This window comes from Trichoplusia ni, chromosome 21 (genome assembly GCF_003590095.1).
Source record: "Trichoplusia ni isolate ovarian cell line Hi5 chromosome 21, tn1, whole genome shotgun sequence".
Taxonomy (NCBI): domain Eukaryota; kingdom Metazoa; phylum Arthropoda; class Insecta; order Lepidoptera; family Noctuidae; genus Trichoplusia; species Trichoplusia ni.
The window spans coordinates 553,962-677,419 of NC_039498.1; the positions used below are offsets into that span (position 1 = coordinate 553,962).

The window sequence follows — 123,458 nt, forward strand, 5'->3', positions numbered from 1 at the left end:
TTCTTTTGATGTTAACGATTGTAGATATGTTTGCAGCTTGAGGGGCTGTTATAGTTGTAGATTCAATACGCCGCAAAACAAGACACGGTAAAGCGGCATCATGCTTTGCAACAACAAACCCTATTGCAGAGGTACCGCAGTATCCCTGTGCATGTTTATCCAGGCTGTATCGCGTGAAGATAGCTAAGTAGGAAGTTATAAATTTTTGTGATAATGTATTTCTGTTACCGCTACACAAGCAACGTTTAGTCACAATTACGTTTGTGGCTTCAACCTTAATTTATACAATTACTTTATCATCATCATCATCATCATCAGCCTTTAGTAGTCCACTGCTGGACATAGACCTCCCCCAATGTGCGCCATAACGCCCTGTCTTCTATTACTATCTTACAATTACTAGCCTATTTTTACAGAACCCTCATGCCTCTACTCCGACTCCGACTTCACCATTTATTTTACCATTTTTTCCACCTCGTACCATCTTCTCACATTGTTTATTCAAGCTATCATTAGAAAACCACCTCGAGGCACAAACAGGTTATATTTGATCGTGTTATCACTCTCCTTATCTCCTGATAACGCTAAGAATGTAGTGAACACACATACTGATAATGTATAAGATGATACTGTTTGAATTAGGTTTAATATTCATGGTTGGGTGAATTTTTTTAAGGTGATTTTGCTCTAAAATTTTGTAAAACTTGACTAAGAATTATAATGTTTTGGTGTTTTACGTTTGCTAGTTGTATTTTTTTACTTAAGCATCCTGTCTTCGTATAAAATGCCTTCTTAAATGCTGTGCCTGATAGAATTTCCACAATAATTTATGTCTTCTTACCATCTAAGCTTATGTATCTGTCAATGTAATATGTGATATGGTCTTCTTCAGGGTCCTTTTCCGCTACTTGTCTTCTTACTAACTGTTTTAACCGATTAAAAACCGTTTTAAAAGATTTCCAAGTACAAAGACAACCAGACACAGGACCAAACAAACGCTTGTCTGAAGAGCCGTCGCGTAATGTGGGCTTAGGATGGTGACCTCAACCATTCAGCTATTCGCCGTCCATTAAATTTAGAATCTTGGGATTCACGAATGCCATGTTCTTCAGCTTGAACACCAGAAGACGCAAACAACGATAGCCATATTCAAACCAACCTCCTGTATACCTATATTTGTTAAAGAAAATAAATATTGAAACATAAAACTAGTAAGTTATTTCCTATGTTAACCCACTTCATGATTTTCTATGATAAGTGATATTATATCAGCGATCGCAGTATTTGTTTCCTGAAAACTTTGATAAGAATGTGAGTATGTTTACCTGTTGAACTACCTATAACTCTTAGAGTGACGGTATAGTTGTGGAAGTTACATGGTAAAAATATATGGGCTGAATGGAGATCTTCCTTTTTGAAGTCGGCTATAATACACGCCTCCCCAGCGTTGAGTGCCGTCTCTCTTCCACAATAGAGTTATTTAAGAATCAGAATCAGAATATTTCTATAAGTAAATTAAGAAGAACCTAATTTTGGGTAAGTATTAAAAAAAATAAGGAGATAAAAAGCTAAGATAGTGAAACCTATAATGTAGGAACTAATAAAGTCACTTGTCTGTAAAAAATATACTGAAAAGTGACGTTACAAGAGATTCCAACTAACTGTATCACCCGTTTCTGATTTGGCAATAAAACAAAACATAATTATGTATGTATCCGATATTCCTGGCAATATTTTGTTGAATCGCTGTAGTTTTAATCTGAAGTACAACCTCCTCTTCAGGGGAGGAAGCGGGCAGTATCAGACTCTTACTGACTGAACCTGAACCGTCTGCACGTCTCTTATGTGGAGTTCATCAGATATAACTCCCCTTGTAACAAATTCTGATTAAATTGCTCCTGGTGTTTGAAACGTACTTACACAAAGACACTATATACTACCAGCTATTGCCTGCGAACTTAAAACAAAATGCCCAAAAACCACTGTGCAGATGTAGAATATTTTTAAGCCAATATTCAAAGCAGTAGTTAGACTAATCCAAAATAAATTGTCTTATAAATTTTGACAAGCCTTAGTTCTAATTACCTATTTTTTTTTTAAGTATAATGTGTTTTTTCTCAGGCATTAGACTATCTATGTACCAAATGTCATTACAATCGGTTCAGAAGTTTTGGCATGAAAGCGAGACACGCAGACAGAGATATTTTGCACTTTTAATATTAGTATGCATGTGTTATGCCTTTTTATTTTTTGGTTAGGCACCTGGTCCCTGGGGGGAGGGAACGGGTGGTGTCAGACTCTTACTGACTAAACCTGAACCGCCGTACAGCGTCCCCGTATTTAGTATGTGCGCGGCAATGCATAGCAATTCAACACACATCGGGATGTGTCCTAAGCCGGAACTACATATAAATCACGTCAAAAAAAAGAATTAAAGAATAATGTCTACCACCTACGTCATATAAAAAGCAATACATTAGGACTCTTTCCACATAATTATTTTATCGAGAAGCCGTCATCGTTTCCTTTGATTTCATTGATTTCTGATTATCTTACTGATAATTACAATTATGTTATCACTAGATTAGTACGAGAACAAACATTTTCCCGAACACAAAGAAATCAGTTTGTTTTGTGTCTCAAAATGGCTAAAAAGTGGTGTTTTGTTGTTTCTTTATTGTTTGTTTCATTCGGTTTTGTGAATAGTAATGGTATATTGTGTGAGAAGGGCTTTTGCGAGGTGAGTAGATGGTTAAACAGACTTGATATGGGTAAAATGCGAAAATAGCTGTTTGAGAGAGTTTTTTGCTGTTTGGTAAAAGCAGTGCATGTGACAAATCCGTCTATAGCTTTTTTCATATAGGAATTTTAATGAAATTGTAACAAATAGTCTTTTTTGATTAGAATATGTTGGTCAAAATAAAATCTTTTTGCTGTTTCGTAAGCAAACAAAAGCAATGGTTTTTCATTTTAGATTCAGTCATTTTCAGTCTTGATTTGATCTTGCTTTGAAATTGCACAACCTATTAATTTAATTTATAATGATCATGGCTACCTATTTAATATGGAAATGAAACAGCTCAATAAACCTGACCTTATTTAAAGTATGTTGTTAAAGATGAAAAATAAATAAATTAGGCCTTCAATTAATTTTGGTCGGAGAAAATCTATTAGAACCACGTTATGCTGAAACGTTAGCTTGATAGTAGGTTTCTATAATTATAAAGTAATCTAGAAAAGAAGAATCGTGTGAAAAATAATATGAGAATAAAAAAAATGTTTTGCTGAAATGATAAGATGGTTAAATTATTCGGAGAACATGGCTCTCCAACGCCTAATGAACTGAGACTATCAAAGTTGTAAAATCATGAAATGGAAAAATGAAATGCTCCAAATATTTTATAGTAAATATCGTGAGACTGATTCATTATTAAATGATGCAACGGTTTACTCCTGCGCGTGTATTACTGGCTGACCCCGCTGCGTCAACTCATGATTATGGATTCCGGTTGGGTCCGAAACTAGTCGGGCTACTGAGTAAACCGTTGCATCATTTCATAATGGTCCAAATATGTTTTTAGAAATACCTAGTGGAGACGAAGTGTGCCAACCCATCCCCGAACTGCAGGATCAACAATGCCACACACACGGGCATGTCACTGCCATCTCCGACAATATGCAACTGCTGTGAATACTGTCTGCCTATGTATGGTAGGTAGCTTAAAAGCCCTTAAAATGTAAGCTATGCAGGGATAGAATGTATTACCGTTGGACTGCTAAGTCAAAGATCGATTAAAATCTCGGCAATTTAAAAACTCCTCCGCCACTTAGTACATTGACTATACGAAAGGAAGAAGCAGAAGAAGAATCTCTTAAAAAAGCTGTTATAGTTCTGAAATGTATATGCAACGATTTCAACCAATGGATGTACAGACCGTTCCCCCTAGTCAATCTTGGATCTTGAGGACTTTTCAATCTTTTAATCTTTCTGCCAAATTTACTGGCTAAAACAACCTGTATGCTTCGTTTTCCCCTTAAACTAAGGACCATAAAAGTGGTTTAAGAGTTAAGTTGTCCATATAGCGTGCAAAATAGCGTTCTCAAAAGTACAAAGGTTTTTAAGGTACGGTAAAATACCTTTGTATATATTGCTTTGCGTTTCAGGTGAGGGTGAATCCTGTTCAAAGGGTGGTCCTGGTTTGGGTATAATATCCGGGAGATGTGGCTCTGGACTCACTTGTACAGAGGATAAGGACGGAGCTACTACCTGCCAGCGAAGTAAGCATTCTATTCTCGTTATTTCATTTTTTCAGCTATTGTGCTCCTAGAACATGGGCAATGATTTTTTTAAGTTAATCAGTCCATTTTCTTTTGGATTTAATAATTTTTTTAAATATTTTTAACCCCCGACGCCAAAATTGATGAGTTATGAGTTTGACGTGTCTATCTGTCTGTCTGTGGCATCATAGCTCCCGAACGAATTGAGCTATTTCAATTTCGTTTGTTTTGTTTTAAAGATGGATTATGCGTCAGAGGGGTTTTTTTATAGTCTTATTAAATAGACAGTCTACTTTTGCCCCCACATTAAATGGCTCTGCTAGTTACGGAAATACATACGAACATACATATTGCAGCCATTAAATTCATAAAAGACTATGAATGATGAGGTAATAAGGTCAAGAGATAATGTTCTTTTTCCAAAATTTACTTATTTAACTTATTGTCATTTGTGAATATATTTTTTTGTAAATTTCAGTGAAAACGGACTGTCACGATGCTCAAGATGATTATGACGCTCGAGAGCTGAAGGGAGAGATAGGTGCGCTAGAACACCGCCCACATTGTGACGACAAGGGGAAATACGCTACATTCTACTGCGTGCCAGCACATACGTAAGTTTAACTCTACTTTTCGATATATGGGTGAATTTCCCGGACCCAAAAATTGCGTGGCATCGATGAAATCGGTACTAAAAAGCATTGTTATAATGTTCTAACATTTTTTTTTAGGTAGATGACATAAAAATCTATCTGTAGCACTAAATATTTTATTAATATAATTAATAGGTTTTCCAAAAAAAAAAGTTAAACCACATAATCTTTCATCGCCGTGTTTGTCCACGACTCACCTTGATGTATTAAAGTCATCATTGATCAAAAATGTATCGTTATTTATATTAAAACTTAGTTTTATTTGGTTCGTGAATAGTTAGAGTATTGACTCGGAATACATTTATTCAAATATTTACACAATACAACGTATGGTTAATAAAAAACCATTTGTCCCAGAACTACCTTTCACCGCCATGTCCTAAACATATTTGAGAATATTGCATATTCTAACGTTTTGCGTCGCTCCCGTTTCGCGTTAAACGTTGCATATAAGTAACGTCGAAAGGCTAGACAAGGAACGACGTGTGTACGTGCCTGCGTTTTCGAGCTATAATTAAAAGTATTCAATTTTTTTGGTACTGGACATTTTTTCTTTCATCGCCGTGGATAGGTCTAACTTCTATTTCAATAAGTTTTTAATCTCGATTGAGCATTCAATACAATGCCATTTATATTTAGCTTATTTGTAAAGTGTTCATTACTGTGAATTATTACCAGTTTTTTAGTAAATTGAATTATACCCCTTGATTTTCATCGCCGTGCTCTCATTTCCGTGGTTTCCGTGGACAAAATTTGCTATGGCAATGAAAAAAAATACACGGGAATGAAAAAAATATCATCGCCGTGCCTTGTAAAACAGTTTCCTTTCATTGCCGTGGCCACGTGTTTCATTTCCGTGACTTATGTTTGTTTCGCCACTAGACAGGAATGTATCTATTTATAGTTATATTATAAAAATAATATCATGTGTGACTGGAGTTTTACACATTATATTCTATTATTATTGCGTATAAATTAATAGTATTTATTTTTGTTTCAATGATTAACTTTATCATTTAAATATTCTTGTACACTATAATAACATTTCATTGCCATGGACGCCTGTTTCATTGCCGTGCATGCATGTTTCATCGCCGTGGCACGGAATTTTCAATCTTGTATATCTCGTTAGTTTTTTAAGCTATCTGCTAGATATTAAGCAAAACTGCATATCTGATCGAAAACTTGAGAAAACACTGTTTTTTATTGTTCTAAAGTTGAAGAATAAAAAATCCACGGAAATGAAGATTTTTTTGGACCTGTTGAAATTCACCCATATGAGAGGGATAATCATGAGCCTATTCTCTGATTTTGCCTTCCATCTTGTCACAAACTTGCAGTATTTTTGCGTTTTTCAAAGTTTGAGGTTCAATGTTTTAAATCTATTGACACTTCCCGTGACCCAAAGCCTTGGTTTTACCTTCAGAGGATTAGCATTGCCATTCAATGTTGCAATGCCGCCAGCCTTGAGGGCAAACTCCCACCCGTTAGTTTGATAATATAAAGTTATATTTTTGTAAAATATTCTATCAAATTGAATAAATAAAAGTAGCTTAATGGTTTTGGGTACTAAAGATAAAATAATACCAACACCATTATGTTAAGAACCTTACCTAATACTTACTAAGTTTCACAAAACATTTATTCTTCCAGATGCTTTTGTCAATCAGAAGAAGGAAAAAGGATCTTCGGAGAAGTGAAAAATATGGGATCTATCACCGAACAGACGATGCATTGTGGTCAGTAGCCATATTGGTAACTACTGTACTACGGTCTCTTTGAGTAACTACTCCTCATTTGATAGATAGGATAATTGCTATTTTAGTTTGCCAGGCACCTTGTAACCCAGCTATGTAAATTAAAACTTTGATTTTTAATAATTTTGTCCACTCGTCTGATCAGCACTTTTATGTAATTTTGCATCTAGAAATACTGAAAGTCAAGACTCAGTCAGATATTGACTAAGTAATTATTTACTGACTTAACAATGAGACAAATCAGCAAAACATACCTAGTTTTCTAACTGCGCCGTGCCTTGTTCCCAATTACATATTTGGCGTAGTCCGCCATTTATATATCACTTCATACATCAGATGACATGATGTCAACACCCACTTTCTTCTATCTCAAATTCTTTAAGCAAAAAGTCTAACTTTTGTTTTTACTTTCCAGGTTGTTCCCGTTTCAATGAACGGGTCAAAAAGTCGATATCGTCCACATTACCCTCACCGGTCGTCGGTCCGCGCTGCACCTCAGATGGAAACTTCCACCCCATACAGTGTCTGGATAGGATCTGTCACTGTGTAGACCCGATCACTGGCCTTATCAGACCCAAAGTCAAGAGCATTGATTTGGATAAGCATCCTATTTCTGAATTGGAGTGCTGTAAGTTTAATTCTCAATTTCTAAAGCTTACTTTAGTTGCCTGTCTTTGCTGGTAAACTCAGATCTACCTAATTTCCCATTTGATATTTATTACATCTAGTAATTTCCAATTACTAGATGTCCAAGCTCTGTGGAGGTTAATTTGGGGCACGATCTCCATCAAGCTGTCTCACAATCACAAGCTTTACTTACATGAAAGTTGTCCTAAAACTTAAAGAAGTCATTTAACGGGAAACATTTGAGACTTTATTCACCTAAACGATTTTGGGACCTAACCGAAGTCCTTAATTATGAGCTGAGCCCGGTATATATACGCGTGAGTTAACCGTTGCATCACTAAATAAAGCTGCTTAGTCATTATTATTTATGTAATTTAGTTGTGTAATTCAAATTTAGACTTCCTTAAGCACTTTTTCCACATAAAACCAGTCTCCGTCCATCTGACGATTTACTGACTGAAGCGGTATTACCAGGATAATGTGTTTAATCATTCCTCTTAATTCTCAGATGACAAAGACCTGGATCTCTTCCCCAAGTATTCTGAAGGGGAGAAACCATACCACTACACCAGCCCTTGTCTCGAAAACTTACGGGAGAAGATCGAGCTCCTGGAGCAGAGTTTAGTAGACGGTTTCAACATCGATTACTTCAATACACTCGAGGCATGCTATCCTGATGGGACTTTCGGCAGAATTTCGCTGACCAGGGACGGGTCGTTAGTATATTATTTCTTATTATTTTATTGAAGGATAGTTTACTGGATTTCAAGGTACAGGATTCCTATCGTCAGATATATCAGGGGTATCTTATCTTTGTATACACTGACATAAAAACGCGGATGACGTAGCACGGCGGTTCAGGTTTAGTCATTAAAAGTCTGACACTACCCATTTCCTCTCCCGAGGGGTAGGTGTCCATAAGGATTCCCTTGCATTACCAAAAAAATAAAAGGGGTATCTTATCTTTGTTCTGGCTGGAGACTTGTAAATTCTTACCAGTAAGTCTGCTCAAGTTATTGATCACAGGTCTTAAGTCAGAAGCTAGAAAGTCTGACAACTAGTCTTAGTAAGGGTTATCATGTTGCCCAGATAACTAGGTTGAGGAGATCTGATAGGAAGTCCCTTTTTGTAAAACGCTGGCACTTAGCTGCATCTGGTTAGACTGGAAGCTGACCCCAACATAGTAGGACTAAGGGGATGATGATTATTTCGGTAAAGCAGTTGAGTACCAACGTTAATATTAATGAGTTGTGCAACACATAGACATAAGATGAGGAAGACAGTTCTCAGCCGGTGGTGCCGATGTGTTTTCCTCTTGTATATCAACAGGCATGCTTATAAACTCTCAAAGTACCTCTTAGATTTTGATGTTCATCGTTCAAAACATTTATAAATTTTCAGGAGGATCTGTGTCAACGAGAGAAATCAACAGATTAAGGATTATGAAGCATTACCGCAGACTCCAGAATTTGATACTATGAATTGCAGTGAGTATTCAAATATAAATGCATCAGATAACCCGCAAACGGAAAAAATAACTCTGTATTTAATGTTTTAATACGAATATACGTCCTGGCTAGGTAACAATAAACCAATAGCGTATTTCACTAAAACAATCTAAGTGGTCTAACGGACAGGTCCTCCGAAAATTTAAAATATAAATAAATAAATAAAGAAGCAAGTGCAACAACACATACGTCAGTAAAAAGCTTAGGTACTGGTAAATGCGCTAAGGCTATTTGCAGTACAAAAATCCCACCAAGGAAAATCAACTCAACGCCGCAGACTACACGTTAGTGTCGGGATGACCCATGGAATTTTCAGGCAAGTATCACAACAATTCCGTATTTTTCTGTTCCAGATTGTGCCCTAACAACACACATTATGGGCCCTTCTTTGGAGAAGCCCGTTTGCTGTAAGAATGGTAACTTCAGGAAGATTCAGTGCCGGCGTGGGATGTGCAGATGTGTTGACGAAGACGGAAGACAAATTGGGACTGAGTCGGCTGATGTCACAAGACTGGCTTGCTATTCAGCTGATTGGCGAAATTGTTAAATTTAAAAATAATCTTTTGATCGTGTTAATTTTTAGTGTTATGAAAATTTTAGGTAAATTAGCGCATAATATGCTTCTAACTAAATTTAAAAGCAAGTTACTTGAAGATAAACAAAATCCATATCAAATATATTCAATATTTAAAAGTTTTGCAGATTGGTATTAGATTTATGTTATGATTTGTTTTATTTCATTTCATTTTCATGATTGAAATCGCTTAATCCGTTAGGGAGCATTGATGCCAAAAACAGACAAACTTATTAAATAAAACCCATATTTTTGCATCGGAATATTTTTTTACTGGCTCTTCACGGTTAATGTTAGCCAACGACAATATTTACAAAAGGTAGAGAAACGAAGAAATATAAAAACGAACGTTAAATTGGGAATGACAAATTGGAAAAATTGAATTACAATTTACTAGTTTAGTATTTGAAGAAATGAATGACGCAATAAACATAAAAGGTATTAGAATGAAGTAAGGACAGGATGGAAGGGGAATATTAATGGATACTTAGCTATTTACATAGAAACTATGGTCATATTTTTAAGATCACCCATCGAAGGTCAAAAAGTATTTTCAAATAGTCAGATCTAAGGACATCCTGTATTTTTTTTCTGGGCTGAATATTTTAAATATTGGGCATAGACTAAGTAAACGTGCTCGTTGTCTATGTAGCGGGAAATTAACGAGGATGTGAATAATGTTGCCAATTATATTTATTTTCGTGAATTCTATTGTGAGAAAATAGGACTATAAATTTTATAGCGAAATTATAGAAATGAAACTACGTCGTTACATCTAGAGTCCAAAAAAATTGGGCAGCCCGTCTTTAGCGAACTTCAGTATTTCACACAATTTGGGTAGCTGATGAAAAATAGTTTAATATTACACCTTAAGGTGCTATCATCATCATCATCATCATCAGCCTATCGAAGTCCACTGCTGGACATAGGCCTCTCCAAGTGCACGCCACTGAGATCGATTTTCGGCTTCTCGCATCCAGCTCCTGCCAGCCGTCTTGCGCAAGTCATCACTCCACCGTGCCTGAGGACGTCCTACACTACGTTTGCCGAGGTAAGGTGCTAAACGCGAGGTTAAGATGGTTAGTTTTTATAAACTGTATTTAAGGAACAACGTAAATTCTCATCTGACGTCGAAAAATGCAAAGGAAAATGTAACACAACTTTTTCGAGCGATTACCTGACAACACCGCAGAATGTCATATTTTATCTGTGGATGATTGTTGAAAGTAAATGTTTTTTTCTTGAATTTTATTTGTTCAGAAGTTCTTGTAGTGGATTTTGCGAATGATATTGAATCGAAAATAACTAGTGGATATGTAATTAGATGAATGAATACACTGCCTATAAAATAGCTTTTATATTTTTGTAATGTTCCTGTATCGGCGTTATAGGTTATAATACAGTCGTCATCAACTATCCCCTGGTTATGCCAAACTTATTTTTAGCTTCTAAAAACGCTAAAACGAGGCTGTGTTAAGTGTGTGAAGTGTTCTATATAAAATTTACTTGATAATTGAAGTTATAAAGTCAAGAAAATGGGTCTGATTATATCAAGAATTCGCGTAAGTACATTTGATTATGATGGATTTTTACATATGTTTTGTAAAAGAGCCAAAACTATTTCGATACGTTTCTAATATTCATTTGGCGGCAACTCAAAATTTTGTCCATGACCTGAAGGGTTTTATAAATGAGTCTAACCTGCTAATCAACAGCTCACCTAGGCATATTTTCTCTATTATTCTAGACTGAAATTCTCTGACTTTATTTTGACTTTCTGCAACCTTTAAATATATACCTGGTTTCCTTATACCAGGTTTAAGCTACAGGCTGATATATAAACTATATAATAGTGATTATTTGATATTAAATAACAACAATAGTGCTTCAAAAACATGAGTATGACAGTAAGTAGTTTGTGCTAAAAGAGGTTTAAATATTCTGTTCTAGAAAGTTGTGCATGAAAGTTTTATTCAAAGATAATCATTTCTATCACTGCTATTTGCATAAAATTAATTAAAATGTTAAATAATAGTTGAAGTAGTATTTAAATTACTATGCATTTAAAACTCTTTGCATTCAAGTGCATTTTTTTTTAATTCATTTGTTTTTTTTTTTTAATAAAGTCATGACTCAGATAAGGTCTGGCTTGTAACTGTGTATTCAATATCATAAACTGCTGAGCCAATTTTAAAATACTTCTAATTGACAGTTAACTTTAGTTCTGTGCCAAAGGAGGTTTCATTTCATTTATAGGTTTTAATATTGTGTTGTTGCCTACTATTTAATTTAACTAAATTGGTTTAGATATTAGTAATTTAGCTTTGATTCTAAATTAGTGAATAAAAATGTCAGTTCTTAAATAAACTTTGACCATAAAATAAAAGTTATTAATCTGGTTTCCTGTTATTTATCTATTAATTATAGTTAAAAAAAACCCATAATCTAATTAAATGTTGGTGGAAGAATGTTAATCTTTTAATTTCATATCAGAAGTATAGTTTAACATTATAGCATCAATAGTAAATCTCAAATTTTATTTTAATTCAATAAGATGTCAATTTTGTGATGTTATATTTTTTTGAGTTATCTCATACCACAAACTCTGCTGTGATCATTTAGAAAATTTAATTTCAAAAGTTTTGTGATCGAAAGTATCAGAGACTATACTTATATTAACTAGAAAAATACCAGCCAATGGACTAAGAAAATGGCAGATAGTCTTTTATCACAATCAATTGCCATGTACAGCAAAATTAATTAAAAGTTATACATAAGTCCAATAAATATTAATAATCCTTATTGGTAAATATTTATAATTGGGGATAGATATTTATATTTCATGAGGGAAAAGCAATTTATAAATACAACTTCATTTGTACATTTGTAACTTTTGTGTATGCAATTGCTGAACCAATTTTGATTTTGATATGTAGTGTTATTGTAGACTAGCTGTTGCCCGCGACTTCGTCCCCGTGGGTAGAAGATATAAGTTATGATTTATACCTGCCCTGCTTTTTTCACATTTTCCATTGTATCTTCGCTCCTATTAGGCACAGCGTGATGGTTTATAGCCTAAAGCCTTCCTTGATGAATGGTCTATTCAACACAAAAATAATTTTTCAATTTGGACCAGTAGTTCTTGAGATTACCGCGTTCAAACAAACAAACAAACTCTTCAGCTTTATATATTAGTATAGATGAGCAGGTAGCAGTGTATCTCTTAAACCTATGATGAAGTTTAGGTCAAGGATGGTTGCTAAATTTAATTTAATTTAATGTTTAATGTTTAGGCTTATAAAATATTTGTTGTAGTTTTGTCAAAATCTAATAGATGGCGATATGTCAGTGACGTCATCTTTCTGTATCGCGGTGTTAAGATTTTCAGCTGAAGAATGACACCGCGGTAATATTTCATTAAAGTTGTCTTGCTCTGAAAGTGTGTTTCATTATTATTGGAAGTAGTATTTTTGCGACTTTGTACAACTTGTCTACTTCAAACTGAGATAAAGTCTTGCTAGATCCCTAAACTTTATAAAGATGCATTATATACCCTCAGATAGTTGGCTTTAGAAACATAATTTTGTCTTTAAAAACTTTAATTTGTTAGTTTATTATAATTGTAGATACATTGTTATGATGCATTGGTTGTAATGAAAATGTAATGGTTTTATTAAACAGTTAGGTGACTGATAATCGTTTCTCTATAAATTAAATAAAATGATATAATATATTTATAGTCTGTGGTGACCAAATATTCATCATCATATTTCACATTTCATAGCATATACCTCCTTTTTCAATTTCTGGCTGGTTTATTATTCATACTTATATATATTTTAAATGCAAAAATACCTCTGAATCATCCATATTTTGTTAAACATTATTTTTTATTATGAAATAGAATGTAACTGTTCTTACTCTTTCGAAATTAAAGTATTTAAAAAAAAGGCTACATATAAAAATAAATTTGTCTGATGGTTTTCGTGACCCTCACTATTAAAGTCTGATAAAGTTAAGCTTTGTCTGACAATTATGATGGATAATCCATACAAATTACAAACATGTATGATTGAATATTATATCTGTTAAATGGTAAATATAGCAAATCATGATAACTTGCATTACTGTATAGTGCATATTATTATGACCTATAATCGGTCTAAAAGTATTCAGTAGGATTTTTTAAACAAGCCTCGCTTAAAGCAATTTGATGGTTTACGAAATGGTAGAAATTAGTTAGGCGATACTGTTCTTAAATTATTATGTATCTACCTCAGTAAAGTAATAATATTTTTTGAAGAACAAAAACATACCTTGATTATACCTTGAACTTAATGATGAACATTTTATGGGACCTAACGACGGCTATAGCACGTTAAATAAAAAAAAACAACAATATAAGTTCACCCAGTCTGAAGTATCCGAAACAATCCGAATTAAGAACCTCGTTTTTGAAGTCGCTTGAAAAACATCCTAGTTTATTGAACCCACATTGAAGATCATTGAAGTCGATCGCTTTTAGGAATAAATACGTAAAGACAGTATCTTTTGTATAACTTCAATTTGCGTTACCAGTCAAGGCTAGCCGTAATACTCACGAATACAATGCGTAATAAACGACCCCAACAATACGGCATTGTTCACCGCATATATTTATATGTTGTTGAATATTGATAAACATGGTATATAAGTGTGTAGTTTTTACACAGATCGCATTATCACACGAATGTTTTATTAGCGAAAGTTTGTTACTTCTTCACGCCTAAACGGTATGACCAATTTTGATGAAATTTGACATGAAGTTAGCTGGGATCCTAAATTTATACGTATGCATAAACTAGGTAATGTTTTGGGTTAGCTTAAGCAGTAGAAGTGTGGGTGTTTGTGGTCAGATGAAGTCAACATATCCCCAGGCCTTGCCGTCGACGTGGGTTGAAGTCATTAGCGTTTTACCTCGGAAAGAAAGGTAGTGTTTTGTAATTGTGACCGATATCTTTACGGTCAGAGCTGGCAATACCATATAATTTTCATGTTTAATTTTCGTAAAAGGATTTTTCGATGCAATTTTTACACGACTACCCAAAATGAATGGTGTTGTTTTTACACACAAATCCTTTTATACCGTACCCCCTCAATCCGTTTAAGAGATATTTTATGTAAGTTTCCTTATTCCATAGATGAGAGATACAACGTGAAGTTGGTCCTCACCTCTAAATAATAATAGTAAGTTCTGTTTAATCGATTCGAGTTCGAATTCGTACTGACGGACTGGGTGAATAGAAAAAAGTGTTTTTTCGGAGGTCGCACGCTTTTGCTTTTATGAAAATGCTTAAACACAATTATTTTTATTCAATGTTTAAGAATCTTCATATACTTCATAATTTTATTTTGTCTTTTGTCTTCAAAATCATTTCAAGAACAGACTTCCATCTACTCCAAAACTGATTCTATTTACCCCGTTTTACCGTTACTCCGGAATCCGATCCTAACACTATTTCGTGCAGTGTCAAGAGTTGTAACTACGTTCGATCGACATCCAACGACGTTGATAACACTGGATCGAATCGATCTTGGGTTGTTTCCATAGAACCGGTTCAGGATTGGATCAAAATCGATAAAACCGGTGAAGTTGGACTCGCGATACTGAAGTTTCAGTACCAATGGGCTAAAACAAAACAGTTAGGTCAGGTAAGACGACAAATAAAAAGAAATTGGTTAGGTTTTGGTAAATAAAACCTAAAAAACTGATTCTTACCAGCTAGGTTTACAGGTCATTTTAACAAAAAAAAATGTTAAAAAAAAAAAAGTTTTATATTTTAACTTAAATGTTTTTCCCACGCCGTTTTCTTTTTCATTTAGATTATTTGTGTCTGACATTAAATCGTCCTTTTGGTAAACAACTCGACGATTCTTACTTGATTATAATTATAATCAGCTGATTAAAACAATACTTCATAAAGGTTATTTAAAAGTTAAATAAATTGTTTTATTTCAATATTTATTTTTCCCACGTGAATCAGTTGAATGTCTGTGATAATCAACTTCTTTTGCTTTGGGAAGCTGTCTTTTCTTATATGTAGGAGAATATCGATACGAAAACGTAATTTTAGATCAAAAATCTAGTTTTAAACTTGATCTTATTTTAGATTGGTAGCTGTTGTCCGCGGGCCCGTCCGCTACACATCAAATGATGATTGACGTTGTTAACCTATCTGTATACCAAGTCTCGTCTAAATCCGTTTAGTGGTTTTTGCGTGAAAGAGCATCAAACATCCCGACATACATACTTTCGCGTTTATAATATTAGTAGTATAGTAATTAAAAAACGATTAAAAACCGGGTAATATTAATTCCGTTCAGATACATAACTGTGTATAGTTTTTATGACTCGGTTTTCTGATCTCGTAACGGTATCGATTACCTCAGATTCTTCCGATAAACAATCGCGAGCATAAGTTTTAAAAACAGATAATATATGTTATTTAAATTCTAGATCATGAAATCGGTGAAGTTTGAACCTCCGTTGGTCACGTGACAGTAAGGCTTCTGTAGGCTTAAAATACATTTGAAAAATAAATGATTACCCTATTTTGTTGTTATACTGGCAGAAAAACATATTATCTAGGAAAATTTTAATTGTCTACCTATACATCTTTAAGAGATACAGCCTTGTGATAGACGAACGGCCAGATGGATAATCAGGCTAACAAATAATTTTGAGGGTACCCAATATTTTATTTTGTCACCGCATAATTTCGTTTTTTTTTGCCTATTTATACGAATCCTACCTTTATGTCGCGAGACTGACTCGCACTTGACTCGCACTGACTCGAACTTTAAATCGAAGGAAATGACTTTCCCTTTTGTCAAGTGTCTTGACTTTGACTTGTCACTTCAATGTAACTTTTCGATGGGTTAAAGCCTAGCTGTTTATGTAACGGATGTCACATAGATTTAATTGTAACCGACTTTGTTACACTAACTTTTGTCTTCGCCCGTACCCTTTGGTGCTATCGTATTGCATGTGGGCAGACGGTGAACGTTTCAAAGGCAAATGCGTTTATTGTAAATAGCAAATAAAAATAAAATAAAAGTATTGTCTTCTTCTAAATATGTCGATTACTGACAATGTAATTAAAAGACTATTTATTATCCATATAATTGGTGTTAGGTATCATCGTTTCTTAGCTATTGAAATCATTGTGTATGGCCCCTTTTTTTTTAAACATATTTAAGTCTTTATAAGACTAATAAGGAGAGTGGTTCTTTTATAAAACCCTATGTAACATTTTAGCAACTTGCTTTCATTTTATGGGATCGTCGTGTCGGTTTATTGGGGAGCCCATCTTCCATCTCCAGCGTCAGATCAGCTCCATGTCATGATATTACATGCAATATACATTTCAATGCAAAATTTCAAGTCCATCGGACTTGTAGCTGCAATCAGATCAAAGTCAAAAAAAAAAAACGAAGCCCGCATTAAGTAATTCAATCCTTGTGTCTCGGGGGTTTTCACAAACATTCAAGTCACATAAAGACATCCAGACTCAGGTCAAGCATTTGTGGAACACACAAATGCTTGTCCCTCGCGAGGATCGAACCCTCGACACGCCGCGCTCAGTGGGTTTGTAGTAGGAAAGTGGTAACCTCAACCACTGGGCTAGCCGTGCCGTCTAATATGACATGTCGTCTAACTAAAAAAAATAAAGCATATCAAATTGACCGAAAGTCGACCAAAGCACAGTTTGGCAAATTTAAATGAACTAACCATTACCACAAAAGTCAATAACCCAGTTAATATAAAAACCGAAATCATTACTACAATAAGTTCTTTCAATACACCTTCACTTTTCTTCTTTGTCTGAGGTCAGGTAAACTGTCTTTTACAATTCTAAACAGAAATATTCTAAATTGAACTCGATTTCAAATGCTTTAAAGTTCATTTTGAAATATACCTGCAGTACCACTAATAGACTGCCATTGCTATTTAAACTTTATGTCTATACATTTAACGCTCATTTTGGAAAATATATGTCACTATTTTAGTGTAGGTATTGTTTCATTTTCAGTTTTATTGTTATTTGCAATAAGGTGTAAAATTGGTTTATAGTTTTGGACGAGACATGCTCCAATTGCCGTAAAATGCAAAACTTTCAAGGAAAGTGAACGTTTTCGTCTGCGGCAAAATTTGATGGAATATTAATACCCTGAAATGGTTCAAGCATTGGTCGCCAAGCCTTCTGAAATGAGGACAATTATTAGTTCCATTTAAAAAGTGCATATAAGATAATCAAAGGGTCAAAACAGAACCCTATTATTGAGGCTTCGTTTATCTTTCCATCTCTCTGTCCTTCTGTCCGTCAGTCACCACGCTATATCTCATGAACCGGGATAGGCTAGGCAGTTGGAGTTTTTACTGATGATTTTAATCTTTTACTGTATAAATTAAGAACAAATTAAACTGTTGCTAGGGCCTTGGGGATCCAAACAAAAAAACAGATTGATCTGCCTAAAGTTGGTAAATACTAAATAGGCACTATTTAGGCCTTGCCTATTAGACAACATCTCGTAATTAAAACTCCAAATATTCTCTCGTATTTCGGTGTAACTGTAAACTACATCTCAAGGCTAAAATTATCACTTTTCAGAATGTTTAAAATACGAGTTTTGACAGCCTCGGGAGTTGGTCTAAAATTACAAGAAAAAAACACTCGTTGCTAGAAAAGCATTTATAAAAAAGAAACCATTATTTTTCAAGTCGTATCAACCAGTATTCAATGGTCAAAATCTTACTTTAGTTAGTTCGTTAAAAATAACAATGCAGTAATAAAAATGATTTGGAAAGAAAAAGTATTCACACGGTTTTTTGGTGATTTTTTATACTTTTTTCAACACTCTTTTTTGTATAGATTAGAATCCAAACATGAAAAAGATCATTAAAGAAATTCATTAGCATTAATCGGTTGGGAGGATTCGAAAGGCGGTATTGCCACGTTGAATGGCAATGCTAATCCTTTGTACGAGGTAAAAGCCAGCCTTTGGGTCACGGGAAGTGTCAACAAGACGCTTTGCTAGATCTTTGTAGAGCATTTTTGCACTCTGCGCCCACCGTCACGATAGGTTTATGCAACGTACCAGCAGTGGCCCGCGGGCACCTCCCCTAAAAAAAATATCCTATGTGTTAATCCTGATTATAAACTGAGCGCCGAGTTTGGTCTACAGCCGTTCAGCGGTTTTTTCGTGAAAGAAGAGAAAACATCCATAAATACAAACTTTCGTGTTTATAATATTAGTAGGATTACGACATGAAGCAATATAAAACTATCTTTATCTAGTAGTCTATTCATTTCTGTCACAGTTAGTTATTATCATCTTTTCGCAAGTACAATAACGTTATTATATTTAAATTCCAAAGATTGACGCTGTGTTCATTTTTATAATGATTCTTTGACCGTTTTCCTTGGGAATTGGCGTAAGAGCAGAAGTCTACTAAGTCTTAAAGTAATATCATTGCCGATGTGGAAAAGAGAGGCCATTCTACGCCGTGTATTGCGCTGTCACACTTTCACATGATCAGTAATGTGTCTTTAAAGCAAGGTGGCATTCCTCCAGGGCCCCGATGCTGCTATTAACAATTGCCAATGATTGAATAGAAATTCCATTAAATTTGAAATTATTCCTATTCTCTCAATCATTATACCAACATAATAACTGAAAATTCATTGTATTGACCTTGACTGTACCGTCCCATACTGAATTTCCAAATATTTTTTTAAATATTATAATTTTAAGCCAATTTTCATTCATCCATCGGCCATTGCAGAATTGGGACCCAGAATCGATATAAGGTACGGAAGGAGTCATTTTTAAGGGTTAAAAGATTCTGTGAAGATATAACAATACTGAGAGTAGCTAGTCGATGTTTATATTAATATATTCTGCTTATTAAAGAGGTTTCATAAATATTTAAGGTTGTTTCGGAAGGTCACTTTTGTTATCTACTATGTTTAGTTACGTAACGTTATTTATACGTATTTTTCTTGTTATTATTCTTATACACGGTTGGGTGACCTAATCACTGTTTGGGGAAGCCGGTGTGTTGAGTAGTCTGAAGGATTTAGTACTTGTAAGTATTGGTTTGAAACTGGTCTAGATTCATGTGATTTGATTGACTAAGGTTTTGTAATAAAGACTGTTGATTTATACTTGACACAGGTCAAGTTAGGATTGTGAATTTTTGAGCTTGAAACTTAAAATATTGAAACTCAGTTAAACGATATTACTAAATACAGCTATCTACTACTTAGGTTCAGTTCAAAGAAATCTCTATTCCTAGATTCTGATAGAAAACATTGTTTGTAGACATCTCGGTATTAAAGAAAGACTGTTGACAAAGTTTTGTTCATAGATGGCGCGCTTCTGCCCTCTTTTCTTAACTCTCTTCTTGGAAACCACGTTTTCTAGATATGGTTTCTTATTTTATTATAAGTACTGCTGAATTTTGAATTAAGAAACTTTTCATTCGGGGATCATACAAATGCTCGTCATACGCGCGGACCGAACCCGCAACACGCGGCGACCAGTGGGTTTGGCGTGGTGACCCTAACCACCCTCTCATAACCATCCTTTACCATATAATTATGGTTTTCTTCTTCAACAGCGCAAGAAAACAACAATAGAAATACTCGAACGACTTGAGACCGATATAAAAGGGATCGAAAGGGATGGACAGTACAAGGAGCAGACCCACAAGCGCGTCATAGGGTACGTGATGGCGTACTCCGTGGGTCTATACGTGCTGTTCGCCATATTATACTATTACATGTACGTCGGACGGAGTCAGCATTGGCTGCATTCGTTGTTGTACGCCTCGCCGTTGTTGGTTCTGCCTATTTTGTGAGTATTCGACATTTTGATAGTCAAACGCCTCCTTCTTCTTCCAGTCCTCTTTGTGTTTTTCGATTTTTGCCCACGATGACATTTGACGCAAGCAAATTGTTTTGAAGTTGACTCACAGTCGGATCCATTATTTTCCGCGCTAACTCTCCTATCCTCTACCTTATATTATGTATTTATCATTTTTATCAGCCAACGAAATCTATTTACGCCTGGATTTAATTAGGACATTTCATCTACACAATATACTTGATCTTAGGCTATATCATACTTAAGGAAGCCTAGTAAAGTTAATTGTGAGGCCTAAAAGAAAAGACTGTTGACACAGTCAGATTTTGAAAACAACTGCAGGCACACAAATTCATATTGCTGTTGAATAATAAGCTTAATTAATAGTCTTAACAACTGGTTTAGTTATATCACACTAGCTGTTGCCCGCGACTTCGTTCCCGTGGCTAGAAGATATAAGTTATGATTTATACCTGCCCTGTTTTTTCCACATTTTCCATTGTATCTTCGCTCCTAGTAGTCGCAGCGTGATGGTTTATAGCCTAAAGCCTTCCTCGATTAATGGTCTATTCAACATAAAAAGATTTTTTTTCAATTTGGACCAGTAGTTCCTGAGATTAGCGCGTTCAAACACACAAACAAACAAACTCTTCAGCTTTATATATTAGTATATAGATTCAAAACCTTTTCCTACATATCACCAAAAAGGTGGGTAGTTTGATAGTTGAATTGCTATCCGACTTATTTTGACGACTGTACATCGTTAACAGAAGTTTGTATCGGCAATAAAAGATTTAATGATCGTTAGGCATATGTGACCAATTTGCTAAGAAATTGCGGATTTTAATTGTTTTTATTAAATTTCAGAGTAATATTCTTACGGTCAGCTATATCGTGGTATTATAACTGGACTCTAAATAAGAACAGGCTGAAACTGAGCAAAATGAGAGAGGAAAAGAAGAAAATATTAGAAGAGGTTATGAATACTGAGACTTATAAAGTAAGTTTATATGTATAAAGGTTTTATTTTCTTTATTTATATATTTTTTTGCTCCTTCTATATGAACCCCATCCAAATATTTTCTGTAAACGATAGCTCTAAGCGCTAACCGCCAATTGTGGCGTCATGTAACATCAAAAAAATTCCTCCCGCAATAACGAATTTAATCTTTGTGTCGCGGGTCTTACAAACATACAATTCACACGCACAAAGACACCCAGACTCAGAACAAGCATTCGTGGATCACACAAATGCTTGTCCTATGGTCGAATCGAAACCGCGACACGTCGCCCAGACTGGGTTTGGTGTGGTGACCTCAACCACTCGTGCTGTCAAAACTGTTTTTCTTTGAATTTTTATTATTTTCCATACTTGTGTAAACCTATTTAAATTTGCCATAATAAAGTGAAAATGGTAATAGAATCACCTTATAAAATTATTGTAGAGTATTCTACAGACACATAGTTTGTTTTAGTCAACAAAAATGGTTGGTCCTTCCTTAATTATTGGAAAAAATGATTTATCGATTTCTTAATGACAACACCATTACAGACGCCTCAAAAAGGAAATATAAAAAATATGTTACTAATAATAAAACTAATTCCCAATTCCCTTTCAGGTCGCCAAAGAGATCCTAGATAAATATGGAAGTCCGGAAGAGCAGTCGAAAGCATTGAAACCGTTCGTCCCGTCAACCAATGTGCCCGGTAATACCCCTAGCACGCCGGTACCAGGTAGACATCCTTTGTAAATAATCCAAATAGATTATTAGCTTAGAGAAATCACTTTAAAGGGAATTTAATAGTAGGGAAATATTTGAAGAAACTGTGAAATCGGATGCTGTATTAAAAAAAATCGCAGGATTTACTTGTACGATCCAAATAAGCAAAAAAATATTAATGATTGATTTAATGAAAATACAATATGTATTGACTATAATCCTCGTGTCACTCTGAGTTTAGCAATAAACGCATTCAAATTATGTGCTTAATGATACCAAAATGCTTGATAATCAAGTATTTTTATACGGGGATAAAGCCCGCTCAACTTTCAAAAGAAAAAATATTCAGTTACCTTATAATTTTTAAAAATTATGTTTCCTCTTTTATATATTTATACTTCTCATAAGATCTAAGATTGTTTCAGGGTTATCAATTTTGATTGGATGCCTGTTTTTATGTTTTTCCCCTTGTTTATCGAATGGTTTTCAACCCTATCCTAGTATAAATAGAGTTTAGTTTTAGATGTTAATCATCAATAACTTACCATATAGGCATGAGTGTTTCTAAAGAGTGTTCCCTTAGTAGCATGGTAATGAGATCCCATCGAAAAGTGTAATTATAAATGCATAGATCGATGCTAGTCTGAATATTGTGTACATAATATATAGTTTCAGTAGGGTACATATAGAAACATAATGTTCATTACTGCAAGTCGAAGTTAATGGATGCAAACATAACTTGAAATAGGATCTAGATATCCATTGCGAGTTTTATGCTCCTCAACAAAGTGTAGCCCAGTTTTTGGTGTTCCCCTAATTGTCTATTAACCCACCTATATAATGACCTAAGTAGGTCAAAGATACCGCAGTCAACCTGCCCACTTTTTGGCCATAGGCACATAGAAAAAAAGGCTTAATAAATAAATTTACCATATTGTCGGGGATAGAGCACATCCGCGAAACTAGCATTTGAAAATTCCGCGTATATGATAAATTTAATGTAAATGCGCTGATCCAAAATGTCATTCACAACCGACAAGTAACTTCACATCTCCGATTTAAAAATATAAATACCCCCGTATTCAAATGTCAATTTTTATTAAAGCTTGTCAGTTTTTATAGTTGTAAATTGCATTTTTATCTGGTTGAAGCTACACTGAAAATTTCAGCCTGCTAGCTTATTGGGAAATGCCTCAAATTGTGTTGCTAAAATTCATCCGAAACGACAAACAAGCAAGGGAATTTATAAAAACGTTGGAAAAATGAATATAAACACACGTGTTATCAAGACTTACATATTGTGGTATATTCGCTAAATCGCACTATCCCCTACGACATCATCGACCACACTTCACAACTTATCACTCTTACTCATACTATCCATAGCTACACCTGGACAGCTAAGACAGAGACAGATGGCGCTGCAGACCTCGACTCCTGTCTCCAACAACAGGATGCTGGTGCCCGTCGTCAATTCACCCAACTCGGTTTATAAGGGAGCTAGACTTAGGGTAAGTTGGAAGCAGAATTATGAATTATTTGGGGGAAATTGGAGTAGATTAATGGTCTTAGTATACAGTAAAATTTTCGGATTCTTTGGGGTCAATGTTGTTTAAGTTTGAGGAGATCAATAGACTATTTGTATTTTCTTAATCAGACTATCGTTTTTTTTATCTTGAAATGTCTTTAACAGTGCATTTGGGGTACTGATTCTTGAGGACCCAGAAAAATGTTGTTTTTTGTCATTGTTGTTGGTCGATAGATTTGAAGGTCCTTCAAACCAAGTCAAACAGTTTTGACTGTTTTGTGAGACCCTGTTCTAGCTGAGAAGTTTACCATGTACCTTTTTTTATAAATAAAACAAAAAAGCTACGCCATCTAGTGACAAATGCGCATTAAAACTATTTTTTTTATAAATCTAACTTCCAATACTTAAATGTTTGATAAACCTTTCAAACGACCATTTTTATCATCAATTTTGATCATCCTTGGTCACAATGTTCCATTTCGTTCCCCAGTCCGACCAATTGCCTCGCCCGTTGCCCGACAAGAACCGCTCAGCTCTGGACAAAGTAGTGGACTACCTCCTCAAGGACGGTCCCAACCATCGCATGGCACTTATCTGTTCGGAGTGCTTTTCTCATAATGGTAAGTCTTCATTGTTGAACAGTTTCATGAGATAAAAAAATGGTTTATTAAGTTATATCAACTTGGACTAGGTAGGAATGATTTCAAGAGGTGTAAAGGTCAGTGTAAATTCCTCCCGAAATTGTCAGCTGTAGCAATTTCGACTTTTGTAGCAAAAATTTAAATCTGTAGCAAGGTGATCGTTTCAAATTCAATAAGCACACTTGACGTTCATAGTACAATACAGCAAAACGCTTTCTTACTTTCCGTAGGCATTCTATTTCTTTTTTGGGTAGACTTTCTTTTAAGGAATTTCCTTTTTTACAAACATTCAAGTCACATGCACAAAGACACCAAAGAAAAGCATTTATGTAGCACATAGTAATCGAGCCCTTAACCCTAAGCCTACTTAAATTTATCAAAAATGTGCAGTAACTACTAACAACGCAGTAACGATTGCTAGCCTGTTTGTTTGTCCTTCCCCTGGTTTGAATGGTTTTCAACCCTATCTTAGTATAGAGTGACCCTCAACACGTCGTTACATGTGACCGTGTCTCCTCAGGCATGGCGATGGTCGAGGAGTTCGACTACGTGTCGTACGTGTGCGCGTACTGCGGGCGCCTGAACCCGGCCCGCAAGCAGCGCCCCGCCGCGCCGCTGCTGGCCGCCAGGCCGCTGCCCGCGCTCAACGCGTCCATGGCCGGTATGTATGCTAGAGGCTTCTGTAAGTACAGGCCGTTCGTGATGTACCTGGCGTACGTGGCCCTCGTGTGTCCCAATTCACTCAATAGCCTCAATACTCATTCAAAGAAAGCAGATTCTCAGTTTTTTTATTGTATTAGATATATTCCAGAAAAGATAGATACATTTAAAACTGGCAGCCCTATGCCCGACATATAGCGTATTTGGATGCAACCAAAAATGAGAAAACAATCCTAACAACAAGCATATTTTATTAAACCTCTCCTGCAAAAAATATTTTGATCCTTTTTCGAGGTTAACATTTAAGTCACAAACACTCTGAAACAGGACAAGCATTCTTGGAACACACGAACTCTTCTCCTTGGCGGGGATCGACTCCACGACACGTCGCACGCAATGGGATTGGCTTGATGACCTTAACCACTCGGCTATCCGTGCAATCTGCAGCATATAAGTTACGATTAATTAGCCTGTTACGTTTTTTCGATAAATATGATACATATATTATAATTATGTTACAGGTAGCGGTGATGATTCGTCTATCGCTAGTTCTGCCAGCGAGAGTGACGACGATAAGCACGCGGGCGACGCCTCGAGGCGATGCGGTCAGTAACACTATCTTATTTCCATTGTGTTGGTAAGGCACGCGGTAGTTCACGTATCCACATTCAAGCATCCCCAGAAACATGCCCTTTATAATATTGACCCTCTCCCCTATTACCGAACCACTTAAAATGAAAATACCTAGAAACCGCTTCGCACATAGTTAATTGTCTTAAATAAGCAATATAAAAGCCGTAGTCGATTTAAAAAAAACTCATATAACGTTTGACCCACCATTTTCATCAACTTTCTTTTCAAAGTTGTAAAGTATTCTATGTCCTGTCTCAAGCTCTAGAGTCTAGACTATCCATCTACGAAATTATATTACAATCGGTTGCGTGGCGTTAAAGCGAGACAGACAGTCAGATATTTTATATTTTTAAATTCGTTCTGTCCAGGTTCTGAAGGCGAATCGGATCGTCCCCCCTCGTGCGAGGGGTCGCCGAAATCCGAGAAACTCAAGAAAGAAGACTGAGTCACGTCAATTCACATCTATCATAGGCACCGAGCGAGGTAATGTCAATGTATTGTTGACGATTATGTACTTTATCGTATTGAATTTAAAGTTCAAATTCCATTGGAGCTATACATGGTTGTAGGTTATAATATCAGCCTGTGTTTGGACTTTATGTTTGTAAGTTTAAAGTTCAAATTGCTCTGACCATTGTCGAGTAGAAAAATGATACCAGATTTTTAATGGAACACTTTATCGTTCAAGGAATAAGGTTTGAATTGCAATGGCTAATATCAGAGCTACAATAATTACAAGCTGGTTGTAAATGGACTACTTTATCTCACTAAGTATAGAGTTCAAATTGCAATGGCAAATGTCTTAATAATGCCTTTTTCCTTAGGAATATGTTGAAAGTTCTGATTCTGTCTTCCTTATTTTAATTTTGTGATAGGTTTTGGAATCCGGTAGTAATGTTATGCAGTAAAAATGATTTGAATCTGTTTGTTTGTCTTTGACAGATTATAGTTAACTGAATTTAGTTGTATTATGTATTGAAAAGAACGCGTAACGATAGCGAAATGAAAGCAATTGTTGCTGTTAAAATGATTGGTGTTTCTAATGGCAATTATTTTGATGTGTAATTTGGCAAGTCGAGAAAGAGCTACAAAATATAGCTGTCTCTGTTTCACACAGCTTGCTTGTATACATTGTTCTCGCTCTAGCAAACCTCGGATCTCTTATCCTAAGTAATTTGACGCCAATACTTGTACAGAATTTCGCTATTTTTGACGCGTTTCTTTAACATAATATTTGAAGTTTCAAGTTAGGTAAAAGTATTCAATTGAATTCTAATGTTAGTTATTTATTTTGTAACAAAATAATTAACTAAAAATGCACCAAGAAATACAAAAACGAAGCATCGAAAACTAGGTATAAGTAATTTAAAACCAAAAGCAATAACAACTATAGTTATAGAATATTGAGCTTTAAAAGCAGTAACATAAAGTACATTTTCGTTCAACAATACGGTATACCTATCAAATGTGTGGCGGATTGGGTAAATACTGTTATTTATAATATTTAATTTATTTATTATTTGTTTTTGTAAGTCTCAATCTAGTAAACGTGATTGCTTTACGATTTTGTAATAATTTCTGGATTTTGTCCTAGAAAAATGTTTTAAGAACTTTTAATACTGGTTTCTGAGTGAGGCCCACTGCTGGGCAAAGCCATCTTGGATCTATATGGTCAGAACTGAAACTAGTTTAGCTATTCCAATAAATACGCGTCAGTAAACCATTATTAAACAAAATCGTCTTTAAAAAAATAACATTTTTGATGATAAACACACGTATTATTGTGATTCAATTCCGTATTCGTCATCAGTTCGTTAATGATTTTAGAAATAGACTTTAACTACATAGCAATAAGAATATTTTTACTACTTTTGCTATGTAATTAAAGTCCATTATTCCTTACCAATGAGATCCCGAAAATAGTTTTGGTGAACTCAACTCATGGTATTCTCATGATTTATAAAATCTCTAAAACAAAAAGCGACTCCCGCATTAAAGAAATTAATCCTTGTGTCACAAAGGTTTCACAAACATTCAAGTCACATGCACAAAGACGCCCAGACTCAGGACAAGCATTCGTGGATCACACAAATGCTTGTCCTACGCGGGGATCGTAACACAACACGTCCTGCACAGTGGGTTTGGCGTGGTGACCTCAACTACTCGGCTATCCATGCATTCATCCCATACATAATCTTGCTCAATTTAAAAATTGTATGATATCACGTTTATTCGTTTGAGACGTGTGTGCGATCTCGATTGGCAAACATAAACGACTGACAATAAATATTAATTATTATTGTCATTTTGATGTTGTGGTAAATAAAAGGTATTAGAATTGGTGATAAACTTTTTAACCGACTGTAAAAAAAGCGGTTGTTATTGTATGTATATTTCTATATCTATGTATATATTTTGGTTGTGAATAACTTAGATTGTTTTTAACTTATATTGGTTTTATAGTTATGCTTATAGTTTTTTCGATAAATGGACAAAGCGCAAATGCGTAAAGTTTTTTTCAATTCGACCTAGTAGTTTCTAGAATTGCGTGTTCAACAGATCAAAAAACTTTTCAGTAATTTTTTGAGTTGTTCAAAAATCGTCTCTTAAGAAAACTAAATATCAAAGTCATCCATTCTAATACCTTTAAAAACATGTGAACTAGCTTTTTACAAACACGTGTTATGATAAGTTGATAAATACAATTTACGTGCCTTGTATAATTAATAAATTTATCATTTTATTTCGAAAAACAATAGGATAAAAATAAACAATAGAATTTTAACTGCCCCATTGATAGTGTCGCATAGAAAGTTTAGATACCATTGTAGTTTCATTAGAATCGCATCGGAATCGGTTTAGGCGTTTCGTAGTTCTAGTAGGCGAGACACAAGTTTATTGACTATCGAACTTTAACATTGAAATGTGTACTTTATTCCTATTTAAGTAGAGTTAATTTGAAGAATTCTCTTCTTCGTATTAATTATTGGGAATTTCAACTGTATTGTGTATGTCTTAAAGTATATATTTCGATGTTTTTATTTCAAGTTCATGTACAGTGCTTATAGCTGTATAGTTATTAAAATATATAGCCCGGAAGGAAAACATATGAGAGAATTATATTGTAAGGAGATTGTAATAATAATTGGTTGGATAATGGCACAAGTAAATAACTATAATACTGATTAATACATAAAAATAATATGACATTAAAAATAGTAATTTAATCATTCATTTTTAGATATCTGTTTGTAAACTGTGCAAATGTTATCTATGGTTAATCGTGAGTCTTGTCTATTCTTAGATAGATTTTGAAATATTTAGACATGTTACTTATTATGCAATTTATTGAACATTTGACATTCAATCTCATTCATTTAAATGATCACTCATTCATTCAAACAGCTGACAATTATAAAACGTTCTTACAAATATAGATTGTGAATAAAATAAATATACATTAATTTAACAGATTAACATAAATACTTCCAATAAAATATAGAACTGCAATAAACTCTCTTTTAAGAATAATTAAAAGACAATACATTATTTATGGATTGTGACATAGACAACCAATAATTATTATTATCTCCATGTTGTGCTATTACGTTTATAAGAGACTATTTCGTCCTCCTTTAGATATACCATGTATTCAAATCTTAGGATTTAACAAATGGTTCAAAAAAAACTTTCCAGAACTTTTATATTTAATCTCCAACGCCTTTGGTACAACTTCTATAAGTCTATATGAAGTATCATTTAAATGGTTATCTATAAGGAGGTTTTAAAACACCCCTCGACTGGTCATAGTCGACAAATATCATTATTCTTTAGTTCAAAGTCGGCCAAATACATCCATCTTATTGCCTTATGTATATGTAATTATTTCATTACTAGTTGTGGCCCGCGACTCCGTGTGCCTGAACTTCAGTTAAAAGCGTTCGGTGGTCCTCGTTTCCATGGAAATACATCCCCTTAGTGATCTTATAGCTTTTACACACCTTTTCAATTTTCCCTCGGGAACTATTACAAAAATCAGGATAAAAGGGCTATGTTCTGTTTCATGGCTATATACATGCCAAATTTCATCCATATCCGTTCAGCCATTTTTGCGTGATTGAGTAACAAACATCCAAACATCCACACTTTCACATTTATAATATTAGTAACGATTTCAAACACTTTTGGTTAGTTCTTAACCGATTTGAAAAAAGGGGGTTTCTATTTCTTTAGAATGCTTATATCATTGTGGTATCTAATAAGTTTTTTAAGATGTAATTATAATACCAGCCTAAAGTTGTCCCACAGCTGGGCAAAGACCCCTTTTCATATAGGTGTGAGAATTCACTGCTAGCTCACATATAGATAATATTTAACAACAATTGGAGTTTTTAAATTGTATTTTATGTCCGTAAAAACATACAAACAATAACTTTGCAATGTCTCGAAGTAGATATAAGTTCTACTATCTATAACACTGAATATATATTTTCAAATCGGTATCAACAGATCCGGATTTCATGCAAATCCTTAATGGATGTTAAACGGATTTCCGGATGTATTTGGTCGGCTGAATATATAGTTTCCTGTTCTCGAATCTTTATAAAGTTAGCCAGGCATTGTTACATTGGGAATATAGTTAAGCAATGTTTTTTGTCTTTTTCGCACTTATTGTGACAATAGTATGAGAGGAAGAGACGGAACTAGGGGCTTATGCATATTAGCTTGATAATTTTTTTTTTGTTATAATACTATAACTAATGCCCACGACTATGCCCGTTACTATGTCAAGCCTGTTATCGTATCAGCTACCTAAATAACAAATTCTATCAAAATTTGTCCAGGCATTAGCGCGTAGAGATATAACAATCATACACACAATAGCAAAATGTATTACTAATTTATATTTATGGAAAGTGAATGAATACAAAAATCTTGTCAAGTATTTCATAAAGCCCTTTAAAATAGGCATTGCTTAATCATATTTCTAAATAAAGATGATTAACATTATTACTCATGGCTGGTACTTAATTTAAGTAGGCATAGTTTAATTTATTTAACTAACAACTACCCAGGGTCGCCGGCACATTTTTTGGTAGATTGTCTTTTTATTAACATCTTAAATCCTATTTTATATCTATGGTTCTGTCAGATGGATTCCGTATTTACTGGAAATGTTGTAATTTATCTAATATTTGTTCTCCATTTTATTATTTATTGATTATAGGTAGAAAAGTGCCAAACTAGCGACATTTATTTCGTGAAGGTTTTTTTTTACAGTAGGTACTTACTACCAAAATCTAACTTGCTGCGACCCTGTCAAAATGCCTTCCAAAATACACATTGAAAACAAAAAAAAAACAATACTTAAATTCATACAAAGGCCCTATTTACACTCTTTGGCCAAGAAACTGCTTATTAATGTCAAAAAATAACGCCTCCAGACTTTTTTTAACAGAAAATTATCTGTGCAGGCAAAAACAAGTTATTTTTGACGTAACTAAGCAGTATTTATAGAAATATATCCAATTTTAAGAGCTGATGTTTTTATATTTCGTTTAGTTTCGTGCTTGCAAGGCCCTTTGTTTAAATATAATTTAATAAATTAACTTGTTCTTAATTATTATTCCATATATATTAACAGTACTAACAATTTTAATGTGGTTTTGACTTTGTATATCGCTTTATTGTGTGTTAAAGTACAAATTCTAGAAACAAAAATAATTTAACATTTCTTGATACATTAGGCAAGAAATGTAATGATTTATTCGTTTATAAAATTAGTATTTTTAACTTGTAATTTTTCCATAATTCAAATCTTTATTTTTCTTTGTCGCATACACACACAATCTTATTTATACGACAGTGAAACAAGTGTCAGTCAAATAAAAAAAAAACATTATGTTTTAAATAATTTTGCCGATATTCAAAGTCTTAACTACATAGAAGCGTATACTCAAATGCTTAATTTCTAGTCAAAATACTAATTTGCGTTTCGAAAATCAAAGATGATGATTGCATTTATCCAAAAAAACAGTCAAAAAGTTTGTCAAAAGTCAATTGGCTACTCCTTAAGCTGTGACGTAATATCACACGTAGTGACGTCACATGCTAGGTTCGAGAAAAAATTGTTGAGTTTTGATTTTTATTTGTACAAAAAGATTTTGAATATAAAATATTATATCCTTAGCATGTGTAGGTCATTTTTACAGAATATTAAAATTGGCTCTGGATGTAAATGTAATGAGAAGTTTAATAATACCCACACACGTAACTAACATCTACTTGTGCATAAAGATTGTATTACGTATCCTGCAGAAGCAATATACTGCAGTTCACGTCTCGATAACGTAATACAAAAATGCAATTTCATAACAATGATTGTACAATTTTTGCTGTGGAATACAGTCATGTTGTTGCGTATGTGGTTATTATTAAAATTTTGATACAAATGTAATTTTGTATGTAATTGAAGCACAGATATGACATTCTTAACATTTTGATAAAAATGACTAATTCGCGGTTTTAAGAAACTTAATATGTTTAATGGTTTATCTATGGATAAAGATTTTTGAACAAAATGGCGCTCGAAAAATGTTTAAGTGAATCGAGATCTTTGTACATAGGTAAACTTATTTTTTATTTAAATTGTACAGCAAGGAAAATATCATCTATTTCTGGTTTTTTTTTATCTACATTATATAATATTTATTGGTTTAATTGTAGGTATACCACATACTCAATAACTTTTCAAAATGGCTTCCAAAACAGAGTTTCTTAAAACCGCGAATTCCTTTAGATAATAATATTTGTTTAAACCCTAGACATTCCTAATTAACATTTTCGGCATTGTTAGTATAAATGTAGTGTAAAATAGATTTTATCCATGGAGTTTTTATATTTTGTACATTATCCGTTTATAGAAAAAAAAAATATTAACAGATACCTATTGATAAACGATTCTTATAATTGAAAATACAAATTTTTGCACGCATTAGAAATAAGAAATTTGAAAAATGGCTACACATTTAAATTAATGAAACAAAAAGAGATATTTATTACTTTTGCAGGGACATGTGAAGAAAGTGACTTATTAATTTTATTATAAATATGATTGTAAAAAGACATTTAGTAGCCAATTTTCAAACGACAAATAATTTCTAAGTTGTTGAAGAAATTTTGAATTCCTATTCTAAACACAAGTTTGACAATATGATGAGTATCGAACCTCCTTGGTATCCGAAAATTGGCGGGGAATTTGAAATAAGAACGTTAGGTGTGTGAAGAATTCTCATAATATTGTAAATAATGTGATTCAAGCGAATAGTGTTGTTGAATTTGTTATTTATTGCTTGTATCGTTGTTTAGCTATTTTATAATGGAACTAATATACAAGTACCCAGTTTACTGTTGTTTTATTTCTGCCTTCACTTTTGTCTAATATAGTCCTGGACAGAGGGAGAGTGAGGAAGCTTAAACTTGCAGCGAACTAAAATGGCGGCAAAGAAAAAGTTCGTCTTTTTATAATGACCCATAAAACGTAATGCCAGTAACATAGCTCTTTCAGCGACTTTCAAGAAATAATATAAATGAGTAACACCACTATCTCTGGTAATAAAAATCAGAGATGCTGTGGGTTAGATAGACAGAATGACAGGTTATGTACAGATAGACAGAAAAAAACGATTATAAAAATATATAAGAGATAAACGATAATAAAAGAATATAAAAAAGCTACTGGCTATTTACCGGGGGTTCACAACCTTCAGTAATCAAGTGAGTGTGAGTGAATATAACTGAGCTAGTTTTAACCTGTCGAAATACATAGTGCAATATGGCCAACGCAGTACAGGCTTTGTAGTTCAATACGATTTAAGCTATGTTACGTAGTCTATTTGGTACATGAGTATATTAAAAGTATTCCAAAAATTATGCATTAGTACGACAAAGACCACGTAAAACCTTGTTTTCTATTACTAATTTTCAAATTTCTGAACGAAATGCACTTACAATCAGCTGTCAATACGTCGTAAACTGACACTTGTTACATATCTTGACATTGACAATTGAGATTCAATACTTTATTGGCAAAGAATTGCAAAGCAACGAGATTTCTATAAATAAAACGATAGCTTATCAACGTTCGTTTACACGAAGACCGAGAGCTGGCTTTTTAATCTAATCGCCACGCCTCTACATTTCATTAATAACAGAATATACAAATACGTCACGCAGTACCCATTTGAACTTGATAGCGATACGACGTGCATGAATTGTAATATAAGTGGTTTATTGTGTGTGATAAAGACGTTTATTAACTTGAGATTTCCACATTGGCCTATAGATAAAGCACTTGAAAATAGGCAGTAGTTTATAAGTGTAACCTAACTTTTTATTATTTTAAGTGGACTTGTAAAATGTCAGTCTTGAATAACTTTACAGTGTCTGTTGCAAAGGGATTACGGCGTAAGTACTAAACTTTTGGTTATTTACCTTTTACAATGTATTTAGTTTTTGTTAATTTAATTTTATTGATGTGCTCTATAAATTATAATGTCAATTCCAACTACAGTTTTTTTTTAATAATAGATTTTAGCGCACAGGAACGGCATTCATTCAGCTTTAGACTGATCTAGAAGTTAGAAATTGAAAACGTCGGTAATTTTTAACACCAATATTCTGAATTTAATTATTTTTTTAATGAGCTTTTTATTTAGCAAATAGAAATAATAAAATTAAAATAAATACGACATAGATAAAAAAAAACACATAAATAAAGATAAACAGACAAAACTGATGGCTGAATATTGTAATTTCTATAGATTATACATCACTACTTCACAAGTGGTCATAAAATAATGTCTGATGCTTATCTGTATAAAACAATTTCATTAAGAATATTGCTAGAACATTCTGGAACATTCTAAAAAAACCTTGTTTTTAAAACAAGACTTGTCTGAACAGTTGTTTGTTTAGTTGTTATATCTTTATCAACATGTAGGTATTTTAATTATTCTGAATGCATGGATATATTCTATTTGTTTATTTTTTGCATGAGTTTTATACTTCTGGAGTATATTTTTTTCTTTTATATCATACAGGTTTTTATATTATAGAGTGCTACAAGTATGATAATGAAAAAGTTGTCTTTTTATCTGAGATTGTGAACAGAGTTCAGGTGAAAATAACATATTTTATTTATTTATTTTGAAAGAGAGCAATAGGTAATTCCTATTCATTTTACCTACATTAACATTAAAACTATTTGAAATGAAGGTCTGAATGAAATTTAAAATTCATATCAATTTTACCACTTACATATTCAATAAAACATTAAGTTTGCTCACCTAAGCAGCTACCAATTAATCCAATAAGTTTCTATTATTTGTAAACAAGTTCATTGGGTGATTATTATTAATAAGCCTATTTCAACATTGATAATATGGAACCTGATAGATAGCACCTTGTCATATCAGACAGATGCACTGTTCAATAAAAAACAGTGCATCTCAATTCACAAGACATTTTCCAACTTAAAAAAAAACAAATTTAACAACAAAAACACAACAGACTTCAAATAGAAACTACTGTGCCAAATTTGATGTCATTTTTGTGGGACCAAATGACAGCTATTTTATGTTAAAAAAGCATCAATATAAGATTGAGTGTCGATTGAGTGAATGAGATAACAATAAAAATAAAACAAAATAAAGAGATGAATTGAGATCCTCCTTTTTTTAAATTGGTTAATTGTGGAACCTCTTTTTGACATAAGCCTTACTTAACACATTTTTTTTTGCGACACCTTTCATTTTTAAGTTGTCACAATCTTATTATCTTTTAAATAAATAATGCCAAGAATTTGTCATTTCTTGTTTGTGAACTTTTAACATTTACTCATGATCTTTTATGAGATGATGATAACATTCTATTAATAATGTACTGGCTGATTAATAAAAAATCATGGTGTTATTTTCATACTTTATAAAAAAAAAATCAAGTGTGTTTAAACAGATTTGTTATGATGATTTTTTTTCAATGATCAATGCTTTTTACTTTCTTTTGAACTTTCGAAAGAGTTTCTAACACTTTTAAATATTATATTTTTTCATATTGAGACAAAAAGTAGCTTAACTTAAAACCAAAATTTAAACGACCTGCACCTCCATTGTAAAAATAAATTTAATTATTAAGTAGGTAGTAGACTAGTCACTGGAGTAGAATAAATCCTACAACAACAAGGGGTAAAATTAAGGGTCTCAGTTTAAAAAGAAATGTGTCCCATTAACACAAATATGTATTCTGAAGAAATAAAAACATAATGTAAAAAATTCAGTAAAAGGCGTTCAATACAGGGTTCTGTCTAAACATGCTTTTTTGTGACATTCAAAAAGTGCTATTTCGTAGTCTATTCCGAATACATATGGTTGAATTTTGATCATACTATAGACAAAGCTATTAATAACTTGTTAATAAGTGCTCAAATAATTTAAGAGGTGTGTCCGTCTTGTAAACAGTACAAAGACCAGTGTCAGTACTATGAACTCTTGTAGAATGTAGCTATTGTGGAAGTGAGATGAAATTATACACTGTACGAGCGACGTCCCACTCCCACACTTACCTTAAGAATTCGGAAGTATTGTAAAATTTTGTTGTTGGCAACAAACGCTATGGAATACATTGTACAACGAGTAATTATTTTCTATGATAGTTCATTGTTCATAATTGTTGTCAATTTGCCAGTCAGACTGCATAGAAACGTCACTGACCTATATTGGTATATTAAAACTTCGCGGAATGGCCAATGTATCTTGAACATCTGTGTAATTAGTCATTTCTACAGTGATTTTTCTCCAGATGTTTTTTCTGTGCGGATACAATTTTATTATAGTAGGGCGAAATTTGGTGATGCCGATGGTTCGGAGACGTAGAACGCATGGGGGTGGATCGAGCAGCTAAAAGAGCGTATCTGGGTCAACCAACAGGACGCAGACCTGTTGGTTGATCCAGGTACCACTGGCGGGATATGGTGGAAGCGGACCTACGTGAAATCCATGCCAACAATAGGCAGGATACAGCGCAGGACCGCACAGAATGGAGAGTTCTCATTTCGTAGGCCAAGACTCACTTCGGGACGCTGAGCCGAGAATGTTAGTTAGTTAGAGCGAAATTTGAGGAGCTTGTGGTTTAGTTACGACTGCACAAGTTGAGCGATCACAGCTTGATGTGGTCGCCGGGCGGTCCGTGGATGGAGGACCATCTATATTATTAACGAATTCCTTCGTATTTCGGAAGGAACAAGTGTGGGTTTTAATCAGTTATAGTCTGACACTCCCGCTCAACCCAAAGCAGTCTTTTGATGATTTTCCATCCGAAAAAGGTTCTAAAGACGGTTACCCCCTACTGGGCGTGTCGCTCCACAACTATACCTCTTTCCTTAAAAGCGGATAGGCAGCACGCAAACGAGCCACCCGCAATTAATTAAAGAGTTTCAGATAACAAAATAAATTATCTTTTCGCAATAATTTCAAACATTACAATGTCACAGTCAACTAATAAAAGATACAACATACTAAAGTGACCATTTTTGGACTTAAAACGGGACACGGTTTGTTTAGATTAATTCTCAAGTAATCACAGAAATATATAATTTATGGGGTCAATATAAATAGTTAAGGATTCTTTTTCTTGTCTTCGAAGGCAAAATGGGGATGGTTATTTTCAGACCTTTATACAATTGAAAGAGAAAATAAATCTTACTAGCTGTTTCCCGCGGACCCGTCCGCTACGAATCGAAAGTAATATCAAGGGGACATAAAATGAGGAATAAAAACTATAATGTTAAAGCTGGTTATAAACCACTGTCTACCAAGTTTCGTCTATGTCTGTTCAGTGGTTTTTGCGTGAAAGAGGCACAAATACCCAACTTTCGCGTTTATAATAGTGTGTAAAGTAGAATAGGACTTGAACTAATATCTTCAATGTTTAATTAGGACTTACTTAAAATGGGAACAATTTTACATCCCACAGTTTCTTTCAGTGACATATTGACTAGTTATAATAAAAAGGGACAGTCTCCTTCAAAACGGAACGTTTGGTCACAATAATCCTACACCTATAATTTTTATCTTTCTCAATTTAGCCTCTGCTCATTTTATGATATGGGTTAACAGTTATGAATGTATTATTTTGTATTTTATTAAAGTGTATTAACCTTCATTTGGTTTCATTCATTCATTACTTTAGTTACTTTACAGGGTGAAGTTTGGCTTTCTTTTCGGTTTTGGTGGTGGTCTTTTTACCAATTTGTCATCTCGTTCCATATTCCTTAACCATATATTGGCCGAAATGGGAAAAACTTTCTCTGCTTTAGAACAGGGATAGATCCTTATTTTATTGTATTCTGTGATCCACGAATGTCTTTGTGCATGTGACTTGAATGTCTGTGCAAAGAATTTTTGCTTTATCTTACGTAATATAAAACTATAATGCGGATATGCATACAATCGAAGTCGCAGCCAAGAGCTAGTCGTAAAATAAAATGTACCCTATTTACTTTACTCTTCACAGCTTTGTGTTTATCACATTTTTACTCAAAAAGGAAATTGTCGCAAAATTTTCATTACGTAAGCCAACCTAATGTTTATTACAACCTTGGGGCTTTCTTTCGTGCGTATTTCATGTTTGTCAAACGTTATCATAATGTTTATTTTATTATAATATTACTTACTTACTTTAATAATTTCCGCTAATACATTTTAAGACCTATATTTTGCAACATTTAAGTATTAAACTGCGCTAAATGTGTAGGATATGGGGAAGTTTGAAAGTGGCACCGGTTACAGAAACACTACGTGGCAACCGGCTGTCATGGTATGGGCATGTTATGCGGAGGAATGAGAATCATGTGGTGAGGAAGGTGTTGCGTATGGATGTGGATGGGTATAGGGGAAGAGGTCGACCAAGGAAACGATGGATGGATTGTGTAAAAGACGATATGGCTGCAAAGAGTGTTTCTTGTGAGATGACGTCAGATAGAAAGGTATGGAAGAAGAAGACATGTTGTGCCGACCCCAAATAATAATTGGGGTTGGGGAGGGGAATGATGATGATGATGACTGTGCTAAATGTGGTACTTTAGTGTTAACTAAGTTAAAAGTTGGAGACAGCAGTATTATCATGTTTTCCTACTTTTAACTAATCATAATATAAACATGTTGATGATTTTATCTCGTTAAAGAAATAATATTCCCCTTAAGGGGTCATGCTGTCTTTATAACTAGACATAGAACGTCACTTATTATGCCTTTCGTGATTATGACAGCCAAAGATAGACCACACGGATAGCCGAGTGGTAAACGTCACCACTTGAAACCCGTTATGCGCGACGAGTCTCGCGTTCGATCCCCGCTTAGGACAAGTATTTTTGTTATCCCCGTAAGCTTCTGAGTTTGGATTAGTTTGAGCATGTGACTTGAATGTTTGTGAAACTCCTCGCAACACAAGGATTAAATTCTTTAGTGCGGGACTCATTTCTTTTGATGATAAATACATTTATTTGTGTAAGAATCGTTTACAAAAATACTTAAGCCATAATGTGGCCAGGTAAAAAATATAGATTTTGCATTTTTTAAATTATTTACTTATGTTTATAAATATAACTACTTTCTAACTATCATTCGGCGAATTGTTTGTTTTTCCTGTCTTAATCTATCTCTGATTAAGTACGTATTTATACTTTCATAAATAACCCGTTACTAATTATAACCTAATTATCTTCTCCAATAAAACAAATAAATTGAATCATTCTGTTTATCTAACACTAGCTGACCCGTGTCCAATTAGGTGGACGGTATTTCTCTGTTTAAATAATGTGGAAACTAATAATCTCCCTAATATTATAAACGCGAAAGTTTGTATGTATGGATTTTTGTTCCTCTTTTACGCAAAAACAAATGAACGGATTAAGACGAAACTTGGTACACGGGTAGTTTATAACCAGGATTAACATAAAGGATAGGTTTTTATCCTGACTTTATGTTCTCATGGGGTCATTTTTAATTAGTAGCGGGCGGGCCCATGGAAACAGCTAGTAAATGATATTTCTCAATTTTCGCACAACGCCATCTAGTGTCGAACTAAGAAAAACTTATATTATGAGTATGATTACAACTGATGAACGTACTTATATGTTTTTAACACCTACAGTTTAGAGATAAATTACAATAGACAGAGAGCAAATGATCGTGTTCATCATAATTGTCCTGGGTGGGAATCGAACCCACGACCTGCGGTTTAGCAGGTTTAGTCAGGGCGACTAACCACTAGACCAAAAACCCAGTCAAATATCCACAGTAACAAATAAAATATAACCTTAGTCGATTTTTTTTTAAACACACCTGTAATTTAAGTTTAAACTTTCTTTAAGACAAGAACAACGTTTTACCGTATCGTTAGACTTTTATTTTCGGTAATATTGATCGTCTAACACAAGTTTAGTAACATATCTTGGACCTTATCTCTTAAGATAATTATTAATAACTTTATTAATGTGTTTCCCAGTTTGTGATCATAATATTTATCTTATGTATGTATTATTGCTATTAATATCTGATGGAATTGTACGAGGAGTAAAATTGAGTTAGTTTTCTTGTTGCTAATTAGAAGTCTAATTTTAGAATTTTCTTTGAAGATTTTAAAAAGGACAGCTAAGTTTAATTCCTAGCTGATTCTTTGTCGCTTTTTGTCATCCGTCAATATGTTTAACAGCATTTTTTTAGAAAAAAAATGAAATACAAATTAATCTAAAATTGAAAATGATCCAACGGAATATAAAATCGGGATAAAAACTATCTTGGGTGTTAATCCACGATATAAACTATCCGTATACCAAATTTCGTCTAAATCCGTTCAGCAGTTTTTGCGTGAAAGAGGAACAAACATCCAACTACGCGTTTACAATATTAGTAGAATATATCTAAGTATGTGACGCAACTTTGACGTTCTTTCGCACTTTTAAGGTCGCACAAAACGTTCTACTAATCTATACTCTAAACTAATATATAAAGCTGAAGAGTTTGTTTGAACGCGCTTATATCAGGAACTACTGGTCCAAATTGAAAAATTCTTTTTGTGTTGAATAGACCATTCATCGAGGAAGGCTATAGGCTATATAACATCACGCTGTGACGAATAGGAGCGAAGATACAATGGAAAATGTAAAAAAAACAGGAGGGGTATAAATCATAACTTACATCTTCTTCTACCCACGGGAACGAAGTCGCGGGCAACAGCTAGTACTAATATATAAAGCTGAAGAGTTTGTTTGTTTGTTTGTTTGTTTGTTTGTTTGAACGCGCTAATCTCAGGAACTACTGGTTCGAATTGAAAAATTCTTTTTGTGTTGAATAGACCATTTATCAAGGAAGGCTATAGGCCATATAACATCACGCTGCGACGAATAGGAGCGAAGATACAATCGATCACGTGGACGAAGTCGCGGGCAACAGCTAGTAAGTTATATACTCTGCGTCTTATCAATTAATTTCGAGGTCTGATACGTCATCTTAGACGATAATATACAAAGTTTATTGAATCCTAGATTATCATGGGACATTGGCATAGACAACAATGTTGCCAGATGATGGCTGATAAACAAAATGTATTAGAATCAGTTTATGTTCTCATATTTATTTCTTCATTTGCATTTCATAATGTAATTTTTACAGATCTCATTATAGATAGAGGCTTTAAGCTAGGTACAAATTGTGTGTCTTAGCAAAAGCCATAAAAAAGAAAATAAATTTAACATAATGATGTTTGTTCTTCTTTAACGCAAAAATCACTAAACGGATTTATACAAAACTCTGCACACAGATAGTTTATAACCAGGATTAAGGCATAGGATATATTTTTTCCGATTTTATGTTCTTGTGGGATCATTTTCTATTTGTGGCGCCACTCTGTGGACAACAGCTAGTAGATTTATAAAACTATTCATTGTCCGTTTTCAACATGTCAAAACGGTGGACCGTTTAGACAATGGATTGTAACTGTAGACTGATAGAGTCGGGAACTTGACGCTATCAATTGCTCGATTATAATTCTCTTAATATCACATCTATTGCAGATAACACAAGACTGAAGACCTTATTATATAAGTAAAGATAACTTTAACTTCCTCATAATGATAATTGTAGGCTTAACTGTACTATAATTATGTTCAATCGATTGACAACATACAACGTTCATACATATAGACATATTATTATAGTTATTATTGAAACATGATCTGTCCTACGTTTTGTTTTTTCCAAGATAGAATTGTATTTGTTTTTCTCTGTCCCTATTTGGCCTTTTCAAATTTTTGGTAACCAACATTTTAGTCATATCCAAACCATATCTCGCTATCACGCCAAAACTACTGAACCGATTGTAATGAATTTGGCAGACACATAGCCTGAGAAAGAACAAAGGCTACTTTTAAACTGAAAAAAAAATCTTCTTATAAACTTTGCGTTTTCATGAATCTTTTTTTGGAATGGTTCTAGCCTCTAGGGCTTTAAACTTTGACTTAAACGCGAACTACCCCGCTGAAAACTGAAGTCCACGCGGACGGAGTCGCGGACAACAGCTAGTAGATTGTATAGTTATATGTATTTGCCTAACAAACAAAATGATTATAAATTCAAGAGGACCACATGTTCGCTTCGTGTCTGCTTCATGATAAATTGACTGTTCATTGTAAGGTATCATTATTCTATTCATTATATTTGTTCACAATCGTGTTGTTGTTGGGTAGTCACAAACAATGAGTTTCTTTTTCATATTTTATTGATATTCCACCTGATACTTCATTTAAGTTATTGAAATTACTTGCTTTATACTGTATTTTAGCTATGCATCATCGGCTTATCCTTTTTCCATCTATGTTGGAGTCGACTTCCAGTGTATTCTATCTGACCTCCTCAACCCAGTTACCTGGGTAACACGGTACCCCCTAATCAGACTGGTTGTCAGACTTCCTCGCTTTTACGCCGTAACTACTGTCAAAGATGTATGAATAACACCTGGGTCCCACAAATAGACGTACCTTTCGAAACACGGTGCGTCTGGTTGTGACATAGTACATAGATGGTCACCCATCCACGGCTGACCGTATCAAGAGTAGCTCAACCTGTGATCGATCAACTTGTGCATTTGTAGCTTTGCCACAAGCTGAATACATGCAGTAAATAAATACCTAATATGTCTGTTTAAACCAATGCTATTATTCAACAGCTATTGACAAATAAATGAATCGTGATTGCGAGCATGGACAATCATTATTATCGGTCAAGGAATAATAATACTTGTCTGTGTAGTGTGATGACTAGTATGACGCGTGATTGCGTGAAATCTTACATAAACCTTTTGTTTTTATGTTTCCTTAGCCCAAATGGTGAAAACGGTATATCGTATTATGTCCAGCAGTGGAGGAATATTGGTTAATGATGATGATGATGTATTATGAAAACCGGACAACTCTATTATCAAGGCTCTCATGTGTATCCGTCTGTCTGTCATCAGACTGTATCGTAGGAACCTTGATAGTTACACTTTTGAGGCACATTTTGCGTGCGTTGGAATCGAACTCAAGAACTTTGACTTGGCAGCCCTGTGGTCTTACTATAGTCCGATTTTTAATTAGAGGCAGTAAAATGACAATTGCAACTGTCATTTATACAAAAAAGGGTGACCCGCTACAATAGTGATGTACGGAAATCTTACTACGACGATGACATTTAGTCATGCTTTATTTTATTTGTATCAAAAATTTACTATTTCTATTAATTGAGCTTTTATAATTGTAAGTTGATATTAAATTTGTTTTTCATCCAACCACTGGAAAATGTCAGAATTCATCCAGTTTGGAGTTGGATGCGCTCGACTTTTCTTGCATGGTAAGGTGCTTCATCTTATACCAGCACCGCATTTGGCTTTAATTTTATAAATTTAAATTAATATTATTATTTTTTTTACATTTAAAAACAGTCACCGTGCATGTCTTTTGATAAATTGTCGTAAATATATTTTTTTATACAGAGCTAATTTGATATCTGAATAAAAAAATGTAAGCTCGACTAACTTTTGATTGTAATAAGTCGATTCTAACACATCACTATTTATTTGGAATTAAAAACCTGCCACACTGGAAATGTCATTTTACTGCCTCGAATTAAAAATCGGACTATAGACGGTCACTGGTTTCAGTTTTACATAACATTGATTTTTATCTAAAAGTTAATTATAATTTTGTAATGACGTTCTTTGTTTTGTTTCTTCCATTAAGGAAATTGTTTCAGATAAGTTATTACGCACTTGCTTCTAAATTAAGATTTTTGCGCAGCAAAACGTTTTTTTCTTAAATATAGGTCACTGTTTTTTTGATAACTGTAGATTGTTTTTAAATTGTCATTTATTGTTTAAGTTTTATATTGTGATAAAAGTCGGTCTATTATTATGTCTCATTGTAGGGCAAAAACCTCATTTGTACATATTTTCTTGTGTTTCAAACAAACGCCTCCCGCACTGAGAAATTTAAGGTTTCACAAACATTCAAGTCGCATGCACAAAGACAAACTGACTAAGAAAAGCATCCATGGATCACTTTTTTTTTTCCCCACGCGGGTATTGTACCCTGTACCTCTACCATGAGTTTTGAGCGACCGGGCTCGCTAGCGTCTGCGTAAAAAATATCTATGACAAAATGTACAGCGCCCCTAGCGGTCACTTGACAAACTAAAATCGGTAGTATGAGTTGACAAATAAAACCTATCGAAACATTCAAAACGTCTTCGACAGCGAGTAGCGAGCGCGTAACGTTTTGCGGTGGTTTCTCTAAGAAAACGGTACCATGAGTCACAAATTTGACAGATGGTATCGACAAATACCATTACGATTGTAGTTAAGTAACTCACTTGCTAAACAAGGTGTGAAACGGTATTCGGTTTATAGTAATTGTTTAGTTTTGAGTATTTCTTGTGAGAATCATGTCGGCAAGAGAGTATTTAAAATCAAGTAGCACTAGTTAAAAGTTAATTTACATTGAATACACGCTGTCACTTTTTTACAATGAAACATACACACATAGATTCATTATTAAGGAAACGCTGGAAATAAGTCAGTGTTCACAGAGGGCTCCACCCGAACCCAGTTCATTAAGTAATATTAAATTATATTAAAATATACTGAATATTTTATGCTCTATGAAGTTTAAAATTATTAGGATTATTCAAACACTAGCTGTAGCCCAGGACTCCGTCCACGTGGACTTCAGTTTATAGCGTTCGGTGGTCCCCGTTTCCATCAGGCTATCTCTCAAATTCAATACAATCGGTTCAGTAGGATTGGCGTGAAAGCGAGACAGACAGACAGAGAAATTTTCGCATTTATAATATTAGTTTCAATAGATGCACAGTTTATCGGTATAGGAAACAATTCAACAAAACTATCGCGATCAATCGCAAGACATAGGTACTCCCCAAAGTTGCGCCACATAACCATTCCTAGGTACCCACGACACCGCTTTCAATTTAATAATGAAAAATTACTAAAACCCAAAAGAGCAAGAAGAAAAGTGTCCATCTATTTGTGATAGTAAAAGAGTTCGTATATCTACATCAACCGCATAATTTAAAAAAAAAACACTTTGCGAAACTTCAACGGCAAAGATGGCGACTTGAGCGGTTTGTTTTTTGCCATCGGAATTTAACGAAATTCTCCATAATCCGAAATCTGCGGATATATGTTGTCGACTCAAAATCAATATTTTTTATGTTTTGTTATTCATTTAAGATTTCGATCGAGTTTACCGTAGTCCTGCATGAAATTATTAATGTAGATTTGAAGCTTTTTCGGGAATATATATCTTACTCTGTCTTTTAAGCAACGTTAGAAAGAAACAACTACATTAGGCGTGAAGTTAGGCACGTTCGACAACATGACAAGTATGACAACACGAATACTACAATAACAATCGAGCTCTCGATAGCGAGCGCGTCAAGGTTTTTTAAACTCATGGTATGAGTCCGATTGTAAACTATTCGATTCGCGTTTATACGCTATCGACTGTAGTAACGTCATTGACGTTTTCGATGGCAACTCATGGTAGAGGTACTGGACTCGTCGCGCAATGTGCGTTTGGCGTGATGAAGTTTACCACTCGACTATCCGTGCAGTCGATCGCATATTGCAATATTATATAAATAAAATATGCAATTTTAAATGGAATACGATAAGACATAAAATATTTCCCGATAAATGCAATAATAATTATTATTTTTCACTGAAATAATGTAATTTCATACCTTACAATCAGTTGCACAGTAAATGCATTTATCTAATCAAGTATTATCACTGAATTCAGAACGTCTAGGATTTTCAAGCGATAACTGCTGATATTAATATACCTAAATCCAGTTTCAATCTTTAAGTTTTCAATACAAGTGTTTGTTCTATGATAAATATAAATAACTCGGGATTTTCTTTATATCATCATAAACAACGGTATATATTGTCTATAACGCTGATTTTATAATTGTTTTAGTAATAGGTGGCGAGTTGAATCTTGCTAATGATTAACGATTCCGGTTGGGTCCGAAACTAGTCGGGCAATCCCGATAAATACGCGGCAACCGTTGTATCATTTAGCAAGGAAGAAATTCCCAGGCTTGCACTCATAAAGAAAACATATCAAAACAACTAATTATAACAATTCATTCAAAAATGTACTCTATTTTAAAGAGTAAACGATTTACTTTGCCGTATAACTAAATTTGAACGAAATTAGGGCAAACCAAGACCACAGAGGAAAATTAACGCCCTTGGTTGATAAACAATAATAAATAATAACTTATCTCTCCCAAGATATTCCATTCATAACTTTCAACGTTTTGTTTATTGACATGTGTCAAAGAGGTTATGTTTATAAATATCTGACAATTAATCTGTCATTTTTGACAGTTTAAATGTCAATTACCTGTCGTTTTTAACACCCTTTTATTAGCTTCACTTGTAACTATGAATGTAAGGAAATCTTGGAATCTTAATTTGACCCACTTCCAAGTCTTCGATTAGGATGAAATTCTGCACAGACACTGAGTTCTGATGACAATACATGACTAGCTAAGAAACGTTATAACAAATCCAAAATGGCGGCGGCCCCAAGATGGCGGACTGGCTGTTTGAAATCCACCCCTATGATGGGTATCAAATGAAAGGGTTGCTGTTAATAATACGAAAAAAATAGTCAAAGCGTGCTTTTTAATTTTAAAGGGTAAAACGATTTATCAGTTTTAACATTTTCGTTTTAGTTGTCAGACAGTTGCCAAACTATCTAGCAACTGTTTTGTTGCCAGTGAGCTCTGCCTTTTTTACTTTCACGTTAATCTTTTGATATGAATTTGATACATGAAAGTAGGACAAATATGATATCAGCTTATCATTGTTTTTATCTCAGATTATGATAATACAATCATTATAATTGCTTTGTTTGTAAATAATAAGGTCGATGGTGAAATATTAAAAGAAATCTTATCGCAAATTAAATAGAAACTTCTTCGTGAAAAAGTTTTTAAAATTTAGGGATTAAGACTCAAATTGTAACTCTTGGTATTTGATATGAGTATTTGTTTATTAGTACCAAATTTCATCACAATCGGTTCAGTAGTTTTGGCGTTAAAGGTAGACAGATAGGTAGAGATACTTTCTCGTAATATTAGTATGATATATAATATGATTTTTTGACACTTAATTCGTATTTAGTGTACATATAGTATCTTGTTTTTGTTCGCTGGATGCATCTATCTTTTGTTTTGCGATATTACTGTTTGCCAGACAGCCGGTTTGTGACTTCTATAATAGGTTGGAACCAGTTTCAATATCTCGGGTCGTTAGTTCATCGCACATTACCACATAACGTATTATTTCTTGCCCTTTGTTCGCTAAAAACCGCTTTCGAGCTTTAATTAAGTATTTATTTATCGTTTATGCATGTTCTCCGAACTAAAAATAAGATGTTATTAATAGTAAAAATAATCGGTTCCCCTTATAATATAAATTGATAAAATAGAAAATACGTTTAAAATACTTTTTGGAAACCGATCTGACAGACAGTTTGTTTTACTGCCGGTTTTTCAATCATCAGATAACTTCTATCTGAGGAATAAATATGGCCGTTTGACATATTTTCTATGCAAAAGCTGTCAAAACGTCAAACATATCGATCAATATCGAATAAAAGTTATCTGGCGATTGAAAAACCAGCCCTTACTCAAATAACCTATTTCGCAAAGATGCCAGACCAGAGATAGGAAGAGGGTAAAATAACAATTTAGTTAAATTAATATTGTTAAAACTGTCTTTCATTATGTTTGCGTATTTTGTATTGCATAAGATATACTTATACCTAATTTAAAATCTTCTATTACAGGTCTCCGACAAAAGCAAGAGCTACGAGAGATTCTCCCAAGTGCTGCCAGGAGGAAAGTGGGTTCAGCATCCAAAGATGCTCCCCACCTGAACATGGAGAAATGTCTCATCGTATCCAAGGTCACGAGATACGAGTATGAGAGGTAAGCATAATTATATAATAGCTAGAAATTGTTAGGGAAGTTAGAAAGCTTCAGCCACCAGTTACAGAGAAACTACGTGGCTACTGGATGTCATATCATGGACATGTTATGCGGAGGAAAGACGATCATGTGGTGAGGAAGGCGTTGCGTATGGATGTGGATGCAAAAACTGGAAGACGGTATAACTGCAAGAGGGTTTCTTGTGAGATGACGTCAGATGGAATGAATGAAATGTGCCTCTCCTTTTTTAATGACTCGCCCGCTAAGAAGTTTTATTATTGCATCGTAGGGGTTTTCACAAATTAAAGGTGTGGTTATGGTCTTCACGTCAAATACACTATGTGCGACGTGTCACAGGTTCGATCCCTGCTTAGGACACGCATTTGTGTGATCGAAGTCGGTTTTATGTTTTTGATGTGAAAACAATATTTTGCGTAGTTAAAAATAATCGTAATTATCATATCGTACCTATTTCAAAGTCAATAATTATAGTAAGTTAGTGATATCTGTAAAGGTCATGTTGACTAACCAGTAATGTTTTAAGATGTTTGAAACTGATCGATATTTATTTATTTATTTATTTATTTATTTAAAAAACACCTTAAACTATCTTTACAGGATCTCTTATCCTAATACGACAGCTAAGAACTAAAAACTAAGTATTTAAAAACTAGATTATTTACAATCATGGTAATCCACTAAAGTTAAAATTATATACTATTGTGTTTGTAACATTTTTTATTTATTTATTTATTTATTTATTTATTTAAAAAAAAAACACCTTAAACTATCTTTACAGGATTTCTTATCCTAATACGACAGCTAAGAACTAAAAACTAAGTATTTAAAAACTAGATTATTTACAATCATGGTAATCCACTAAAGTTTAAATTATATACTATTGTATTTGTAACATAAAATAAATAATAATTCCTTTGCGAATTCACCAAAACAACATGTAAAAACATCAATGCTGCTATGTAGATCGTTTATGATACAGATGGCTCTGGTTATGGGTGCTTTGGCGAGTAAGTTGGTTCTCGCTGTAGGTACCAGTAGCAAAGGCGGGCTTCGCCGCCGCCACACGTAGCGGTCCGGCACACACAGGCTCAAGCGCTGCAGCACTGCCGGGTGACTCTCCAATCCGCGAAGCACCTTCATCAAGTAGGCAACCAGTGCAAACTCTCGTCTGACACGCAGTTGATTGTAACCAACCATGCCCAGAACGAACAGGGTGGGATACATCAGTGGGTAAAACGGATATACCCCATATAGTTTCCTGTACAGGTGGCGAGTAAACTTATTTTGAACGCGCTCCAACATTACCGCGTACTTCGCTTCATGTGGGGCCCATATGACCGCACTATGTTCCAGATGACTCCTGACTAGTGCATCATATAGGACCCTGACTGCTGTGATGTTGGTGAAGCTATGTGTCTGTCTCAAAATAAATCCTAGGTTTCTGTATGCTTTCTTACAGACTCTGTTTATGTGCTCCCGGAATGTCAGATCGGGAGTCATGAAAACACCTAAGTCTCGCACCTCGGTGACTCGTTGTAGTGGCGCCCCGTCTACCACATAATCATAGCGCACAGGTGCCCGAGCGCGGGTGAAGCTCATCAACGAGCACTTGGATACGTTGAAGTACAGCTTGTTTTCATGACTCCATTGTACTATGCGATCGATATCCTCCTGAAGGCGTCTGCAATCTGATTCGGACCTAATCTCCAGCAGCAACTTAAAGTCATCCGCAAATAATAAACAAACGCCATGCCTTACGACTTCCGGCAGATTGTTTATCACTATCAGGAATTCCAGAGGACCCAAATTGCTGCCTTGACTTACCCCCGACCAGGTGTAATATGGATCAGATTCACATCCGTTGTAATCCACATACTGCTGTCTGTCTTGCATGTAACTAGCGAAAAACCGCAATAGATGCTGGGCGCATCCGAACTCGGCTAGCTTTCGCAGTAAGATGTTATTATCTACGGTGTCAAAAGCTTTTCTAAAATCAAAATAAGCTGCGTCCACCTGCCCCCCAGCATCCACAGCCGGCACCACGCGTCCCATGAAATCCAGTAGATTGGTAGCAGTACTGTGCCCCGGACGGAATCCGTGCTGAGCATCCGATAACTGTCCGCGTACTTGCTCTTGCATACAGCGCTGAATGGCAGAAATAACATGTTTAATCTCTTATGTAATAAGCGCCCCAATCCTTGAAATGTTGTGTAATATAATGTTTGTAAAGGTATTTACTTTCTTAATTATAGACGGCAAGGAATTTTTAATTGTTAGATAATATTTATCAGAAGAAAAAAGTTTTATTCTGTCGCCAATCTGTTACCACGAAACGGTTTTGGCATATTCAAAAATATTGCGCTAAAAATCGAAAATGATCCCATGGGAACATAAAATCGGGAATAAAAACTATCCAATGTCACATCTTTAATAATAATAACGGCCTTCACGTCTATTGCAGACGATTTATGAGGTAGTGTCTGTACGACATCTTATGATCTTATACACCGTGATTTTTTAGTCGTCTTACAAAAGCAGCCCTGTTCATGTATCCAATGACAAGAACACGTTCATGATAAAAAAAATAGGTATTTATGAGATTTGAATAAATTTAAAATGCAATTTTTATTCAATATTATGATGCAATTCGTAGTTTCATAGATACACAGCTCTGATGCGAGCGCGGTCCGAGCCTTGTAACAATGGTGAGGGGCGCGGGCGGCGGCGTTTTTATCATTTTTAAGACAATGTTTCAGATTTCTTATGTTTAATTTTTCTTCGTACTTATTATCTTAGTTGATGATAAAAAAAAAATAATTGCGCCTAGGGGTATTTTACGTCGGATACATGAACTGGGCTGCTTTTGTAAGACGACTAAAAAATCACCGTGTATACATCTTAGTTATAAACTGTCTGTAGGTAAATCAAGTTTCGAGTTAATCCTATCAGCGAATTTTGTGACAAAGACGGACAAACATCAATAAATAATATCTTGCGCTTATGATATTAGTAGGATAAAACCGGTCAAGTGAGATTCAAAATAGCGTCACTGAGGGTTCCTCTTAAAAAGACATAGAGAAACAAATCAAAAGCGAAAAACAAGAGAATCATATTTTGTTTTGTTATTACTTGTCTAATCTCTCTATAATAAAAATTGGTATGTTTGACCAATAAGAATTATACGCTCAATTCACTTATGCATAAAAAAAAATGATTCCTTATCTCTATAATTGCAAAGCCACAGAAGTTAAGAGTGTGACCTACATGTTTTTTTGCTTCGCCAAGATAACGCCGAGATAAGTAATATAATCACGTGAGGAAAAATTCCATTACACAAGGTGACCCCTTGTATTTGCATAAGCTTTTGAAATAAAACTTCTTTAGACGCGACTAGGGGGTAACTGGACGATGCAACGGAAGTCCGTAACAGCAATATGGCGTCATGTTTCTGTACCATCCGGTTTCTAAATATTTTTGACTAGCTTTTGCCCGCGACTTTGTCTGCGTAGGATTCAGATTACAGCGCGCAGTGGTATTGTGACTAAACTATAATAGTTAGGTATATACGCTCGCGGAGTTTTAAGTAGATATAAAAGATACCTACAAGGAGCTCGTGGCTAAGCTATAACTGCTTAAGTGAAACGATCACAGGTACGTAGATGGGTGACCATCTTTGTCATAAAGAGTTTCTCCTTGCTTCGGAAGGCACGTTAAATTCTGGGTCCCGGTTATTCATACACCTTTGACATTCGTTACAGGTAGTCAGAAGCTTGAAAGTCTGACAACTAGTCTAACCAAGGGGTGTCGTGTTGCCCAGGTAACTGCGTTGAAGAGTTCAGATAGGCAGTCGCTTCTTGTAAAATACTGGTACTTATCTGAATCCAGTAAGACTGGAAGCCGGCCCCAACATAGTTGGGAAAAGGCTAGGCCGATGATGATTAAAGAGACCTACAAACCATCATCATTTTGTTATATTGTCAACAATTTTAGTGGCATACGCAGAAATAGGTTTTCGATTTGACACCTCGGGCTACACTCGTAATTTTTCATACGGAAACCTAATATTTTTTAAATTAAACCATTGTTGGAAAAATGCTAAGAACAATACAAATAGTGCTAATTTAATCGAATTTTCATTAATTGCCATTGTAAATAGCAGAATTGGGGCCGTGTCACAAACATACATACAATCAATTCTTTTACACCAATGTATAATAGACATTGCTCCCTCTCTCCAAACATTTATTTACATTTCGTTATCATTCATTTAACATGTGTTCTGTTAAAATCATAATGAATCCGGTTTATTATTAAATGCATTTATTAATAACTCATAATTGTTTGAACTTCTGATAATGTGTCAGATGACTGGTATTGTATCAGTTTTGACTAGAATTTTACTGGTTTTGAGAACTTGCTTGTGTTATTATTATTGAGTCCGATTCGATTGGAACTAAACAAACAAACTCTTCAGCTTTATAATATTAGTATAGATTACTTTTGGTGTCAGCAAATCATTATGTAAATACGAATGAAAAAAAATTACGTCCGATCCTCAGACCCAATATGCATACAAAATTTCATGAGAATCGGTCAAGCCGTTTCGGAGGAGCATCGCTACAAAAACTGCGACACGAGAATTTCATATATTAAAAGACATATGTTCAACAAAACAGTAACGTCGTACATACACTATCATCGTTTATCAGCAATGTTATTACAAATAATCTGCATGAAAACATCAAACATTTGTTAGTTGTTCTCGAATAATATTATAACAGGAAAGACAAACGTTTGTTTTATGTATCAGATACGCACTACCCTCACGTGTTGTTCAGGTTAAGTTTGTACTACTGAAGTTGGCACTTTCTTTTAGGATAAAAGTACCACTCTTTTCATGGTACCTTTTTGTTCTATCTCTAATTCCCATTCATATGATACTGCTGGGCACGGTCCTCTTTAAGGTTTTAAACATTTTGTCGCGGAGGATCACCAAAACGCTTGTCCTAAGTAGGTAGCGAATCCGTGGCACCTGCGCTCATTAGATTTGGCGTGGTGAGTTTTACCACTCGGCTATCCTTGCGATCAACCCATTATAAGATTTTTTCTTTCTTAATTGACTCCCGCAGTAAGGAATTTGATCCTTGAGTCGCGGGGTTTTACAAGAATACAAATCACGTGCTCAAAGACACTCAGACTCAGAACAAGTATTTGTGGATCACTCAAATGTCCTACGCGGGGATCGAACCCGCGACACGATACGCACAGTGGGTTTGGCGTGGTGACCGTGCAGTATAAAACGACTTATCATATAACATTAAATATTACAAAGACCACATGTTACGCAATAGACATGCCGCAAAAATGTTATTTCCACAAAAAACTGCGTGCTATTAATGAAAAGTTTGTTTCATCTGATAACAAAAAGGTTTTAAATGATAAGAAATATTAAAATAGCCTATTTTTACTCGAATGTAGTGAAAGCTAATTCCAGTATAAATAAGTTTTTGCGTCACAATTTATTTGTTTAGATGATAGTTGTGCACATGTTTTGCATTTCAACTGCGTGGATTGTGCCTGAATTGTTGTTTGTATTTAGAGACTTACCTTTCTGTGAAGGGTAGGCAGAGGTCTTGTGGTGATATGTCAGAGTTTAAGCCGATTATTACACTTAAGAAGATTAACAGACCCTTGAAAAACTGTCACGTATGCTTTTTTAAGATGATTTCTTTCACCGTTTTTAGTTAGGAATGATTGCTATGTAATACGCACATGAATTCTTAAAAATATTGGAGCGAATCGAGGTTCGATCCTACGACCTGCAGTCTAAAGGTCATACCACTAGATTTTCAGTGCTAAAAATTATAATTATAATTGTTGAAGGTGAAAAACGAATACACTCATTTTCTCTCTTTCTGCTATCGCGGATCTGTTGGTAGAGATTTCTTTTGAAAATAATAGCATAGCCCTTCTACGTTTCTCTCAAAAACGCAACTGTTTTATGTGTACATAAACTGTTAAATAATATTTTTATAGGATCAAATTCAAAAGAATCAACAAAATCAATTTATCCAATCCGAGGTTCTGTTGTTACAAACATGAAAACAAAACCGACCGAATACCTGTTTCTTTTTAAAGTCAGTTGATAAATCAATAGTTTCTCCTAACAAAATTTTCCTCCAACCCTAACCAAATTTTGTCAATCGTAACTACTGTAAGGCGTAGTTTCTCCCGAAAATCATATCTAACCAGATTTTCTCCCATCTCCAGACACAGTCACGACAACATATCAGACGCTGAACTTGAGCGGGTGCTTCGGGAGCGAGGTTCCGACTACGAGACCATGGTGAACATACACAAGAGGCAGAAGGCCTTCGAGGAGACAGTAGCCAAGAGTCTCAGGGAGATGGGGCACCAGGTGGAAATGGCTAGCAGGTAAGGAGTTTCTAATGACGTGTTTTCTTTTTTTTTTTTAAACGCCTCCCGCAGTAAGTAATTTAATTCCGTCTGCCGCGGGATGTTTACAAACACACAAATCACATGTACAATGACATCCAGACTCAGAACAAGCATTCGTGGATCACACAAATGCTTGTCCTACGCGGAGATCGAACCAAAAAAATGATTTTTTTTAAAATATGCCGTTTTCCAGCGTTTGTGTGATCCACGACTGATTTTACTGACTTTGGGCGTCTTGTGCACGTGAATTGAATGTTTTTAAATTTCCCCGTGACATAAGGATTTAATACTTTAGAGCGGGAGCTTAAACTTTTTGCTATCATGTTTTATGCGATAAAAAATTTTCACTATATCACAATGACGACGATGATGATGAGAATGATGACGAGGTTTATATTTGGCTGACGTCAGCCTTTGACGATGACTATGATAATAAACCATTTTAATTTTTTGTCTGTTTTGATCCTTGTGCCCTTTTAGTCCTTTAATGAAAAATATCTTTTTACAGGCTAACCTATAAAGAAGATTTAATAAAGTGGTGCGACGTAGTGGTGCCGTGTGGTGGAGATGGCACCTTCCTACTAGCCGCGTCCAGAGTAAGGGATGCTAAGTAAGTGGGTTCTATCTTTGCTGCGTTCATATTTTGTCCTCTTAGTACTTATTTTCCGAATTCAGCTTAACCGAAGAGATTTTAAATAAATAGCAAAAAGATTTCTTAATACAATCTACTATGTTTTGCAAAGTTAACGAAAGGGACCAACTTTAAATAAAACAGCACCCGTTAAAAAGACTTGCTTTTGTGAACACACTATGAACATGAGATTCTCAAAAAATTGTGTGACCAAAGCTTGTCCTGAGTCTGAATATCTGTGAGAGTGCAACATAATGATTATTTCCATAGTGAGGGAGCCCCTAAAAATTGCACTTCTTCTTGCCATGCAATTAAGTATTAATAAAAATAAAGATAAGAAATGCGATTTTTTATTAGACTTTTGTAAAGTTTAAAATTGATTCTTTGCGTAACATTCGTACCAAAGACATCGATTTTCTTCGTAATGTTCTACCTACGTTATCTCTGTCTTAAAGACTATAAATATAAAACTTCCTTAATCTTATTTGCAGTAAACCAGTGATAGGCTTCAACAGTTCCCCTCACAAGTCGGTGGGGCGCCTCTGCTTACCCACGTGGTGCTCGAACGACGTGAAGGGTGCGTTTCAGGCGTTGAAGGATGTAAGTATTTATATAGTCGTAGGTAAAAAAAATCGCTAAAGATAAAGAGGTTTGGAAGAGAAAGGGGAGTCTTTGAGCCTCTTCAAAAGAAACTGTGACCCTTGAGTTTGTTTCGACATTTCTTCTCAGGGTAGTCAGATAGGAAATGTCGACTCCAGCGTTCTCAAAAAAAAAAAGAAGACGTATAAAAGTGATGATATATCCTACTTACAGAATAAATCATTTCATTTTATTTGCCCAGCAGAGGGATCTAAAACAGGCTGTATAAAAAACGCTAGCGATGGATGAATGACTGGTGGCCTTTGCATCCATACCGTTTTTCACACAATCCATCCATCGTTTCTTTGGTCGTCCTCTTCCCCTATACCCATCCATACTCAACACGTTCCTCACCACATGACTCTCATTTCTCCGCATAACATGCCCATACCATGACAGCAGGTTGCCACAACTACTACTATCAACATGTATTAATGGTGTATTGTATTACAGGGTAGGTTCCGATGGATGCGTCGCTCCCGGATACGCACGACCATCACCTGTGAGCCTAAACTACTGGATACTATCACACCAGTCGACCTGCACACGCTACATTATTGCAGGTCTGTAGTCAGAATATGTCAACTCCTTTGCCCACTTTTACAAAAAATGTGTTAAAGTGATTATATATCATACTTGCAGAATAACTAAGGTGTCGCGGTTTCGATCCCCGTGTAGGACAAGCATTTATGTGATCCATGGATGCCTTGTCTTGTCTAGGTGTCTTTGTTCATGTCACTTGAATGTTTGCTAAGCCCCTGCGACACATGGATTAAATTCACAAAAAAAAACTATATATATACTTATATTTGAATTTGTCAGTTGTCTAGGTTTTTTAAGTTGGTTTCGACATTTATATTCAGGGTAGACTGATAGGGAATGTCCATTCCAGTTAAAAAAAACATGAAACGAAATGATGATACTACTTACAAAAGGTTACATTTATTTTCTTCACATTTGACTAAAACCTACAACTCTTACCGACAAAATATTAAAGTTAATGTAAAAATGTTCGTTTATAGATACCCGCCTACACACGACATCCCAGATTCGGACACTTTGTACTCAGAAAATCACAGAAGCAATCCGGACGCGGGCAGAAGTTGCACTCTAGCCACTAAAGTGCTGCCGGTACTGGCACTAAATGAGGTAAGGAAAGTTTTGAATGTTGTCGAAATACGAAGCAATAATGTCCAGTTATTTTCAATATCAATCATTCCCCTGCCCTTATCCCAATTATTATTTGGGGTCGGCGCAACATGTCTTCTTCTTCCATACCTTTCTATCTGACGTCATCTCACAAGAAACACTCTTTACAGCCATACCGTCTTTCACACAATCCAGCGTTAAGATGTATAAAAGATCAAACTCTGACATAATATATCTCGTAAATTGTTTGACCCATTTAAATGATTTTTTATTATTAATATGTTGTTGTCAGGTGTTCATAGGCGAGAGCGTGACATCCCGCGTGTCGCTCCTCCGGCTGCAGATTGACGACGGCGCCTGGACACACACCAAGAGCTCGGGCCTGTGTGTCACTACGGGGACGGGGAGCACTTCGTGGCACTTTAGGTGATTATTGCACTTTTGGGAATGTTTCGTCGAATATGGGTCAAATGTAATGGGTACATTTTTGGGGATTATTGAAGTAGTAGAAAAAAAAATAACAATATAGTAATCGTTGTTGCTTTAAAAGAAAAACTTTTTGATTATTGTTATTTTTTCATAATCCTTGTAGCACTTCTTAACCGACTACACAAAAGTGGAGTTATGTACTTAATGAACTAGTCGTTATATTTTTTATTCCGAAGTTACAGGTCTGAGTAAATAAATAAGTATAAAATCTCATCTTTTGCTCCTAAAATTATCCTAATTTATCTTTTTTGCTTTTGCTGTGTTTAAAATTAATCGACCTTGTGGACTCTTAGTTTGCCCTGACATCTTTTTAACATGAATCTTGCAATTTCAGTATAAACTGCCTCCGCACCCAGTCAGTCCAAGAGTTGATGAACATCCTCCACAAGGACTACGGCGTGACGATGGACACCACCCTGGAGAAAGCCAGGGAGATCACAGAGAAATACAACCAGAAACTTATGTTTGCGCCAGGTATGTTGTGCTAAAAACTATAAAGAGGCAAAGTAAGTTTTGAAACTACTTTTTGGACCCTTTTGTTGTGTCATTTTAAATCCTTTCTCACGGTTAAGGGTTATTTTTCAACGATAAGCCAATTGTTTTCAGATAATATTATACTCTAAAATCGTCCTTTTAACATTTTTTTGTATTAAATGATATTTCTATTAGGCTCTCTTATATATAATTATTACTTTCCTATAAGTGAAGAAGTACACATATATAAATCCTTTTATGTAATGTTATATTTAAGTCATGATTGGTGTATACCTTTTGTTGGAGATCCTTAATATGTAAATAAATAACTAACATATTCACAACCTACATTAAAATTATATTTAAGACTAGCTTTTCTCCCGCGGCTTCGCCCGCGTCCAGGTCGGTTATATCGCTTTTCCAAGAGAACTCTTCAAAAGTCCGGGATAAAAACTATCCTATGTTCTTTCTCAAGGTCAACTCTATCTCTGTACCAAATTTCATTAAAAATCAGTTCAGTGGTTTAGACGTGAAAGCGTAACAGACAGACAGAGTTACTTTCGCATTTGTAATATTAGTGTGGAAGTTGGGATAGTGTATTAAAAAACTAATTGAATTCCTTTCAGACTCGGATCAGCTGGCGTACTCGGTGCGTGAGTACATAACGTTTGAGGAGTGGCCGACGCCGCGCGGACTGCGCGTGCGAGACCGCGCCAGCTCTGTCAGCGTCAAGTCACACTGCACTGATGCTGGTGAGTCTTTATTTATTTACAATTCTTATACATGTATAATGGCAGAAATAATGCTCGAGGCATTCTCTACCAGTCAACCATATGGTGAGGCAGGGATATCAAGAGGTAGGTGTATAAATAAAAGTCAACGTAGGCCAAGATAAAATACACGAAATTGTCATTATTATACATACAACTATGAATGATGTTAACTTACTTATTTAAATAATAAGGAAAATAATACAAATACATCAGGTATATGACTTAAACATTCAAGAATTAGGAAGATGAAGATTCTAGGGAAAAATTAGCTAAACTTTCCAGCAGCAATTTACGAAGCTTCACTTTAAAAGCTTAACGGTTTGTGGACCAATAATCATAGTATGATAAGTAAATATAGCAAGTTTTATAACAAAGTGTCTGTTGCTCACGTTACCGCCAACTACAAAGCGAAAATGACCCCACGGGAACATAAAATCGGGATATAAACTATCCGATGTATTAATCCTGGTTATAAGATTAATACATAGGATACCTGCGTACCAAGTTTCGTCTAAATCCGTTAACTGGTTTTTGCGTGAACAAACAAGAAGTGAGTGTATAAAAACCTGGGAAAAATATGATAACCCTCTTAACGCAGTCGAGTAAAAACTATAATATGATTATCTATTCCAGGTCTCGTTATCGACGGCAGCGTTTCATTCCCATTCAACGATGGCACAGAAGCCACTTTGGAAATTCACCCGGAAGACTCCCTCATGACCGTCCACATGGATGATGCATTACCGCACTGACTACGAGATTCACTTCTCACCTTAAAGTACACTTCTGACTTCAAAGTACCCTGATGACTAAAAAGTACATTTTTGATTTGGAAGTACACTATCAACTCAGAAGTACCTGCTTGACTTTAAGGTAAAGTTGATTATAAACTTCGGAGTAGTCTTTTATCTATAAAGTACATTTACGACTTATGTTGCACTTTAAAGTTTATGTACCTTGTTGTCATTAAGTTACTGTATACTTCAAAGTACACAATAGACTTCAGAGTACCCGTTTGGGTACAAAGTACACTGTTGTCTCTATACACTCGCGCACATGTATAAAGTACATTAGAGTTATCTATAAACTTCCATAGGTGACTTAATTGTAAACATCAACAAAGATCGAATTATTGGGAAAAGAAAATAAATAACAAAAGTAGTTATAAAATTAAAGTACTAATATATAAATTATAAAAATGTCTTGACCGATTTTCGCCCATGGTGGCTAGGTTCGCAAGAGACCAACCAACTACGCGGTACTTGATTTAAGTGCACAAGCGTGTGCTAACACAGGTTCACTCTCTGTTCCCTTACTCTGATAGCCCAATGAGACGGCAATCAAATACAACCGAAGAAATATCAATCATAGGACACAAATTTTACGTGCCTTCCGAAACACGGAAGCTGTGATATTTATTCCTAAAACGCACAAAATTCGGTGCGTGCCATGAGATCAAACTCAAGACCTATATTTGACAGTCCTGCGGTCTTACCACTAAGCTATCACAACTATTACATCACATAGTGTACGCTTAAAGCAACGCCTTTTTGATCCCATTTGGTAATCACCATATTTTCAGTTCTTCGATAAAGTTCTTTCAGTCAACGTTTTTGGAACACAAATTTGACTAAAAACTCCTTATGTTTGTAATTCAATTATTTACATCTCAGAGTCAAGACAATGTTATATCGCATTTCAATAGGAAACGAATCGACATTTCTAAATGTACGGAAATGGCAATTCTCTTTGACAAGTGACGATATATTTTTAACTTGTTAGTTTAATATATTTAAGCGATTTGTCAGAAATAGCTTATCCATAATCCAGCGTATTTTAATAAAATGCAATGTAACTGAATGTGTAATTAATGCTTAATAGCATTGAAGACTTATTTTAAGACGCTTATGTAATTTAAGCCATATTTAGCCAATTTTAGCCGCGATTATAATTAAGGAATATAAAATAAGATATTGTAAAAATGTAGAGAAATTAAAACAATAGATTTGTAAGAAATTTGCAACACCGTAAATTCAAAATGAGTTCTTATTCTGGCAACATTTAAATGTAAAAGTAAAAATGGGAAATTTACCTACATTTTCTTCATTTTCATTTGGATGTTTAAAAAATATGGAATATAGTAATTATAAGTATGATTTTGTGAAATAAAGTATTCAAAATGAAACATGGATGCCTGAAAATTCTGTGATTAACCTAAGAAGGCACTTACTATTTTATATTATATGATAAAACATAGACTCTTTTATAAAACTGTACATATAAGGCACAGACCAAATTAACTGATAGACAGGAACAAACTAAATGGCATTACGTCTATAACTAGTTCAACTTGCAACAGAGAATTACTTGTCGGACTCGCAACTCCTCAGCCGCGTCGGCTCTTGACTAAAAACTTGGTTCAGTAACGTTATTGTTGGTTTTAAGAGTCCATACAACTTCGTCGGGCCTGTTGGTCTAGTGGTTAGTGACCCTGACTGCTATACCGGAGGTCGTGGGTTCGATACCCGCCCAGGACAAATGTTGTGTGATGAGCATGATCATTTTTTCTGGTGCCTGGGTGTAATTTATCTATAATATGTATGTGTTTAGAAATATATAAGTAAGTTTATCAGTTGTCTGGTTACCATAACACAAGCTCTGCTTAGCTTGGGATCAGATAACCGTGTGTGAGTTGTCCCATGATATTATTATTATTATATTATTATTATACAACTCAATGGGTTGCATATTAAGCAGATAAGAGGTCTGACGAGATGAAAAGACGCTCGTGACTTAGTTACAACTACACAAGCTGATCAATCACAGGCTAAGCTACGCTTGATACTCTTATTCTGCCGATGGGTGACCATCATAACGAGTTCCTCCGTGTTTCGGAAGGCACGTTGTGGGCCCCGGCTGTTATTTACACACCATTGGTAGTCGTTACAGGTAGTCAGAAGCTAGAAAGTCTGACAACCAGTCTGACTAAGGGGTATCGTGTTGCCCAGGTAACTGGGTTGAGGAGGTCAGGTAGGCAGTCGCTCCTTATAAAACACTGGTACTTTGCTGAAACTGGTTAGACTGGAAGCCGACCCCAACATAGTTGGGAAAAGGCTGGGCCAATGATGACTTAGCCTTTCTTTCTTCGCAATACAAATGTCCTGTCTATTTTTGATTTGGTCTGTATATAAGCATAATTATGATTAAGACTGAAGGAACGTAGATTAAGTTTCAATTTTAATTTTATTTGTGGTACTTTTTGACCATTTTTTGTTAAATATAATCACGCTTATCAATCCACCTTGGTTTGTTTAAATTGAAATTAATTGTAATATCTGTCTGTGTGTCACTGTCAAAATTAACAATTTGTCAAGAATTTTAGACTGTTTAACGATTGTATAGCATAAAATGTGCTAAAATAGGCGTATTTGAATAACTCTTGGGAAATTTCTTAAGCAAACTCGTAAAAATGATATCCAAAAAGGTCTATCAAGATTCCTCCGATTGGAAAATGCAAGATTTATTTAGGTTATTGCTCTTCTTGATCAATTTTTTAAGTCCATACTGAAAAGCGGTGACTAAAACATGATCGTTTTTCAAACACGTCGTGTATTTCAAAAGTGTTTTTGTACTTAAAACATTTTTAAAATGCCTAAACTGGGATATCATTTTGAAATTTCGTGAAATTCATTTTGAAGTAAGTAAACAAAAACCATTTGATCTTGAACAATGGTTGAGCCCTAAAATTGTAAAACTATGAGTTAAAAAGTTGTCTACTATACGTTTTCAAAAATGAACCCTATCGCTCTTAAGATAAAGTCTAAATTTAACACTATTGGGATTGAACTTATGTATAAATTAATTTATTATTTCATGTTATGTATTGGTACACGTTTATTTATGTCCTGGTATTTTATATGGTTATTGTATACACGGTGAGATTATTTGATTGGCAAATATATACATACAGTTATACAAAATGTTTTTTATTTTCATTATTTTTTACATTTTTAATTTTTACCCGACGCAAAAGACGTGTCATAAGTTTGACGTTAATACTGTCGGTCTGTCTGTCTATCTGTGGCATCGTAGATCCAAAACAGAGTAAGCGAAAATAAAATTAAAAGTGAATGTAGTGTGAGGGTTCTTACATATTATGTTATTTGAAAGTTTTACCGTGGAAATTTGAAACTCGAAAATATTATACCTTAGATTTTTTTCAAAATCCTGTCTCGACGGTATAGAAATTTTAACAGCAATCATTGTGCAATGAATGATGGCCTATCAAACAAAAAAAGAATCATTAAAATCCATTCATAATTGGCGGAGAAATCGAGTAACATACATACAAAAAAAATATATACGGGTCCAATTGAGAACCTCCTCCTTTTTGAAGTCGGTTAAAAATCACTGTTACTTTGCTAATTTGGGAAAGATGCAGTTAAAATAAAACATCAAAATCTTATCAAGTCAGTATATTTGTTAAAAAAATCCGTACACTGTCTTACACCGATATCGTTCCAGAACCCCATTGTATTAAACTAGTTAAACATTACAAATAATTAGTCGAAAACTAAAAAAAAAACAAAACAATGGGGTAGTATGAAACGTATATCGAAATATTCGTTGTTACTTTACACATACATAGTAAATATCATTGCCCATTGAAATAAAAAAAAAACCTTAAAAGGTCTTCACGTGTCAAACTGACAGCTGACAGTGACACTGTCAAATATGATTGCTTTCGTTGCCTGCTATGTAGCCGTAATAAAATAAGGCGCTTAGCATTACAAACTTAGCGAATAGTTAAGGTATTTTCCAATGGACAATAGAGCTAGATCAAGCGAAAAAAAGCAACTCAAAATAAGCTCAAATTAAAAATAAAAATAGCACCGATTGGACGGAATTACTGGCAGAAGAGAACTTAAAAGTAAAACTTAAAAAATATGGCATCCATCTTGTCCAATTATATAGGTAAGTAAATTTTAATTCACAACTTCAAAATACCTGTATTTTTATAGGTTATTCTTTTGTCAGTGAACTAAAATTTTATCTATGAACCGCGCAGAAAGAGTCAAGTTCCCGCCACCTAGTAGAAAATACTAAGGCCTGTTAAAACTAGAAAATATAAAAATACATTTTAAATATTTTAATAATGACAACATTATTCTGACATGAAATTGACATTAAGAATTCAGTGTTACCAAAAACCGACGGATTTCATTACAATTACAAAAGTATTTGTGTTTTTTTTTTGTAATATAGGAACTCAAAAGCAGGGACCGGCCGGATACTCATTGAAAGGGTTTTTGAAGGGGTTTTTTTAAGCGCTTCAAGAAAAAACCCTATGACATATGTTACACCTTCGAACGGATTACTGGAACCCTGTTCCGAACAGGTTACCCTTTACTACCCTGTAACACTGTAACAGGGTAACCCACTCCAACCTAACACAATGCAATATGCACTCTTTATCATAGACATTAGTTTGAAAATAGTATAACCACGAGCGCACGAGACATCTTACCGCCCAGCGGCGCCATTGTTGCATTTACCGAGCGACTTGTAAACATGGAATAAAAATCATTGTGGATATGATCTTACAGTTTAATTTTGCTTGTCGCACTTTTCAAACGTTGTGATATATATTTTTCGTGTCTATACTTGAAGACCAGGGTCGATAATTTTTAAAACCAAAAAAAAAAATAGTAGGATGAAACCCATTAGAAAAGGAGGGGAATATTATAAAAATGAAAGGAAAAATAATTTACGGGTGATCTGAGGTCGGGACGGGGGTGGGAGTGACATTTGAAGAGAAAAAAACGGTTTTTATCGATTTCCGGCAAAACTAAAATTCGTATCGAAAAAAGTCAAATGGCAAAGTTCTAAAAGAAAAAGATCTAAAACTTTTGTGTTTACATTTTTTTCACATAACCTCAAAATTTATGTGAAAAATCTAAAAAACCAAGATTGTGGTTTTTTATTTTTATCTTTTACAAAAATTTATTTTTGTAACGAAATTTGGTGAAAACGTACTTTTTTGTGTCCCAAATACGCTGTAATTTATTTGATTAAAAATATTTATTTTTTCACCTTATTTTGAATTAATATAAAAAAATAATCTAATTTTCAATCGAAAATTCACCCGTCAAATCTTCTCAGAAAATGAAAAAAATGAAAAAAAACTTGTATTCGATTTTTTTTTAAATTATTATAAATAATTTCATCTAAAAAATTTGATCTCATTTTGTGTTCAATAGACCAATAATCGAGGAAGGTTTTAGGCTAGGTATATAAAATTACGCTGCAACTAATAGGAGCGAAGATTTAATGGAAAATGTGGCAAATACGGGGAAAAATATTAATCTTCGAGGGCTTTCGTTCAAAAATTCCTAATTTTATATCTTCTAACCACGCGGACGAAGTCGCGGGCAACAGCTAGTTACCTATATGACGTTTCGCGCGTAGGTAGTTTGTCCTAGAGGCGCGAGTCGCGGCGCGACGCGTCGGCGATAGAAGAAAATCAGCTGTAGTCTTAGTAAAGCAATGAGGGGCCGCTAGGGTGCAAGTATGCAGCTCAAGTTTAGTGGGTAATTCAGGGTAACACGAATAAAAGCCTTTCGTGAAGGTAACCACTTCAAAGGGTTAAGTTATTGAAGGGGTTAACCCCTTCACGTGGTTACCATAATGAAGGTGTTAACCATTTCGCTGGGTTTCGAGGATGTAACTCGAACAAAAGGTAACACTGCGATATGAGTTACCCCGTGTACGGGTTACCCTGTCAAACGGCTTAACTCTAAAGTGGGGTTGTCCGGTCCCTGCTCAAAAGAGGCCTGCAAATGGGCCTATTAAAGAAAAAAATAATTCTAGTCCTACAGGCCTTTTAAAATCACCCTAAAAATGACTCCTGTCATTCCTATATTATGTTTACGTAACGTAAGGCAACCAGATATTACTTATATTACATTGTTGAGATACATTTTATTATAACGTATACGAACGAACGAATTATCACAAATATTATAATAAATACTAAGAAAAGTGGTTTCTATTATGTGTTTAGAAGATCAAAATACTACGCCTACGGTGTTATCGGGTAGGTGTAAAATATATGTAAATGGAAGAAGAAGAAGAAGAATCGAATCATCCTTTTTTTAAATTAAGTGTAGTTTTTATTAAGTAATAGGTACTAGAAGTCTGATGGGTAGTGTCTTGAAAATTGCAGTATTGAATTGATTGACGTATGATAAGTAGTCAACTAAAACTTATTAGTAAGAATTCGAAACACGAAATTATCTGTTTTCGGTATCGAATATCTTCATAAAAACCACATTTCTACATTTTCTGGAGTGTATAATCTGACGTTTCTTTGTTGTTACATAATATTTTTGACACAGATGCACTCCTTTCTAATTTTATTGTAATGGTAAATAAAATACAAATGGTAATTAAAAAAGAAACTAAAATTAACGTATGACTGAGTTGTTGTGGTTATAAACACAACTTTGATTACTCACTGATAAATCCTATGCTTCCTACTATAATATTAGGCGATCGATAATTTTGTAAATTGCAATATTCTCCTAAAAATTCGATGTTTAAAAAACCAATAATCATAAAAATATATGTCCAATACTTAAATGGCACTAAACATACTGACATACACGAATTTAAAGTCTATACCAGACCACTTTTTGTACCTTAACATACAATTCTTCATTTAAAATTCGATGTCACATTTTTTGACAGGTGTCACTTTTGACAGCTGTCAAAATCAAATTGAGCAGTGTATGTCATTGTATGCGTTGTTTTAGCAAGAAGGTTTAACTGGTGTGAGAGTAGCCAGTGTTCGTGTATGGGCCACTGTACAACGAGCTGCCGGTCCTCGAGTAAGTCTTCGGGTTCCGTCTTCGTGCGAGAATGAAGGCTATGGCCGCTATGACGCAAATCATGAGGATGACTCCAGCTATGCATATGCCGATCGCGAAGTTGCGCTGGGATATGCAGATTTCGTCTTCTTTCTGTAATGAAAATAAGATTAAACATAAAACATATGTAAAACTTTAATGGTTACTCTGACAACTTTAATTTATTTAAATCTTTTAATATCATACCGCTATTATGACGTCATGTTAAGTTTACTGCAACTGTCAAGTATGCTAGGAAGTTATCGCTACAAATATCAAGTCAACATTGCCACACATTTCAAGTGTGCTACGAACATCAAAAGTTCCAAGGGTTGTGTTCCGAGTGTCAAGTGTCCTACGAACGTCAAGTGTTCCGAGTGCCAAGCTGTCCGTAGCACGCTTGTTATTCCACAGGTTATATTTCCTAGGTGTACTTAACCATAAAGAAATTCCGTTAGTTACTTTTAAAAATGAAAATGTATGCAATATAATATCCTTCTATTATTTGTTTAACACATCTTAAAACATAAACAATTGTAACCCACCACATATATAAACAAAAACTTTAGACTATTTACATACTTCTGCCATAGGACAGTCATAACGTCAGTAAATACGAACCTTCTCGCTGGTGACATCATCATTGTCAGGGGAGTCGGCCTCGTTCACATACAGTCCCTTGAAGACCTCCACCGTGGCCGGAGATCCTTCATCGTCACGCCGCACGCGACGCTTGTGAGCGCACGGCTCCTGAAACATGGGGCATGTGAAAATGCAAATTTTAATAATAGTTTTTGAGTGTTTTGAGACAGCAGTTACCTAAATCGGTGAGTTTTTTTGCCTGAGAAGGTAAGTGACCTATTTAAAATAGCAATAAATCATTTATAGATTTAAAATCTAAACACAGTTTTTAAACACTCCATTCAAATTTTATCGTAATCAGTCAAGCGGTTTTTATAGTTGTAAATTACATTATCATCGGGTTTGAAGCTACCCTGAAAATTTCAGCCTGCTAGCTTATCGGGAACTGCCTCAAAATTGAGTTACAAAAATCCAACCGAAACGACAAACAAGAAAGTGAGTGCATAAAAACGTAGGAAAAAATATTGAATTAGTCGTTTACCATAGGTTTTATATAAAAGACATGCTATTCTGTTCCTTTTTGTAGTGTAGTGTAGTCTGTGTAGTTAAAAAAAAACAAATCTCATTTATGATCAGTAGATTTAATAACAGATTAATTAATCCGCCGACCGGTAACCGGAGCTATATTGCATAAAAATTGCTTATATACTATAAGTTTGCTATGTAATTTATACGGGAAGTAATTTAAGCAAAAAACATGCAATAAGTAATAAATAGTTGGATGTTACGATGTAACCGATAGCGTATTGTATCTAATGCCGGTTTATGTCATAAAATATATGTACTTAATGTGCAATTACTAAAGTTTATTGAAAGTATTAAGTTACTATTTATTTAGTAACGGTTTACTTATGCGTATTTATCGGGAGTTCGATTTGCGACCCGGCCGCTTCAGCTCATGATTAAGGGCTCTGGTTGGTTCCGAAAATAGTCCGGCTATCCCGATAAATACGCTTGAGTAAACCGTTCATCATTTGAACTACTCAATTTTTAGTGTTCAAGCATACCACTTCATCATAATTACCAGGCTTTTATTAAAGCCTAGTTTAAGGTAGATACCCAAAGCTTTACGCCATTTTTTTCTTTCTCTAACACGAGGTATTACGCAATTTTCTATCTCTTTTATATCATCTCGTCAACTAAGTACAAGCCATTCTGTTATTATCCTGCAATATGATCACATAAGCCCTCGAATTACTCCAAGATACGTAAAACAATACTCACGCAATCCGTAGGGTGGTTCAAATCGCAGAGTTTGACCTCACAGGTGTAGTACACACTGGCGGTGTAGGGGAACTTGTGCGCGGGGAACGACACGCGAGCTGTCTGCCGGTCAGAGCTGTACTGGAACTGGCCCATGATCTCCCCGTCTAAAGGACACCTGGAATACATGGTAAGAAAGGTAAACACTGGTAGCAAATAGAGTAATTGTGGCGTTGCAGTTCTATGCATGGATTTGTATACACGGGGTGCAATTTTTAAAGCCAGTAAAGCGCTGAGCATGCGCGAGCGATCCTGTGACTCAGGCTTAAGCAGTAGAAGGGTTCCGGGGTTTTTTTAGTCCGTGGAAGTCCGATATATCCTCACGCCGTATCCTCGACGTGGGTTGAAGTCATGAGCGTTTCACCCAGGAAAAAATGCCAACTAATGTGATTTTTTTTACAGTTGAATCAACTTTCTTTCTAAGACATCACTAACAAAAGGTGAAAAACTCGTGTGGAAACCGAAATCACCAATATATGCTCGACAACCTTTTTCCAAGAATTTGGGTCTGATGTCCTTTAAGCAACTTCTAGGATCAGCAAAAACATTGCGGAAATGGTGGTACGATGCCATAGCTTAAAGGGTTCCAGAAACCTTATATTTTCTCGCAATATCCTTATCTACACAAGATATGACAAGTTCTTCCCCTACTCACCCATCATCAGCTATCAGACTCTGTTCAGCCCACCCGAGCCCATCCCTTACAGAACACTCGGACACTAGGAGACCGAACTGGCGCTGTTTCTCCAAGGACACTACCAGGCTCAGCGTGTCGCCGATGCGAACGTTGGACGCCACCTGAGGAAACATTTAAAAAAATATTGGAATAAGTTATTATCAGATGGGATAGTCGCGCATGATAATGCCTGGTTCGATCTGCTCTTCCAAAAGCGCGACCTGCGTCATCAACGAATGGCACAACCGCCAACGTCCCCGGGATCGCAATTTGTCTGCAGACATTGCGACCGGCGTTTATGGGCGTTTAACCGTATTATGGGCCTTGTTAGCCATCAGCGCAAGTGACAAAATTAGAAAAACTAACACGGCTGCTGTTTCAATCATCTGTTATATAATGTAAAAGGCCACTGATGATGGACGTATGAATCAATGTGATGGTCAATAATAATATCTGTCTGTTGGTCTAGTGATAAGTGGCCGTAACTGTTATATCGGAAGTAGCGGGTTTGATTTCCACCCAGAATAAAGTTTTCTCAATAATGATGAGCCTGATCATTTGTTCTGTGTGTTTAGAAATATTTAAGTACGTTTATGTTGGCACACTCAAGACAGATAAGGTTTGTGAAGGCACGTGCATGTTGGATTAAGATATTTTTCTCACTTGTTTCTCTTCTGGGTCCCCTTTGTAAATCTTCATTGACACGGATGGTAGCAGGCCTGAGTCTTCGTCGAATTCGTTACTGGAATAAGTAAAGAGAAACTTTTAATTAAATATATGCAACTGGTAGAATAATTAAACTTGCACTCGTAAAAATCAGGCGCTCGATTCACCACAATCGTGGACATTATTTTCTAATAAATAAAAAATGATCTTGATTAATTAAAAAATATTTTTATTACAGGCTTTTATTTTCACCCTTTCCGTTGTCTGCATGTCTGTCTGTCGGTCTGTAATTAAATTTTGCAAGTAGAATTGGAGCTGAATTACGTTAATGATATATTACGACATCCATCCAAAAAATGTTTTTCAAATAGCTTTTTTATATTAGGCTGTCCTTCATAATTCCTCATTTTTCTTCTATTTGCGGTCATCGTAACAAGCGTTCTTCTACCATACCATTCTATCTGACGTCATCCTAGCCTATCCTATCACCATATTTTAATTCTCAACAGCCAAAAAAATTATACATACCTGTCTCCAAAGTCATCGGTCAAGGAGTTCGTGAGTCGATCAGCTCGGGGTCTGTAGAGGTGGAAGTGTGTGAGGTCCCGACGCCGGTAGCGGCAGCGCACGTGATAGCCGCGACCCTGACCCGTCACCAGGCGCAGGTGGGGCTGCACTATGACGTTGTTGAAGTATTCTACGGTACCATCTTCCTGTTGAGAGAGAATAAGAAGAGATAGTTAGAAGTGGGTTTGGTGGGTGATGAGCATGTATGTATATATTTATTTATTGAAACTTTACAATAAAACAGTTGTTACATTTGTCCCGCAAAACATTAATGTTATAAGACCAAAAGAATCACAGTGATTCGAGTAAATACTTTTTAAGATGTGTGTAGATTAGATTAGAATATTCTTTATTGTACACCATGGAATTGCAGCATACATTCTTAATACATACAGTGTTAGGGTCGCTAAAAGCGATCGTAATAGGTATCCTTAGCTTTATAAGGCAATTCCATTCAAGTTCAAAGTCTTTTTTCTTCTTTAAATTAGGTTATTAGAGTCGCCGGTATTATAAATTGTTTACTCGATAACTTACGGAGACCAGACAGGTTGAAGTCATCTCATACACATACATAAACATAATGTCATGAGATCGATCCCCGCGTAGAACAAGCCCTTATGTTATCCACATATGCTTGTTTTGAATCTGGGTATATTTGTACATATAACTTGCATATTTGCCTATTATAAGCCTTTGAAAAAAATCTCCCAAGATACATCAAAACTTGAACATCGCTGGCCCTTCTCCAAGACACCCAAAAGCGAACAGGATTAAGTCCAGACCGCAAGACTTAAAATGACCATAAGGTACAAGCTATGGTTGTGCAATACATCAGCAATAAATATCGCAATTGCGTGTAAGACCATGGCCGCATGGCCCATAACACCATAATTAGCCATTTGCGTCGCTTGAATTGTATGACTCGGTTTTCTGATTGGTGAGACATTTAATGAGCTATTTGTGTTGTAAATGACTTCATTTTATTAATTGTTTTTGCAGTATTTTTGCAAGAAAAACGAAGTGAATATTGGTAGAGTATACTGAGTATTCCTCGTGCTATAAAGCATACTTGGTTAAAGTGTGGGAATATAAATAATTTATGTATCTACTTATCACAAATTTGAAAATTGATTTTGAATTTTAGCAGACCAAAAATCGGAGCTTAATCTGACTACCATTGTTTTATGCATTGCATGATTTATTTATATGTACAAGCAAAAAGAAATATACTATATTCAACACACTCTTTATATATAGAACGTTTATTAATTCATATTCCTTATATATAGGTATAATTCGTTCATGATAGGACGATGCTGGTTTTGAATAATGATGTTATTTCTTTTTCTAACTAATTATTACTTACGATATACTCTAACTAATTACCTATAATTAAGTTGCCTGCTCATATAAATTACCGATCACTATAAAAAAACAAAATACCCCGTTATACAAATACACATTCCAATCTAAACTCACACAGACCAACCACAATTGAACCCGACGTAATTCAAAACCAATAATTTAAAATTCGAACCCGAGTCGATTTCCTACCCAAACTCGTGCGCCCGCGCAGCCAGCCTTGTACAGGAAGTGACGTCACATCCCCCTATTGTTTAACGATGTGGGTTCGGTCGTATTGACCCTACCTTTGACTTCCTTTTATGGTCATTTTGAAGTTTTGAACAGAGGGGAATATTGTTTTGCCTTGCCATATTTAGTTTCGAAAGAGCTTTTGTAAAAAAAAAGTAAATTCTCCTTTCCGATGTTTGGTTTGGTTTCCTGCTTTTTACACAGGTATATTGCTTAGGTAGTAGCGTTGATTTAATTCAAAACGTGTTGTTCCCTGTGACTTCGTCTGCTTGATTTGACGATGTTTAGTAGGTATCTTCTCTATTCAATCATGTTCTTAGACCATCTGTCATAAGGAGGTCATTTCTAGTATAAGTGGAGCTTACTACCTACAGCTGCATACCTTTCAAAAAGTATACAGTATCCTGTTTACAATTTTAAAATTTGTATTTCAAAATTAGTATTTCACTTGAATGATTGCTCATTCTGTCCCGCAAAAGCTCTTTGGATGAAATAGACACCGACGATTATTGCATCCAGACAGTTTTCAACCCCAGAACATAGGCTAAAATGTATGTCCAGATAAAACAGAAAGGATAGCTTTACACGTTACAAAACTGGCAGTATTTGTGAACTTAAGAATTGATAATGTGATTATTATTTCGAAAAAAACCTGAAGACCTTTCCGATTCCCAAATCGGACACGACACAGTTTTAAACTAGGTTATAAGTTACTGTCATAAATTTAAAACCGCAATTACTCAAAGATTACTCATGGTTTCATGATCGAATATTAACAATATTACACAACATTCTACAGATGGTCAGTGTAACAGAATGTGAACAAGTTTGAATGACAAGCCAGGGAAAGACTAGTGGCCTTTACACGACCTTGCTTTAAAAGGCGTGAGCACTTAATGGATGGATAGTGTAGGGTGCTTGATAACAGATGGCGTTGTTCTGCGAATCAATTGCGAGGTGGAAAAATTAAAGATTGGCTTTTGTTGGAAGCTTTGAGCGCGTGTGTGCCGGTAGGGGAAAACATATATCATTTTTTAAGTTTAACCTATTTCCAATGCAAAATTCTATTGAAATCGGTTTAGCCATCTATTAGGGAGATGGATTTCAGTTTTACCACATGTGGAGAAATGCCATAATTACATACTTCATTTTATTTCAGACGAATTGACAATCCGCTGTTTTTAAAGTCGGTTGAAAAAATGAAAGCGTCTGATAAATGCCAGATCTGCTGTATTCTTTGTCGAAACAAGATCAACGCCTCTGCTAATCCATTAGTGCTATAAAAGCTTGAAGATATTATTAACGCCCACAGCACCACCTGTCTCTCTCAGGGTAAGCTGCATTCAAACTGAGGTTCGAGTGACATTACTTATTATCAAACTAGCAAAACGTTGGTACCTTTCCTACCAGTGATTCTTTATCTTTTGCCAGCAAAAAATTGCCCATTCAAAAATTGGTTTTGTTAAAAGGCAATTCCGCCAGGGTATTTAAGGGCAAAAGGGTATTCCGCCAGTCAAGCAAATACTTTTTTTTGCGGACATTTTCACAAACATTTTTATATGGAAAAATCGCATTTCTTTTACTTAATTAATTAATTTAATTGCAAATAACTCAATAAAACATTAAAATGTCTGACAGGATCCAAAACTATGTTGAAGAATAACATATTTTTTTGTATAACAATAACGCAAACTTTTTGCTGAAAACTTTCTTTTTAAACGAAGATAAAATTTTAATTTGATTGTTATTTTATATAGAAACGTTTTTTGCTCGCAAACATTTGCACAAATATTGATCCAAAAAAAAATTGGCAGTTATATCGCAAAATTTTCGCTGTCCTATCGCTTTCGTACGTTAACTAATACGGTGGTTACAGAATTGCAAGATGTCCGACCCCGATTCTTCATTATGTAATGAAAGGAGTTGTTGAGATGTTTTTTGTAGAGTCGCGCAGGTGAATGCTTAAGTGCCTACTTGTGTGTGCAATCAAAATATGTTTCGAAAAGATTTTTATCGTAACTCCAATTATTATTAATGATTTAAGATTAATTTTAAATCGATTTACATAAAACATCTCTCAAAATTTGGCTGTTCGGGTTTCGTACCTTAATTGTAAAATGGACCCCTATTACTGAGGTACCTCTGTCTGTCCGACCGTCTATCACTAAATTATATCTCTTGAACGGTGCTAACCAAAAAGTTGATTGAAAATAAGCGTGTGTTTAAGCAATGACTGGATCGGTAAAAACAAAATTGACAATTTTTTAATTTTGTGTTTCGAATGGTAAAAAAGTCGTAAATCAGTTGACATTAACTTTTATACGGTAATCTTTACAAGACACTTAAAAGTGTTGCATGCACAAAAAATCCCTAAAATATAACAAGTATGTTTCATTTCAATATGATAAATCAATAGACGCATCACCACAGAACCCTTTAACATCAAAAACAAAAACCCTTTTATAATATTTTTTTCTAAAACAATACACAAGAACTTATCTGCCCCTGTACCACAAGATCTTCTATTACGACTGCTGTCTTTGTGGGAGTGAGAGAATGCTCTACAAGGCACATATCGGCATCTCGCTTTCTCACCGACAAATACCCTTCTTGACGAGTTTTAGTGCAAGTTGTATTCTCAAGTTCATTCAATAATCTATTCATTGTCTACCTAAGTTTAGTTCTGAGGTCACAAACATTATGTTAAATTATTAAAGATTGTACAAAGTAGCCACTGTTTGCGTACAAATAACATCGCTTTGTTTTATACTATTGTTAATAGCAGTTTCCTTGTGAACAATGTTTGAGGAGTAACCAAAAAAATATTAGATGATATTTGGAATTGAAAAATATTGTAGTTTTGTAAATAAATTAGTTTTTAATGCGGAAAAGGAAGTTATGATATTTGTCTATATGGTTTTGAAGACAGAATTTAAATCATTCATTTAATGTTCAGGCAAGTAGTTTTTACAGAAGGAAAAAAGCGTTTTTAGAAGGAGAGGTATTTTTTTTGAGAAATTATCGTTTACCCTTGTCTAAACATGACTAAATATGACTTCTATCATAAGGAATTTAATCCTTGCGTTGAAAGGCTTTCAAAAACCATTCAAGTTACATGCACAAAGACTTCCAGACTTAAGACAAGCATTAGTGGATCCAAGCGATCGAACCTGCGACACATCGCACAGTGGGTTTGGCGTCCTCAACCACTCGGCTATCCATGCATTCAAACTCAATTCATGCATTATTTAATATACACGAAATATTATTATGTAGGTGTAAACAGATCGTTAATACAAAGATTTTGCATCACAAGTGTCGTAAGACAGTCCTTATGTGAAATGTCACATTTTTATTACTGGCTATGAATAAGGTAAAGGATTAATCATTGTTTTGTAATATTTGCTTAGAATTGGTTAACCTGGTTTAAGCTAGATTTATAGTATTTACTATCTGACCCAGCAAACGTTGTTTTGCCTAATAAATTATTTCTAGTTGTATGTATTTTTACTTTTTAAATGATAATAAATAATATAAAAAAATAAAAACATAATTTCGTCCAAAAAAATTTTTTTTTTTAGTGTGGGCACTGAGTAACCCTTATCGCTTAGGGGTATGAAAAATAGATGCTAGTCGATTCTCAGACCTAATTTTATACGCATACAAAATTTGGTAAAAATCGGTTAAGCCGTTGCGGAGCAGTACGGTAACTAACATCGTGACACGGGAATTTTATATATTAGAAGATAATTTATCTACGATTTAAGAAATGGTTATATACATAGATGGTTTAAAAATGAAAGTTACTTTAGCCAAAAATATCCAAAATGGCTGTTGTCGTACCTATGTTATACTTATTTTTTTTTCGTAAAAAACCTACCTATATCCAAAGCCTGATTTTAAAGTATCTTTTCACTGAAGACGAATAATGGACAATGTTTGAAACTTGGCTTAAATGACCTCTCTAACGACTTCAATGTTTTGCTTATAAATTCCTGCTATACTACTTATATTATAAGCCTCAAAGATGTACATATGTATGTTTGTCCCTCTTTTACGAAAAAACCACTGTACTGATTTTGACAAAACTTTGCACACATATTTGCACTATATACTAATATATAAAGCTGAAGAGTTTGTTTGTTTGAACGCAGTAATCTCAGGAACTACTGGTCCAAATTGAAAAAATATTTTTGTGTTGAAAAGACCATTCAACGAGGAAGGCTTTAGGCTATAGGCTAACCATCACGCTGCGAGTAATAGGAGCGAAGATACAATGGAAAATGTGAAAAAAAAACAGGGCAGGTATATGTAAATTATAACTTATCTCTTCTACCCACGGGGACGAAGTCGCGGGCAACAGCTTGTAGTTTACAACCAGGATTAACATGTTGAATAGTATTTCACATTTTCCATTGTATCTTCGCTCCTATTAGTTGCAGCGTGATGTTATATAGCCTAAAACCTTCCTCGATTAATAGTCTATGGAACACAAAAAGATTTTTTCAATTCGGACCAGTAGTTTCTGAGATTAGCGCGTTCAAACAAACAAACAAACAAACTCTTCAGCTTTATATATTAGTATAGATATAGATATAGATTTGAGGACTCAAAACTGTATCTACATGGAAAAGCTTAATTACAAAACGTCAAAAAATCATATTACTAATGATAATGGACAAAAGTTTTTTCATAGAAACATCCGCGTGATAAACTTCGAGGTACATTAAAAAACTTCAACCATTTTTTCTTTGTTTGATCTTCAACCTTTTGTCATATTATTTGAGGTATAAATCAAGGTGAAATGTAGGCGTTATATTTGTTTAGGATCGTTTGTTTTTCTTGTTTCTATAGTAACAGTTTTTTTACATGCTTGCGATAGGAAAACAAGTTGATTTGTGGGTAAAGGACTTGTTTGGAATAAAATGACTAAAACGTAGTCGTAAAAACAAAGTGATTGAAACTGTATTTAAAAACTTGAGTATATATATATTTTTTAAACTCATCATCGGCCTAGCCTTTTCCCAACTATGTTGGGGTCGGCTACCAGTCTAACCGGTTTCAGCTAAGTACCAGTGTTTTACAAAGAGCGACTGCCTATCTGACCTCCTCAACCCAGTTACCTGGGCAACACGATACCCCTTGGTTAGACAGGTTGTCAGACTTTTCAAGCTACTGACTACCTGTAACGACTGTCAAAGATGTAAGAATAACAGCCGGGACCCACAATTTAACGTGCCTTCCGAAACACGGAGGAACTCCTTATGACAGAGATGGTCCGGTTGGTCCGTAGATGGGTATCTACGGACCAACCGCGTCAAGCATAGCTTAACCTGTGATCGTTTCACTTAATACGTCCTTTTGTCGAGGAGGTTTCACAAACTTTCAAGTCACATGCACAAAGACACTCAGACTCAGGACAAGCATTAAATGATCAGCTTTTTTAACTTTAGAAAAAAAACACCATCTCCTCGGTGACCAACGAGAGCAAAATCTTGTCTCCTATTACAAAATTTACAAATCAGTCGATTCAATAAAGTCATTCATTTGTCCTTATTTCCAAAAGGTTATTATTAGCCATAGACAAAATAGTCCACAACTCTTAATGTAACCTCCTTAATATTTCAAACTCTCAACTTATAAAATAAGTATATCAAGTTTGACGACCTCCGTGGTAGAGTGGCGTACGCACCGGTTTCAAGGTGTCGCTAGCTCTGAGGTCCCGGGTTCGATCCCCGGTCGGGTCAATGTAAAAATTCACATTTCTACATTGTCTCGGGTCTGGGTGTTTGTGGTACCTTCGTTGTATCTGAATTCCATAACACAAGTGCTTTAGCAACTTACTTTGGGTTCAGAACAATGTATGTGATGTTGTCCGCATTTATTTATTATTATTTATTTATTTATTAAGTACAATAAATATAATGGTTATCTTTCATATAACAAATTTTATGAATGTGCTACTTATCCTACTAATATTATAACGCGAAAGTTTGTATGTATGTATGTTTGTTCCTCTTTCACGCAAAAACCACTGAACGGATTTAGACGAAACTTGGTACACAGATCCGTAATAATATTATAAATGCGAAAGTAACTCTGTCTGTCTGTTACGCTTTCACGTCTAAACCACTGAAAAAATTTTAATGAAATTTGGTACAGAGATAGAGTTGACCTTGAGAAAGAACATAGGATAGTTTTTATCTCGGACTCTTGAAGAGTTCTCTTGGAAACGGGATATAACCGACCTCGACGCGGGCGAAGCCGCGGGCGAAAAGCTAGTAGTTTATAAGTAGGATTAAAAATAAGTAGTTTATATAAAAAATTATGTTCCATAGCGTGGCGGGCCCACAGGCAATAGCTAGTTTAAAGACCTTATTGAATCGTGAAGCTACCTCAGATGTTATGAGTAACACGTGAAGTCATCTTAAACCTTGGTTATCTCATACTATCGATAATCATGTCAGTATTTCCTGTCCAACAGTTAATAAACGTGATATATTATATAATCTATTCATATGCATATAATTACAATGGTTGTATGCATATAATAACCGTTTTTTACTACATGCATATTGCCTCGAAATAAATGTTTGTCAGTCTGTTTCTCCTGTCCTGTCTAATCTCTGAAATAGCAGGACCGAGGCTATAACTACTTTTTGAAAACGAAGTAATATGAAAAAAAAAACTGAAAATAATTAGTTTACTAATTATGTTTTGTCACTACGGGCAATTTAATTTTTTTAGGTAATATTTGTTTCCATACGGACGAAGTCGCTGGTACAGCTAGTCTATAATGCAAAATGACCTCAAATTAGTCCACAGCTAGGGTTTTTTTACAACATCCTCCTATTCGCCAGTCGGTTAAAGCCGCATGCCGTTACAGTAGACAGCTGCTTAGCACTCTATCAGTCTAGTCACATACTTCCTGCTTTCGTAACTATGACTAATAGAACTATGGGTCTATGGGACTATGGTACAGACGTACGGTGGAGTATGTCAGTTATTTGGGAGTATATTATTGTTTTATAATATTTACCCTGGCCTTTTGGTCTAGTAAGTTTGGATGTTGTAAGATGCTGCTGCGGAGGTTGTGTGATCGATTTCCATAGCATCATCGTAGCGTTTTACAAGAAGCGACTGCTTATCTGAACTCCTCAGCCCAGTTACCAGATTCCAGTCCTACCCAGGACAATTTATGACAAAGACGCCACGGCGGGGTCGCTTGTAGCTCTGCTCGACCTCTTAGTAATATAGCGAGTCTAGCGATCCCGAAAAATAGGCATGAGTAAACTTTAGCTTATTTTAAGCACTTCAAAGCATGGCAAAAATAGAAAATAGAAAAAATCCTCCAAAAATACCACATCCAAATCGGTTCACCCGTTTAGGAGCTACAGTATAAAAGGGCAAAGAATGAACGCAATTTTTTCGGAAAATGTCTTATCACTATCGCAGCATAAACCATAAAACATCGCTTAAGAACCTTTTCAAATAAACAAAACGCGTCCATAATACGTATATGTGTTCACCCGCGTTTAAGCACAGATACCCCCTGGTTTAGCCCGGGTTAGAAAATAAAGCTAATTACCTTCGTAATAAGCACATGTCATCAACAACCAATCTTCACAATCACAAATGTTAATTCTCCTACTTATTCATATGACGTCACGCTATAATTAATTCGTGAAGGCTACCGTAGGATGCGTTGTGTCAGGTAGGTGTCACACAGACAGAACAATGGTTTGAGGACTAGACATGAGCTGTGTATGGGCATTGTCTATGTACCGTTGAGGACCTAATCATTATTGTGATGTTGGCTTGAAGTTGAGATGTTCCGAAGTTAATTAGTTGTTTTTAAGTGGGTAAACTTTTAAAAAAGCTTGGTGTAGGATGGTTTGTTTTTAGGGTAAAAATTGAACTCGGTTATAGAGGTCTGTCAGTTTATCAGCAGGTTGTTTGCAACGCATTGCCATAGACCTACACAAAGACGCGGATGACGCGCACGGCGGTTTAGGTTTAGTCAGTAAAAGTCAGATACTGCCCATTTTTTCCCCCGAGGAAGTGGGTGTCCATAAGTATTCCCCGCCCTAACTAAAAAAAAAGGTTGTACCTTATAAACCGTGATTTTGATTTGATATTTTTGGATTTTTGAAATCTTCTTTCCCGGCGTTGAACACTTTTTTTGTATTAGGTAAAAAAGGTTAAACTCGCGCTAGGACATGTGACCTGCTCAAAAAATCGTAAGACGGATGGAGGGTAGAAAAATGTAATATAAACTGTCATGTTTGATTAAGATAGCGCAATAAATAAATCTATTACATCACAAAAATGATAGTATTTTTTACTGATTAGTAAATAATAATTTAATTAAAGAATGTAAGTTGGTCTTTGAACGTATCGTGTTGCCCAGGTAACTGGGTTGAGTGGGTCAGATAGGCAGTCGCTCCTTGTAATACTCTGGTACTAAGCTGAATCCGGTTAGACTGGTAGCCGACCCCAACATGGTTGGGAAAAGGCTGGGCCGATGATGAAGTTGGGTTTCCTTTACAAACGAAATAAGTGACAAAAATAATAGGTACGTACATTATCAGTAGACATAGTATTGCATCCTCGCAGCGGCAGTGTGTACTGCAGGTCGCCTCTCTCCGATATATACTCCCGAAGGCAGGTGGAGTTGCTGCCCAGCCCTGCTGGGTACACGATGCCGTTGAATGTGTCGTATATGCTGGGGACAAGGATATATGGTTATATAGGTTTTTGCGAATGTTAGACATTGAAATGAAACTACTTTTACGGATTTTATCGCGGCAGATTTTAGTTGCCGATGTCTCCTTTGCAGGTATCATGGTCACGGGCAGACTACCTGATGACCATGATACCTACAAAGGCTAGCCTTTTCCGAACTATGTTGCCGATGTCTAGTAACTAGTGGCTTACCGCTATACCGAAGGTCGTGTTTACGATTTTCGCCCTGGACAAAATGTTTGAGAGTTAAGTTGTTGTTCCTGGGTGTAATTTGTCATCCGACTTCAAGGGAAGGAGGTTATCATTTCACCTTAATATGTATTTTTAAACAGTGTATTTACCAGGCATCTAGTACTTTGAAACTAGATGGCGATTAATGCAACTTGTATTAAAATAAACATTATCCAATGTTTTTTTAGAAAATGCACATATTTGTTCAGTGATCCAACCTTGATTTTTATAGGCACCTCGTGAAACTGCTTACAAAAACGTACATACAGAAAACACAACATTTAAAAGACACCTATTTACTTGTAAATCGTAAACCTAGCAATTTAAATGACAATATTTATGACGTTGAACTTTGTCACAAGAATTTTCTGCTATTCTCGTTATGCAATGTTACTAACCAAGTATTACTATGTATGTTGGTATCTGGCAGAAGGTCGAGAAACAGCAAAATATATAAAATGAAATTGTAAAAATAACAATACATCCTGTCGCAGGTCTGCTGGCAGGAATTTCTTAAGAAATAAGCAGTGTTTGTACCTAATGTATTTTAATTGTTATATTTCTCTTTGTATGTTGTGTGTACATAAATAAATAAATACATTTGACAAAAAAATGTTTAGCACGTCATACATATTTCCAAAAAATATTAGATTGGTGTTTTTTTTCTATCCTAAATCGTAAGCCATAGATGAAGGGGTTACACTGATTTAAAATTTCGTGTGAGGACAAGTAAAAGTACGCTTTTTGCTAACCATGCTAGCACATCCATGTCGGAATCGAACCCACGACCGGTATAGCAGTCAGGGCCAGTGACCACTAGACCAACATGCCAGTCGTATTTACGCACATTATTAGCCTGATTTGTCAGTTTCGTACCTATTTCTGCCGTGTGTGGCGAGCGAGACAGTGACATGCATGCTGTCCTTCTCGCAGGCGACGGTCAAAGTGTCGAGGGGCGCCACTGAACCGGGCCATGCTGTCGTCTCCGCTTCCGTGGCTGTACCCACTGTTGTCGTTGCTAATTCTAGAAAAAAAAAGATATAAATAATAGAATAGAATAGTTATTTATTTGGAAGAATATTGTTACATGTTTTACATAACATAAGGTCCATAGTATGTCCAGAAAATTCTATGTCTTTGTGCAAGTGAATTGTATGTTTGCGAAACCTCTCGCATTACAAGGATTAAAATTCAGTAGGAGGGAGTCGTTTTTTAATGTTTCATAAAGTTGCCCAGTTATGAGGACCAGATGTGTGTGATTAATTGATCAAAATTTGTGTTAAGAATAATTTTATTTGCACACGTTTCTAGTTTTATTCTTGACGAGTCTTTGAAAAGTAAAATTATATATTATGTTTTAGTTAGCTTATAGAGTATCACAATATAAGTTAAAAGCTCTGAATTAAGAATAACGTCACATCCTATGCTAGGAGCAATCATGTCCACAAATTCATGAAAATATTAATTAAAATTCAGCTAATTAATATCACAAGAGCTAGTCCTTTTGTCTACAAATAAAGCCAGAAAACTCTTCCAAATATAACCGTGACTGAAACAGCTAAACTCTAAACAAAAATTATTTTGAAAACAGTTCATAATACAAAATTTCAACCGGACGTCACCGTTTTACCGGTAGCACATAATATCAAAAACAAATATAATAAAAAACCGTTACATTTCAAACAAAAAAGAAAAACAGTTTCAAAGAAATCGTAAATTACACGCCATAGTAGACTGCACACTACTGTACCATGGAAATAAAGCAAGGAAATCTCATCCTTATTCTTTAAAACCTAAAATACATTTTCCATTAAAATTTCAAGAATTGCACACCACTCAAGCAAAGGAAACAAAGCAAGGAAAACTCAACCGTGCCTATTCAATTTTAAGATACATTTTCCGTTGTTAACCCCAGTTATTGTTGCATCAATTATAACAGATTATAAAATCAGAAAGCATATAAAATTATATGTTAGTGATATGTTAGAAAGTATGGTGAGGAAGTAAACAGTAGCGGGACGCCATGACACATTAGGTTCTTATTGAAATGGAACTGAACCTGAGACCGTAACCAAGAAATTAACAGTTTTACACCAGGGCTACAGAACGAGCGAGCGCAAATGCGAGCATCACCCTACCCTCCCCAACTATGTTTGGGTCGGCTTCCAGTCTAACTAGTTTCAGCTAAGTACCAGTGTTTTATAAGGAGCGACTGCCTATCTGACCTCCTCAACCCAGTTACCTGGGCAACACGATACCCCTTGGTTAGACTGGTTGTCAGACTTTCTAGCTTCTGGCTACCAGTAACGACTGTCAAAGATGTAGGAATAACAGCCAGGATCCACAATTTAACGTGCCTTCCGAAACACAGAGGAACTCGTCATGACTCGAGTCCGAGAAAACCGAGAACTGGTTGCAATGAAATTTTGTACATAGATTGTCGAGAGCCTAAGAATAGACATCTAATAGGCTATTTTTTAAGTAAAAAAAGGTCTGTAAGGGCGGGTAATTTCAAGTTTGTATTAAAATTATAGGCTTATAAATTTTACTTAAATATTATTGTATGGATATATTATGGATGCGCTACATCGCCAATAATATATGTCACACGAGATTTTAACTCAATATTTATATGGCTATGTTTGGCAGCTTTTCCCCAAGTAATATCGGAGCTCAAAGTCTATAAGAATAAATTATATAAAAGAAAATATTTACACGAAGATATCTGACGTCAAGAAGGGATCATAAAACGACTTTATATCTTGACAAGTACAGTTAACTGGCGATAAAAACATATAACTTATTACAGTAAGCCCAACATAAAAGTTATAATAACTGTTAAAATAACTTGAAAAACATAATATTTCAGACAAATCTAGTCAAAGAATAACTAAAAAGTAACTATTCTATATATAGTTATTCTATACGTCTAAAATCACAGTTGAATATGTACCCAAGACACTGTCTACCATAAAAACGGCTTGGCGGGCACTGGATGCGCACGCGCAGGGTCGATGACCAGGCACCGGACAGCGCGACTTATACCCAATAAGTATAGTATGGGTGACTTTTTATAAGGCAAAGGTAAATGGTCTTGGGAGGTAAAATTATTATTGGAGGTAAAACTGGTCCTTTTGTACGGGATAAGAGTAAAGTGTTAAGGTCTTAAATGGTGTCTTATATATGATATGGTAGCTGTTTTTGTTACTTGGAGTATTATTATAGAGATATCATTATGTGTCTTCTATAACAAAAACTTAATCATTTCAGTTCTAAAGTGTAAATGTGTCTGGAAAACGGCTTTTTTGTAATAAAACTTTTCATTTTGATTTCTTTGAGTTGTAAGATAATACAATTATTTTGCCAAAGTATTTTAAAGTGATATAAATGAGTATCAATACTTATCTTAAATCGTCAAACAGCAAGTAAAAGTGTTAGTCAACTAAATCCTTCTTTTTAGTAAATAGGTTTTCCTCTTTCAAGCCAAATCTACATTTCAGTTACGTCATATAAACTATGAACTACAATTAAACCTAGAACTCATATCCAATCTTATGTATTTATAACAGAAAAGGGGTTTTGACCGTCCCTTAAAAGATACTTAGGGTAGACTAGCTGTTGCCGAAAATGACCCCATGGAAACATGCAATCGGGATGAAAACTATTCTGTGTTAATCTTGGTTATAAACTATCTGTGTACCAAGTTTCGTCTAAATCCGTTCAGTAGTTTTTGCGTGAAAGAGGAAAAAATATCCATACATACAAATTTTCGGGTTTATTATATTAGTAGGATTCTTTACGAGTAAGTAAGATCTATTACATCTGTACTAATATAAAAAGCTGAAGAGTTTGTGTGTTTGTTCAAATTGAAAATTGTTTTTGTATTGAATAGACCATTCATCGAGAAATGTTTTAGGCTATATACCATCACGCTGCGACTAATAGGAGCGAAGATACAATGGAAAAATGTGGAAAAAACAGGGAAAATTATTCATCTTCGAGGGCTTCTGTTCAAAAATTCCTAACTTATATCTTCTAACCACGCGTACGAAGTCGCGGGTTACAGCTAGTCAGGTATAAACAAGAACATAAAATTAGCCGTGAGTCCCTCTCATTTTTTACCATTCACTATTGAATGAGTTGCACATTCTAAATCATTATACAGAGGTCAAATAATTTGCTTACTTAGTGGGTAAGCGTTGCGGAACTAAGGACCAAAGTTTTAAATTCAACCAAAGCAAGGGTTCAAGTGAGTAGTTTTGCACCATTTAATGGATTTGAAATTAATAGTTATTGGGAAATGACAGTATCACTTTTGAGGATATTGGGCCATGGATGGTAGTGTGAGGATTTTACAAAATTATCGTTTTATTAAATGATACTTGTCTTCGTATAGATAATAGGACACTGTTGTCTATTTTCAAATTTTATTTGTCCTTTCGAAGGAAGACATTTCTTAAGATTTAAGCAGAACCTTGGTACACCTCGACTGCATGGATAGACGATTGGTTATGACAATCACGCCAAACGCGCCCACACGCCAACGTGTTTTGAGGAGTTCGATTCCCGAGTAGAACAAGTGTTTGTTTAATCCACGAATGCCTAGTTTAGGAGCAAAACATCGAAAGCTCAAAATGACAAATGATCTATTGTCAAAAGCGAACAGAGGCAAAGGCGCAAAGTTGTTCTGAGTCTCGGTGTACCGCGACACAACGGATTAAAACGGGAGTCGTTTATTTTGTATTTTTTATGTGCTACTTTTAATTGATTGTGACATAAAATGTTAAATAAATAAATAATTACCAGTGGACGATGGAAGCTGCTTCGATCGCGCGGTCGCTAGCAGCGCTGTTGCTAGTAGTATCCGCCACATGATTCAGTCTGAAACAATTAATAAAAGGGTAAGTGAGGTAGTAGGACTGCCCAGGATCGGGATGGTTGGCGCTCTTTGGCGAAGGCCTACGTTCAGCAGTGAACGGCGATAGGCTGAGATGATGATGATGAAGTAAGGTAAAAGTTGCTTTTTAGAAAACATAAATAAAAATATGTTAAACAAAAATAACTTAATCAATTTAACTAAAATGTTTTTTTAAGGTAAAAAGTACTGGCAACATTCGACAAACATTAACATCATCATATTCAATTTTTGAGTCGGTTACATAAAGACACAAAATCTTAGTGTGTCCTTTAGTCTAGAACCTCAGTTTGAAGCAAAAAGCGATTAAAAATATGAAACAAAAATCAAACATACCTACCACTAAAATATATCAGTCGATAATTTATTTATTGAATATGTCGCATCAAAAGACACACTACAATTATTTACCTTTTTGAGCTCTTAAACTTTGTCCTTTGATCTAAACCTAAGTCTTTGTGCATGTGGCTTAAATCTTCGAGAAATCATCGCAACGCAAGTATGAACTCCTTAATACGAGAGTCATTTTTGTTTTTAAAATATAGAGGCAAATTTCAACGTACAACATTTTTACCTACTAAATATAATAACAATTGAAATTGTTACATTGTATTGTGTGATAACAATGAATAAATAAGGCAAGGTTTAAAGCCCTTGGAATATAGATATCGTCGAGAGTGAATGGACCGCGTTATACCGACACCTTATGATATGGTTTGGTCAAGTTAAAGGTAGTGGTTATAACAAACTAGGTGACTAGGTATAAAATGTAGGTAAGTATATAAAGCTAGAAAGGTCTTGTAGCCAGAATCACAAAAAATACTGAATGTCTAGTTTATTTTTGGTGTTCACGCTCAAATATTTTAGTCAAAAATATATAAAAAGGGTATTTTATTAAGTTAGGTTTGTATTGCGGGTTTTAACGCTCATGTGGCTAAGTGAACTAAGTGCTAGCATTGGTAATTAAGTGCTCATTAGTCATTAAGTGCTGTCGAAATGTGTAGTAAATTGCAAAAAAAAATCGATTCTAGAACTAAGATTAATAAATAAGTTTCTAACAAGTTTTAAGTTTTAAAGTATGGATGGAAAGCCAATATATGACGGGCATAAGTGACTAGACGTGCTAAAATATATTGAAAAAATCTAGGTCTTAATATAACATCAAAATATATTTGTACAGTAAGATACTTTTGTTAATGTTCTAAAGAAACACTTATAAGCTTTTAATAACAAAATACGTTTAAAGGCGAAAAACCCGAGACCAAGTCATAAAAATGTTTAAGAAACTTAAAACGTGCTACGTAAAATGTTCATTCAAATTCAATAACACTGCAGTATGCAGTATACACGACCCGGAATCGAACCCAAGATCTCGTGTTCAACAGCCGAGCTAACCATTACAGCAATATAATAACTAGAATTATTGTAAACATTAAATATAAACTGTTTGGTGAAAGGAGCAAGCCTTTAGTACTACAAACTTATCTATACAGGCAAGCGTGGCGCTAGTAGCGCTGTCATTACTTTAAAAGCTGTCAAATTTGTTCGGACAAATTTTAGTTCCAATTTTCGCCACCCGCAAAAAATAAGTTGGTCGTGTTATGGTTTGGTTATCGGCGCTATTTCAAGTGTTGCTATAATAAATAATTGTTTCTTGTTATTCGAAATGGTTTTATTAATTAAGCTTGTAATAAATCTTGTTTAACAAGTTTTATGAGTCAATTATTTTAAAGTAATAGTTTTAATTATTGGATTGGTCAATGGAAAAGAGATATGACAACGACTTATAAGGGTCTAGACTATGTTTTATCGTATTAGAAAAACGAATATTATATGAAACTTAGAATGTAAGGAAATGACGTTCTTTTGATGCGACTTTGACTTTTCAGGACTCCAACCCTATTTACAATGGCCAACGAATGAATTTAAATATTGAAATGACACTATTCGTACTCATCTAAGCATTTTTCTAACACAATTACCAGTTAAATACATTAGCCAAATGATCAGTGTTAACGCTTAAAAAAAAGGGTTTTTGTCAACACATTCACTTTAAATTTAATCTGTTGTCCAGGAAGTGAAATAATATCTCACATAAAAGTAAAAAAAAAACAAATTAAAAAAACCTCTACCTTTGTACCTATTATTTTCCTTAACTTTCTTTCAAAGTTCTATTTCAGGATGAACTCTAAGTTGGCTGTTAGTTTATCCATAGTCACGTCTAAAAATAGACTAGACACAGCTAGAATAACATCACAAACAAATGCACTTTGCATTTACACGATTAATTTAAATGCAAATATTCGATTATATTATGTAAAAAACATCACGGACAGAATTCATACTAATATTATAAATGCGAAATTATCAATGTCTGTATGTCTCGCTTTTACGCCTAAACTACTGTGCCGACTGTAATGAAATTTTGTAAACACATAGTCTAGAACCTGAGGTAGGACATTAGCTAGTTTTTTATCTGGGAAAGAGGGTTGTAAGTAGGGGAAGGTAATAGGTGATAAAATTTTAAATGAAACATGTTATTGACTACGGCTTTTAAATATCAATAACGAAATCTGTGCACAGCTGTTTTTTGGGTAATTTGATTTTAAAGTGAGATGGGAAGTGTCAGGGGTTTACGATTATAGTAATGTACCTAGGCAAAGGGCTGGTCACATTCCAATTTTTGCAGAAAGTACAATTTTGACAAATTTATTGCATTTTTTCCGTCTTCTAGCACAATTTTGCGCATTAACCCAAATAATTTTCGTGTGTAAACATGTAATTATTTCTAAAACCATGTCACTTTTGTTCAAACACCAATTTCTTTTAAACCAAACTCATTAACCTGTTTGCTACACTTGTGTAAACAATATGGTATTGCATAACATTGGTAAAAGTGTACAGATGTATGGGACAGTAATACACGAACGGTTTGGCAATGAACTACTTAAATAAGGTTGTCACATGCCGAAATGTCTACGCAGGTTTTACTATCTCAAGTTCTTATGTAAGACTGCACTTGTGTAAGAGGGATAGCGCTATATACCGTGTTGGACAATGTTTTGCTTCTATATTGCTATGGGACAAAGACTGGACTGTTGCTCTACTGGTTAGTGGCCCTGCTGTACGGGAGGTTGTGGGTTCGATTCCCAATTTCCCACCCAGGATAGCTATTTGTCTGATGAGTACGTTATTCTTTTCTGTATCTGGGTGTAGATTCTATATTAAGTATATATTATTCTATCGGCATTTTTAAATTATTACCACTTAAAAACGGAGACTCAAAACGTCGTAAGGCAAGTATAACAGATATATGTGGTCTGGTTCGAGTATGTAATCAGTGATTCCCTTTTCAGTAGCGTGTAAGTTAATTTAGTATAAGGTACATTGGGGTTGACGTATCCGTGTGGATAAAAACCTCTTAAAAATAAATAAAGATTAAAAAAAGAAAAAAAAAGTATAACTGATAATTTTTCAAGGTTTAATTCAGACAGAGAATCGTGGAACGATTGGTGGAGGCCTTTAAAAAAAGATAAACAACGTCAGAGGTTAGCTTTAACTCAGACACCAGGTTAAACCGACCACACAAAACGAAAAAGACCAAAAACAGTCTTCTCTTTAACAGAACCCTAATATTTCGTAATCGTTATAACACAGTTCCGCTCAATTCGGTCTAGATACTTCACTCATGTGTAGGCACAGCTTGTGTGACAGTTAACTAGGACACACTTGTGCCTATATTAGTTCATTGCGACATTATTTAACTTGTTTCACGCCGTATTGGAGATTGTTGAACCAATAAGAGGTATTTTTATTTAGTATCCAAGAGCTACTTTTTCTTACATGTGAGTCTATTGGTCAGTCAAAAATAAGTGCACTTTTTTTTAAACTACTTATTTGTAATGAAATCTTTGTGTCGCGGGGGTTTCATGAACATTCAAGTCACATGCACAAGGACACCCAGACTCAGGACAAGCATTCGTGGATCACACAAATGTTTGTCCTACGCGGGGATCGAAATCACGACATGTCGCGCACAGTGGGTTTGGCGTGGTAACCTCAACCACTCGGCTATCCGTTTAGTCTAATTCACGTTATCTAAGACCATAATATACATATAGTAAAATAAATCCTACACTATTGTAATTAATATGAGAATATTATATAGGAAATAGATTGCACATCGTCAGGTGAATTGTGACGGGTTTAGAAATATAACACGTAACTTCCGTTGGACTGTCGGTCCCTAAGGGGTGAGGTAACTGTTGACTTTCAATTTTCTTTGATAGTAGAAAGTTTGAAAAGGTATTAGTTGGATATGAGGTAATATAAAGGAGTAAATATATTTAAAGAAAAATGATGTTGTTACTCAATACTTTATTGCTTCCATAATGTAGTTTCAGGTAGTAATTTTAGGTACAATGAACAATTATTGACCCCTGTCTGTATGTACTGTTTGTTAGTTTCGTGTAACTCAAGAACGGCTGGACCTATAAAGATAAGATAAATGTTACGGTTTTAATCATGTATGTGTCTTTACTTTTCTACCAACTTTTCAATTTTTTATCAAAATTATTTTTTTATTTCTTTACAAATTTTTCTTAAATTTGACTCAGTAGTTTTTTTAAGTAGATTGTATTTTGGTTTTTAAAACAATATTATAGATATAACAATTAATAAACGAAATAATCAAATTCATTTTAACAAAATCCAATTCGTCAAAACATTTATTTACATACCTACTTATGGTGTCCTATACTGTGGTCGAATGGAGAAAGTACTAAATTCTAGGTCTTACGCAAGACCTGCCTAGACTGGCCATTCACCGTAAGCACTAGGCTGGGCTTTTGTATAACGTTAGCGACTTTTGTAACACTTGGATCGAACACAATTGTTTCATCAAGGTTCACAAGATAAGATCTTTTAAAGATGGATGCATAGATTCGTTGGAATTCTATAAATACAACTATTTCTGTAAGATCTTATATTTTCAAATGACTAGCTCGCTAAGGGTTTTGTTCTTGTGTCGCGGGGGATTTAGAAACATTCAAGTCACATGCACTAAGACAATTAGACTTAGAAAAAGCTTTTCTAGATCACACATATGTATGCTTATCGCTTGAAATAACATCTTTTCCTATATATGAGTAGGTATATGTATATACGCTACCATTTCTTTATATTTTTAATCTGTCTGTTTGTTCTAGCTACCTAATCTCTGCAATAGCAGGACCTATTTTGATTTGATTTGCTACTTGCATTGGTAGGTAGCTGATGTGATAAGGAGTAACTAAGGCTTCTTTTATTTTAAGACAATAATCTTTTATTTTTATTAATAAAATAATTTATGTTATATTCCACGCGGACGAAGTCGCGGTTACAGCTAATAATAAACATAATTCATCAAACAATGTTACCATCTACAAAATTTGTTAGAAAATCCCCAAAACACATCTACAACGGTAATTTATTCCATCTTTACACAATAGGCGAATTGAAGACTCAACCATTAACTCCACAATGTCAAGTTTTTATAAAGCTAGCATTTTAATGTGTAGGTACGTTTGTTACTTTGAACCCGGAAACTGTCGGGCTCTGCGAAGCGTAACTCAAGATATACAGTTGAAACTTAATTAATGTGCTTTAAAATATATAGTTAGTGAAGTTAATGTAAGGTTAGGCAAATTGTAGAGTGGATTACAGTTAAGTAACTTTTATAATTTATAGGGAAATAGCGGTTATAGAGAATTATTTAATTTGTGTAAACAAAATATTATGTAGCATATGAATAAAATATTGTCTGTCCGTCAGTGTCGGATAGATATGCGTTTTTTCATTCAACGAGTAAAATAAAACAGTAATTTGAAATCTCGTGTGACGTCACTTGTCAGTAGGAACACGTTTTTACCGAGTGACGTTATTAGTTCTAAATTTCCATACGTTTCATTAATTTTGATGCGTTTTAAGGTCGTATTTTTTTTTGTTTAGCCCACTGTGTCCTACAATTTTTTATTGGTTTTCAAAAATCAATCCAAGATTTTTTTACTTATGAACTAATTCCCTTGTTTTGTCAAATACACTATTATTTACAGAGAAAAAAAACCATATATTTTTGTAAGGTTTTAAAGATAGCCGAGTGGTTAAGGTCAACACGTCAAACCCACTGCGCTCGACGTTCCGCGGCTTTTTTGTACACGTGACTTAAATTTATATGAAAGCCCTCGCGACACAAGAATTCAAATTGCTTCAAATAATTAAAACATTTATTTAATTTTGTGTCAGTGGTTACATAGCACCACAATAACAGTCTAGTCTTTAGAAACAATAATCCACAATACTTTGTAAACTGAACTAAGGAGTCCAAGGCAAGAATTTTCAGTTATGTATTACAGTTTTACTGCTTGTTATAATACTCCGTAACGAAGGCTTTACATGGCGCTGTGGGCTGAGTAGGCCACGCTAGCTGATAACAGGAAGGTCGTACGAATATTAATAGACAATGTTGGCTGGTTACTTTGTAAGGTCGAACATTAAGTAGACATAGAATTTGACAAACTATGTGTTTCGCTGTGTCTTTTACACAGCTAAAGTAAGTGTTTGTAGTCAGTTGGTTAGGACTAAATATATTACTGCATATTATTTAATGTTTGTAAAATGTTTATAGATAAATTTTAGTTTTGTTTTGTTGTTTATTGTAATTGAGAACTTAAATATGCCTTGTAAATGTATCAACAGTGTAAACCCCAGTAAAATTTACTTGATCTCTCTTCCATGATTGGATTTCTTCTTTTTTACCATTTAACTATTTTGCGCTGTTCTTGCATACAAAACAACAAAAAATTGCAAAAAAGTATATGATGTATTGTAGGTATATTTATTTTTGAAAGAGTAATTTATAGTGTTTTTTGCCAATTATTCTCCATAAAAATGACATTTTGTTTTTTGTCACATGCACAAAGACACCCAGACTCAGGACAGGCATTCATGGATCACAATAAGTGCTAGTCCTACGCGAGGATACTCCAGGCCTACTACGTTTGGCGTGGTGACCTCAACCACTCGGCTATCTGTGAGGTAAAAAAATCCATAGTTTCTAAATACAGTCCAAATATAAATACACAGACAGTTAAAAAGCTAAGATAAGTGCTCGTATACAGCTCAGTGCAGACTTAATGATGCGTTGTGCAAACATTTGTGCAATCCTATATTGTGTGAACTGTGTAATGACCCACTATAGTTATCTAGACGCATTGGACTTAATATTCATAATATACTTATAGGATATATTTATAATACAATTAACCCCCTTACCGAAAAACGTGAAAAAAGATTAGCAGATATTGCATAAAGAGACTAGGGTGAACTTAGACTTATATTTTGATTTTTTTTCGGATGCAGTGCAAATATAAGTGTCAAATAATAATATTAATAGTAAGTCTGGGTCAGTGTCTTATTCAGAAGGCGGTACTTCTTGAAACGGTAGGAATCGTGAGGAGGTTCCTCTCTCTGGAGCCCTAACCACCGGCAACTTGGGACCTGTTGCCTTTGATTTTTTTTTTTACGTTATTTGAATTTAAACACCGGCAGTTTGGGTCCTGCTCCCATTGTAATCTATTAATTTATTACAAAAATAGTGAAACAGAAAATAATAATTATGTAGAATAATATAATTCAAATCTCCCCTATAAATGATTTCAAAGCATTTAAAACATGTTTTTTATAAAAATAATAATGTATTATGTTATGATGATTACTTAGCTACTGTTTTTTTTTTAATTTATAATCTTTGAATCGTAGCTTGGACATTCTTGTGACACTGAATGTATATCAAAATCAAAATCAAAAGTCATTTATTCAAATTAGGCTACTAAGTAGCACTTTTTGAAGGTCAGATGACATTACATTGGACAGCACCCAGTTTCGTCCACCCTTCACCGCTTCCTAAGTGCTTTTGCTGTGAGAGAAGAAACGGTGCAACAAACTCCCCAGCAGCACACTGTCATGCTTGTCATTTAAGTGACATAAAGAGCACTTCAGAAAAATCTTAATTACAACATTTACAACTGTCTGTAACTAAATAGTAATTTAAATTTTAAATCAGCGTTACCGCATCGGAATGTCTGAATTAATTAGTGTTGTTTTTGTTTACAATTGTTTTGGTCTCTGTTAAAAGTATTTATTTTTGTTAATTACTTTGTTGTTTTTAATTTGCATGTATCAGAATTAAATATTTTGATATTTATCTTTACTTATAAGTTATATTATTAAGCGGTAAAGTTTGTGAGTTTGTAACTTCATAGGCAGTAGGGAATCTAAGGGTAGGTACATAGGTACCTACTGCAATTTTTTACTAGATTTGGGCAGTTAATTCAAATTTTCTTTTTTATTTTGTTATTTATCAATCAATTTTGAATATTTTTTTACCAATAAAAAGTCACGTATTGCGTAATTGTCATAAAATTACGTTTTAATTGAACAAAATAACACTTGAAATCGGCTCGGTCCAATTTAAAATTAAACCAAGACTGACAATGACCAAGGCTATAGGCCAGCATATAACCTTTACACGACATTATATAACATCATAATTTCAAATCGATCGACAACAATCCCGTCGCCACCATAGACAAAATAAGATCAGGTTTAGTCGATTGTAACGAGCATCGAATGTATGTATGTTATCTATGACACAGTAACGGCGATGGTTGCGTAAGTGCATCTCCAGTGTAACACTTTCATTCATCAGTACTTAGAGCAGGCGACTAAATTACAGTGGTTAAAGTGTTTTACACTAATTGTGTCTCTGGTGGTCTAAGAATACTCTAACACTACTTTATTCCAAAACTAATTGAAATCACTCCATCCGTTCGGGAGCTATGATGCCACAGAGAAAAAGACGGATAGACTGAAAGTGTTCACGACAAACTTATAACACCACTCTTTTTGCGTAGGGATTTAAACAAAGAAATTAAAACAGCAACATATTATTGAAACAATCAAACCCTTATAAGTACTCTTACTCAAGATAAGTTGGGTTCGGCTTCCAGTCTCACCAGATTGAGCTGACTCCCATAAAGGGTGCTTGCTGACCTCCACAACACATAACATTGGGTAACTCAGTTAACCATATTTAATGACATAACAACTGTCAAAGATGTTTGACAGATGTGAACAAAAGCTCAGAGTGATTTTTCGAGTTATGATAAATGATCACCCTTATATTCTTCTTGGTTAGACAAGTAAGAAATATTAAGTACTCTATTTTTAAAGCAATCGGGTACAAACATCATCATCGGCCTAGCCTTTTCCCAACTATGTTGGGGTCGGCTACCAGTCCAACCGGTTTCAGCTGAGTACCAGTGTTTTACAAGGAGCGACTGCCTATCTGACCTCCTCAACCCAGTTACCTGGGCAACACGACACCCCTTGGTTAGACTGGCTGTCAGACTTTTTCAAGCTTCTGACTACCTGTAACGACTGTCAAAGATGTAGGAATAACAGCCGGGATCCACAATTTAACGTGCCTTCCGAAACACGGAGGAACTCGCTATGACAAAGATGGTCACCCATCTACGGACCAACCGCGTCAAGCATAGCTTAACCTGTGATCGAATCACTTATGCGGTTATAGCACAGCCACGAGCTCCATGAACAATTGGGTACAAACATACACCTGTCTTATCAGTGCTCTTCTGAACCTTCTTTTCTTTTCCAGATTCATCAAAAGGCCTTATGTTTGTGATTGGTTAAACAAATAAGAACATTCCATTTTTTTCGACGTAGTCGGTTAAATGTATGAGCGAATAGACACGTTTAGAACATTTTCTTCTTCTCTTTTTCCTCTGTAACGACTCCCGCACAAGAAAATTAATCCTTGTGTTGCGGAGGTTTCAGAAACATTCAAGTCACATGCACAATTCAGACTCAGGACAAGCATTTGCAGATCACACAGAATTTGTTTCAATATTCCCCGAAAAAGGTTATTTTTGCTGGGTATTCGGATTTTCTTAAAGAAATAATAATAATACCCTCCTGACGCTGTTGGATAAAAATATACATATGTACCAGTAAAATTAGTGTATCCATATAAAAATTTTAAATTTCCGGTTAGAACGGTATCCCCCCCCCCTCTCTCCCCCCTCCCTAAAATTCCTTTTACTTTTTAAACTTCTCAATGCTGACCACGAAGACAATCTCCCTACCTTAATACATAATGAAAATTACCAATTGCATTCTCATTTCACAATACATTGCGTATATTGTCTCGAACGATGCCAATTCTCTCGTCTCAAGCCCGCATTGTTCGGCAAACTGTTCTAATTTACGTTTATTTAACTTTTCAGTGACAATATTATTGTGAAATTGTTTTTGTGTTAAATTTTTAAATGATAAGAGGAAGTAGGTTGTGTTACACTTATTGTTATATAACTCCAATGTTATGTGAAATACTTATAATGTCATTTTACTTACGTCTTCAAAAGTGTTCCGTAGATACCTAAAGGGTTATTATTCATGGGATTATTTTTAGGGGTACCTATAGTGTAAAATGAAAACCTTTAAAAAAACTGCGGAATATAAAATTGTACTGTTTGTTTGTCTGACTATCTGTAAGCAGGTTAAACACACATGAATTATGATATATAGAATTTTTCATATTAAAAGGCGTATTTCTGTCATTCTTAAAACAATAAATTAAAAAAGTACAATATGCTTTAATCTACCAATAATGATATTCACATATTTACAAATTCACATATTTCTTTCCTACTCAATCCCTATTATTACCCAGACTCAGAAAATACATGGTTATCTTCCAACAGATGCAGTAACAGGTTTGAGTCCCGAGTCTCAAAGTTACAATGGAACCGGTTGTGTTGGCGAATTTTTGGCACAAGACGGTCTGCCTGACCTTAATCGGTTTACAAACCAGTATTTTGTATGAAGGACATGGTGTAGAACATTTTCGATACCAGCCTATATACGTCCCACTGTTGGGCACAGGCCTCTTCCCTTATAGGGAGGGTTTGAGTATTAATCACCACGCTGCGGGCGATCTCAGATTCCGATATTTAGAATCCAGGTTGCAGCAAGATGTTTTCCTTCAGCGTTTATCAACGGTATTTTAAAATAATCAAAATAGTTCCTATACCTTAAAAAAATAAATTGGTACTGTGTCTGCATTGGCTTCGAACCTGCACGTTTTGCTTACAAATCCATGCATAGAACGACAAGGCCACCGCGACGACAAAACCTTTTAAGGGACTATATTTAATAGGTTGCTTTTCACATAATTTGCATTTGAAAATATTGCGACAGTTAATTGCAAGTATGAGAAATAAAGGTAAATAACAACTATATCTAAAAAGTTATAAACCTTTTGATACCAAGACGAATAAAATTTTAGTTCAAAAATTTCCTAAAGTAAATAAAAATTATCATAATTAAGTAGACTATTAAATAAAGGTTACTGTGTTAATAATATAATAAAGTTATATAGACCACATTTTCAACATAACACATCTAAATAATAAAAATCAGTTTTTTAATATTATCAAAATAACGGTAAAATATACAAAATAATATTCTGCACTGTTTGTTGATTTAAAAATTAGATACAATTACCAAAAAATCTAGACAACTATTACTTTTTTCAAATAATATAATTCAGCGTGCAAAACGAAATTGTTATTGGTTTTTAACAATTTCTTGCTTTAATAAAAATAACAATTAAAGAGTATTGTAGTTTTAAGTTTTAAAAGAATACAATTTAATATGTCCAGCACACGCTATTAGCCAGAGAGAGGCGGTCAATGTACAAAAATATTCAGAAGTTCCATTAAAATAGGTACCTATCCATTTTAATAAATCGTTATTGCTTTATATCTAGCAAATATAATAGTTTTGCTAAAACTCGTGGTTGATTTTTGTTCCTTTTTAAATACTTAGTTTAAAAGGTTTTCCAAACATTCATATACTTATTGAAATATATTAAAATCTCTTATTATGACAAATTTTGAACCTAATCTGTCCTGACTCCCAATCAGGTTTTAACCCGTACATAAAAATACGAATTAGATTTTTGTAACAAATAGTACTTCTAGTTTTATTGTTCTAATGTGCCTGATATAATGTTATTTAAAAAGCTGCGCGCCTGTACCAATGCACATGTAATGGCGAATACAAAAGTTTCGTGAATTTTCATGTTTTACAACTACCGCCAAATTTTTTTTTGATCTTACTTGGTAAATCCTCTTTGGCACCCACTTCCTCGGGGGAGGGAACGGGTAGTGTCAGACTCTTACTGAGTTAACAACCTAACCGCGGGTGACGTCAGCCGCGTTTGAGGACGACACGTGGTGCTGCATAGCATTGCAACACGAATCACCTACTTGCAATTTTGAATATTTTTACGGGCACAATCTCCCGACACAAATTTAACAGAGAGAATACGGTACAACAAAAATTTTTTATGCCCTACCTGCCCAAATATAGTTGCTGTATTGCTTATTTTTTCGCGGGGTCCCGTCTTTTACCTTATTAATACTACTTTCTGAATAATAGCGCTATGTCGGGTTGTACTCTTCTCAGCTGGAGCCATCTTGAAAAATCCTAGACCTCCTGATAATTTAAATTGTATTTTTATGAGTCGATGTATTTGTCAATGTCAACATATGTTAATTATGACATTGGGATTAACATTGGTTAAAGTAAAGATTTACAGCTTAAGGAAATCATTTTAGTTTGAAATACACAATTAATTCTGTCAATTTACAGTTTTTTTTTTACAAGGACCCAAAAAAAATTACCAATTTTTTTGTCACGAATAATGAGAAATTTAGATATACCAACCAAAATAAATAGACACGACACTATATGCCGAATATTGAGCTATCTCACTTCTTAAACTACAAACATTATACTTTTAAAAAGATTTAAGCTCTCAGTGCAAAATCAAATCAAACGAAAATCTAAACCTCCAACACTTCCGCGCCCGAGTGTACCCGCACGACTGGTTGACTGGTTGCACAAGGTTGCCGGTGACGAAACCAAACGTTTTCGGCAACCACTAACCCGCTATATGTACATTGCGCAGATAAACACGCAAAAATGAACCTTAATACAACTGAATAAGGACTATTGAATTGAAAATGTACGGACTGCCTAAAATGGCTACATTGTATTTTGATCCCGTTACAGTTAAGTATTGTATCTCAGTTATTTGATCAAGTAACTTTGCTTTAGACATTTTGAACGGATACTAACGTTTGCTAGGGTTTTGAACTCAAAAGGTAGCACTTTCGTCCAATGTCATTCATTCATGTCCATCTTAGATACTAAAATCACCATCATACTAGCCTTTTCCCAACTATGTTGGTTTCGGCTTCCAGTGTAACCGGATTCAGCTAAGACACAAGGAGCGACTTCACAAAAAAATCATTTATTCAAATTAGGCTACTAAGTAGAACTTTTTGAATGTCAAATTACAATAGACGGCACCCAGATTCGACAACCATTCTTTTTTCAATGGTTGATTTGTTGTTACTACCAGCCCTGGAGTATGTCTCTAAGTTACATAGTTATTATCTCTTCGAGCAAAAGGCCTGTGAATTGATCCAAAAATACAATTCGGTTCAGTAATTCCTAAGATTATAACGTCACAAATAGTTTTCACACAAAAGATACTAAACCGATCATCATGAAACTTTGCACACATGTTCTTGGAGGGATAAGAAGTGGCATAGGGTTTCAATTAATCAACTTAAAAAAGTACAGGATTATACTTTACACAGGTATCACCAAGCAGAGCTGTGAGCTACCACTAGTTAATAAATTAGTCGCTTCAGCTGTAGATAGGTCAAAGTCAAATAAAATGCCGTTATCCTTAAGATAACTTTTGATTGATTTCCTTGAGCCTACAGTCACGTGACTAACACAGGTGACATTATTAATAAGTCAAGTAGAATGTCGTTGGATTATTTCGGTGAGAGGCTTTGATCAAGGTTAAGTGGAGCTTGTCAGGGTGGTGTGTAAGACGGGTGTGCAATTTGTTTTTTTATAAAATGTTATTTCTAGTGCAAGTTGCAAGTGTAATGAAATAATTTTTCACAAATTATGTATTTTAATTGCCACAAAAAAGAAAAATCGATGTATTGTAAGGGTTCTGACGGTCATAAATTTTGATTTTCTTCAGCCTATACATATGTACGAAATTTTCTGTTTTTAACACTCTTTATGAAAGGAGAATTAATTAGCACAGAAGTGGGTAACAGTAAAATACAGTAAAAACCCGAATATAAAAAACACAAATGATAATTTTCGCTATTAAAATTGAAAAACCCCACTGTGATTATTTTCCAACAGCTAATGATCAACTCAACCTAACATCATTACAAAAATAACTATAATATTACTTGACAACAGCCTATCTCAAACAAAGCCATCCTTCATTTTTGTAGACGGTAAACGGTCAAGGCATTATCATAAGTTTATGTCGAGATCTGTGACCATACACGGCAAGTAACGGGTGACAATCACAGTACCGTTGTTTAGAACATGGTATAGTGATGTGATAAATATGTTCACTTAAAGTGACAATGCTCCATTGCTTTGTAAGTGTGAAAATCGGCCTGTAACTGTCTGATAGTCAAAGACCTGTGAGACACTGGATGAATGAACGGCCTGGCTTTGGGAGAATGAACTGTCCTTTTTGTGGGGGATGTGAAATATTTCACATCCCCCACAATCGGGAGTATTTTGGAGATAGTAATAATCTCCAGAGTGGTAAACTAATTTTCGCTAAGCATTAGGTTTTCTTCTACTTAGTTATGGCAAAATTCCTAGATTAAGAATTGAATCCTTGTGTTGCGGAGCATTCACGAACACTCAAGTCACATGCACAAAAATACCCAGACTCAGGACAAGCATTGGTGGATCTCATAAACGCTTGTCTTACGCGGGGATCGAACCCGCGGCTCGTCACGCACAGTGTGTTCCTGGGTAATCTCTACTACTCGGCTATCAGTGCAATCAGTTATAACTTATAATGCCAGAAAAATATTCTAATCAACATTTTTTTAATATCTTAATTCTGTAGAGTTTATTTCTCATCGGTCCTGTTCCAATCATTGTCGTCAACCCATCTTGCCAAAATTTCCAAATTGGATTGCCTTAACTATTATTTCCAATTGGACCTTAAAAACCTCCTTCATACACAAACACAATCTTAACATCCATGACATTAGCACGAGTTCGCACAAGCATTCACAAGTGGAACTAGTTTCCAACACGTCGCGTTCCAGTGCGCCTGCGCATGTCACACAAGGTCAATGACGACGCACACCACTGATTGCGACTGTTGTTGACCACGAAACAGGTGTTGAAGAATTATGATTTTGGTTTTAATATCTAAGATTAGTAGGTATGTGAGAGAATTTTCTGAAAAGTCCAAGGTATATTTTCTCCAAGAGCAGGAAATTCGTGTATAAAGGATTGCAATGCATTGCCGGACAGCGACACAAAAACGCGGATGACGTAGCACGGCGGTTCAGGTTTAGCCAGTAAGAGTCCGACACTACCCGACCCCTCCCCCGAGGGAGTGGGTGTCCATGAGGATTTCCCCGCCTTACCAAACAAAGGGTTTGGTGATGCCTACTGGTCAAGGGTTACGGCATGTGGTAATACAGTCAGGTTTTTTTCCATGCGTAGAAATCTCAGGGGAGGAGCCATTAGGGCTGATGTCTGCTGAGCCAGCTGGATTGCCCAAAAGGGTTAACGCGGTTCAGATACACAAAGGGCAAAGGAAGGAACAGGGGGTTTTATCAGTATAAGTCTCCTATTTCATGCCGTTCTTCAATGACTGAATAATAAATTAAGAAACGTTTTAGTTTGGTTTAAATAAGTCAAAGTGAAGAAAATTTTGTGAAAAGGTCTGTTAAGCAGTATAAGGCATCTGAATCTGGTGATACTGAAAGCCGATCTCAACAAAGCTTAGAAAAAGACAAGATATGATGATGAGTTTTACGGGTTAGAAGGTTCGATTCTCACATCATTCTCACATAGGACAAACACTGTTTCTTCTGCATCTGGGTATTTTTTCGATTCATCCAGTCCTAAGTGTTGAGGTAGTACAACGTAAAAAATCTTCCTCTTTTTTAAAGTTGGTAGAAAAACAACTAAGTACAGTGTCAAGTTACCAAGTAATGCCAAGTCCTGTTGGTATTTTAATGAGAAAGAACATAAATATGTCTAAGAATACGCAGATATTTTCTTTCCCCGTCTCTCACGCCATTGGGAAAACCAGTTTGAGTGATGATGTAAGCTTACCAAGCGTGTTTGCATGATAAACAATTCGATGCGAAATATAAGACTCATCTTTGAAGATGGTTTCGACATAGTGAGAATATTATGAAGCTTATTACTAATGGGAGTGGGCAGAAATATAGGTAATGTTATAATGCTAAATATATTGTGTAAGAAATGTTTATAGTTTGTCTGAAATTTACATTTTCATACTATTACTGGGTGGCTTGATGCGATTTTTTTTGGACACGCGCACCTTCTTCCTCACCTCATGAATAAGGTCTCAGGTTGGGTCCGAGACTCGTCCCACGACCCTGATATATACGAATGACTAACGCATTGCATTATTAAAGTATCACAAAAGACGTCCACCCTTCCGCTTTCCACAATAGTTATAATAAGACCACTTTTAAAATTTTGTATTTGTTTTGGAAATAAATACCTCAGCTTCCGTGATTTGGAAGGCACGTGGAAATATTACTCCTCCCACCAACGATACAGTTCTTAATATAGTAACTGTTGGCGGTATTTTGCGAAAAACTTCAAAGAGTATGAACTGCGTCTGATCTCTCTCCGGTTGTCCCTCATTGTCGTCTCATCGAGGTATGAGAGTAAGGGAACAGAGAGTGCACCTGTATTAGCACTCGCTTCTGTAATCTAATCTGTCCCGCGGATCTGGCTGGTGTCTTGCGAAACCTTGGCTAAAAATCGGACAGGAATTTATAAATTTAAAAAAACGTATATCGTTAAACTTTACCGACCGCTGTTACCAGAGATACCGCTCTTCAATGTTTAGTGTATTATCTTACATCCACAACCACCCAGAATTGCGACTTTCAATATAACCTTGATAGCCGAGTGGTCGAGGTCCAAGCCAAACCCACTGAGCGCAACACGCGCGAGTTCCATTCCCGTGTATGACAAGCGTTTGTTTAATCCACAAATGTTTGTCCCGACTCTGGGGATTTTTGCGCATGTGACTTGAATGTTTATAAAACCTTCCGCGATACAAGAATTTCATTCCTTATTGCGAGTCGTTATTATAAAAAAAAACCTCTTACATAATATTTAAAAACTACAACCAATATTATATCATGTACCAACACAAATACATCTTTAAACAAGCCTCGGTCTTATTACAGTCCATTTCACAATATTCCCATGGCACAATGGGGTTAGCTACCACAACGCCATTACCAACGCACCAAATTACTTATACACTTAATTCACCCTAAAAACAATCGAATTTCAACTGTATGTGTATAAAAATAAGAGTGCTGTGTGAGTTTTTTGATTGAGAATGTACTGGTTTAAAAGTTGTATGCGAAAATGGAGATCTTGGTCGACCTTGGATGTAAAAAGTTGTGCTGATATTAAATGTGTAAGTGGGTGGTATCGAGGTTTCGTTCCGTGAATGGACGATGAATCAGAATTCAATTAATCTTGACGACAAATAAAAGTAGTTTTACAATGATCATTTTGAGGAATACGAGAACTTTGGTTTAATATGCCATTGAAGAAAAGAAGGAAAATGAATACACAAGACTACGTTCTACGCAAGGATTATATCAGCAGGCAACAGAAAAACTTCATCTGTAAAAAATTCTTCCGTCTAGCTATCACGGTTCATGAGTTACACCCTAGTGACAGATAGCCGGACAAACCATGGCGTCTCAGTAATAAGGTTTCACTTTTTGCTATTTTGATACAGATTTATAAAAACGTTAAAATTTTATGATCAGTTAAACTATAACTCAAATATAACTTATCTGAAACAGCTGTAGCAAATACATCGATTCGTCTGCATCTAGATTTTATCTAAAACATCTAACAAAACAAGTAAATAATAAGACCTGCCTAGATTTCAACCTGTAACCTTGCGCACGAATTGATTTATGCATCACGCAATATATTTCGACTGTCTTAAATCATGCGCTTGGGCATCTCAGATCTGATCCTAAAACGGAAGACATCTCACCAAGGCTGTATATATTACGCACGATAACCAATCACTGCTAAGAGGCGCTAGTTGTTAAGTCATTATCATAGAATTGTCCATCTGAAGAATAAATAAGATTTCTTAAATTATTTGTTTAACACTGTTTACTAACGCTTATTTATCGGGATAGCCTGACTAGTTTCGGACCTGACTGGAGTCCTTGATTAAATGAAACTAGTCCGCTTTTTATAGAGTCCGTTATTAATTAAATAAATATGAATCCGCCTTGCGAAATTCGAAATAATATCTTACTCGTAAATTGCAAGAAAAAATTCTTTCATTAAACTATTTTCAATACCTATACAGGTATGCTTAAAAAGCACAGGAAAAAACCGTTTTGCATAAAAATTTAGAATTCGTTATGACTGACGTTAAAGGTCAACTCTATCTCTGTACCAAATTTCATTTAAATCAGATCAGTGGTTTAGACGTGAAAGCGTAACAGACAGACAGACAGAGTTTCTTTCGCATTTATAATATTCGTCGGGATAAACAAAATCGGTTTATCCACTTCGAAATACTGAGGAAAAAAATACCGATGAATGGAGCAGCTCGTAGCTTTTGAAGTCAATTAAATGTTTTACTATCAAAGTTTAAATAAAGGTAATTTCAATACCAGAGTATGTGTTGCGGGCTCCATCGTCATATGAGGCAAACATTTGTATAATTTACAAATATTTGTTCCAAGTCTTCAAGCTTGTACCCCGTTCTAAATTACTGATGCAATTGTGAAAAAGGGACAGCGATATACACGTCGTGGAGCGTCCCTTTTCCAAAACTACAACAATTTCACTTAAAAATGGTCTCTAGATGTACTTTTTACACATAAGTTTTATTATTTTGTACAACCCCCACGATATTTGTTATATGCCTTTTTTTATTGTTATAATTTTTTTTCTTTTCACTTTTCGCTGCTCTCTTTATTTTTCTAAATTTTCATTGTTTGTAGTTAAATACAAAATATAATAATCTATACTAATATATAAAGCTGAAGAGTTTGTTTGTTTGTTTGAACGCGCTAATCTCAGGAACTACTGGTCCAAATTGAAAAATTCTTTTTGTGTTGAATAGGCCATTCATCGAGGAAGGTTTAAGGCTATATAACATCACGCAGCGACGAATAGGAGCTAAGATACAATGGAAAATTTGAAAAAAACCGGGCAGGTATGCCTAAATCATAACTTATTTCTTCTACCCACGGGGACGAAGTCGCGGACAACAGCTAGTTATGTATATTACTGGTGATCTGTGACACAGGTTTTACCTAAAACAGACCTATGTCCCGGACAGACCTAGACCCAGTCTCTATGTACAACACTTTTGATATGTAACCATAATTTCCGATGATGAGAAAAATAAAGACTTTTTGATTTTGATTTTTGATTAAATATCATCGTTTTATCGTTGCACAAAATTACGAACGTAGTTATAAACGTGTTTGCTTCGTACACTGTTTGGTTAAGGTCTGACCTCCGATGGGTGACCTCAAACGAGTGTCAATTGTTACCTTTGCTTTATGTAACGTTTAACATACGTTAGTGTTGTTATAACTAACATAAGTGGTGAATTAGGTTATGTTAGAGTAGGCGTGTAAGAAAAGAGATTTGGTTTTATAGGAATACAGGTGATTTTGACCTTTGGAACTAAAATTCAAGACAAAAGTATTCTTGTTACACAAATGACAGTTTAATAAGTACGATTTGAGATGCATACATGTCTCTTAAAATGTGACAGAAACATCATGACACCCGTTTTTTGGGATGGGAAGACATCAAAATAAATGAGTCCTTCCAATTTGGGTTGACTGGAAGGGAGTGTCAGACTCCTAGTGACTAAAACCCACCCATGTTCCTTCCTTTGCCCTTCGTGTACCGGGGCCGCGGTAACAATTTCAGACAATCCCGCTGCCCCGGCAGGCATCAGCCTTAATGGGCTCCACAGAGCTAGCTGAGACGTTTGCAACAGCTAGTAATGTATGTATTTTATCCTGAAACCTGAATTTAACAACCGTGACCCAAAGCCCAAATGAACTAGGCTGCTCAAGATCAAAAAGAGTGGAAAATCCTCAGCAAGTCCTATGTCCATGGGGCTCGCAGAAGATTCTTCCATTCCACTCTCGATGAGGAATACCAGGATTTCATCACCATCGTCAACCAAAAGCCCATTTTAGATAGTGTGAACCAGAGAGCGAGAGAGAGAGATAGAAACCAAACAAAGAGATCTTTCCAAGAACACATTTTCCAAGGGTGAATTTTTGTGCAATAAAGTATAAATAAATAGTCTACTTCCCTTTTAAATAACCATAAGTGACCGTGTAAGTAAGTTTATACAATTTACTCGCATTTTAAAATTGTCTGGATTCAAACAGAGACTGCGACCCCTGAGTTTGTTTCGACGTTTCTTCTCAGGGTAGTTAGATAGGAAATGTCGACTCCAGCGTTCTCAAAAAAGACATGTAAAAGTGTTGATATATCCTTTTTTGCAGGATAAATGATTTCATAATAAATGCAACAAATATTTATTGCATCTTTAACTAAATTATCACTATAGGAGGAAACTTGTAGTTAGACTAATAAGGTCGTACTATATTGTTGTCCGACCTCTAAACATACTTATGTCAATTTATTGTTAATAACTTTATGTAACATACAATGTGACAATACTGTCATATTTAGTATTATGCTGTTAAATATGACATAATATATGACTTTGAAAACACAAGTTCCTGGTTTAAACAAATGATAGAAATATTATTTGTTTTACATGGTAAGTTTTGATTAAAAGTAAAGTTTCAGCGATTCTGTACCCAAAAGGGAAAAAATGGAATCTTATTACTGATCTGGTGTCTTTGTTCGTCTATCACCTGGGCGTATCTCATGAACCGCGATAGCTAGAAAGTTCAAATTTTCACACATGATAATAATAATAAATAATAAATAATGCGGACAACATCACATACATTGTTCTGAACCCAAAGTAAGTTGCTAAAGCACTTGTGTTATGGAATTCAGATACAACGAAGGTACCACAAACACCCAGACCCGGGAAAATGTGAATTTTTACATTGATCCGGCCGGGGATCGAACCCGGGACCTCAGAGCTAGCGACACCTTGAAACCGGTGCGTACGCCACTCGACCACGGAGGTCGTCAAAAATATATTCACTAAAAACGCAGTTGAAAACGCAAAGCACAACTAATCTAAACATATAATACTAAATAAATATCTATCAGACATTGTATTTCCATAATTTCCAATACAGTACGATCGACTCACGCGCAGGCTTCGTTACATCGCTGACGTCATCAGCTGACATCATCTTACGACCGGCCTACACTGGCACAAGAATGTCAGTCAATAAGGCTGTTGTATGGTTTTCCTGTATGGGTGTCATACAGCCTTAAGCCATCTGAATAATAACACCTTGAGGCTTAACCGACTGTGAAAGAAGGTGGTTATTTTTTGTAAGTTTGTTTTGTGATATATTTATTCATAGTATCATGTGTTTTTTATCTAGCAGTTAGTTTTGGACGAAAAAGGGTGAAGTCTTTGCCCAGCTGTGGGATCTCACACAGCTAGTTAAAAAAAAACGTGGTACAGTGGTTGCCCAATGCAATCCATTCAAAAGTTTAGTATGTATAATATCAAAATAGCTAGAAATAGTCCAAAATACTAAGATTTCAACCTATTTTTGTTATTAATTCGTAACAAAAGACAATGCATTAAAGAATGATTTGCTAGATATTTAAAATAAACAACTTTTAAATGATAAATAGTTAATAATATAGAAAAATAGTAACATATGTTTGTTTCAATAGCCGATGAGCCCAATATTCATAAGTTGGAAGAAGAGCACCGATTACGACTGACCTCGAACGGAGGACGAACAGACAACATTACAAATACAACCTACATACACCTTACTACTTTAGCAATAAAGACCATTTTCCAACAAGAGATTACCTTAACAAACTTTGTCCTGAATAATACATGGAAAACCCGTATTAAAATGCGTTTAAGGTCGCTTTTCGCGTGACTACGTTTTAATTAACGTTTCAATAATGTCGTTTGCATAAATAATGAGACTAGTTATATAATTATAGCCCAGTTTTCAATTAAGGAGGTTGTATTAGATTTACGCCTACATGTTATTTGAGAACCTTTTAAAAAGGTATATTGTTATGAACTCTACTTGTTAACTGAAACTAGTTGTGTTCTGTGGTTTTGCTTGTACGGCTTTGTTTATTTCTTGAACATATCGGGATATTTAATGAGCAACGACATGATGCATGAAGCAATTCTTAACAACAATAATCTAGGTGCGTTTTTTTGGATGTTTAAGTATTTTTTATATATAAAAGAGTCACAATTATCCAAGTACTAGCTGTTGCCCGCGACTTCGTCCGCGTGGTTAGAAGATATAAGTTATGATTTATATCTACCCTGCTTTTTCCACATTTTCCATTGTATCTTCGCTCCTATTAGTCGCATCGTGATGATTTATAGCTTAAAAACTTCCTCGATGAATGGTTTAATCAACACAAAAAGATTTTTTAAATTTGAACCAGTAGTTCCTGAGATTAGCGCGTTCAAACAAACAAACAAACAAACAAACTCTTCAGTTTTATATATTAGTATAGAAGTATAGATTCTCTTAACAATCGTCTTTATATTAGGATCAACTTTTGAATAGTATTGCTTTGGGATTAATGGGACCATAAGGTTATACCATAATGTACCAGCATTCTGACATAAAAGAATCATCCATGATCCAACCTTCTTCAAAACAACCTATTTGTGCATTAAACAGAAAAATCATTAACTTTTAATTAATTACAACCAGGTCAGGTCACGGGACCTACCACTAGCTCTAGCACTTGTGGAAGAGGGACAGAGCGATACACGGCGTAGAGCGGCATCTCTTTCCCACAGCTGTGACTTTACGAGCTGGGCCACAATTCCGCTATTTACAATGGCAGATGAATGAATGAAAATGAAACTTTTCGTATTATCTCAAGCATTTTCCCTATACATTAATTGATAATTCAGTACGGGACGGTACACTCAAGGTCGAAACAATTAACTTCCAATTATTTTATTAGGAAATAAATAGGAATAAAGAGAAAACTAAAGAGAATAGGAATAATTTAAGATTTTAATCCAATTGCCATTCATTCATCGGCCATTGTAAATAGCAGAATCGGGGCCCTGGTAGCAAGATGAGTAGTCTTTCTGACCTGATGGTAGATTACATAATTTTATTCAACTTTTTTCTATCACGCGAAGGTCAGGTTGTAATAATTACGCGGTGGATTAAGATATTCGTTATGGAAACAAGATATTGTTTTTATCAATCTGACACGGTTGGGTATAAAGCAAGATGGAATAAAGATAGGGGTTTTCAATTCGTGTTTGCCGTTTGTATGATTGTAAACTCAGAACTTGGGATTGGATAAATATATATATATAATATATAAATATATAATTGTGTTGTTTTTTTTACATCTAACGTGAAATAGCTGCGATTTGGTCTCATGAAAAATTTATTAAGCTTAAATCGTAGTTTTTTTTAATATACATAGATTTTCATGCACTAGGTCGAGATTCAATCCCGAATGAAAAAATAACCAATGAAAACTCTTTCAAACTTTCTTAATTACTCTGAGACACCACTAACGGTGAAGGAAAACATCGTTAGGAGGCTTGGATTCCAAATATTGGAATCTGAAATCACCAAGTGAGCTAGCGTAGTGATCAGTGCTCAAACCTTCCCTATACAAGAAGAGGCCTGAGCCCAGCAGTGGGACGTACATAGACTGGTATTATATACAAGCCGCACATTAGACATTAAATAAACTCATAATATACGTGAGAATTCGCATACAAACACGATTTTCGTGGTAGTTTGTCGGTGTGGGTGTGTTGCGCAAGAGTTCGCCCTCGCGCGCCCTTGTTGCACCCATAAGGGGACGATCAGGGGCATCTCGTATGGTCAACATTGTGCAATTATAGACGATTACATCGAATTGCGTGTGGATTAGCAATCTGTTAGTAATTCGCAGGTGTTTTTAATGTTATTTGATGGGTTGTTGGTGTGCTTTTGTTTAGATTTTGAAGATGCGGCTATCAGTAAAACAAACCTAACAGTTTGGGATTATTTTAACGTTAGTGTAATAAAATTAAATTCACAAATAATGACTATAGCTATAATTTATTATCTTCTGTTATATCAAACGTACTTATATTTTAAATATGAGACAAATTTGGAGAAAACAATCAAAGTCGTTGATACACAATGTAACCTCATAAAATAGTGACCAATTAACTTATAATTTTAAAACTAGACGAGTTACTGTACTGTACTGTACGAGTACTGATTCGAATTGAAAAGAAAATTGTGTTGAATAGACCATTTATCAAGGAAGGCTATAGGCTATATAACATCACGCTGCGACTAAAAGGAGCGAAGATACAATGGAAAATGTGGAAAAAACGGGGAAAATTCTTACCACGTGGACGAAGTCACGGGCAAGAGCTAGTTATCAATATAACTGTTATCCTTAAATCACGCATGTGCGGATAGCTGAGTGGTTGAAATCCCTACACCAAACCCACTGAGCGCTGACGTGTCACAGGTTCGAAGCCCTTAGGATAAGCATTTGTCTGACCCACGAATGCTCGTCCTGAGTCTGGGTGTCTTTGTGCATGTGACTTGAATGTTTGTGAAACCCCCGCGGAACAAGGATTAAAATCCTTAATGCGGGAGACATTATTTTAATATTCTTAAATACTTGCCCTACATACAGCAATATTTTAAAAACGGCATTACTAATATGAGACTAGACAGTTTAATAGACAGGTACACTTCTTAGGACTAACTTGTGTAATATTTGAAGTAGTATTAATGGCAGCCACAAGGTGATTGGGTAAAGCCGGCCGCCATATTCAGAAAAACAAGATTATTGGCATAAATGTTTCGCAAATACATCGACGATCTAATGTGAATGTGAATGATTTTTTTTTTCGTTACACAATATGTTTAAGTAATAGATTAGATTTGTTGATTTATATCAGAGGTGTTTACTTAAATGTAACTGCAAAGTTGTTGAGAGGTAGGTATAATATTTTATAAAGTCCAACTCTCGAAAATAGAGGGTTCCGCTTGAATAGGCTAAAGAATCTTCAGAAATTTAATTGAATCAGTACGATGACATCTAATAAATTCGTGTAAACAAAAAATATATTTGTCATTCCCAAACAAATTCATGACCGTTACAAGCGTTGCTTAACCTTGCTCTTTTTTTTTAAACACTGTAACTGAGGTATTGCCGTCAGTTGGTCCATCTGTAGAAGATTAAAGAGGCATATTTTTTTTCAGTTACTTGTGAAATTATATTTAAACCCATTGTGGTTTATTGAACACTCATACACACATACAAAAATATTAGAGACCCTTTATTACATTAACTACATCGGGAGTGTTCTAGGCAAAAATCTAAAAAAATCCTTTTACAACGGAGACGTAAAAACGCTCTTTCAAAAGGCGATATTTGAAGGAAGTCAAGTAAAAAACTAAATTGTTATTCAACGCGTACACGTAACTATTTAGCGCAATCTATATTGAGAAGATACCGAACTCACGCGGAATACATAGGCTGCTAATAAAAAATACACATATGTAATATAGTGTGGAAATATTGCCTATTATAGCATGGTGATTCAACAACCCGATTTGAGTGATAAAACGCACGCGAGAAACATTATTTTCCTTTTAATTCTTGACGTAGATTTCTGTTTGAAACAGCTGACAATTAAATTATTCAAATGCTTCTAGGGTATTTGACAAAAAATATTTTTAGTCCGCTAGACAGATTCCAAAAAATATTGGATTCGTATTTTTCTTTTATCGCGTAACTATAAAATGAAGTGCTAAAGTTATTTAACATGTCGTGTGACGTCACTTACCAGTACGCTTTTTACTAGCAAGTGATGTATTTAGCCCCGATTAACATAATTAAGTGCTTTTATTTAGTTTTTAATGACGTGGTAAAAAAAAAATATTCAGTCCTTTTTTTATCTGTCAGACTAAACAGATTTAGATTATTAAATTTAGTCAAATAACTCACACACAGCTTTTTCTTAAATTTCATAGAAGTCAAGTATTCTGATGTTGTGTCATGTTGATCGAAAGCAACAAGTGTTATGTGTCACAAACATAATATGACGTCAAAATTACAAGGTCCATCGTTTATGCCAGCGTGGGCGCTCAGCCACCCACATTGTTTAGAGGCGACGTGAGGCGTTAATCATCTGTTTATATCTTAGTATTGAATAATACCTCCTTATACGCTACTGTGGATTGAGAATTGAAGGTACTTGCAACTTAGGTCCTAAGGTCAAATCAAACCAAAAAGGATTTGATTTTAAGTAGGTCTGTTTTAGCCTTTTTCAAAATATAGTAACGTAATTTGGGGAGCGATTCCCAACATTTTTATCCTCCAAGCAACTTTTGCATTCAATTCATAGGGAATTCGTTAATGATCGTCAATGGTTTAAAAAAAATACTAGACTATAAGTAGTTGGAAAAACGGCTACAACGGCTGGGCAAAGACTTAATGGCTAGAAAAAAGGAGGAAGCATTGACCACCACTTTCCATTTCCCCAAAATTTCAAAGTATTATCCGTGTATTAATGCTACAATTTTTTGTAGAACCTATAATATAGCAGATGACTTAAAAAGATAAATATAAGTAAAAAAAAGTCCTATTGGCACAACTCCGTGCAAAAAAAATTACTTCATACAGAATGACAAAAATAAGACATTTTATCGTCCAATACGTGCTTAGTATTTCTTTAATATTTACCACATAACAAAATAAGTAATTATAGTTTAGATTATGATTATTTTACTTCGTTCATAAGCAAGCATTTTTGGAGGCTTAAGTCCGGTATCGGCAAAATAAAATTAGGCAAAAAGGTTCCGATTTAATCTTCTTTTTTCTCTTTCCTTTTTTATATAAAAATATGAATTTTTGTTAGGCTCGCTAAAACTCGAGAACAGCTGATCAGAATTGACTTATTTTATGTAGTTTTGCAATATTTTTGGAATTTCAGGGGAGAGGAAGTTTAAACAGTGAGAAAATGTGGAAACTTTACATTATTTGTATTTTTTTGTTAATTTACTGTTTTGTAATTTTTCTATTTTTAAAAATCTTTCTGTTTTACTATCAATAAAAAGCGTGTGACTGATTTAAGTATAGCTCTTTACTAAGCAACAAGCCAACCCTTCTTCACGTATCATTAAAATAATTAGAGTTATTAAAACAACTTCTTAAAGAATTAATTACTTAATTACAAAAGTGGATGATCCGTTTAATTACTTGCGTTAATGAGTCGTAACTTTATGTGAACTAACAACTGTTATTATTTATATCTACAAAAGGGATGATGGCTGGGAAAAGGAAAGATACTTTAAGACCGTCAGATAGGTAAATAATAAAATGAACACGTATCCAAATCAAAATCAAAAGTCATTTATTCAAATTAGGCTACTAAGTAGCACTTTTTGAAGGTCAAATTACATTGGACAGCACCCAGTTTTGCCCACCCGTCACCGCTTCCTAAGTGCTTTTGCTGTGAGAGAAGAAACAGCGCAACAAACTCCCCAGCAGCATGCTGTCTTTTTACCTCATTCTGGACAATTAAAAATGACAATTATAAACTGCTTTGAAGTCAGAACAGGCGGCTTGTGACGTAACGTCTTAGCAAGATTTATTCACAAAAGTGTTCCATTCACTGTAATTTGAGGGAAGGGAAAAAGGGAACTTATCCATTATTTTTAATTAAACTACAAGACGGACATCGAAAAATTGATAAATTGTATGTCCTATCTAAGTTTAATATCTTTAAAGACAAATTTATACTAGCTCGAAATGTTGCTCCAAATTGTTAATGGTAATAAATACACACAAACGGAAAAAGTATCATTTTAATCTATACTTACAGCATAAAAAAGATACATGTCTAGTAATATTCTCTCACCAATAAATTGAGAGTCACGTTATTTGGAAGTGTTTGGAGCAAAGTGGGCTTAGTCAGTTAGTTACTAATATTTATGATCAACTTACATTTCTCGACTTCAAATATATTTTAAAATTACATGTTAACTTAATAAGGAAATACGTTCAAAAGGTAAAAACATATTAAAAGGTTATTCTCCTCATGTGTCACCATGATTCACACAACTTTATGGTTTAACACCAAATACGAAAACTCAATCAAAAACTAATCAAAGATTAATTAAAATGTAAAAAAGAGATTTTAGAAAGATTTATTATCTTAGATGTAGAATATGTGGACAATTTTCAACGGAAGAACTTTTTCGCCCATTAATAAGTACAGAAATATTAAGCCGACTTAAGAAGATTTTTGGACGCTTTGTAAATAATGTATATTATTCTTTTTATATTGACATAGTTTTAAAATTGTAAATATTAGTTTATTATTATCAGGATGCTGAAATAATTTAATTATTGAAAACATTTTTTACAAAGTTTGAATCATACCTGTTGATGTTATTAAAACAACAAAAAAAAAAAAAGAAGAGAGTGACGTATATAGAAATAGCTGTTGGGGTTGAATTGTGACTGACTATATGATGGCAAAAAACAGCCTGATCTAGGCACCGCAAGGGCAAGAAGAGCGTAAGAGAGAAGAAGAGAGTAAAAAGAAAGCTAAACCTAAACCTATGGGAAAAAGGGAGTCTGAGTGAGAATTACCCAAACTATGTACCCTCAATATGTGTTGAGGTTATTGAAATTCGGGGTACCCTATGCAGGGCAAAAAAAAATGGTTGTTTAAATGGAGAGCGTATATTCTCAGCAATGAATGATTATTATATAAGAAATTTTTAAACTAGCATAGTTTGCTCAGCCAAATAAATTATTTCTAGGGAATTTCTGGTGCAGTAAAAACATTACATACGCATGTTTAGGTGCTTGCGAAAACTAACAAACATGTAGTGTACAATTTTGAACCCTAAAAAAGGCTTCGCCATTCATATTGCTTAAAATGTCCACTCTTTATCAGTGTGTTTTGCGACTTTTGGTCAGTAATTTAGCCATATGTGTAGGTTCGAGTCTGTGCATTGAACTCTAACAGTTATTGCATTAAAATGAATGGTAATTAATACTCCTACATTTTTACTAAAATGGTTGTGTGTATATTTGGCGTTTGGTCCTCTTAATCAATTTTAAAAGACACTTTTGGAATATTATGAAATTGCATTCAATAATTTTAATACAGAAAATTTCAGGCATGATGAAAAGAATTCTGAAACTTTTTCTTCTATTTTGTCTTCCCATTGCTTCTCGTCTGTCTAGCGTTCACGGTTCATGATATAAAGCCCGAATCTTCTGTTTACGGAACCCTAACAGCCCAAATGGCATATTCATCGTCTCCCGGTTTCTGCTCTTTCCTATAGTATCCTTATGTACACGTCCTTCCCCAAGTCTAGTAAACCAAGTGGAATGAGAAGGTATGGTGACGATAGCGCGAGACATGCGCGTGCGCCGCCAAGGCCACGCCCACTGCCCGCCGACGCGGCTGCAAGCCGGAACTACACTACCCGGTACATTTGGTAGCTAGGTATTACCCAGGCAGGATTGTATGTGATGCATACCCTTAGTTTCCCTTCTGTCTTTAAACGTGCTCTTGTTCATCCTATTTACAAGAGTGGAGACAGAGACAATATTAGTAACTACAGGCCTATTTCGGTATTAACCATGCTTTCTAAAATATTCGAGAAAGTCTTAAACAAAAGACTCCTTAATTATATTTCAAATAAAGATATTCTAGCAGATAATCAGTTTGGCTTTAGAAAAGGAAAAAGTACTGAAGATGCTGTTCTTGAATTAACCAGTACCGTAGCAAGTAACTTAAACAGTAAACTCAAGACTATTGCTGTATTTTTAGATCTTTCTAAAGCCTTTGATACCATCTCCATTCCGCTCCTGCTCCTGAAACTCCAAAATATCGGCATACGTGGTCTATTACACAATATGTTCGAAAGTTATTTAAGTGGTCGAACACAAACAGTTAAAATCGGAAATTTTACTAGTAAACAAGAATATATCTGTTACGGTGTCCCACAGGGTAGCGTCCTTGGACCTACCCTCTTTTTAATTTACATTAATGACCTATGTCGATTGCCTTTAGCTCATTCTAAGACTATTGTTTATGCTGATGATACAGTATTACTCGTTCATGGTAATGACTGGCTTGAAGCCCGAATACGTGCTGAAGCAGCATTACAAACAGTAATGTGCTGGCTTACAAGTAATCTCCTTACACTAAATATAGAAAAGACTAAATTCATTCCATTTGCCTTAAGATCTGCTTCCCAACCTGATCCTTCTTTTTCTCTTACCGCTCATACATGCTCTCCAGTTAATCGTTCACACTGTACATGTAATACTATTGCTCGTACGCACAGTATTAAATATCTAGGAGTTATTATAGACAGTGACATGTCATTCCACGAACAGATCGGGTCACTGGTCTCGCGCGTCAGAAAATTAATTTACGTTTTTAAGAAATTAAGGTCATCAGCCGATTTACCTATTTTGAAAACTGTCTATTATGCCCTAGCTCACTCTATTATTACGTATTGCATTGCAGCATGGGGTAATTCTGGAAAGACAATCATGCTTCGTTTGGAAAGAGCTCAAAGAGCTGTTTTAAAAGTCATGCTGCACAAGCCGATTTTTTTCCCCACAGATGAATTGTATGCTCTTTGCAAGGTTCCAACAGTCCGAAAAGCTTTTGTTTTAAGTACAATGTTAAGAAAACACTCGGAACTCGTTTTTGATCCCATAAAGTGTTTACGTAGCCGTAGATCAGGAAGAGTTTGTACCATTGAATTCACCAAAATTGTGACAGTTAGAAGACAGTATCTCTTTACAGGCAGTATTTTATATAATAGAATAAACTCAAAATTAAATATTTATCCCCTAAATTCACATAAATGTAAAATTTTAATTAATGATTGGCTAATTAGCCAAAATTATGAAGATGTAGAAAATATCGTTAAGGTTTAGAATTACGAAGAATTTGTCTCATTCAATTCTGTATCACCCCCCACCACCCCCACCCCCCACCACCCCCACCCCCCCACCACCCACCACCCCCCTCCACTCAGCTTACGTACATACATGCCCAAACGCATATACACACACGCACACACACCCACACCCTCGCACACACACACATACACACACACACGCACACACACCCACACCCACGCGCACACACACATACACACACACACACACAACGCATAATTTTAATATTATTATTTCTTATGATCTCAGTTATTATTAGTATTTTGTAATTTTATTAGTTATAAGCATAGTCTCTTTTTTGTGTTTTTCTAGTTTTAAGTGCTTTTCTATTAATGTTTATTAATTTCAATGTTGGAGCACTCCCCATCTCGGAGGTGGGCGCTAACAGTTGCGACACAGTTTTTTTAATAACTAATGCGGCTGTTAACGCATAATTAATGTTATTCACTACTTTTTGTTCCAATAAATGATTTTGATTTGATTTGATTTTTGATTTGATTAGTTTGTTGTTGAAATGTAGTATCTAAACATTAATGGAAATAGTTGGCTGTAAGATATAAGTATAGCCAATCATGATATTTTGTAAATTATTCACTATACTATAAATCAACGTTAATTTAAAATATTCAAAATATATTTTAAAATACCCTCTAAGACAACAGATGCTTTTAAACGTGAAAAAACTGCAGAGCCAAATTCGATTAAATTTCAACAGGATCAAATGACAGCTATTACACTTTAACTTAAAAGGGATCATAAAAATGCGAACGTATTCAGAACCTCCTCAATTTCGAAGTCTTTTAAAAGATCTGCATCTGATCTTCCAATTTTCTTATACCACGAGACTTTAAAGTATATCTTGGTATCAGAAAACCTCTTACACCCAGATGAGGTAGACTAGTTACATGTTGTCGCAACGAAGTTGAGATCTCACTTGCTTAACCGTTGCGTCTACGCTTTTAACTCTTGCGTATTGCTCAGTTGTTCCTTATGGCTGGGAACTACATCTCAGTAAATGAGAACGGTTTGATTAAAATAAATAAATGCGGACAACATCACATACATTGTTCTGAACCCAAAGTAAGTTGCTAAAGCACTTGTGTTATGGAATTCAGATACAACGAAGGTACCACAAACACCCAGACCCGAGACAATGTAGAAATGTGAATTTTTACATTGACCCGACCGGGGATCGAACCCGGGATCTCAGAGCTAGCGACACCTTGAAACTGGTGCGTACGCCACTCGACCACGGAGGTCGTCGATTGTTGATATGTTATAATCCTAAATTTAAAAACATGGATATGTGAGCTACGATCTCGGTAAACCGGACTTGAGTAGACAAATCCTATATAGATACTAGATGGCCCAGCAAACGTTCTTTTGCCTAATAAATTATTTCTAGTTGTATGTATTTTTAATGACATTATAAAAGCAAAAAAAAACGTCCAAAAAAACCGTGTGAGCAACCCTTATAGGTAGAAGATATAAGTTACGGTTATACCTGCCCTGTTTTTTCCACATTTTCCATTGTATTTTCGCTCCTATTAGTCGCAGCGTGATGGTTTATAGCCTAAAACCTTCCTCGATAAATGGTCTCTTCAACACAAAAATAATTTTTCAATTTGGACCAGTAGTTCCTGAGATTAGCGCGTTCAAACAAACAAACAAGCTTTATATATTGGTATAGATAAGATATGTAAGTTATAATTGTAAATAACTTAAATAAAAAAAGGACCAACATCCATACATACAAACATATATAAATGTCTGTAGACAATATAAGTACCTATTTTTAAGTAGATCTTTTGGTGTTTTTTCTTGTTTTGACAGTTTTGTCTAAAAATTAAGTCAGAAGGCTTTGAAACTGTTTCACGTAGTTATCTTAAATATGTGTTCCAGTTCAGTCTAAAGTCATGCAACGTTCGCAAAAGCTATTAATCCTTTCGAAACTTTGTGTTTAATTAATTCTTAACTTGTTTTATCATTCCTTCGCCTTTTGCCCTACTGATAATGGTTTTTATAAGTGCAATTTGGACTCGCACTTAATGATCTCCGTAAAAATAATCTATATATAAATAATGGTCGACAAACAAAGCAATAACAAAAGTAATAATGTTATAGATGACCATTATTTATATCATCATCGGCCTAGCCTTTTCTCAACTAAGTTGGGGTCGGCTTCCAGTCTAACCGGATTCAGTCCCAATGTTTTACAAGGAGTGACTGCCTATCTGATCTCCTCAACCCAGTTACCTGGGCAACACGATACCCATTGGTTAGACTGGTTGTCAGACTATCAAGCTTTTGACTACCAGAATAACGTAACGCACGGGTAAACTCGTTATGTCAAAGATGGTTACCCATCTACGGACCAACCGCGTAGTTCAAACTGTGATCGATCCACTTCTGCAGTCATAGCTTAGCCACGAGCTATTTGTGGATCACACAAAGACTTGTAAACAAAATCTAATGTTGCATTTTAACAATTTTTCATCAATAAATCTTCCAAACTCATTATATAATATTATGTGACAAAAGTGTTGCATTACATTCATGTTATAAGCATTCACGCAATTTAATATTACGTTTCTTGCTCACAGAGAATCCATTGACACCTGTACATACAAATATTATGTAAGTTAGATTTATAATAAAGCTAAAGTATGTCTGTTTTTTTAACGTGATAATCTCAGGAAGTACTAGTGCGATTTGAAAAATTATATCAGTGTTATATGGCTTATTTATTGAGGAATATAGATATATACAATCACGCTATGATATTAAGGAGCTGAGCAGTAACATAAACGGGGAGAAGATGCAGGCAGTCCAAAAAATTGTTACTTAAAGTTTCACAAAACAGTTAGTTACGCAATACCGAAGTAAGGTGTTATAAAGACATGAATTTAATTAGGACACCTATTTTCCTGAGTTTGGTTGTTGTTTCTTCTTTACTTTACAATTTACATCGACAATAAATAGTTTTATGAAATGAAATGAGTCATATGTATGAGTAATGCAATTAATAACATAACCTCCCACTCTGTTTCATTCGATTTTAAATTGATTCTATAGGAAACGGAATATTTTGTCCAGCAGTGGAATTGATTATTGAGAGTCAGAATATAATTATGACAATAATATTTTCTCATCTCGACTTTTACAATGTGGTTTCCGATATGAGACTTATTAAAATTCCAGTTAGAAAAAGCAAATTTCGGAGATTCAAATTCTTTTAGTAACCTATTGCCTTAAAAAACAAAAATATACAATTAACTTCAAATAAAAATACTAAGCCAAATTAGATGACATTTTAATGATAGCAAATGTTAGCTATTGTAAACAAAATCGGTTTATGCAGTCCTACGTTCATGACGACATAACCATGAAAAATACAGAAGAATAAAGAACCTCCACCTTTTCGAAGTCGGTTAAAAAGGAACAGATCAACAACAAAGTCGACCGATCAAAGTTTCAAGAAAAGCAATAAAATCATCTCGACATTGTATCTTAAACCAGGTTCTATTTGACAAAGAATGCTACCCTTAAACCGGTTTAAAACTGGTTGGACATCAGCCTTCTACTCGTAATGGTCTATTATTACATTTTAATAAGCATTTGTATTCAAAATGAAATAAAACCTCCAGAGAACTAAGAAACTTGTCTTAATAGTCTAGAGTTTAAGTGGCTGCATTGTCTTTTGAATACAAAATAAGTGGTACCTATATTTAAGTAACAGTTTTATTATTAGCCTTTTGTTTTTAGTCATAATCGTTTGATGCAACAAAAACACTCGATTTGTCATGCTATTGTGACCTTACACCTTATTCGATTCAACGAAGGTTTTTTTTTTATCAAAAAATTATCAATGGATAGATGATTGTAAAAGATACTTAATGTAAATAATTATTGAAGTTTTAAAATTTCTTACCTTATAAGAACTCTATCCCAGAGAGCCAAAGTTGACAGCTCATTAAGAGAAAAACAATAAAAAATCACACTACACTCGTTCTCTTGTGCATGGACACTACCACATTCCTACACATTCGAAAACCAAAAAAAAAAACAATTCACATTATTCAAAATTTTGACATTTACAACACACGTCAAATTTTTACGGAATACGTTAGAAGAATGTTAAATTTTCAATTTGAAAATGTAAATTCGGATTCGTTTTTGTTCGTTGGCTGTTGCATCGCGGCCGCGCGGTCTACGTCGGTTTGTGGACTGGCAAGCTGCGCGGGCGCAGGTCCGCACAACCTTTGCTAAAAAGGTCTTATGGCCCGCGTAGGCGATTGTCGACTTAATTGCTTTAACATGTAGGATTACCTACCGATGGATATAAAATAGCAATTTGATACGGAAATAATTTAAGAATAAAGTTAAAATTTGATTTGTGTTAGGAAGTAGGTATATTGTGTTTAGTTTCCAAGAAGTTTTAAACTTAAATGCAATTAAATGTATGCTATTTTTATCACTCTATAATGTTCAGTTTCCGCCACGATTTTTAGATAAAAACTTAAGAAGTTATCACGCAACCTGAAATAGATACAATTGAAGTATAATAAACTGACTGACTGACGGAAAGTAGCCTATTAGAGTTGTTTATCTTGGTTTTGCAGTACGAAACCCTTACAAAATTAGATAGGTATATAAAATTGTTTATTTTTTAAAGAATGTACGTACTTTTCAAATATGAGCAAAAACAAAAAAATACACCCAAAAGCCCAAGATCTGGTCAAGTGCGCGTCGGATTCGTGAAACTAAGGGTTCCGTACAAATAGGCTAACGAAAAACAATAGGTTCGAAACAAAAAATCAATTCGAAATTAGGCACATAACCTTATCTACACTAATATAAATCGTTTGTTCGTCCGTGCTATTCTCGGAAACTGTTGGTGCGATTTGTAAAATTATTTCAGTGCAATATAGTCCATTTATAAGAAAGCTGTAGGATATATATGATCACGCTAAAATAAATAAATCAGTGATGAAAAACTGTACAAAAACGGGAAAAAGAAGTATGCACTCAAATTAATAATCAGATTTTTTAAATATTGTTTTATAACTTCACAACCACACGGACGGAGTCGCGTTCAACAGCTAGTGCCAAGTAAAAAATGTATTTATTCTCTCATTATACTAATAATATTAAGTATATAGTTAAGTCATCGATTTATTACCAAACCGTGTCAAGTGAATGTTTTCGATGCACGTTACGTTGGTACCTTGTGCTCAAAATGACAGGTGGCGTAATATATCACCTGTTCGATCCCCGCGCAGGTAAAAAGGATCGGTATATGTCATTATAAAGGGAGAATAGAGCTTGACTGATAACTTTTTGGATGCGATAAGACGACTATAGGTATTGAACTGATGATGGAGTTACAGCAGGAACATTATGTGAATAATGAACTTACATTACAAATACTTAAATGGTTTTTACAATTATATTGCTGTATTCTCTAAGATCACTCTTACTCTTGAGACCGTCCGTCTATCTATATTTTTTACTAGCTGTTGCCCGCGACTTCGTTCCCGTTGGTAGAAGAAGATGTAAGTTATGATTTATACCCGTCCTGTTTTTTTTTCACATTTTCCATTGTATCTTCGCTCCTATTAGTCGCAGCGTGATGGTTTATAGCCTAAAGCCTTCCTCGATTAATTGTCTACTCAACACAAAAAGATTTTTTCAATTTGGACCAGTAGTTCCTGAGATTAGCGCGTTCAAACAAACAAACAAACAAACTCTTCAGGTTTATATATTAGTATAGATATATTAGTATAGATAGATTGGTAGAGTGTAAAATATTTAGACAGAAACTTTCTTGATTGCTGTTTTGAAGCTTTTTGGCCTTTTCTACATTCGTTACAAATCAATCTACAATATTTACCCACAAATTGAAACATAATGTTTATTGCAAAAGCTACAACGACTGATGAATTCAAATCAGAAACATTTGACTCTACATGATTGTAACATTGAAAAATATCAGCACACTCAAAACGAAAGCAAAGTTAAATATACGAAAGGTCACAAAAAACGATACATACTTTAATATGGGAGCTAACATTACTTGTCTAAGTAAGATCTTTTCA

The 123,458-nt window shown here is 34.8% G+C and overlaps 4 protein-coding genes across 5 annotated transcripts; 3 read left to right on the forward strand and 1 right to left on the reverse strand.

Annotated features, from left to right (window-relative positions):
• The first annotated feature begins 2,601 nt into the window (after positions 1 to 2,601).
• Positions 2,602 to 9,396, forward strand: LOC113504195. Its single transcript, XM_026886363.1, has 9 exons — positions 2,602 to 2,740; positions 3,582 to 3,711; positions 4,165 to 4,278; positions 4,757 to 4,892; positions 6,585 to 6,670; positions 7,104 to 7,316; positions 7,824 to 8,031; positions 8,717 to 8,802; positions 9,177 to 9,396. Exons 1-9 carry the CDS (start codon positions 2,645 to 2,647, stop codon positions 9,368 to 9,370), a joined length of 1,263 nt encoding a protein of 420 aa, XP_026742164.1. The 5' UTR covers positions 2,602 to 2,644; the 3' UTR covers positions 9,371 to 9,396.
• Positions 9,397 to 10,579: 1,183 nt separating this feature from the next.
• Positions 10,580 to 27,515, forward strand: LOC113504342 (endoplasmic reticulum junction formation protein lunapark-B). Of its 2 annotated transcripts, none has more exons than XM_026886609.1 (9): positions 10,580 to 10,959; positions 20,061 to 20,296; positions 21,173 to 21,305; positions 21,925 to 22,039; positions 23,413 to 23,537; positions 24,045 to 24,174; positions 24,716 to 24,856; positions 25,377 to 25,460; positions 25,857 to 27,515. In XM_026886609.1, the coding sequence occupies exons 1-9, from the start codon at positions 10,933 to 10,935 to the stop codon at positions 25,931 to 25,933; spliced, it is 1,068 nt and encodes a 355-aa protein (XP_026742410.1). In that variant the 5' UTR covers positions 10,580 to 10,932; the 3' UTR covers positions 25,934 to 27,515. The 2 variants fall into 2 exon arrangements, with proteins under 2 accessions (XP_026742410.1, XP_026742411.1); XM_026886610.1 differs by having other exon boundaries at positions 21,925 to 22,012.
• Positions 27,516 to 33,480: 5,965 nt separating this feature from the next.
• LOC113504343 (NAD kinase 2, mitochondrial) lies at positions 33,481 to 61,054 on the forward strand. The gene is made up of 11 exons (XM_026886611.1): positions 33,481 to 33,954; positions 47,960 to 48,101; positions 54,393 to 54,557; positions 55,090 to 55,191; positions 55,704 to 55,812; positions 56,305 to 56,414; positions 56,874 to 57,000; positions 57,293 to 57,426; positions 57,824 to 57,963; positions 58,590 to 58,715; positions 59,370 to 61,054. The coding sequence occupies exons 1-11, from the start codon at positions 33,906 to 33,908 to the stop codon at positions 59,486 to 59,488; spliced, it is 1,323 nt and encodes a 440-aa protein (XP_026742412.1). The 5' UTR covers positions 33,481 to 33,905; the 3' UTR covers positions 59,489 to 61,054.
• A 4,455-nt stretch (positions 61,055 to 65,509) lies between these two features.
• LOC113504075 lies at positions 65,510 to 121,598 on the reverse strand. The gene is made up of 10 exons (XM_026886169.1): positions 121,292 to 121,598; positions 85,830 to 85,907; positions 81,903 to 82,050; positions 80,634 to 80,775; positions 70,419 to 70,603; positions 69,888 to 69,966; positions 69,204 to 69,346; positions 68,510 to 68,666; positions 67,265 to 67,393; positions 65,510 to 66,757 (listed from the first exon to the last, which is right to left on the reverse strand). The coding sequence occupies exons 2-10, from the start codon at positions 85,897 to 85,899 to the stop codon at positions 66,560 to 66,562; spliced, it is 1,251 nt and encodes a 416-aa protein (XP_026741970.1). The 5' UTR covers positions 85,900 to 85,907; positions 121,292 to 121,598; the 3' UTR covers positions 65,510 to 66,559.
• Between the last annotated feature and the right edge of the window lie 1,860 nt (positions 121,599 to 123,458).

What these genes read in the sequence shown, in the direction of transcription:
- LOC113504195 (XM_026886363.1), top strand. Translation starts at nt 2,645, where the DNA reads ATGGCTAAAAAGTGGTGTTTTGTTGTTTCTTTATTGTTTGTTTCATTC. An exon ending in TCGCTGACCAGGGACGGGTC is followed by an intron (nt 8,032 to 8,716) that starts GTTAGTATATTA and finishes ATAAATTTTCAG; the next exon opens with GAGGATCTGTGTCAACGAGA. An exon ending in ATTTGATACTATGAATTGCA is followed by an intron (nt 8,803 to 9,176) that starts GTGAGTATTCAA and finishes TTTCTGTTCCAG; the next exon opens with ATTGTGCCCTAACAACACAC.
- LOC113504342 (XM_026886609.1), top strand. Translation starts at nt 10,933, where the DNA reads ATGGGTCTGATTATATCAAGAATTCGC. An exon ending in TGATTATATCAAGAATTCGC is followed by an intron (nt 10,960 to 20,060) that starts GTAAGTACATTT and finishes CTTCTTCAACAG; the next exon opens with CGCAAGAAAACAACAATAGA. An exon ending in CCCTAGCACGCCGGTACCAG is followed by an intron (nt 22,040 to 23,412) that starts GTAGACATCCTT and finishes TACTATCCATAG; the next exon opens with CTACACCTGGACAGCTAAGA.
- LOC113504343 (XM_026886611.1), top strand. Translation starts at nt 33,906, where the DNA reads ATGTCAGTCTTGAATAACTTTACAGTGTCTGTTGCAAAGGGATTACGG. An exon ending in CAGGTGGAAATGGCTAGCAG is followed by an intron (nt 54,558 to 55,089) that starts GTAAGGAGTTTC and finishes ATCTTTTTACAG; the next exon opens with GCTAACCTATAAAGAAGATT. An exon ending in TCCAGAGTAAGGGATGCTAA is followed by an intron (nt 55,192 to 55,703) that starts GTAAGTGGGTTC and finishes TCTTATTTGCAG; the next exon opens with TAAACCAGTGATAGGCTTCA.
- LOC113504075 (XM_026886169.1), bottom strand. Translation starts at nt 85,899, where the DNA reads ATGTGGCGGATACTACTAGCAACAGCGCTGCTAGCGACCGCGCGATCG. An exon ending in GCCACACACGGCAGAAATAG is followed by an intron (nt 80,776 to 81,902) that starts GTACGAAACTGA and finishes CCTTGTCCCCAG; the next exon opens with CATATACGACACATTCAACG. An exon ending in ATACTATGTCTACTGATAAT is followed by an intron (nt 70,604 to 80,633) that starts GTACGTACCTAT and finishes CTCTCTCAACAG; the next exon opens with GAAGATGGTACCGTAGAATA.